General features: G+C 44.0%; 2 protein-coding genes across 5 annotated transcripts; one reads left to right on the forward strand and one right to left on the reverse strand.

Annotated features, from left to right (window-relative positions):
• Positions 1 to 11,493: 11,493 nt before the first annotated feature.
• Positions 11,494 to 27,926, forward strand: LOC137346995 (uncharacterized). The gene is made up of 5 exons (XM_068010980.1): positions 11,494 to 11,661; positions 19,592 to 19,927; positions 23,190 to 23,534; positions 25,302 to 25,412; positions 27,480 to 27,926. The coding sequence occupies exons 1-4, from the start codon at positions 11,592 to 11,594 to the stop codon at positions 25,409 to 25,411; spliced, it is 861 nt and encodes a 286-aa protein (XP_067867081.1). The 5' UTR covers positions 11,494 to 11,591; the 3' UTR covers position 25,412; positions 27,480 to 27,926.
• A 7,951-nt stretch (positions 27,927 to 35,877) lies between these two features.
• On the reverse strand, positions 35,878 to 110,407 carry LOC137347232 (lysophospholipid acyltransferase 2-like). Of its 4 annotated transcripts, none has more exons than XM_068011488.1 (13): positions 110,140 to 110,407; positions 100,809 to 100,954; positions 87,129 to 87,206; positions 79,218 to 79,313; positions 73,571 to 73,626; positions 62,555 to 62,609; positions 58,806 to 58,992; positions 46,807 to 46,999; positions 43,507 to 43,604; positions 43,197 to 43,261; positions 42,659 to 42,791; positions 40,569 to 40,720; positions 35,878 to 38,904 (listed from the first exon to the last, which is right to left on the reverse strand). In XM_068011488.1, exons 1-13 carry the CDS (start codon positions 110,209 to 110,211, stop codon positions 38,709 to 38,711), a joined length of 1,527 nt encoding a protein of 508 aa, XP_067867589.1. In that variant the 5' UTR covers positions 110,212 to 110,407; the 3' UTR covers positions 35,878 to 38,708. The 4 variants fall into 4 exon arrangements, with proteins under 4 accessions (XP_067867589.1, XP_067867588.1, XP_067867592.1 ...); XM_068011487.1 differs by having other exon boundaries at positions 43,501 to 43,604; XM_068011491.1 differs by lacking the exon at positions 100,809 to 100,954 and having other exon boundaries at positions 43,501 to 43,604; positions 110,295 to 110,407.
• Between the last annotated feature and the right edge of the window lie 6,930 nt (positions 110,408 to 117,337).

Raw genomic sequence — 117,337 nt, forward strand, 5'->3', positions numbered from 1 at the left:
TGGAAAAGAACTACGATCTCCTCACTTGCTCAGAGATCAGTGCAGAGATCAGTCAACTTTGCCCAGCTCCCTCAGCTGAATTTCCTGCATGGCTCCATAGCCCAGATGTGTAATCGGTAACTACGCCTTAACAAGGTGCGAGCTACTTGCTGGACATGCTGGTGCGCTTACTGGACTAGAGATGGTGACTTTGTGATCAACATTAATGGTAACGGCAAAGGGTCAGGCTCAGCTGTGATGCCTCCCTCAGCTGAATAACTTTCTGACATCACCATCTGGGCTCACATAAGAAGGACATCCTTCAAGTTGTTGTGGCTTCTGAGTGGCTGGTGACACCATAATGTGAATCAATACTTTGTGGATTATAGGGAGCTAAGTCAAGACAATAAAGTTAAGTGGTCGCGATGGGAAAAACATGCAGCTGGACTGGTGAACCAAAATAAACAGGTAAAATTAACAACCAGGCAGGCATCAACCACAAAGCTGACGTAGAACACGAATGGGAGTTGCAAAATGTGCTGGACACCCTCTGCGTGTCTTTTCTTCGTGTTAGTTTTTAGAATCTTCTCATTAAAGCTGTAACCTCAGACACAGCAGTTATCTGTTATTCAATTGCACCATTCCAAAATTGCACTGAACAATGCACCTCACTGGCAAGCAGACAGTCTGCGTTTGTTTCTTGTTCATGCTACAGATACAAGAATAATCAGGAATTATTACTTAAACACAAATGTTTTTATGTTTAAATTTAAAACTTATTTAGTTAAAAGGTACTTTTCCCCCAAAGTATTCCTGTCCCGAATGAAGAATTGTATGTTGAGTGCAGACCCCTAGCCTGAAGGCACTGGTGCTTTATCCTACAAGTGAGGTCTGCTCTCCTGTTTAGGTGGACACCACACGATTCAAAGAGTAGGGAATTCTCCTGGTGTCTTAGAATGATAAAATCATAGAATGATACAGCACGGAAGGAGGCCATTTGGCTCACCGTGCCTGCGCAAGCTCTTTGGTAGATCTATCCAATGAGTGCCACATCGCCCCGCACTTTCCCCATACCCCTGAAAATGTTTCCTTTCCAATTATTTATCCAATTGCCATTCGAAAGTTACTATTGAATCTATTTCCACCACCCTTTCAATCAGTTCATTTCAGCAACTTTGCTGGAGCCAATCTTTTCTCAGAGTGAAACATTACAAGCGTACACCTCCTAACTCAACCATCCCACAGTTTCAATAAGTGTCTCTTCATATGTGCTTAAGTAAGACCCCAAATAATGCCCGCCACCTGAATATAATTAAACACAATTGATATACAATTATCACCAGGGACCTCCTGTAAAGATTAACACAATCCCAGGGACCTCCTATAAAAATTAACACATTCCCAGGGGAACCCCTGAAAATATTAACACCTTCCCAGGATCTTCTTGCAAACTCACTTTCAGGTGCCCTTGTCCTCACTCCTAAATGTTATTAGCAGCTACACAAAGGAAATCAGTGCTGTTATTAATATTATTATTAGTATGAAGCAACATAAGTAATTCATGTGTTACTAAGTCACCAATTATACAAAAGTACAGAAATCTGATTATCTTGGTTATTCTCCTGAGTCTATTTCATTTTTATCATGTGCTTGATAGCTACTGTAAGCAGTGACTAATAGAGGAGTGGGTTGTATGACCGGTTAGCTAGTGTGTTTGAATTTGTGGTTTGTTTTCAAGCACTTCCCACTCCTGGGGTGGGGCTGGAAGGTCAAAACAATGTAAATTTAACTTACCTAAACTATAAAAAATGTATATAATATCAAACGACTGTGGATGCTGGAAATCTGAAATAAAAACAGAAATGTTGGAAATACACAGCAGGTCGGGCAGTACCTGTGGAGAGAGAAACAGAGTTAACGTTTCAGGTCAATGTTCTGATGAGAGGTCATCAACCTGAAACGTCAACTCTAGGCTGAATTTTGTGGAGGTGGCAGAGATCCGACCACTGGAGCTGAAAGCAGGAGGCGACCCGCTTTGGCTGGCGGGTGAACCCTGGGAGCCATGTTGTTGGCAGCATCCAATTAAGTGGCTGCTGCTGAGGACGCCATCCAATTAAGGACAGCAGCCTGCTCTCAAGAGCTACCAATCAGAGGGCCGGCAGCTCAGCAGCCTCAGCAATGGCCCCCACTAGCCGGGCACCCTCGAAGAAGGGTAGGTGGGGTTGAGGGATGCTGGTGCCAGGGAGGCAGGCAAGCCACAGCAATCAGCGGGGTGGGGGCTGGTCGCTGAGTGAGTGCCAGCAGCACCACTCGTGAGGGTGGCTGTTGCCGCCAGGGGGGTCGTCCATGTGCCGTGGAGTGTCCATAAAGGATCACCCCCAGCCCCCCGGAACCTACTGGAAGACTGCCAGGGATCACTGGGCGGTCTCCACACCCGGCAATGGCCCCCCACATGGGAAAAATGCCTGCGGAGGCAAGAATTAGCCCTTAATTGGCCACATAAGTGGCTCAACTAGCTTCCCGCTGGGCAGTGCTCTGCCAACTTTCCGGCCGCTGGCAAAATAGTGCGGGAAGGCATCGCGGGTGTCCGCGGGTGCCTGCCTCCCAGTCCGTTGCCAAAGGGACTGGAAAATTCAAGCCTCAGTTTTTCTCTCCACAGATGCTGCCAGACCTGCTGGGTATTTCCAGCAATTTCTGTTTTTATATAAAAAATGAAATCACCTTGAGAGACAAGGTTTAGAAAATTTACTTTGAGTGTAAAATCCTTGGGAGAGATAGTTCCATTAGAACGGAAGAGATTATAGGCTGATTTGGGAGAGATGTTTAAAATTATGAAGGTTTGGAACAGAGTAGATAAAAACAAAATATTTCCAATGATGAGAGATTCCAATTAGAATGAGAGAAGTAGATATGTGATTAAATGTAGAAGATTTAGGATAGAAAGCAAGCAAAGCACCACTCCTGCGAAGTGCTTTGGGACATTTTACTCTGTTAAAGGCACTATATAAATGCAAGTTGTTGTTGTTATGCTCCGCTTACCTAGCGTCGCTGCAAAGCACAAACCACACATCACACCTACGTTAAACTGTCGGGCAAGTGCACCCGTAAAAACACATAAGCTCACTTCCATTGCTAAAATAAACGGAAATATGGCCACCAACAGTCACAAACACCAAAAGAAAACACACAGCCATCTTAAAGCGTGCTGCAGGGCACCCATTTTGTTCACAGTGCGTGGGTGGATTGGGCCTAGTGGGTTAAATGTTTCCTGCTATCAATAGCCATCACAAGGCTTTAGCGAACTTCAAAAGACACGCAACAGGGGGATTTTCTCTTCATTGTCAGTGCAAAATGTAATGGAAATTTAAACTGGTCACCTGAGCACTACCAGTGGAAGAACTATTAAGGCAGACCTCAGCCAGGCACGTGCCTGAGTGGCAGGTTCCACTTTATAAATGGATCATCCAAAGATTAGAAAGTCATTGTGTGGCAGTCCACTGTGCCATCTGCATTTGAGCCACCGTGACAAACCAAATGGTGGCTGTTGGATGACAAGGGCTATCCTTTGATGACAACATGCAACACGCATACAATGAAAGCCAAGCTGCCAAATGAAATGTTATAGCAGACCATTGGGGTGCTTAAACAATGCATCCACAGTCTGGACTGCTCTGGAGGAACCCTGCAGTACTCGGCAGAGAGCATGTCATGAATGATGGTGGTCTGTTGCATGCTGTACAACTTCGCTATCATGAGGAGACAGCCCTTCCACCAGCTATACAGTGACCAGCTGAGGAGGAGGAAGGGGGATTGAGGAAGAGGAGGAGGAAAAGAGGAGGCAACCAATACACCCATGTCCTGCCCAGGCTTCCGGGCTGTCCACAATCAATTCATCTGATTGTGCTGCTAGTAAAGGCAATTCCAATTTCCCATTCAACAACAGCCCTTTGCTCTGGGCTGAATCTTCTGTGCCCGCTGCCGTGGTCGGAGGCAAAAATAATGGTGGCCCTCCCACACAGGCCGTATGTTGCGGAGCCGCCGCTCATTTGAATGGCCACGGCAGCCTGCTACCACCCCACCCCTCCCAATAACGTGGAGGGGGCAGCCTGTCCGCCCCCGGCAATGGCGTCAGCTGCCCTTGCGCAGATGCTGATGTCAGTTTTAAAAGGCTTTGAGCCCTTCCATTAAGTTTAAAGATTTAAAGGTACAGGTAATAAAAAAAATTAAACACTTTAATTTTGCCCCTCTCCCAACCCCACAATAACCATAAAATTAATTATTTACCTTCTCCCCCACCAAAACACTTACCTTGTCAACACGACCGTCCCCCTCCCCTCACAGTGCATAAACTTTAACCTCACACCCTACACCAACGATGTCACTTTGACCCCATTCACCCCCACTCCTGCACTGAGAAACCTACCTCCTCCCCCCCTCCCCACCAGTGTGGAGCCTCGTTTCCCCGGACTGGGATCCGAAAGTGTGGGAGTGCCAGCCGGCGGCACCAATATGGCACCAGAACGGACTGCGGAAGCGGGTAAGTCATTTATTCTTTCATTTGCATTTTTTTAAATATGCAGATTTGGCTCCCACCACCGGCATCGAGGCCTCTAACAGGCCTCTGCCGGAGACATTTTTTGGCCCCGCCCCTGCCACAACCCCCGACGGTAGGAGGGCTGCAAAGTCCAGCCCTCCGTCACTGACCATTACAGTGTCTGCTTGGCAACAATACAAAAATAAAAGCCACCACAAAATAAACATTTCAAACCAAATTTATAAATCAAACAATGCCATACTGCATTTGGGGCGGCACAGTGGCGCAGTGGTTAGCACCGCAGCCTCACAGCTCCAGCGACCCGGGTTCAATTCTGGGTACTGCCTGTGTGGAGTTTGCAAGTTCTCCCTGTGTCTGCGTGGGTTTCCTCCGGGTGCTCCGGTTTCCTCCCACATGCCAAAGACTTGCAGGTTGATAGGTTAATTGGCCATTATAAATTGCCACTAGTATAGGTAGGTGGTAGGGAAATATAGGGACAGGTGGGGATGTGGTAGGAATATGGGATTAGTGTAGGATTAGTATAAATGGGTGGTTGATGGTCGGCACATACTCGGTGGGCCGAAGGGCCTGTTTCAGTGCTGTATCTCTAAAAAAAAAAAAAAAATGTCAACTAATCACCCTTGTATTCCGTGCCTTTGCCTGCCCTTGTGCTCCCTGTGCAGTATTACCCCAGTGGCTGCAGCGTGGCCGGTGGAAGGTTGCGGGAAATTGCAGATGGTCTTGCAGGATGACCTTCAGTAGCTTTGGCCCTAGAAGACACAGCTTTGGACTTCACTACCTTGGCATGGGCAGCAGCAGTCTGGGCTGGCTCGTTGACAGGCAACAGCAAGGGCACTAGCAGAGTGGAAGTAGTCGGAGAACGAATGCTGTCATCCTGAGGATGGATAGCGGGGACATATGCCACAGAACCACTGCCACTCCACCAGGGCGGTGCCTCAGCAATCCTTGAACTGTGTTGGAGGACAGATTGTGGTTTACTGTGAGACCCTGAAAGCTCCTTTGAACACTGATATCTGGAGCTATGATGACAGCAGTCCGAGCTTGCATGGCTTCAGTCTGAGCTTCCGCTGCAGCACTCAGCCTCTAGGTGGCTTCTGCTTGTGCTGCAATAGAAGCTGAGACATCGACCATCAGACGTTGCATCATGGTTGGGTCCGCAAACATTCTCATGGAGTCGGCCATGACTTCCACATTGGAAAGAATGGGCTCCAAGCTCTCCGCAAAGCCCTGGACCAAGTCAAACATACGAACATACGAATTAGGAGCAGGAGTAGGCCACTCGGCCCCTCAAGCCTGCTCAGCCATTCAATAAGATCATGGCTGATTTGATTGCAACCTCGAATCCACATTCCCGCCTACCCCGCCGATAACCTTTCACCCCCTTGCTTATTAAGAATCTATCTACCTCTGTCTTAAACATATTCAACGTCTCTGCTTCCACCGCCTTTTGAGGAAGAGAGTTCCAAAGACTCACGACCCTCTGAGAAAAAAAAATTCTCCTCATCTCTGTCTTAAATGGGCAACCCCTTATTTTTATATAGTGAGCCTTAGTTCTAGATTCTCCTACAAAAGGAAACATATTCTCCAAATCCACCTTGTCAAGACCCCTCGGAATTTTATATGTTTTAATCAAGTTGCCTCTTACTCTTCTAAACTCCAGCAGATACAAGCCTAGCCTGTCCAACCTTTCCTCATAAGACAACCCATCCATTCCAGGTGTCAGTGCTGAACTCCTCCATGCTCCATGACATTGACCGCAGTCTTACTGACAGGCCTGATAATGTTCCAAGCATTTCATTGTGCATAACCATCAGCTTTCTCCTGTATGCCACCCCGTCGACATCCTCAACTGTGTCCTCTGCAGCAGAACTTGTGTGCAACCTCATCCTCCAGTGAGTAGACATTTCTGCTACCATTTCCCCCTTCCCTGCTGCAGCCCACTCATGCCTGGCTCCTCACCACCTGATAATCCCGTCTCTGAGCTACCCTCTAACATACGCGCAGTGTCAGTATCTGAATTGGAGGCTACGAGTACGAGAGCGAGCGACAGTGTTTCTTCTTTATCACTGTCTTCCTGCTCTTCCAGCCCTTTTCTCTTCCATCACTGCCTGGCCAGCCTGCAGTTCTTGGAGTATCTGAAAGGAGAAAGGCACAAGGGTTGTTGTGAGGGAAGTGGGGGAAAGCAAAAGGTGCATGCTTAGTCCATCTGCAGCTTGTAAATCAGAAGGGATTGAGAGATGAGTGGAAGTGGGCTGTGAGAAGGCAGATTAGGTATGAGCATTCTGTCATCGTCGATGGCTTCAACTCCGCCTCTGGTCACAGCCTCAGCAATGGCCGCTCCAACGACGGCGAGCACCATCTCCCCCACGGGGAGATGGTTCTTCTGCCTCCAGTTTTGCGCCAACTTGTCCTACGAGAGAGGGAACTGTGTCAGTCTCAGTGGTGCAATGTTTTTGGGTGTTGTGGCTGTCACAGATTAATAGTGTGTGCAAGCTGGGAGATGTGGGTATGAGGCTTGCAGCAGTGTTAAATGTGTGAGGGTGCAGTGAAGCTATAATTATTGGGTATGAGTCATGATTGATAGAGATGGCTGGTAGATGGATGATGGGGATGCGATGCATTGAGCAATGTTTGAGGTTAGTGGCACAGTTGGTGGAATATGGCATTTGAAGATACAATCACTGACCTTGACCACTCTTGTGAGGTCATTGAAACTCTTGTGGCACTGCTTCCATGTCATCGGGGCTAAACTCCTGACATTGACCACCACAGCTATCTAGTCCCACTGCCTTCACAAAGTTTGTCTGGAGGGCCTTCTGGCCCCTGTGAATGTATAATATCTCTCCTCCTTTCCATCTCCTGTACCAAGGCCTCCAGTGCAGTGTCAGTATACCTTGGAGCCTGCTGTCTGCCATGTTGTGCCATTATTATGTCTTGTCCAGATGACAATCACTTGTACAGTGACTTCCAGCCAAAATGCACCTCCCCTTTAAGAGGTACAGGCTAGCTTTAACTCACAATTTTGTGCCCCTTGTTCAGCCGTGCAGTCAGCTTAGTCGTGCTGGATGCACCCTACAATCATCTAAATTAGCAGGCAGCACCAAGTCTGTATACTGCTTGCATCAGGTGCAACAGGTGTGGGTCAATCGCATATTGCACCAGTTTCTCTGGGATTATCGAATTTCATGGCCTTCGTCTTAATTAAGGTGTTTAAGATGATTAAAGGATTTGATAAGGTAGATGGAGAGGTGGAATTTCCTCTGATGGGGAGTCCAGAACAAGGGGACATAACCTTAAAATCATAGCTGAGCCATTTAAGGGTGATATCAGGGAACGCTTCTTTGCACAAAGGGTAGAGGAAATCTGGAACTCTCTACCTCAAGAAGCTGTTGAAAATATGGAGTCAAATGAAATTTTTAAAACTGAGATTGATAGATTTTTGTTAGAAGTTACAAAACCAGGGTGGGTAAATGGAGTTAGGATACAGATCATCCATGATGTAATTGAATGATGGACTGGCTCAAGGGGCTGAATGGCCTCCTTCTGTTCCTAGGTTCCTTCCTATGTATGTACAGTGTATGTTACAGTAATAAAAATACTTTTTTTTAAATTGCGAAAAAAATCACTCACACCGATATCATGTGACATCAGGCCTTCGAGTGACGCATATATATAAATCTATGCCAGTGCATTACTGATGTAAATGCAGGAAACTTGTGTGAGCTGTTCTTTTGCATGTGGGCCAGAGTTATACTAATGAGTGGCAGAGGGTTTGGTCGATGCATCGCAAAAATGGTACGTAAAATTGAGTAAACATGCTCGTAGCAATGCTCCAGGGAGGAAAAATCATCACTACAATGCAGTTACACTGAAAATTGCAAGGAAATTGCTGGCCTTATCTTGCAGGTAAAGGACCACTTGGGCGAAGCTGATAGAGGAAAACCAGGTTGACTGGACACCTGTAACAGACAGGCTGATTTAAGTTACAGACATGTTGTCTCTGCCTGATTTGTTTTTCTGCGTTATGCTCAGATGATCCCTGTCACCAGCTGCAGTAACGAACAGCTACTCTCTATTCTGACCAACTTGTCTACAGACTTTAGCATTCTGCTGTGTGAAGGGTGTCTGACCATATCGTGAACCTTCTTCTTTCAGATGTTGTCTGACTTGCCGTCATTGAATGTTCATTTTGGCTTGTTTTCAAATCTCTCCATGGCCTCACCCCTCCCTATCTCTGTTACCTCCTCCAGCCCTACAACCCTCCAAGATCTCCACACTCCTCCAATTCTGGCCTCTTGAACAACCTCGATTTTCCATTGCTCCACCATTGGTGGCCATGTTGCCTATAGGACCTAAAGCTCAGGAGTTCCCTCCCTAAATCTCTCTCCTTTAAGACATTTCTTATAACCTATCAGTTTGACCAAGCTTGTGGTGACCTGTCCTATTCTTTCCTTATGTGTCTTACTGTCAAATTTTATTTAATAACCCTCCTGTGAAGCACCTTGGGATATTTTACTAAGTTAAAGGTGCTATATTAATGTAAATTGTTGTTGTTATTAGTCAGCACTAAGCTAAGCAACCACAGATCTCTGTAATGGTATTTGGTGCCATTGGCACACTGCATGTGCAATACTGATAGCCATTCTTTAGAGATATGACGAGCTCTCCTCATACTAGACTAGGCAGGGAAGGGAAGCACAGAACTTTATGCAAATACTGTTAGACTCATGGACAGAGTGTGGTTCACTATCTATTTGGCTGCTGGTAATTTTTTAAATTTTAATTTTTGAATTGCAAAGCGACCGCTGCAATGAACTTGCAAAGTAAACATGAAATGTTGCCTTTACTCCCCTTGCTGGTAGATGCCTCAGGGAGGGTTGGTGCTGTCGAAGTGACCTTGGTGAATTGCCGCTGTGCATCCTGTAGATTGTATGTACTAAAACCACAGTGCGCTGGTTGTGGAGGGGGTGAGTTTTGAGTCCTGTGGCAGGAGCACTGACTAAGAGAACTGCTTTGCACTAGATGCTGTTGAACTTCTTGAGTGTTGTTGTGGGCAGTGCTTCCAGCCAAGGAAGGAATAGCGTTCCATCACGCTCCTGACTTGAGTCTTGTAGATGGTGGCTAGGCTTTGAGGAGGCAGGATGTAAGTTAACAGAGAAACAAAGAAACAGAGTTAACGTTTCAGTTCGATAATCTTTCATCAGAACTTGGAAAAGTCAGAAATGTAATAGGTTTTAAGTAAGTCAAAGTGGGGGTAGGGTGGAAAAAGAACAAAAAGGCCTGTTGCAGGGCGAAAGACGGGAGATAGTAAATGACAAAAGAGTTGGTGGGCAGAGCCAATGGGAGTAATAATGGGACAAGTAAAGAGACAAAGATGTATCCAGAGGAGGTGTGAATGGCAAAATAATGAACGGCTGATGCCTGAAAGCAAAACAAGAGCCAACAAGATTAAGACTGAAACTTGCAAAGAAAAGGAAACAAAATGGGGGCAGAAATTACAGTTTGAAATTGTTGAACTCAGTGTTGAGTCCAGAAGGCTGTAAAGTGCCTAATCAAAAGATAAGGTGCTGTTCCTCGAGCTTGCGTTGAACTTCGTGGGAACACTGCAGTAGGCTGAGGACAGAGATGACAGCGGGAGAGCAAGGTGGAGAATTAAACTGGCAGGCCACTGGAGGCTCGGAGTCATGCTTGCGGACTGATCGGAGGTGTTCCACAAAGTGATCACCCAATCTGCATTTGATCTCGTCAATGTAGAGCAGACTGCATTGTGAGCGGCGAATATCATATACTAAATTGAAAGAAGTATGCATAAATCGCTATTTCACCTGGAAGGAATGTTTGGAGCCTTGGATGGTGAGGAGAGAGGAGGTAAAAGGGCAGGTGTTGCATCTCCTGCACATGCATGCAAAGGTGCATGGGAAGGGGATGGGGTGTTGGGGGTGATTGAGGAGCGGGCCAGGGTGTTTTGGAGGGAATGCTGAAAGGGGAGGGAAGGGGAAGATGTGTTTGGTGGTGGCATCATGCTGGAGATGGTGGAAATGGCAGAGGATAATCAATTTCATACAGAGACTGGTGGGGTACCCCTATGATGGTTCTGGGAAGGAGGGGAAGGGGTGAGGGCAGAAGTGCAGGAAATGGATTGGACATGATCGGGAGCCCTGTCAACCACAGTGGGGGGAATCATTGGTTGAGGTAAAAGGAAGATATATCAGAAGTGCTGTTTTGGAAGGTTGCACCATCAGAACAGATGCAATGGAGACAGAGAAACTGGGAGAATGGAATGGAATCCTTACAAGACTCAGGGTGTGAGGTAGGGTAGTCGAGGTAGTTGTCGGAGTCAGTGGGCTTAGAATGAATATTTGTTGACAGGTTGCTTCTGAATAAAACCCATATTCATACTAACATTAAAGCCATCAAGTCATTCACTCCCCAGCACTGATATCATTCATTGTGATGAGAAGCAAAAAATAGGCCTGGAGAAATATTCAGGGGAAAAGTTTGAAAAATAAAAGGGACAAAATTAAAACAAAGATAAAAAGACCTAGGCTTGATCCCTGACCTATGCAGAGTTAGCTGCTTTCAGTTAGGGCAGCAAGTAGCAGGCGTTACATGTTGTACCAGAATCCCTGGACTAGGGAGTGGAGAAAACTCATACATGATCCCCATTCCTGACCCAGACAAGTGTACTTGTATGGAGATTGGGTGAGGACAACATTGGGTTTGGCTATGATGCAGCCTATGGTGGAATAGCCTGCTAGCATTCTCAGTGTAGCGTCCATGTGATGAATGGCCATTTAGGGCTGGGTACAAAAAGGTCTGTGAATGTTTCCAGAATCTAAAAACAAGAAATAGGAAAAAAAATAAGGAACTGAAAATGAACAAAAGGACAAATGATCTTTTCACTGTCTGACTAAATCAGCCAGAAAGCCACGGAAGATAGGAGGTGCAAGGTAAGTGTACCCCACCTAGTCCAGTTTAGTCTGTCAGACAATAGCAAGGGTTCAAATATATGCTATCATTTACTTTTAACCCCGTGATTGAGCAACTATAGCAAACTATGATTCCTGTCAAGCAGCTGGCAGTCACCATTGGCTTGTTCTTCCTCCTGATATTGATACAATTACAAGGTAAGACGTGTCAGGACTACCGAAAATACCGTTTATAGCCCTGGTTATCTTCTCTGCTTTTTAAAAAATTCATTCTCAGGATGTGGCCGTCACTGGCAAGGTCAGCATTTATTTTCCATACTCTAGTTGTCCTGACAACACAGTGGTGCTGAGCTTTCTTGAATCACTGTGGTGAAGTGTTGTTAGGTAGGGTGCTCTGGGATATTGAAGCAGTAACAATGAAGGAACTACGATATATTTCCAGGCCAGGATGGTGTGCATGACTTGGAGAAGAACTTGGAGGAGATGGTGTTCTTATACACCTGCTGCCCTTGTCGTTCTAGGTGGTGGAGATTGTTGGTTTTGGAGGTGTTGTTGCAGAAGTCTTGGCAAATTGCTGCAGTGAATACTGTAGATGGTACACACTGCAGCCACGTTGCGCTGGTGGTGGAAGGAGTGAGTGTTTAAGGTGGTGTGGGGTGCCGATCAAGTGGGCTGCTTTGTTCTGGCTGGTGTCGAGCTTCTTGAGTGCTGTTGGTGCTGCACGCATCTAGGCGTGCCTTGACTGGTGCCTTGTAGGTGGTGGAGATGTTTTGGGGAGTCAGGAGGTGAATTAATCCATAGTCTTGAAGGCAGCCCATGATGGTCAAGCCTAATGACCTTGAAGTTCGCAGGGAAACCTGTTAGCATGAATTGCTTGTAATTTAATGTAATACTGTAGAAGAGTTTTACAAGAACAATTAGCCAATATACTAAAGTTTGTTGCTTAAAGCCAGTCAGGCACAAATCATGTTGAAAGATTAGCGACCTCATATTGCGACAATAACCGCTTTCAGGTATATCAACAGAAAGACAAATAGAAAGCAAAACTCTATGGTAATTCTTTGTTACCATTGTTTAAAAGGTGGCTTGTGTTAATGGTCGATGCTTTTACGCTGCTGGTGTGTTAGAAACAGGAACAGAAAGCATGTGCTAACAGGATGAGGGAGGGCCAGGCAATCCTGGAATAGAATCTGGGACTTTGTTGTGGGTTCTGAGATTGGAGTTCAGAAAACAAGTTTCTCATACCAATAGTTAATGTCCCCATTTTTCAAGTGATTGTCCAATTCCTTTATAAAAGAATGTTTGTGACAGAGAATTCCACATTCCACATTTTGACCAATAAAGCATTGACTGTCCCTCCTAATCTCACCTTTGACTCAAATCCCATTTTTCCACCTGGGAATGTTTTTCCACATTATATTAACAAGTTGTTTCTGTTAAGAACTGTTACCCCTCCACTCATCCTGGTAACCTTCTAGAAGGGGTAAAGTGTCAGCTCTGGCTGATAGCACTCTTGCCTCGGAGTCTAGAAGGTGTGCGTTCCTGTCCCACTTGAGAGACTTGAGCACAAAAATCTAGGCTGACATTCCAGGGTGGCACTGAGGGAGTGCTGCACTGTTGGTGGTGCCATCTTTCAGATAAGATATTAAACTGAGGCCTTCTCAGGTGGATGTTAAAGGTCCAATGGTACTATTTCAAAGAAGAGCAGTAGAGTCATTGCTGGTGTTCTGGCCAATATTTATCTCTCTATCAGATTATCTGGTCATTATCTCAGTGTGTTTGTGGGAGCTTGTTGTGTGCAAATTGGCTACTGTGTCTCCTACATTACAACAGTGACTACACTTCAAAAGTACTTCATTGACTGTAAAGCATTTTGGAGCATCTTGAGCTTGTGAAAGACACTACAGAAGTGCAAGTCTCTTTTTTTTAAAAAGTGTGAAGGAATGTGAGAAACACTGCAGTGACGGAGGAAATAAAAAGACAAAGAAGATGAGACAGTTTCTAACTGGTCCTATGCCCTCCTTTTCCTTTAATTTTTTTTTATCAGCAAAAGCCTTTTTTTTGTTTCATGTTTGTTCACTTTCATCTTGACTCTTTAACATGTTAATAGCTAATTCTTTGTTCCTTTTCTTTATTCTAATCTTGCCTCTACTTCCTCTTTCAAGCACTGTGCTTACACTATATTTCTGCTTTTTCATTCAAACTTTTTGTTTATTATTCACTGCAGATCATTTCTGCCACCATGAAAAAAGCCTTCCTTTTTTTCAAAAGAAACTTGGTGCTTCCTTTCTCCTGAGCAACTCAACTGTACCCTGCTATCTGTCTTCATTCCATCTTCACCCTTCAAACTGTTCTCGGTATCAAACTTCCACTTCTCTACTCAGGAGTAGTGGTTTTACAATACAGAGATCACACAGTCTAACTGCTGCCTTATGCACAGTTAACTATCTCCATCGGCTATCCTCCGTGCTCCCAATCTAAGGCACTGCCACTGTTAATTATGCTGTTTACACTTCTGCTAGTTACAGGGACGCAGCACATCCCCATACAATAACTTCTCTTTTGCACTTTCAGAATAATTTCTGTAGTACCTCAAGGTTCTATCTTTGATCCTCTCCAGTTCCTGCTCTGCATACTGCCCCTCAGTGGCATTATTTATAACAGTTTCCACATCTATGCTGAGAACAACGAGCTGTACCTCTCTGCAACCTCCCTCAATTCAAGAACTGCTGGTGTGCCTGTTCAACATCAAATTGTGAATGAACCAGACCATTATCTAACTTAATATTTGAATGGCCTCCATCATCCTGTCCAGGTTCAGGAACCCCATGTCTAGTCCTCAATTCCAACATATTCACGTATTGATTCTAATGGTGCATAAACTTGATTTGACTTTCAGCTGAGCTTCAGACCACTCTTGCTATTTCCACATCATCATCTCCCTCTGCCCTTTCCACTTCTGTAGCTTTGTCACCTCTGGACTTGACTTCTCCAACACTTTCCTCATTTGCCTTCCAAGCACCGTCCTACCCATATTCCAACTCATGCTAAAATCCGGCACCTCTATCTTGTACTAAGCCCTGCTCCCACATTACCTCTGTCCTCACTGATATCCATTGGCATCACTTCCCTCAACATATTGACTTCAAAATCTTTCTCCTCATTCCCATTTCTTTTCAGGATTTTAGCTTATCCATGAAACCCCACCCAGCTGTATGTACCAACTCACAGCTTCTGCTTCTTCCACCTCTTATCTACAGTGTATTCCCTACCCTTCTTCATCCAACCATCAGTAGCAGAACCATCTGTGCCTAGGTCCTGGAGAAAGTCAGTTTTGAAACGCAATAATCTTATCATAAGGACATAAGAAATAGGGGTAGACCATACGGCCTATCGAGCCTGCTCTGCCATTGAATATAACCATGGTTGTTCTTTGGCTTCAACTCCACTTTCCTGCCTGTTCCCCATATCTCTTGATTCCCTGAGAGATCTGTCTATTCCAGCCTTAAATAAATTCAATGTTGGAGCATCCACTACCCTTTGGGGTACAGAATTCCAAAGATTCACAACCCTTTGAATGAGGAAATTTCTCCTCATCTCAGTGCTAAATGATTAACCCCTTATCCTGAGACTGTGCCCCCATGTTTTAGATTCCCCAGCCAGCGGAAACAACCTCTCAGTGTCTACCCTGTCCAGCCCCTTCAGAATCTTGTATGTTTCAATGAGATCACCTCTTATTCCTCTAAACTCCTGAGAATATAGGTCCAATTTACTCAGCCTCTCATCATAGGACAACCCTCTCATCCCAGGGACCAATCTAGTGAATCTTCGCTGTGCTGCCTCCAAGTCAAGTATATCCTTCCTTAAATATGGACACCAAAGCTGCATGCAGCGGCTGGATTTAGTTCTCCCCCAGGCGTCAGAGTCCGTGGCAGGGCGTGCCTCAAGATGCCTCTGGGAGAGGGCTACCATGCACCTTGACGCCGGGAGGGCCAGCCTGATATTGCCGGCGGCCGCAAGGCCTCATGGCGGGCCCCTCGCCACTCGGTGATGGGATCTCCACTTGCATATTTAAATAAATGAAAATAAATGAATTAATCATACTTACGCCGCCGCCTGAGTTCCCACTCTGATCTTTGGCCTGATGGCCGGCATTCCCAAGCCTTCAGATCCCCACTGGTGGGGAGGGGAGAGGAGGTCAATTTCTCAGTGTGGGGAGTGGGGGTGGGGGGGGGGGTCGTGAGGAACAGGGTCAAATTAACATAATTGGTTTAGGGGATGGTGGGAAGGGTTGGAGGTTAAAGTTTGTACAGTTTGTGGGGGAAAGATCAGATTGTAAAAGTAAGTGTTTTGGGGGGGGGGGGGTAAGGGAAAATTAATAATTTTATGGTTATTGGGGGTTGGGAGAGTGGCAAAATAAATGTATTTAATGTTTATTTATTCACTTTTTCTTTAAATATTTAAATCTGCCGGTAGGGCTGACAGCCCTTTAAAAATGGTGTCAGCACCTGAGCACAGGCAGCCAATGACATTGCCAGGGATGGCCAGCCCACCCCCTCCATGTGACCTGTGGGGGCGGCCGCCCCGGCCATTCAAATGAGCCACGTCACCGAAGATTGCGGCTGCTCCGCGACATGCGGCCAGCACGGGCGGGCTGCCGTTTTTTACGCCCGCCACCGACAGAAGATTCAGCCCAGTATTCCAGGTGTGGTGTCACCAAAGCCCCGTACAATTGTAGCAAGACTTTTTTATTCCTGTACTCCAATCTCCTTGCAATAAAGGCCAACATGCCATTTGTCTTCCTAATTGCTTGCTGTACCTGCATGCTGACTTTCTGTGTTCCTTGTACAAGCATACCTAAGTCTCTCTGAACATCAACATTTACAAGTTTTACGCTTTTTGAAAAATATTCTACTCTTCTATTCTTATGACCAAAGTGAATAACCTCACACTTCCCCACATTATACTTCATCTGCTACCTTCTTGCCCAATTACTTAACCTGTCTATGCCTCTTTGCAGCGTCTCTGTGTCCTCCTCACAGTTGGCATTTCCACCTACCTTTGTATGATCAGCAAACCCAGATACACTACTCTCTGTATCTTCATCTAAATCATTAATATAGATTGTAAAGAGCTGAGGCCCCAGCTCTGATCTTTGCAGCACACCACTATTCACAGCCTGCCAACTTGAAAATACCCCATTTATGCTTACTCTTTGCTCCATGTCCCTTAACCTATCCTCTATCCATGCTAATATATTACCCCAAACTCCAGGAGCCCTTATCTTGCCTATTAATCTTTGGTGTGGCACCTCATTGAATGCCTTTTGGAAATCCAGGTATACTACATCTACTGGCTCCCCTTTATCTACCCTACTCGTTACATCCTCAAAAAAAATGAATAAATTTGTCAAACAACATTTCCCTTTAGTAAAACCATGTTGACTTTTCCTGATGGTACTATGATTTTCTAAGTGCATTAAGACTTCCTTAATAATAGAGTCCAGCACTTTCCTGACCACTGATGTCAGGCTTACTGGACTGTGGTTCACCATTTTCTCTCTCCCCCCCTTTCTTGAATAGTGGTGTAACTTCCAATCTGCTGGGATCATTCCAGAATCCAGGGAATTTTAGAAAATCATAGGCAGCGCATCCACTATCTCTGCAGCTATCTCTTTTAGTTTTAGTTCCTTAAGTTTCTCCACTGATATTAATTACTTTAATTTCCTCACCCTTTTTAGCCTCGAAGTTATCCTCTTTTTCTGGTATGCAACTTGTCTGTTCTATGCAGAACATCTCCGCTCAGTTCGCAAGCAGGACCCTCAGCTTCCGGTTGCTTGCCATTTCAACACTCCCCCCTGCTCTCATGCTCACATCTCTGTCCTGGGATTGCTGCAGTGTTCCAGTGAACATCAACGCAAGCTCGACGAACAGCATCTCATCTACCGATTAGGCACACTACAGCCTGCCGGACTGAACATTGAGTTCAATAATTTCAGAGCATGACAGCCCCCCATTTTACTTTCATTTTTAGTTGTTTTGTCTTCTTTTTTTTAACATTCTTTTTTACATTTTTTACAATCTTTTTTTTGCATTTATTTCATTTCATCTTAGTTTGTTCAGTTTGCTTACCCACTTCTTTTTTTTTCAGGTTTGCACTTGTTGCTGTTCAATATTCAGTGCATTAAAACCTAATCTGTACTAATGCTTTGTCTTTCAACACACCATTAACATATTGTTTGCTCCATGAACTTTTGGTCAGCTATGTGGCCTGGTCCAATCTACACCTCCTTTGTTATCTTTTGCCCCACCCCGACCTCACTTGCTTATAACCTGTGACTTTTCTATTATTTGTCAGTTCCGAAGAAGGGTCACTGACCCGAAACGTTAACTCTGCTTCTCTTTTCACAGATGCTGCCAGACCTGCTGAGTGGTTCCAGCATTTCTTGTTTTTATTACAAAATATTTGTTTAATGTCACTGAAGTTTCCTCATTCCCCATAATAATTTCTCCTGTTTCTGCTTCTAAGGGACCAACATTTACTTTAGTTACTCTCTTCCATTTTATACACTTGTAAAAGCTCCTACAATCTTTTTTTATATTACTGGCTAGTTTACTCTAATTCTATTTTACCCCTTTTTTATCAACTTTTTGGTGGCCCTTTGCTGGTTTCTAAAACATTCCCAATCCTCAGACTTACTACTATTCTTTGCAACATTATAAGCCACTTCTTTTAATCTAATACTATCTTTAACTTCCTTAGTAAGGTGCGGATGGATCTTTCTTGCTGTGTTTTTATTTTTCAATTAAATGTATTTTTGTTGAAGATTTTGAATGTTTTTAAAAATGTTTTCCACTGTTTATTTACTGCCATACATTTTAATCTACTTACCCAATCAATCTCAGCCAGCTTTCTCTTCATACTTATTGTCATGCAGACCCCACCTGCCAAGAATTGAACTTAAAGGACTGTAACTACCAGATATTGCCTCAAACTTTTCCCCTTTATTCCTTCTACTTTTTCTGTCTCTATCTGCATGTGTGTTTATTGCATATGCATACCAGTGTGGGCGCATCGCATATTCGTAGTCGTTAACCGGATTAGAATTTAAGATTAATAAACTTCCACCTTTCTTGTTTAAATCTAAGGAAACCTGTCTGATTTCTCTGCCTTACAATTGGGGCAGTGAACAAGGACTCACTGAGGGGGAGCTAAAAACATGGTGTTTTAAAGTTAAACCCTGTTATGGTTAAACCAGGCAAAGGCTGAGAGGGAACGCCTAGACCCCTTCTCACCTGTTCATAACACTATATAATTGGCTTTGTTTGATTTTAAGATTTTTGTTTGTGATTAGAGTATCAGCTTGTAGCAGTCCCTGAAAGATTGAACTCTGCGTCTATCGTATTGTTCTGTAAAGTGAAACGCTTTCTAACTCTCCTTCACTTTCTGGTCAAAAAAACACCTTGGTGTTACAAGTTCAGACCTTTCAGGTGAAATCTCGTCTCTTGTATACTCCTTCATGCTTTGCTTCTTGGTCTCTCTGCTTGGTGGACAACCAGAATAATGACACAACTTGCATTTATATGGAGCCTTTAGCGTAGTAAACCATCCCAAGGTGGTTCACAGGAGCATTCGCAAACAAAATTTTACACCAAGCCATATAAGGAGATATACGCATAGGTTGGTCACAGAGGTAGGTTTTAAGGAATGGCTTAAAGGAGGAGAGAGAGTTAGAGAAATGTAGAGGTTTAGCAGGGAATTCTCAGTTTAGGGTCAAGACAGCTGAAGGGATGATTGCCAATGATGGAGCAATTAAAAATGGGGTTTTCAGATATGGGTAGCAGATAACTAGCCTTAGCTGAACCTTTCAGTGGCCATTCTCCCTTCAGCCCACAGTCAGAGACTCTGGCAATAGGAATCTTTAATTATCCTGACCAATTTTGATTGGCTAATCTTTTAAGTTAATTATGTGTTACATCTAAATGTTAGTACAAAGATAAAAGTGTGCAACAATAAAACAGAATAACTATAAATTGCTTTCTTTTTCAGAAAATACTAATTGTGCCTTTCTGTTGGTTGTAATATTAATATTGTACAAATATATAGTCCTGTTTGCTCTCTCTTTCAGAAAATACAGTTGCCACCTGTTCACTGAGGGTAGGATACCCCAGAGCTGTGTTAAACTACAGTGTAGGAGACAGTCTAACACTGAACTGTACAATTCTGTTCTGTGGTGATGTTCCCAAGATCTACTGGTGTAAGTTGCAAACAAATAATTGTCAGCCACTGATTGGATCGATTCATCATCAGCTTAAAACATATTCACCTAATGACACAGAAAAAGTATTACATACGGTTTACACAATCCCTACTGTTACCTTGGCTGACAGTGGCATATTTCGGTGTCAAGCTACACAAGGAGATAGTCACGGAATGGGTCACACCATTATTGTGAATGTGTTTGGTAAGGATTGCTTTATAAACAGATATTCTCATTTTTTCTGTGAACTTCGTGCTGATCACGGTGAGGGAGGTTAGCACTGGGCAATGAAACCCTATCCCAATTTGGGCAGACAATATCAGCATCAAATGCTTCCAGATCAGGTATAGCATAAAGCTCATTCTACATTACCCTGTTAAGCACTCTCACACCAATTAGAGGCAAGTTATTCCACAATGTACATGAGACCAGCAGGTCAATACAAGAGACACAGGCCATTGCAAGACCAGAGGGTCAGTGCGAGACCAGAGGGTCAGTGCGAGACCAAAGGGTCAGCGTGAGACCAGAGGGTCAGTGTGAGACCAGAGAGTCAGCGTGAGACCAGAGGGTCAGTGCGAGACCAGAGGGTCAGTGCGAGACCAGAGGGTCAGCGTGAGACCAGAGGGTCAGCGTGAGACCAGAGGGTCAGCGCGAGACCAGAGGATCGGCGTGAGAACAGAGGGTCAGTGCGAGAACAGAGGGTCAGTGCGAGAACAGAGGGACAGTGTGAGAACCGAGGGTCGGTGCGAGACCAGAGGATCGGCGTGAGAACAGAGGGTCAGTGCGAGAACAGAGGGTCAGTGCGAGACCAGAGGGTCAGTGTGAGACCAGAGGGTCGGTGCGAGACCAGAGGATCGGCGTGAGAACAGAGGGTCAGTGCGAGAACATAGGGTCAGCGTGAGAACAGAGGGTCAGTGCGGGACCAGAGGGTCAGTGCGAGACCAGAGGGTCAGTGTGAGAACAGAGGGTCAGTGCGAGACCAGAGGGTCAGTGCGAGACCAGAGGGTCAGTGTGAGACCAGAGGGTCAGCGTGAGATCAGAGGGCCAATGTGACACCACAAGGTCAATGCAAAACCAGAGGGTCACTCCATCGTGTACATGAGTATTTAACTTTCACATGTCAACTTAGTTCTTGTAACAAATGTTTATATTTAGTGGACTTTAAGTAAAAGGTTGAATCATATCTAAATATCTCTTTATTTCAATCTGGGGATCTGGGTGTTGCTGGCAAGGCTGCCATTTATTGCCAATCCCTAAAGGCCCTGTTACAACTTCAGAGGGCAGTTGAGAATCCAGCATGGTGTGGTGGGACTGGAGTCACATTTAGGCCAGACCAGGTAAGGAGGTTAAGTTTCATAAGAACATAAGAAATCAGAGCAGGAGTAGACCATATGACCCCTTGAGCCTGCTCTGCCATTCAATACGATTATAGCTGATCTGCTGCCTCAACTCCATCTTCCCACCTGCTTCCCATACCTTTTGATTCCCTGAATAACCAAAAATTTGTATATCTCAGCCATAATTATATTCAATGATGGAGCATCCATAACCCTCTGGGGTAGAGAATTTCAAAGAATGAAGAGATTTCTCCTCATCTCAGTCCTAAATGATCGTTCCCTTCTTCTGCGACAGTGCTGCAGTGTTCTAGATTCCCCAGCCAGGAGAAACAACCTCTCAGTACTCTGTCAAGCCCCTTCAGAATCTTGTAGGTTTCAGTGCGATCACTTCTCATGCTTTTAAACGCCAGAGAATATAAAGCCAATTTACTCAGCCTCTCATCTTCGGACAACCCTCTCATCCCAGAAACCAATCTAGTAAGCCTTCACTGTGCTGCCTCCAAGCCAAGTGTATCCTTCCTTAGATTTGGAGACCAAAACTGCACACAGTACTCCAAGTGTGGTTTCACAATAGCCCTGCACAATTGTAGCAAGACTTGCTTATCCTTGTACTCCAATTCCCTTGCAATAAAAGCCAACATGCCATTTGCCTTCCTAATTGCTTGCTGTACCTGCATGCTAACTTTCTGTGTTCCATGTACGAGTACACCGAAGACCCTCTGAACATCAACATTTACAAGTTTCACACCTTTTAAAAAATATTCTTCTTTTCTATCTTTACTATCAAAATTAATAACCTCACACTTCCCTGCATTATATTCCATCTGCCACCTTGTTGCCCATTCACTTAACGTGCCTATATCTCTTTGCAACCTCTTTGAATCCTCGCAGCTTGCATTCCCACCTCGATTTGTATCATCAGCAAACTTAGATGCATTCCTCTCAGTCTCTTTGTCTAAGTCTTTAACATAGGTTGTAAATAGATAAGACCGCAGCACTGATCCTTGTGGCATTCCACTAGTCACAGTTTCCTTCCCTAAAGGATCTTACTGAACCAGTTAGGTTTTTATGACAGTCTTCATTCAGCCTTTTACAGATTTAAAAAAAACTGAATATCAATTCTCAAACTACCATGTAGGATTTGAATTTAAATACTCTGAATTCATGGTCAAGACTTAGAGTCACAGACTCAGAGAGAGATACAGCACTGAAACTGTCCCGTCAGCCCACCGAGTCTGTGCTGACCATCAACCACCTATTTATACTAATCCTACATTAATCCCATATTCCCTACCACATCCTCACCTTCCCTCAATTCTCCTACCACCTACCTGTACTAGGGGCAATTTACAACGGCCAATTTACCTATCAACCTGCAAGTTTTTGGCTGCGGAAGGAAACCCACGCAGTCACAGGGAGAACTTGCAAACTGCGCACAGGCAGTACCCAGAACTGAACCTGGGTCACTGGAGCTGTGAGGCTGCAGTGCAAATCACTGCGCCACTGCGCCATCCCTATTCTCTCTCAAGATTCTAAAAAGTCAAGCCAAACAGAGATCTCTAATCATTTGAACTGAAGGAAGGGAAGCCAGACTATGACCATCTTTTACTTCTCAAATATTCTAAAGGCAGATTGATTCTATTGAAAGTGGTTGCGAGTTGTTGATCTACTGGAAGACAAAGGAGTTTGAAACTTTGGGTGTTGGACTGTTTTCATTTCCTCATCGAACCCTGGAAGACTGTGTGTGGACTTTAATCAGAGGATTTTTCATCAGGAAATGTAAATTTACAAGGACTCTAATTTTTCTATTTTAAATGTTGTTTATATCTTCGTGGTGTTTAAGAATTGAGTTTTTCTAATTAAAGAGTTAATTTGTTGAGTTAAAGACACCTGGTTTAGTTAGCCTCATTAGGAGGTGAATAGCGGGTACAATTTGGCTGGGTCTTTCTCTCATTTGGAAAGTTTAAGATAATATGATAAGCGATCTATGGAGGGATTGAATTAACAGTGCGTTTCTCCCACTTGTGGATGATGAGTCCAGTAACATAACCACATCACCAACTGGTAGGGTAAATATTGAAATTATACAAATATATATAATATATAGTCCTGTTTGTTCTCTCTTGCAGAAAATAAAGATGCTACCTGTTCCCTCTTTGTACTCTACCCCAAACCTGTGTTAAACTACAGTGAAGGAGACAGTCTAACACTGAACTGTACAGTTCAGTTCTGTGCTAATGGGGCTCAGTTGCCTGAGGCTCACTGGTGTAAGATGCATGGAAAGACTTGTCAGCCAGTGACCGGAAGGCTTCATTATCCGAACATGACATATTCTCCTCAGTACACAGAAAAGAAGATGCTGGTGATTCATGCCGTTTCTCATGTTGATCTGAGTAATAGTGGTGTTTACCAGTGCCAGGCAACACATGGAGCTGTAACAGCAGTGGGTCAGTTCGTGAGTGTAAACGTGGGCAGTAAGCATTGATTTTTTTAAACTTTACATTACAGAGGTCACTCATACCATATTTGTATGATTGACTAGTAAATGAATACTCAGTCTTGTGCTGTTGCTAAACTTGGCATGTACATTGGGTTGATTTAGGAACATAGGAACATAAGAACAGGAGTAGGCCATTCAGCCCAATGATTGAGCTTCCACAGCCCTCTGGGGTAGAGAATTCCAAAAGTTCACCACCCTCTGAGTGAAGAAATTACACCTCATCTCAGTATTAAATGGCCTATCCATTATTCTGAGACTATGTCCCCTGGTTCTAGAATCACCAGCCAGGTGAAACATCCTAAATACATCCACTCAGTCATGCCCTGTCTATCTACAGCTGCGAGTGCCATTTTCTACCCCACATGAACAAGGTAGAGGGATTCTGAAACGTCCATGGTAAAATGTATTGGAAAAAGTGGACTATGTGTGTCGGGTTGAACTGAGAATGCCCTTTCTTATTTTCTTTGTTGCATTTAGCCTTGTTTGATTTGTCTATAGTTGAGTTATGGGTCCTAGATCCCTTTCATTTTGAAAGGCAGTGAAGTTATTTTAAACTTGTGTAGAACCTTGCTTAGACCACATTTGGAGTGTCTGGTCTCCGTCTTACAAAAAGGATATAGAGGCACTGCAGATGGTGCAATAAAGTTTTATAATTTTGATATCAGAACTGGGAGGTTATAACTATCAGGAAAGACCAAATAAGTTGGGAGTCTTTTTTGTAGAAAAATATACAAGTATGAATGGTGACCTAATAGAGTTCTTTAAAATTATGAAGGAGTTTAATTGGGTAGACATAGTAATGATGTTTCCAATTGTGGGTGTGTCCAAAATGTAAGATAGTCATTACGAAGTCCAATAAGGAATTCCAGTGTAACTTCTTTACCCAGAGACTGGTCAGAACTTGCTACCACAAGGACCAGTTGAAGTGAATAGCATTTAAGGGGAAGCTTCATAAGTGCATAAGGGAGAAAAGGTATAGAAGAGTATGTTGATAGAATTAGATGAAGTAGGGCTGGAGGACACTTCTGTGGCACATAAACACAGGAATAGATCAATTGAGCCAATTATCCCGTTTCTGTGCTGTAGACCTGATCTAACAATGGCATGACTGCATTTATTGCCTATCCCTAGCTGCCCAGAATTCTCTTGCAGTCTATTGTGGGAAAAAAAGGTAGGGGTGGACCTTCTTGAACTGCAGAAAATCTGTGGTGATGATGCTGCAACAATTATATTAGATGGGGAGTTCCGGGATTCTGATCCAGTAACAATGAAAGAATGACATTATATAGTGTTATATTGTTTGGGAATCCAATAGTCTTTGAACTATTGTTAATCACTGTTAGCTTGGCTCAGCTGGCAGAATTGTTGGCTCTGAGTCAGTCGGTTGTGGTTCAAACCAGACTTGAGGACATTGGTGCAATACTGCTTTGTTGGAGGTGCCATCTTTCAGATGAAATATTAAACCAAGGCTCCAATTTCCCTGTTGAGTGGATGTAACAGATCGTGTGACATTACACAATAAAGAGCACTGAGCTCTCCCAGTGTTCTGGGCCTCATTCCTTCCTCTGCCACCACCAAAATAGATTAATGGGTCATTTATCTAATTTAGCATTGGCAATATCTTGCTATGTGCAAGTTAGTTGCTGTGTTTCCCTGTATAATAATGATAACTTCACTTCAATATGTTATAAATTCAAGTTCTTTTTTCTACCAATTTCATTTACTTTTGTATGTTTTTCAGAAATTTCTCCTGCACATTCATTGTGGAGATGGTACAGCATCTGTAGATGGATCATATTTGGGTTGTTGGCCCTGATACCTATATCATTGTGCATCCTACTGTATGGCTAAGGTAGTGACCATCACATAAGCTTGGATTTTAATTCTTCCATTACTCAACAGTAAAACTAATTTGTATTAAAGTCATGGGGCCCTGAGCACTGTGCACACCCAAACCAAGGGGCCCAGGGATCGCCAGGGATTGGTCCTTGGGCCTCACCTACCTATTTGACACGAGCTGTGGGCAACATCCGTGCCCCCAGAGACACCACGCCCCACATAAAACGTCAATTTCAGCCCCTCTTCCTCACCTGCAGCAGCCGTCTGATAAGTTCCAAGAGGCAGGAGGGGGTTGGAGTGGGCAACAGATAATAAATTTCGTAGAGGTATCTTCAATAGGCATTACACCCCACCATGAACATATTCAACTGGCCTAACATCTGTTTTAGGTGTCTGCTTGTAATGCCAAATAAAAATGGGCCTGAGGAATTTAGCAGTGGGACTAATGCCTGTGGAGTTTGGGCGCAGACCATGCCAATGCTAAACTCTTACACCAGAGAAACAGGTGCAACCCTTACCAATTTCTACCTCATAACGAGGAAGAAGCCATTCAGCCTATCTTGCCTATGGTCTTCAACTAGAGCTATCTACTCTCATCCTAATTCCCTGCTCTGCCACTGTACCCATTTATATTCTCTCTCATCAATTACTTTTCCAATTCTCTTGAAGACTATTGTGGTAAAGCATTCCAAGTTCTAATAACCCTCTGTGTGAATTCTGATAATTTTCTCCCAATCTTTCTTCTAATGTTAATCCTGAGTCTATGTTCCCTTCATTTATAACAGTCTCTGATGTCCCATCTGTTCTGTCAAGTAGACTCTCAAGATCCTATACAACTGTTCAAAGAAGAGCATGAGAGTTCCCCTGGTGTCCTGGCTAATGCCTCAATTAATATCATGAAAACTATTTATCTGGTCATTTAACCCTTTGGGGTTGCTAGTTCAATATCAACACTGCACTTTCATGCCCATAGTGATTTCTGGTTTGCTTTCAGTTTGTCAACAAATTAAGGAGTAGGGTGTAACGTAGAAATCAGCAATGGCTGAGTTCTTGATTGTCATCTATTGACTCTTGCTGGAAAGTAAATGTGTGCTTTGATCTCAGATAATCACAGATGGCAGTGATGCCTCCACAGTCAAATAGCCAGTTGATACACTCATGTATAAAGAATGGCCACTAGGGCAAGGGGTAACAACAGAAGCATGAGCAAAAGCAACTACCCCTAGCAAGCATTATGAAATTGAAGGGTGGAAAATGAGGGAAAACAGTTGGGATTCTTTCTACATTGTTTTAATAGGGGTGTAATGAAACAACAGGCATCTACTGGAGACTGGCTGCCCATTGCTGGTGTTCACTCAAATTTGGAATATGATTACCTTGAAAATGGAAACTTAGGCTGGAGTATTGTGTCCTATTCTGGGAACTACACTCTAGTCCCGCAGCCTTGGAGAGGATGCAGAAAAGATTTATTAATATTGTAGCAGGGCTGAGGGACTTGACTTAGATGGACAGACTTGAGAAGCTGGGATTGCTCCTCTTAAAGCGGAGAATGTTATGAGAATATTTGATAGAGATGTTTAAAATTATGAAGGATTTTGCTAAGCATAAATAAAGAGAAACTGTTTGCAGTGGTAAAATGGTCAGTAACAAGAGGACCCAGGTTTAAGACAATTGGCAAATGAACCAGAGGCAAGATGAGGATTTTTTTGTTAAATGCAGTGAGTTGTTATGATCTGGAATACTCTGAAAGGGAGGTGAAAGCAGATTCAATAATAACTTTCAAAAGATTGGATAAATACTTGAAGGAGAAAAATGTGTAGGACCTTGGGGCAGGAACAGGGAGTGGAACTAACTGGATAGCTCTTTTAAAGAGCTGGCACAGGAACGATGGGCCAAGTGGCCTCTTTTTATCATTCTATGATTCTATGATGTATTAGCCAATAGTTGGACCTACAAAAGCACCAAGGAGATGTGTGGATTGGTGCTGATTATTGTCTCCTGGCTTCTGATTCCCTCCCCAGCTGCAAGGCATAATGATGTGAACTTTGTGGCTGTGCAATAACAATTATTCTCTTTGCAGAATAAGGTTGGCCCAACATCGCTACTGATCCCGGCTCTTCTCCAAATGCAACTCATTAACCATTGGACACTCTGGAAGGAACAATACCTGGATACTCAGTCCATGTGAGACATATTCCACCAGCAAAATCATACCGAACCAGTTTGTTATCAGAGGCAGAGTGGAGTGTTTGTGACTCCTCTGGAGACAGCTTAGGACTCAATATTGCAGCAGCTGTAATTAAAATTCGCAGAATGATTTCAGGCCCACTAACAGGGATACGACCTATGGCAATGAAGCAGAATCTTATCTCCATGTAGAACAAAAACATTTGCAGATTATGTTTTGCTCTTTTCTGTTTCCCTAACAAATTCCAGAAATAAATGTTCCAAGAAATTGATTCCATTTCTTTCACCTTTAAAGAAGCAAAGCTGAATCTGGTATAATCTCCAATTAAACTGTCCATATATTAGACTGTACCAGTGTTGGAATATGTTTTTTATTTATGATCAGCTAGTCCTCAAAATCAACAAAGATTCCTGAGATGTTGAGGTCAAGTATTTTATTAAGCATACAGTACGTTCAACAATATTTAAGACATACACTTAATATATAGTACTTGCCTCATGGTTGGGGGATACAAACAACTGTATTTGGGTTGATCAAACCCTTTGAATCCCAAATTATCATTATCATTTGCCACTTTTATACCTTTCCCTTACCCCAATTACTTCTGACTAACTCTACAATACATAGCTACATCAAAAAGGTAAAACCATCTCAATATAAGGAGAAACCAATCAGCACCCATACCTTATCCATACTCAGTTAATATGCTGCCTTCCTCACCAACAATCTCTTTATAAAATTGAACTAAAAAGATCACTACAACTGATTAGTTTGTATCTTATGCACATTCCAAGTGCAACCACCAGTTCTAAATCTGTTTAACTGTGTGTCATTCAACACTAATTTAATTTAAACTCTAATGAGAAAGGTAATGCTTTACACATATGTTCTGTCCTTACAGTTACAGATCAGTGCTGCAATAATCAAGGGTGAAAATAACTCAACTTTCAAACATCTTTATTTCTAACTCCCTTAACTTGGCTAAAGTAGGCACATTCTTCCTATCTTTCTCAATTAAATTCTCATGTGGCCAGAATCAAATAACCTCTCCCTCTCTCCCCCTTCCTTTCTCTCCCTCCTCCCCTCTTCCCGTTCTTTCTCTCTCTTCCTTTTTCTCATTCCTTCTCTCCTTCCCTCCATCTTTCTGTCTCTCTCCCTCATTAAGCAGGTGATTGTAAGGGCCAGTCTCAGTTTGAGGTTCATTGTCACTACTTTAGAATTGTTGTACATTTGTAGCTATTTTAAGATATTACAAAGTAAGAATCACACTTTCCTATTAACAAAGGTTAAAAGCTAACATTACTACAAAATGAAGGTAACTTAATAGCACACTTCAAGTCAGTCTGATTAACCCTATTCTAGCACAGGGACAGAGGATATACCCTTAAAGTTAGAACTAATCTGTTTAAACCAGAAGGACATGAAAGGCTAAAGGAGGAAATCAGGGATGTTGAAGGAACAAAATCGGTGGCACATTTTTCAGGGAGGCAGGGACTATTACAAACATAGCGAATTGACAGGCTGGAAAAAAAACAGTTGGCCCATCAAGCCTGCTGCACAGAATGATGGATGAAGCATCACGATGAAATCATCTCATTCCACGACCACCAGGCAACAGAACAGAGAAAGCCCAGGGTCAATGAAAGGGAAAAAAAAATACTCTGGAAAATTCCTCTCTGACCTCCTCAGCCACTGGATATGAGTCTGGGAGATTGTAAGCACCAAGTGTTATCGATAAAGGCGCTTACCTTCTCTATGATGTGATCCCTGGCCCAGTCAGGAACTGGTCCAACTCATATATCTTAAAAAAAGGGAAAAACATAAAGTGACATCTGGGTTTTGAAAGGACCAACTTCCCCATAAGTTACTTCAACATTCGCTGCTTCATATCAAAAACCCAGATCACAGAAACACTGCACCCCACTCAACCTTTTCACAGAGACCTCTCTCATTCGGCAACTCTCTCAGCTCAAGCAAGTATTTGACTCCACCTACCCCATTCAATCTGCCACTTTATTCCCCCATGAACAAATACTGGAGAATGTCAGCTGTGACTCAGTGGGCAACATACTTATCTCAGAATAAAAAGGTTGTTGGTTCAATCCTACTCCAGAGATATGAGTGTAACAATCTAAGCTGATGCTCCCAGTGCAATACTAAAGGAGTGCTGAACTGCTGGAGGTGTTGTCTTTCCAATGAGACATTAAACCGTGGCCCTGTCTGTCCTCCCAGGTGGATATAAATGAATTCCATGGCACTATTTCAAAGAAGGGCAAGTGAGTTTGCCCTGATCAATATTTATCCCTCAACCACCATCACCAAAAAGCAGATTATCTGGTCATTATCATATTACTGTGTGTGTTTTGTATATAACAATAGTGACTACACTTTCAAAGGTAACTCTTTACCTGTAAAGTGCACTGTGATGCTCCTGATGTCGTAAAAGGTGCAAAAAATACAGGTCCTTTCTTTCTTTAATGGTCCCTTCCCAAGCTGATGTTGAAAGTCTCCTTTGATCCTCCATCTGAAAATGCCATTCCTAACTCATCTCCACACCTCTCCATAAAACACTTCTCCCAAGTTCCTCCCTCTTTTCCCTTTACAGCAATCCATTTCACTAAGCCCTTCCATTCCTCCATTCTTCCCATGCCTTTCCCTCTACCCTTGGTGCTGCTGTTAATGGAATTGGCTCTGGCCCTTGTGTATTGTGAGAGGGAACAGCTGCTGTAACTGGAATTCCGAGTTACAGCCGGGACCAGCTGTTAAATTTCCATTAGTGGCAGGATTTAGGTAGGAGTGGCACTGTGGAAAGATGGGCCCGATCAACACTGACCAGCCCCTCAAAAAATTTTGACCATCAGGGTGAAACACTGAGGGTAATTTTAACCCTCCAAAATGGGTGGGTTCGGTTCAGGTGGGTGATTAAAAATCTGAACTGGGAAGTCTGGCTTGAACTCTGTCCCATGTCTAATTTTAACAAAGGCAGGACTGGGGTGTGAGAACAATTTGCATCCAGGAAGAACTATGTCACTGAAATATTTCAAGGAGGCTGTGTGCTTCCATTTTAACAAAGTTTCAGTTTTTAACTATTGTTGACTCTGTTTCCTAGGCTTCGGGAAACCCGTCAAGTGAAAGGAGGCAAGAAAGGCCAGATCCATCAGGTAAATGCCTTTACAGCACTGCTTGTGGGCCAGAAGGAGCAGGAGTGTTTCTCCAAGGCCTAACAATTTTCCCTGTAAAACCCCCACCCTATCTTCATGATCTTCCCCCGATCCCCTCTATGATCACTGAGCTCCCATCGCTCCTCGATTCCCCATCACCCACTCACCCTGACCTGTCCTGTGATCACTGACCTCTGTTCCCCAATCACCGACCCCCCCATCTTCCAGACACCCAAGCATTCTCTGACCCCCCACCCTCCCCAATCTCTGATGCCCCAATACCCACTGAACACCACAATCCCAAATCTCCCACGACACCTCCTCCCGCAATTCAGACCACACCCCCACCCGATCTCCCACGACTCCACCAACTATGCTCCATGCACATTCCCCACTGCAACCATGAAACTTACCTGTTCTTGGCTGTGAGCTTTTCTGGAGTGTTCCCTGCCTGACAGGCAACCAAGCCAGTCAATCTTCTTTTTATTCTTTCATGGGATGTGGGCGTCGCTGGCTAGGCCAGCATTTATTGCCCATCCCTAATTGACCTTGAGAAGGTGATGGTGAGCTGCCTTCTTGAACCGCTGCAGTCCATCTGGTACGGGTACACCCACAGTGCTGATAGGGAGGGAGTTCCAGGACTTTGGCCCAGCAACAGTGATGGAATGGCAATATAGTTCTAAGTCACGATGGTGTATAAGTTGGAGAACTTGCCGGTGGTGGTGTTCCCATGCGATTGCTGCCCTTGTCCTTCTAGGTGACAGAGGTCACAGGTTTGGAAGATGCAGTGCATCTTGTAGATGGTACACACTGTTGTCGTTGTGTGTCGGTGGTAGAGGGAGTGAATGTTTAAGGTGGTGGATGGGGTGCTGATGAAGCTGGCTGCTTTGTCCTGGATGATGTTGAGCTTCCTGAGTGTTGTTGGAGCCGCACTCATCCAGGCAAGTGGAGAGTATTCCATCACACACCTGACTTGTGCCTTGTAGATGGTGGACAGGCTTTTAGGAATCAGGAGGTGGGTTACTCACTGCAGAATTCCCAGCCTCTGACCTGCTGTTGTAGCCACAGTATTTATGTAGCTGTTCCAGTTCAGTTTCTGATCAATGGTAGCCCCCAGAATGTTGATAGTGGGGGATTCAGCCATTTGGGAAGGTTCAAAACAATCACCCTGTGGATTTCAAACCTGTGCTTCCAAGCTTCATGACCATAATTCCTCCCTTCTCCGCTCTGAAACCCTGCCCCTGTAAATATCAAGGCCATTAATGGTTGGCCTGTATGACTGCAACATTTAGCAACATTATTGAATGGTTTCCAATTTGCAACTTCCATTCCTACATGTGGAAATGGAAAGGGATCGATTATTTTCCCCAACTGACAACTTCCAATATCTTCCAGTTCAATCATAAAGTATCACAAGGCGTTCTCCACAGCCTGAATGCTTCAGGTGTTGAGTTTTAAGCAGTGAGTATAGTGTATGTTAGAGTGTTGCAGATGCACTGATCTTTAGATCATGAGAAAGTATGATGAGCACTTTACTGTGAAGAGCCTCTTGGACACAAACTGCTATGTTCTGCTTACATACAGTTTGCAAATAACTGAACAGCTTGCATAAATCCAGCTATGCTGTCACCTTCATTTGCATATTGGTATTCACAGACAGTATTGAGACACCAGTCATGGCTAGTCAGTTACGCTGGGCGGGCCACATCGTCCGTATGCCTGAAGCAAAACTCCCAAAACAAGCTTTCTAGTCTGAGCTCCGTCATGGCAAGAGGCTACCAGGAGGGCAGAGAAAATGCTACAAGGATGTCATTAAAGCCTCCCTGAAAAAATGTGACATCTCCAATGATTCGCGGGAATCTCTTACCCGGGACCGCCCAAAATGGAGAAGAAGCATCTGCGAAGGTGCCAGCCAGTTCAAACAACGTCAACATGGCCAGGCCGCGACTAAGCGCAAACAGCAGGAATGTTCGGAAATTCGAGCATCCCATTCACTTGCCTCACCAAACACCACCTGTGGCAGAGTGTGCGGAGCCAGAATTGGACTATTCAGTCACCTCAGGACCCACAACCCTGGAGTGGAAGAAAGTCATCCTCATTCCTGAGGCCTAAGATATTGGTATTAGATTGAATTTTGTGACATTATTCCAAAAAGTTATGGGCCAAAAGATTTATGCTCCAATTTTTCAGGTGGGTGTAAAAGATCCCATGGTACTATTTCAAAGAAGAGCAGGGCATTTCCCAATATTGAACCCGCAGCCAACATCACTAACAGTTTATCGGGTCATTTATCTTATTGCTGTTAGTGTGAGTTTGCTATTCTTGAATTGGCAGCTGCGTTTCATGCATTACAACACTGACTACATTTCAAAAGTTCACGAGATTGGTTCCTGGGCTGAGAGGGTTGTCCTATGATGAGAGGCTGAGTACATTGGGCCTATATTCTTAGGAATTTAGAAGAATGAGAGGCGATCTCATTGAAACTTACAAGATTCCGAAGGGGCTTGACCGGGCAGACACTGAAAGATTGTTTCCACCGGTCGGGGAATCTAAAACACGGGGGCACAGTCTCAGGATAAGGCGCTGATCATTTAGGACTGAGATGAGGAGAAATTTCTTTACTCAAAGGGTTGTGAATCTTTGGAATTCTCTACCCCAGAGGGTTGTGGGTGCTCCATTGTTGAATATATTTAAGGCTGGGATAGACAGATTTTTGGACCCTCAGTGAATCACAGGGATATGGGGAGCAGGCAGCAAAATGGAGTTGAGGCAGAAGATCAGCCATGATCATATTGAATGGCGGAGCAGGCTTGCCAGGCCATATGGCAAAGGCCTGCTCGGGTCTGCAAATAAAACCTGACCCGAGCCCAACCCGGCCCAAGTCCTTTCATTCTTTCCCACGCCCGGCCTGACCTGACCTGACCACCAGAATAAAGTTGATTATATTAAAGAGGTTGTGCCCTACCTTGGATGGAATCGCTCACTGCAGACTAGTCCAGAGTGTTTCCCGCCTTGACGTCTTGGCTGTCACTGTGTCCAACAGGCCCGACCCGACCCAAGCCCGAATGCCGGACCTGGAAGAGCAACCCGACCCGAACCCGACACATGTCGTTGGGTCCCGTTGGGCTCGGGTTGGGTAGCTATGCTCTACCATGTGGTCTACTGGTGTTCCTATTTCTTATGTTCGAAGTACTTGGTTGGCTGGAAAGCCCTTTGGGATGTCCTGAGGTTGTGAAAGGCACTGTATAAATGCAAGTTCTATCCTACATTATCTCTTTCTTGTAATTAGCCTCTGTTCTCACCCTTTAGTTTCAGCTAATAGCACTTTTTGCTTCCTTCTCTACAATGAAGGAGGCCAATTTTAGATCTCCATGTAAGTTTTCTGAGTCCTTGTAATTATGTAGAACCACTACTTCTTAATACTTGACTTAAATTTATTAAGTTTAGATAGCCTATTGGTCTGTAATATTCAAATCCCACTTTGGGTTTCGACTCTTGATCATTTTGATATGCTGGTCAATCAAAGGATGTTTGTACTTGACTTGAATGACTTGTCCCCTGTCCCCCCCCCCCCCCCACACCCCACCCCCCACTCCTTTACATAGAGACAAAACATATATTCTGGATCACTGTATCAAAATAAGCTGGTTAACCATCAGACTGAACCTGGCTTTTAGCCCCCTATGTACTGTGACAGGTAGAGAGAAACTAATCACAGACAAAAATGCTACATTTGTCTCACAGGGGATTTGATGCCAACATTGGGGCGGCACAGTGGCGCAGTGGTTAGCACCGCAGCCTCACAGCTCCAGGGACCCGGGTTCGATTCCGGATACTGCCTGTGTGGAGTTTGCAAGTTCTCCCTGTGTCTGCGTGGGTTTTCTCCGGGTGCTCCGGTTTCCTCCCACAAGCCAAAAGACTTGCAGGTTGATAGGTAAATTGGCCATTATAAATTGTCACTAGTATAGGTAGGTGGTAGGGAAATATAGGGACAGGTGGGGATGTTTGGTAGGAATATGGGATTAGTGTAGGATTAGTATAAATGGGTGGTTGATGTTCGGCACAGACTCGGTGGGCCGAAGGGCCTGTTTCAGTGCTGTATCTCTAATCTAAAAAAATTATGGCCAGTCAGCCAGCCAGGCCAAGATGATGGTAAATCAGCACCTGTTCAGGTAATAGTCAACAATAGAAAAAACCTCCCTGGATAGTGAGTGAAATTATGACACAAGAGGCCATTCAGCCCATTGCAGCTGTGAGAGTGCTAGACCTTCACATAGGGCTAGTTATTCTAAACCCATTTTCCTACAAATGTGCTACACTAATGACACCTTTAAACAACTGCATATCCCCCACACGTCCGTCTGGGGAAGGAAACCTGCTGTTCTTGCGCATCTGGCCTAGATGTGACCCTAGTCCCACAGCAATGTGGTTGACTCTTAAGCGCCCTCTGAAAAAGCCACTCAGTTATATCAAACTAGAGATGAACTAGAACGATTAAAACAAAAAGTTCTCCATTAAACCACTGGGTGGCTAAAATCATTTTACAGTCTTAAGACAATCAAATCTTCAATACTCATCACGAAACAACATGGCTTTTCTTAGTGAAATGCAATCCTTTCAAATGACCACATGGAAGATCATTGACAGAAGAACAGTGTAGAACACCATATCACAACAACAACAACTTGCATTTTATAGCACCTATAACATAGTAAAACATCCCAAGGAGCTTCATGGGAGCATTGCCAAACAATATTTAACACCAAGCCACAAAAGGACATATTAGGACAAATGACCAAAACTTGGTCAGAGAGATTGATCTTAAGGAGCATCTTAAAGGAGGAGAAAGAGGCAGAGAAGTTTGGGGAGGTGTTCCAGAGCTTAGGGTCTCAGTATCAGAAGGTACGGCTGCCAACAGTGGAACAATTAAAATCAGGGATACACAAGAGACCAGAGGTGGAGGAACACAGAGATTTTGGACAGTTGTAGGGCTGGAGGGGGTCACAGAACAGAGCGGAGGGCAAGGCCATGGAGGGATTCTAAAATCGAGGCATTGCTGGACTGGGAACAGTAAAAAAAAAACCACAATAGCCAGTTTAAAATGTCAAAATTATTTTATAAAGGCAGAACACATCATTGATGTGGTTTTAAACTTTTAGTGCAAGTTTTTTTTAAAGAAAGAATACAGCAACGTACTATAAAATCACTCCAATGGACTTTTAGGTTTGACCTTCAAATTTACTTTGTAACGCAACGCATAAAGCAGCTTTCATCTCAGTGAGATTAGTCAGAACATAAAGGATTAACAGTCACGTGTTGCCACACTCCTTCATTGACTCATTCGCTCGTGAAGGCATCATTTTGCCCGTAATCGATTGCGAGATGCAAGAAGTTTCCAGCCAGCCTCACTGGATCTGACAAGAGTACATTCAAATCTACATAAAGTGTAACAGCTGCACTGCACAGAATGAAGGAGTTTAGCACCATTTTCTCTCTAAAAGCATAATTCTCACCCGACAATTCTGGGTGGAAGATCGAGAGGTCATGATGAGGAATTAGAGGAAAAAAATCTCAGCCCCTTCCAAACATTGTTGGATCATTGTGTTCACTATGACATTTCTGTAGAATTTCCTCTGCCCTCATTCTGTGTAAAGTTACAAAAGTCATTTGGCCTGAAAACTGCTACTTGCTTTCAATAGAAGTGATCTCCAGAAAACTGTAGCGAGTGCAGTGATGCTAGGTTGCACCATGAAACACAAGTCAGGGTGAGGCTGGGGTAAAGAATAACACTGACATTTCAAAGAAGCATCTGAATTCTAAGTGCCCCATCATCTGCCACTTTCAATAATGCCCAGGAATGTCATCCTCAGTTAATTTGTGTTCTCACACTAACTTCATACGGATCTTGGGCATAGGCATCTAAACCGGACTTTAACCAGTGTGAATGAACTGGTTTAGACACAGGCCAAAGCTGGACACTTGACTCAAAATATTGCAATTTTACATTGATTTCAAAATAAAATATGCAGGAAAATAAAACAAATATGCATCAGGCGTGAATGGAATCAAAATCTGATCTGCATAGTTAATTTAGAGATGTTGAGCTGCCAATTGGAATGAATGTCAGATCAATCCTATACATTGTCAGTCAATATGCTCAGATTCCTGTGCACATCGCGAACAGATAAAGGCCAAAGTTGCCATGGACAAAACAATGATGGTGGCAAATGTCTCCCATACATGTCACGTATTCACAAATCTTATTAATACTGTTACCAAAAGCGATGAATTAGGTGACAAGTTCTTCACTGGGTGTGAGCATAAAAGCACTCAATCATTTGACGCCATCCACATTGGTCGCTATGAGTTTTAGACATTTTCTATCCAACCTTAGTAAAAGTCTATTTTTAATTGGCCAGTTTTAGTGGAAGCGGTGGAAGAGCCTTGTGATATGACACAGTCCTTCTGTCCAACTAAAGAAGATTGTGTACCAGCAATAAACCTCATCTGGTTCTCTCCTATTCCCACTCCAAACCAATCTCAAGGACCATGGCGATCATTTTGACTGGTAGATCAATAGAAAGGAAGCTACGAGCACATAGCTGAGCTATTTTAACTTCAAGGTTAGATTCGCAGATAAAACATGGTCATAGGTAACATTTTTAAAAAATATTCTGGCATGAGGATATTCCAAACACCACAACTTCCAAGTTGCTTTTGAATCCAATTCCAGTTCAGATCCAAAACTAACCCCAGCTTCTCCAGTCTCTCTACACAAACAAAATCCCTCATCACTAGTAGGAAGTATCTTCTGCATCCTCTTCGAGGCCTTAACATCTTGCAGAACTGGACACATTACACCAGCTGGGGCCAAACTAATGTTTTATAAACTTTTAGTACAACTTCCTTGCTTTTGTACTCTTGTTGCAGGATGTACAGTGCAAAGGACAAGGATGCTATACTATTTTTTAAAGTCTTAGTAAGATATCTAATAGAAGTGCAACCTGGGTACATAGCTTTTCCAGGAGGGGTGTGGAAAGTTTTCAAAGCACCTATAATATTAGAATCAATTGAAGAGAGTCAAAGGCTGTGATACTTACAGTGAGGCAGGGTGGTGGGGGGGGGTGGGGGGAGCATATTTGCAAGGGGAGGACAGAAAACTGGAAATGCCGGGAATGCAGAGGCCTTGCTGAATTTAACTGCAGGATTTTTTTTTCTCCATTTCCTGCCTGGCAGCCAACCAGGCAGAGAGTCTGACCAACAGCTGGGTGTCAAAGCCAGCAGCCCGAAGATCCCCAGAAACTGGGAAAGATTGGGGATTGGTGGGGAGCAGGGGGTTGGCCAATCACAGCAGAAGGCTTGCTTGAGGGGCCAGTGGAGGGAAGCACTCCTGCTCCTCTTGGCTCACAATCGTCACTTACCTGCTGGATCCGGCTGCTCCTGCCTCCCTTTAGCTGCTGGATTTCCTGAACCCCAGAAAACCCATGCAGGAGGCATTGATTTCCATCATTGCCAAAATATCAGGACAGGAGCCTCATTTAAATATCATAATGACAGGCCCTCCTCTCCAGAGCAGATTACTTGAACTCCCTGACTCCACCACAATTAAAATAGAAACTGGCAAATGAGTGCAGCGGGTTGGGGATTGGGTGTTATGAATGACAACTTCATCCTCCTTCTCCTTTCCATCCTCTCCCACCCGTCTTGGGGACAGGGGAGGGGGATTTTCTCCTGAAAAAGTTTTGATTATTGCACAACTTACGGTCGGTCTTTCATAACCGAAAACCGCTTTCTTCAGCTAATACTGAATTGAGGAGCAGCTTTTAATTGTGTCACAAATAACATGAAGGATGGACGTTGGCCATGACATGTCTTTGTCTGCTTTTTCTATACATGTTAAAAACAGTCCATCAAACATTCTGCTTCCTCCCCTTTCAAGTTCTAGGTGTCCCTTTCTCCACTAGTCAATCTTTGTGCGATGGTTTTGGTTGCTGTCCACAGGCGCTCGTCCATTCTGTTGCCCATTGCAGTGGTGCATTATCTCCATTTGCTTAGTCACTTGGAGCTTCTGTCGTTCCCTCAATAGACAGCTTGGTTTCTTTGGCAACACCAGGATGAGAACAATGGCGATGATATGGAAACTGAAGTACCAAGTCCTGAGGGGACAAAATACAGAAACTGATTTCATAGAATCTTACAACACAGAAGGCCATTTGGCACAATGTGCCTGTGCCAGATCTTTGAAAGAGCAATTCAATTAGTAGACTTCAAATAGAGGCACTAGAGAGGGTGCAGAAACGATACCAGAAATGCGGAGGTGTACGTATCAGGAATGAACGAATGAAAAGGCTGGGTCTTTTTGTTTTCTTGAAGAAAGGCTGAGGGATGACCTAACTGAAGTCTTTAAAATTATGAAAGGTTTTGATAGAGTAGACACAGAGAATGTTTCCTATTGTGGGGAAGAACAAACTAGAGGCCACCAGTATAGGATAGATTAGATTAGATTAGATTAGAGATACAGCACTGAAACAGGCCCTTCGGCCCACCGAGTCTGTGCCGAACATCAGCCACCCATTTATACTAATCCTACACTAATCCCATATTCCTACCAAACATCCCCACCTGTCCCTATATTTTCCTACCACCTACCTATACTAGTGACAATTTATAATGGCCAATTTACCTATCAACCTGCAAGTCTTTTGGCTTGTGGGAGGAAACCGGAGCACCCGGAGAAAACCCACGCAGACACAGGGAGAACTTGCAAACTCCACACAGGCAGTACCAGGAATCGAACCCGGGTCCCTGGAGCTGTGAGGCTGCGGTGCTAACCACTGCGCCACTGTAGTCACCAAGAAATCAAATAAGGCATTCGGAAGAAACTTCAATACCCAGAGAGTGGTGATGAATGTCGAACTCGTTAGCACAGTGAGTGGTTGAAGTGAATAGTATAGATGCATTTAAGGGAAGGCTAGTCAAGTATATGAGGGAGAAGGGAATAGAGGGTTCTGCTGATAGAGTAAGAGGAAAGACTGCAGGAGGCTCAAGTGGAGCATAAATGCCAGCATGGACTGTTTGGGCTGAATGGCCTGTTTCTGTGCTGTATATTCTATGTAGTTTTATGTAATTAGTGCCACTCCCCTGCTCTTTTCCCATGGCCCTGCAATTTTCTTCCCTTTCAAGTATTTATCCAATTCCATTTTGAAAGTTATTATTAAATCTGTTTCCACCGCCCTTTCAGGCAATGCGTTCCAGATCATAACAATTCACTGCATTAAGAAAAAAATCTCCTCAAATCACCTCTGGTTCTTTTGCCACTTACCTTAAAATTGCAGCTAAAGAAGCAAAGAAGGAGTATTTATTGACATCAACTAGCTGGTCAACAAATAAAATGACCAGAAACACCCAACCCAGAGATTGAGGCAGGTTGCTCCTCATTTCAGTAATTTTTCAATAGCCCAGTTGCCATTATGAGATGCCCAGTGACCATTTGAAAAATGAAATCCAGAATGAAGTTTCTACAGATTAACTAGGTAAAACATGACTTTCTATCACATCCTGTGTGTGTGGGGGGGGTGGTGGTGGGGTGGGTGGAATCCTTTCTAATGGACATTCGTGTAGGAAAGAAGGATGGAAGGACCTTTTATGGAGTGCTCGGTTACATTTCCGTGATCACAGATAGATGCCCTCATTGCTGTTTTACCAGCTATGAGTAACAGTGCCTTAATTTACCTATATTACATTCTGCTGTCCCTGATAGCAAGGTGAGGCGCACAAATGGCAAATTAATTTACTTTGTTAGTTTGATGCATCTACTCACATGTAAAACTTGAGTGATGAGTCCACAAATGGAAGGACGAATGGTGCCACAGTGTAACTCACCAGCACCTGTGTAGTTGCCCATGTCACCACATCATAGATCGCCTTGCGTGTTGGCGAAACTAGGAACAGGGGCCTCAAATTGTTTCTAACCTGCAAAAAAACAAACACACACAGAAAAATAATTAAACTTGATTGACTGGTAAGTAAATGAAGTTAAGATACAGATCAGCTGTGATCTAATTGAATGGCAAGGTTCAAGGGGAGAATTTCTGGGCTACTCTTGTTTCTCTGTTCCAAGATCTTTGCACTCCTCCAATTCTGGCCTATTCCATATCTCCAATTTTCATACGTCGGTGGCCATGCCTTCAGTTGTCTCAGCCCTAAGCACTGGAATTCCCTCCCTCAACCTTTCCTCTGCCTCTCTTTCCTCCTTTAAGACGCTTCTTAGACGCTTATCACTTTGATCAAGCTTTTGGTCACCTGTCCTAATATCTCCTTATTTGGCTGAGTATCAAATTTTGTTTTGATATTGCTCCTGTGAAGCACCTAGGGACAATTTACAAGGCACTATTATAAATGCAAATTGTTGTTATTCCTATATTCCCAGTGGATGCTCCTTGCTATTTTTCCTGCTCGTTCATGGGGTATGAGTATTGCCAGCATTTATTGCCCATCCCTAATTGCCCTTGAGAAGGTGGTGGTGAGCTGCCTTAACGAACTGCTGCAGTCTATGTGGTGTAGGTACACCCACAGTGCTGTTAGAGATGGAGTTCCAGGATTTTGACCCAGCAATGATGAAGGAATAGTGATATATTTCCAGGTCAGGATGGTGACTTGGAGGGGACTTGCAGATGATGGTGCTCCCATATGCCTGCTGTCCTTGTCCTTCTACGTGGTTGAGAGCATGGGTTTGGAAGATGCTGTCAAAGAAACCTTGGCAAGTAGCTGCAGTTCATCTTGTAGATGGTATACACTGCTGCCACGATGGGCTGGTAGTGGACAGAGTGAATGTCTAAGGTGGTGGAATGCATATGGGATATGGTAGTGTAGTGGAACCTTGCAGGGTCACCTCTGGCCATGCAATTACACTGCCCCCAGAATCTGGGTTGGGGGAGTTTCCATTCCATCATAAAACAGATTGGTGGGGGTCTTGTAATGGTGGAGCAGAATTTCCCAGTCTATATCTTTTTATGTGGAACTTGGTTACAGAGGGATCTGGGGGTCCTGATACATGATTCACCAAAAGTTAGTTTGCAGGTACAGGAAGTGATTAGCAAGGCAAATGAAATGTTGTTGTTTATTGCAAGGGGAATGGAATATAAAAGTAGAGAAATTTTGCTACAGTTGTACAGGGTGTTGGTGAGACCACATGTGAAGTACTGTGTACAGCTTTGGTCTCCTTACGTAAGAAAGGATATAATTGCATTCGAAGCAGTTCAGAGAAGCTTCACTTGATTGATTCCTGGGATGAAGCGGTTATCTTATGAGGAAAGGTTGGGCCTCTTTCCATTGGAGTTTAGAAGAATGAGAGGTGATCTTATTGAAACAAAAAAGATCCTCAGGGTCTTGATAGGGTAGATGCTGAAAGGATGTTTCCCCTTATGGGAGAGACTATAACTAGGGGACATAGTCTCCCATTTAAGACAGAGATGAGGAGAATTTGTTTCTCTGAGGTTTGTTAGTCTGTGGAATTCTCTTTCCCAGAGAGCAGTGGAGGCAGGGCCGTTGAATATTTTTAAGGCCGAGCTAGATAGATTCTTGATTGATAAGGGAATCAAAGGTGATAGCAGGTGGACAGGGTAGCGCAGTTGAGGCCACAATCAGATCAGCCATGATCTTATCAAATGGCAGAACAGGCTTGAGGGGCTGAATGGCCTACTCCTGCTCTTAATTTGTATGTATGTTTTGACGACTGGGCAATTCTCAACCTCCATAAATTTGCCCAGGCATGCGCCATGGAGAGGTCACTCCATAGTTGACAAACCACTGACCACCTCCAGGCGCGTATCCATTGTCTCTCGAGATAAGGAGGCCCAAAAGAAGAATGTATGTACAGAAAACCAGACCAAACAGACGAGAATTACTTACTGCTCTTGCTGCCAGTATCATGAACATGCCTGTGATGAAGGTGAAGTAGTAGCCAGGGTAAACTCCGTGCCATGTTGCAGATAGAAGGAATGTCACCAACGTGGGATTGAATGGACATCGATCATAGCAGACTCTAATTGGATGCAACAGCAGCATTGATTGGTAACATTTAGCATCAACTTAGTGTGCAAATACCGAGATTCAGAGAATCATAAAATGATACAGAACAGGAGGCCATTCAGTCCATCATGCCTGCACCTGCTCCTTAATAAAGCTATCCAATTAATCCAACTCCCCTTCTCTTTCCTCATAGCCCTGTAAATATTTTGTCTTCAAGTATTTATCTAATTCCCTTTTGAATATTACTATTGAATTTGCTTCCATCACCCTTTCAGGCTGTGCATTCCAGATCATAATAACTTGCTGTGTAAAAGATTAATCATCGACATACCACCATCCCCCACCCACCTGGGACAACATTAACATGGTCTGAAGCAGACTATGAGCTTGCACTGTGCTGTAGACCAGAACTACTTACTCTTTGAGCCACAGAGCTGTCTGTATGTTCCAATTGTCAATAAACATCTTCATGCTCGTTGCAAACTGAAAAATAAAAGCAGCAATAAATTACAATCCATCCATTTTGTGATAAAGGTGTGTGGGGGTGTGTAGATATGTGTGTGTGGATGCTGTACATGTAGGTGTGGATGTGTGTATTTGTAGGGGTAGATGTGTGTACATGTTTGTAGATGTATGTGGAGGTGTGGATATATATATATATATATATATATATATATATATATATAGGACTGTAGGCGTGTGTATAAATGTTCAGTTCTTACCTCTACCTTGACGATGTTAAGATTGGAGATCAGATCCCAGCGAGGCTTGCCACGACTGTCGTAACCGTTGAATCCAAACCCTGCGGCATTATTGACGGCATCGGCTATGTGCAAAACAAACATCTTCACAACCAGTGCCATCAATCCTGTGCCCACAGGCCAGGGGCTGGAGTCAGGCAATACAACCTGCTCAATATAATGATGAGCAAAACCACTTTTCAAATCCTACATCAGGTGTCAGTCATGGCTCACATCACTTCACACTCACTTCGGAGTCAGAAAATTAGGGGTTCAAGTCCCACTCCAGAGACTTGAACACAATATCTAGGCTGACACACCAGTGAAGGAGTGAGCATTGTCAGAGATCCTGCCTTTCAAATGAGATGTTAAACTGAGGTCCCAGGCAGAGGGTTCCTGGACATTGCTTTGAAGAAAAGCAGTGGTTTCCTTCCCAGAATCCTGTTAAATTCCAGAAAGCTTGTTTTGGAAGGATAATGCTGGAGCCTATATTTACTCAATTTCACATTTATTGTGCAGAGTAAAAGGATTCCAAAAATGTAGCTCCTCATTCAAAACCCTCCCCCAGTTCCAGTCAGTGTCTGCTTATAAGTGCTCAACTCAAACCCCAATTAACACCCTTCACCTGCATATAATCAAACCATTGACACACAATTAACACATCGTGGCCAATATTTATCCCTCATTAGTACATTGCTGTTTGTGGGAGCTTGCTGCATGCAATTAGCTGCTGTGTTTCCATCCTTATGCCTTCGCTGAGGCATTAAGTCCCCAATACACCTCACTTCAGCCTCTACATGTGACAGAGGAAACAAACCTTCTGGACATTAAAATAAAAGCAAAATACTGCAGATGCTGGAAATCTGAAATAAAAACAAGAAATGCTGGAAATACTCAGCAGGTCTGGCAGCATCTGTGGAGAGAGAAGCAGAGTTAATGTTTCAGGTCACTGACCCTTTATCAGAACTGGCAGAGGCTAGAAATATAATAGGTTTTAAGCAAGTAAAGCAGGGATGGGGTAAGAGATAACAAAAGAGAAGGTGCTGATAGGACAAGGTCACAGACAATAACTGACCAGAAGGTCATGGAGCAAAGGCAAACGGTATGTTAATGGTGTGCTGAAAGATAAAGCATTAGTACAGAGAGGGTGTTAATTGACAGAAAACTGAGCAGCCTGGCCCCAAGCACAACCATGAAAACAAAACAGTAGGTAGGCACAGAAGAAATAAACTAAAATAAAATAAACACATAAAAAGAAAAAAGAAATAAAAATAAAAATAAAGAAGGATGGGGAGGGGGGGGGGGGGCATCATGCTCTGAAATTATTGAACTCATTGTTAACCGGAAGCTTGGTGTCATGCTTTCGGACTGAGCGGAGCTGTTCCGCAAAGCAGTCACCCAGTCTGCGTTTGGTCTCCCCAATGTAGAGGAGACCACATTGTGAGCAGCAAATACAGTATACTAAGTTGAAAGAAGTACAAGTAAATTGCTGATTCACCTGAAAGGAGTGTTTGGGGCCTGGGATAGTAAGGAGAGAGGAGGTAAATGGGCAGGTATTACACCTCCTGCGATTGCAGGGGAAGGTGCCGTGGGAAGGGGACGTGGTGGTGGGGGTAATGGAGGAGTGGACCAGGGTGTTGCAGAGGGAATGATCCCTTTGGAATGCTGAGGGGGAGGGGAGGGGAGGGGAAGGGAAGATGCATTTGATAGTGGCATCACGCTGGAGGTGACGGAAATGGCAGAGGATGATCCTTTGGATGTGGAGGCTAATGGGGTGGAAAGTGAGGACAAGGGGAACCCTGTCGCGGTTCAAGGAGGGAGTGGAAGGGGTAAGGGAAGAGGTGCGGGAAATGGGCTGGACATGGTTGAAGGCCCTGTCAACCACAGTGAGGGGGAATCCTCGGTTGAGGAAAAAGGAAAATATATCAGAAGCGCTGTCATGGAAGGTAGTATCATCAGAGTAGATGTGTCAGAGACGGAGAAACTGGGAGAATGGAATGGAGTCCTTACAGGAGGGTGTGAAGAAGAACATTGAGTTCAATAATTTCAGAGAATGACGGGCCCCCTCTTTTTTATTTTTAGTTACTTCTCATTTTTCTTTTTTTCTTTTTTATGTGTTTATTTTATTTTAGTTTGTTTCTCTTGTGCCTACCCACTGTTTTTTTCATGTTTGTGCTTGGGGCCAGGCTGCTCAGTTTTCTGTCAATTAACACCCTCTCTGCACTAACACTTTGTCTTTCTGCACACCATTAACATACCGTTAGCCTTTGCTCCATGACCTTCTGGTCAGTTATTCTCTGTGACCTTGTCTTATCAACACCTTCTCCTTTGTTATCTCTTTCCCCACCTCCGCTTTACTTGCTTAAAACCTATTACAATTTTAGCCTCTGCCAGTTCTGATGAAGGGTCAGTGACCTGAAATGTTAACTCTGCTCCTCTCTCCACAGAAGCTGCCAGACCTGCTGAGTATTTCCAGCATTTCTTGTTTTTATTTCTGGACATTAATCTAGGGCAGGGAGTGGAGAGGTTTGAAACAGGACACCAGAGATGAAAGGACAGTTCGCTACCAACTCCTGTTCAGAACATAGCCACAGGAAGAGGCCATTCAGGTCCTCAAGCCTGTTCTGCCATTCAGTTGGAACATGGATGATCTGTATCTTAACTCTGTTTACCCACTTTGGTGCCGTAAGCCTTAAGACCCTTGCCTAACAAAGACCTAATAATCTCAATTTTGAAATTTTTCAATTGACTTCCAGTCTCAACAACATTTTAGGGGAGAATGTCCAGATTTCCACTACTCCTTACGTGAAGAAGTGCTTCTTGACATCACCCATGAAAGCCTAACTTTAATTGTAAGGTTATTTCCCGTTGTTCTGGACTCTCCCACCAGAGTGAAATCGTTTCTGTCTATCAAATCTCTTAATCATCTTAAACACCTTAATTAGATCACTCCTTAATCTTCTGTACTCACCTTGTCATATACAAGCCTCGTCAATGCAACCCATCCTCACATTTTAGCTCTTTTAACCCTGATACCAATCCGCAGTAGGCTTTCCAAGGCCAATATGTCCTTCATGATCTGCGATGCCCAGAACTATACACAGTAATATAAATGGAGCCTAAACAGAGCTCGGCACAGCTATAACATAACTGCTCGGGCCCTTGAGATAAAGGCCAATATTCCATTATCATTTTAATTCATTTTTGCACCTGTCCACTAGCTTTTAGTGGTTTCTGTACTTGGTTACCGAAATCTACTCTATGTACTAGGTCCAATAGTGTTCTTACCAATAGTCCAAGCAAAGTAATACTTGGGTCTGCAGGCCAGGAGGGAAATGTAGAGATACAGCAAGTGCACAGGGATCGATGCTGTGACAATGAAGGTGTCGTCTGTGTTGTAGGAGATGGGAAATACTTCCAACAGCGATAGATGCATAAACACACACACGGCACAGATCAGTATCTTACATCCCACAGCACCCTGAAAAAAGAATCAATTAAACCCCAGTCGGCATATAGATTCCATAGCAACAGATGATTCACCCTTAAAGTTGCAAAGTGCTTGGGTACATGAGGGCATCAATCTTACCCAGTACCCATGCCCCGCCACTACCTTTCCCCAAATGCACATTCCTGAGCAGATACTTTTGTTTTTGAGCATTTTAATTTCAAGAACAGTCCATTCTGACAAAAGAAACAGAGAAGTGGGGCAGTGGGGGATGATGCAGAGAATTAATTTTGTGCAGCGAGCTGCTACACAAGCTAAGAGCACATGGTGTAGGGGGTAACATATTGGCATGGACTGGTTAGCTAACAGGAGACAGAAAGCAGGAACATAGGAGCAGGAGTAGGCCATTTAGCCCATCAAGCCTGCCCTGCTAATCAATACTATCATGGCTGACCATCCACTTCAATGCCTTTTCCCCACACTATCCCCCATATCCCTTTATGCCATTTGCATTTAGAAATCTGTCAATCTCTGCTTTAAATATACCCAATGAATGAGCTTCCACAGCCCTCTGCGGGTGAGAATTCCAAAGATTCACAACCCTCTGAGTAAAGAAACTTCTCCTCATCTCTGTCCTAAGTGGTTTCCACCTTATTTTGAAATTGTGTCCCCTGGTTCTAGACTCCACAACGCGGGGAAACATCTTAGCTGCATCTACCCTGTCTAACCCTTTAAGTATTTTGTAGGTTTCAATGAGATCACCTCTCATTTTTTGAAACTCTAAAGAATACAGGCCCAATTTCCCCAATCTCTCTTCATAGGACAGTCTCGCCATCCCAGGAACGAGTCTGGTGAATCTTTGTTGCACTCCCTCTATGGCAATAATACCCTTCCTAAGGTAAAGGGACCAAACCTGCACACAGTACTCCAAGTGCAGTTTAACCAAGGTTCCATACAATTGAAGCAAGACTTCACTACTATACTGTACACAAATCCTCTTGCGATAAAGGCTAACATACCATTACCCTTCTTAATTGCTTGCTGCACCTGCATGTTAGCTTTCAGTGACTTATTGACAAGGTCACCCAGGTCCCTTTGTACATCTACACTTACTAATCTCTTACCATTTAAGAAATACTCTGCACATCAATTCCTCCTACCAAAGTGGATAACCTCACATTTTCCCACATTATATTCCATCTGCTACATTCTTGCGCACTCACTAAGTTTGTTCAATTCCCTCGAAGCTGCTTTGCATCTTCCCCACAACACACATTCCCAGTTTTGTGTTATCCGTGAACTTGGAAATACTACATTTGGCCCCCCACATCCAAATCATTGATATGTATTGTGAACAGCTGGGGCCCAAGCACTGATCCCTGTGGTACCCCACTAGTCACAGCCTGCCAACACAAGAATGACCGGTTTATTCCTACTCTCTGCTTTCTGCCTGTTAACCAATCCATGCCAGTATATTACCTCCTATCCCATGTGCTTTAATTTTGCTAACCAATCTCCTGTGGGGGACTTTATCAAAAGCTTTCTGAAAATCCAAGTATACCACGTCCACAGACTCGCCTTTATCAATTCTGTAGTAACATCCTCAAAAAAGTCCAACAAGTTCATCAAACATGATTTCCCATTCATAAATCCATGTTCACTATGCCCAACCAGATCATTATTATCCAAGTGTCTATTTATCACATCCTTTAGAATAGATTCTAGCATTTTTCCAATGACTGATATAGGGCTAATAGCTCTGTAATTCCCTGTTTTCTCTCTCCATCCCTTCTTAAATAGTGGGGTGACATTTGCGACCCTCTAATCTGCAAGAACTGCTCCAGAATCTATAGAATTTTGGAAGATAATCACCAATGCATCCACTATCTCCATAGCTACCTCTTACAACACTCTGGGATGCAGAATATCAGGTCCTGGGGACTTATCAACCTTCAGCCCCATTAATTTCTCCAATACAACCATCTTACTAATACTAATTTCTTTCAATTCCTCATTCCCCCTAATCCCTTGGATCTCTAATTCTGGGAGATTTCTTGTCTCTTCCTCAGTGAAGACAGACACAAAGTAATCATTTAGCTTCTCTGCCATTTCTCGATTCCCCGTTATAAATTCTCCTGACTCTGCCTGTAACGGACCCACATTTGTCTTAGCCAAATCTTTCCTTTTTACATTACTGTAGAAGCTTGTACAGTCCGTTTTTATATTTTTTGCTCGATTACATTCATATTCTATTCTCCCTTTCTTCGTCCTCCTTTGCTGTATTCTAAAATCCTCCCAATCCTCAGGTTTACTACTATTTCTGGCAACTTTATAGGCTTTTCCTTTTAATCTTATACAATCCTTAACTTCCTTTGTTATCCATGGTTTTACTTTTGGGGGCTTTGTGCATTGAAGGAATCTATAGTTGCTGTAAACTATGTAATAGTTTTTTAAAGACTATCCATTGTCAATGTACTGTCATACCTTTTAATGTATTTTCCTAATCCACCTCAGCCAATTCGCCGCTCATACCTTCATAATTTCCTTTGTTCAAATTTAACACCCTGGCTTCACATTGAACGACATCACTTTCAAACATAATGTAAAATTCTATCATATTATGGTCACCCATTCCTAAAGGTTCTTTTACACAAAGATTATTAATTAGCCCTTTCTCATTACATAAAACTAGATCTAAAATAGCCTGTTCTCTAGTCGGTTCCTTAACATACCGCTCTAGAAAACCATCCCTAACACACTCCAGAAACTAGTCCTTCACAGCATTAGCGCTCATTAGGTTTACCCAGTCTATATGCAGACTGAAGTCACCCATGATTACTGTATTACCCATGTCGCATGCTTCTCTAATCTCCTGATTAATACCTTGCCCCATAGTACCACTGCTGTTTGGTGACCTATAAATAATTCCTACCAATGTTTGCTGCCCCTTGCTGTTTCTTAGCTCCACCCAAACAGATTCCACATTTTGTTTGTCCGATCTGAGATCCTCCCTTACTAATGTACTGATCCCATCCCTTATTATCAGCACAACACCACCTCCTTTTCTTTTTTGACTGTCCTTCCTAAATGTCCAATATCTTTGAATTTTCAGTTCCCAGTCTTGGTCACCCTGTAGCTATGTTTCCGTTATGGCAATTAGATCATACCCATTTACCTCTATTTGTGCCTTTAAATCATCTACCTTGTTGAGAATGCTGCGTGCATTCAGGTAGAGTGCCCTTAACCTTGTCTTCTTGACATCAATCTGCATTCTTAAGCCTAGTTGATGCTTGCCTTTATTTCGCCCACCTTCTAATGTCACTTGCTACTTTTCTACATCCTACTACCAGCTTTACTTCCTTCCAATTTGAGCTACCCCTCAGGTTCCCATCCCCCTGACAAGCTAGGTTAAACCCTCCACAACAGCACTAGCAAATCTCCCTGTGAGGATATTAGTTCCAGTCCTGTTAAGGTGTAGCCCGTTCATCTTGTACAGGTCCCACCTGTCCCAGAACTGGTCCCAAAGCCTCAGAAATCTGATGCCCTCCCTCCTACACTAATTCTCCAGCCACGTGTTCAGTCGATCAATCCTCTTATTCTTATGCACAAGGCACTGGGAGTAATCCTGAGATTACTGCTTTGGAGGTCCTGCTTTTTAATTTCATGCCTAACTCCCTAAAATCTACTTTCAGGGTCTTATCCCTTTTCCTACCTACATCATTGGTACCAATGTGGACCACGACCTCTGGCTGTTCACCCTCCCCCAGGAGGATGTTCTGCAGCTGCTCCTTGACATCCATGATTCTGGCACCAGGGAGGCAACACACCAACCTGGAGTCACATTTAGCACCACAGAAACGCCTGTCTGATCCCCTCTCTATCGAATCCCCTATCACTATAGCTCTTCCACTCTTCTTCCTCCCCTCCTGGGCAGCTGAGCTACCCGTGGTGCCACAGAGTTTGCTCTGGCTGCACTCCCCCAAGAGATAAAAGGTCTTTTTCAGGTTGGTAAGCTGTAGCTGGTGGAGTGCCACAGGGATCAGTGCTGGGGCCTCAACTATTTACAATTTATATCAATGACTTGGATGAAGGGGCGCGTATCCATTGTCTCTCGAGATAAGGAGGCCCAAAAGAAGAAGAAGAAGAAGAAGAAATTTGTGGATGACACCAAGATAGGAAGGAAAGTAAGTTGTCAAGAGGAGATAAAGAGTCTACAAAAGGATATAGACAGGTTGTGAATGGGCAAAGATTTGACAGATGGGAGTATAATGTGGGAAAATATTGAACTTGCCCACTTTAGCAGGAAGAATAGAAAAGCTGTATACTATTTAAATGGAGAGAGATTGCAAACCTCAGTGGTACAGAGGGATCTGGGTGTTCTGGTACATGAATCACAAAAGGTTAGTATGCAGGTACAGCAAGTGATTAGGAAGGCAAATGGAGTGTGGGCATTTATTGCAAGGGGAATAGAGTATAAAAGTAGGGACGTTTTAATACAGCTTTACAGGACCTTGGTGAGACCACATCTGGAGTACTGTGTACAGTATTGGACTCCTTATTTGAAAAAGGATATAATTGGTTAGAAGTAGTTCAGAGAAGGTTCACTCGACTAATTCCAGGGATGAAGGGCTTATCTTATGAAGAAAGGTTTGACAGGTTGGACCTATACCCATTAGAGTCTAGAAGAATGAGAGGTGATCTTATTGAAACATACGAGATCCTGAGGGGACTTGATCGAGTGGATACCAGGCACATGTTTCCTCTTGTGGGGGAGACTAGAACTAGGGGGCATAGTTTAACAATAAGAGGTCTCCTTTTTAGGATGGAGATTAAGAGAAATTTTTTTTCTTAAATGGTCGTTTGTCTGCGGAATTCTCTTCTCAGGAAAGCAATGGAGGCTGGGTCGTTGAATTTATTCAAGGCTGAGTTAGATAGATTTTTGATAGGCAAGGGTGTCAAGGGTTATGGGGGACAGACAGGAAAGTGGAGTTGAGACGACAACCAAATCAGCCATGTTCTTATTGAATAGCAGAGCAAGCCCGAAGGCCAAATGGCCTATTCCTGCTCCTAAGTCCTATATTGTGATCTGCATGAAAGGGTGTTGGAAGCAGATTCAATAATAACTTTCAAAAGGGAATTGGATAAATACTTGTAAATGAAAATTTGGTAGGGCTTTGGGAAAAGGGCAGAGGGAGTGGCAGGTTAGAGTGCTTCTGCTCAACCAAGGCTGAAGGCACCAATTCTGTGTGGGTGATGCAGGTTAATTGAAATTTTAAAGACTGAGATTTTTTTGGTAGGTATGGATATCGAGGAATATGGATCAAAGATGGGTAAATGGTGTTGAGGCACAGATCAGCCATGATCTGATAGAATGGCAGAACAGGCACAGGGACTGAATGGTCTCCTCCTGTTCCTATGATCCTATTTACTGAACAAGATATTGTGATCTCTACGTTACAGAACTAAAAAAAGATCTTGCATTCATCTAGCTCCCTTCATGACCTCAGGATGTCTCAAAGCGCTTTGCAGCCAATTAAGTACTTTTTAAAATGTAATCACTGTTGTAATGTAGGAAACATGACAGCCAATTTGCACTCAGCAAGCTCCCTCAAACAGCAATTTGATAATGACCAGTTTTAGTGATGCTGGTTGAGGGATAAATATTGGCTCAGGCCACCAGGGAGAACCCCTCAGCTCTTCTTTAAAATAGTGCCATGGGATCTTTTACATCCACCTGAGAGGGCAGACAAGGCCTCAGTTTAATGTTTCATCTGAAAAACAGCACTTCTGACAGTGCAGCACTCCATCAGTACTACACTGGAGTATCTGCATCAATGTTGATCTCAAGTCTTTGGAGTGGGACTAACCTTCTGACTGTGAGGTGATTGCTACCCACTGAGCCACAGCTGACACCTAAACAGTAAGCCACTCCAGTAACGAGGAATTAACTTCAGAGACACCCCGGTAAACACTAACACTAAACTCTGTCAGGTGCCGCCTGTCACTTGGCATCAAACCACATCACCACTTGTGCAAGAGCATGCAATGAGCAAACATAGCCACAATGTGGAGCTCTTTACAAAGGCAAGGGCTTCATTGTCAGTCGGACTGAACAGCATATTCTGCCGCAACCAACAGCAGGGCACCACTTCCAAAAGGTCAGTACTCCTGCATCCAACGTGCCCAGAGGAAGGTCAGAGGTGACGCAGCTGTAGAAGCTCCGCCAAGCACCAACAGTATGACAATATGAACTGTCAGTTCTGTGGACGTCCATGCTGATCCTGCATTGGATTCTTCAGACATGAGAGCACCCACAGATGACGATATTATTTACAGCTTGGACATACTCGCACAATGAGGAGTCTACCACGACTCCTGCACAAAAGCAATGCAGTCCAGACATATCAAACTGAAACTACACCACTATTCTGACAGAACTGCTGTAAGAAAAATCAAGCATTTTGCCAGCTGGGTTTAGACAAAGGCCTTTCTGACTGTTTGATCTAATCTTTTGCCCAATTCCATCCCCAACTTCTCCCTCATTACTACACCTGACTGTTACTTAATGGAATCCAGAATCAAGGTAGTGTGCTCCTGCTGCTGATCAGTGTGTGCCGCAAATGCATCCCAGTGTCTGTCCCAAACTTATCCGGCACAGACTCTGGATAGTCGTGCCAAATTGGTGTCCCTTGTTTCGGGTTTATTTTCTTTAGTCCATTGAGTATATTTTACAAACCAAAAGCATTAAGTCAGAGGATCCAGTCATTAACTCATTTCTGTTTGTGGAATCTTGCTGTATGCAAATTGTCCATCACATTTCCTACATTACAACAGGGACTACATGTCACTAAAAGTGCTTTATTGGCTGTAAAGCTTTTTGGGATGTCCTGAAGTTGTGAAAGGCATTATAGAAACACAAGTTATTTCTTTCTTTCTAAAGGAATAGAAGGATATGCTGATAGGGTTAGATAAAGAGCAGGAGGCACATGTGGAGCATAAACACCAGTATAGATCAGTTGGGCAGAATGGCCTGTTTTGTTGCTGTAGACTCGATGGAACGATGGAATAGTCTTTTTATACTTCTATAAAAGTGTATTTGTTTCCTGACTATTTGTTATCTTAATTCCTTAGATCTGCTGTTTCTTTTATCTTTAGACTTGCATTATTTTGACCAGATTATAAACCACCTCCCCCCGCAACCTTATCTTATTAGCTTAAAGCCTTATCCACAGTCCTATATACCCTTTCCACTAGGACACTGGTCCCGGGCCTGTTCAGGTAGAACCTGTCCTGGGGACAGATTCTTTCTGTCCCAGTACTGGTGCCACAGTCCCAGGGAATGGAACTCCCTCCTTCCCACATCAGTATTTCAGCCACACTTTCATCTTTCTCATCTGCTTATCTCTGTCAATTAGCACACAGCTCGATTAGTAATTCCCGAGATTATCACGTGTAAAATTACATATTTACTGTATCAGGAAACCATTGCATCATTTTGAAGGAGGAGAATGTCACCTTTAAACCTCATATGATTTTGCGGGAGAAAAATAAGATTGGAGGTCGGTTGATCCCTCCCCTGCTTCATGACCTTGCTTTGAGCTGAGATTAATCTCTTGTACTTTGGTCTCCTCCAAAATTATACATATTTTGTATATCTGTTTTCTGCCCCCTTCTCCACTGATACCAAGAGCTATATAGGCTATATAGCCAAGAGCGACGTCTCAATTCATTCCACCGTCGCTGCCTCCGGACAATCCTTGGCATCAGGTGGCAGGACCGTATCTCCAACACAGAAGTCCTCGAGGTGGCCAACATCCCCAGCTTATACACCCTACTGAGTCAGCGGCGCTTGAGATGGCTTGGCCATGTGAGCCGCATGGAAGATGGCAGGATCCCCAAGGACACATTGTACAGCGAGCTCGCCACTGGTATCAGACCCACCGGCCATCCATGTCTCCGCTTTAAAGACGTCTGCAAACGCGACATGAAGTCCTGTGACATTGATCACAAGTCATGGGAGTCAGTTGCCAGTGATCGCCAGAGCTGGCGGGCAGCCATAAAGGCGGGGCTAAAGTGTGGCGAGTCGAAGAGACTTAGCAGTTGGCAGGAAAAAAGACAGAAGCGCAAGGGGAGAGCCAACTGCGAAACAGCCCTGACAACCAATTTTATCTGCAGCACCTGTGGAAGAGTCTGTCACTCTAGAATTGGCCTTTATAGCCACTCCAGGCGCTGCTCCACAAACCACTGACCACCTCCAGGCGCTTACCCATTGTCTCCCGAGACAAGGAGGCCAAAGAAGAAGAAGAATAAGAATATAACCATGTGACCTTATGCCTTACGATGCCTTGGAGGGAAATTTTGAAAATTCACCCAAATGTTAGGCCACAAAAAATACATTTATAAAGGCTAAGGGAATGTTGGTCTTTATTTCAAGGGGGCTTCAATACAAATGAGTGAAAGTTATGCTTCAGTTATATAAAGCTCGAGTTAAACCCCATCTGGAGTCTTGAGTTTCGTTCTGGGCATTACAATCAGGAAGGATATATTGGCCTCAGAGGGGATGCAATGGAGATTCACTGGAATGATACCGGTACTAAAAGGGTTACATTAGGAGGTCAGGTTGCACAGACAAGGCTTGTATTCCTTTGAAAATAGAAGATTAAGGGGTGATCTAATTGAGGAGTTTCAAATGATTTGATTGTTTCTCTCTATTAACCTAATTTCCTCTGGTGGGAAGGTCCAGAACAGAGGACATAATCTTGCAATTAGAGCTCGGCCATTCAGGGGTGACCTCAGGAACACTTCTTCACACAAAGGATACTGGAAATCTGGCACTCTCTTTCCCCAAAGTTCTCATTAGAATACAGTCAGCAAGCTATCACAGGGTGGCTAACCAAACCAGGAGGGGTGGAAGGCCAAAGGTGTGAAAGGTCCAGGGAGCAGAAGGTCAAAGGGAAGGAAGCTCCAGGGGGCAGTAGGTCAAAGGGATGGGAGGTCAAAGGGGTAGAAGATCAAAGAGGCAGAAGGTCAAAATGTTGGAAGGTCCAAGGGGCAGTAGGTCAAAGGGGCATAAAATAAAAGGGGTGGAAAATAAAAGGAGCAGAAGACCAAAGAGGACTGAAGATCAAAAGGGTGGACAGGCGAGAGAACCAAAAGTCAGCTGTAAAAGTAAAGGGTCAGGGGGAGAGTGGAGAGGGGGAGGGCCTGTCTATCAGCCAGCAGTGGCCGGGGTATGTTAGATGGATTAGAGTCATGGTGTCATAGAGTTATACAGCACAGATACAGGCCTTTCAGCCTGTCGTGAAAGAACCATTCCTCCTAATCCCACAAAGATTCATCACCAGCCCCCATCCCCACCTCCCAAAAATGCTCAAGCCCGTATATTTCAAGTGGGGTCGCTCAATTGCTTTAAGGATCCCTTTAACATAGAAAATTTATAGAAACATAGAAAATTGAATGCATGTAAGGGGACTATTCAGCCCACTGTGCCAGCTAAAAAAAAAGAGTTATCTGGCCTAATCCTACTTTCCAGCTCTTGGTCCATAGTCTTGTAGAATATTATACCTGAAGTGCATATTTTTTAAATGCAATGAGGGTTTCCCCCCTCTACCATCCTTTTCGCAGTGATTTCCAGATCCCAGTACTCGCTAGTTGAAAAAATTTCTCCTCACCTCCCCTCTAATCCTTTAGGGGTCTCATCGCCTGGTACAAATGGATAGAGCATGCACAGTGCATTCTCTTGCGGGAATTGCAATCAGGGGTCCTAGGTGTCAGGTGTGGCTCAGTGGGAAGCACTCTCACCCGAGTCAGGAAAGTCATGGATTCACGTCCCAGAGCCTGCGAGGGTGCAGAACAGGCGAAGGCGCCACGTTCCAGATTAGACATTAAACCGAAGCTGCGTCTGCCCCTCGGGTGGACACAACGAATTCGGTGACACTATTTCAAAGAAGAGCAAGGGAGTTCTTCCTGGTGCCCTGACCAATATTTATCACTAAAGCAGATTATCAGGTCATTATCACATTGCTGCTTGTGGGAGCTTGCTGTGCACCAATTGGCTGCCGTGTTTCCTACAATAGTAACCACACCTCATTGACTGTAAAATGTTTCGGGATGTCCTGCAGCCTTAAAAGGTGCTCTATAAATGCAAGTTATTTGTTTCTTTACAGTGTTGTGTTAAATATGCAAGCAGCCTCCTGCCTCATTTGGGCAAGACTACTGGACACCCGTTTATTGCACTGCCTGCAAAATGGGATCAGGCAGGCTTTAGATGCCCAAGAGATGAGCTCTGTTTCTCTGCCATTTTTAACAGCCCTTCACAAACGGGACATCCAGCAGTTGCAAATCATCCCCGACCCCATCATAACTTAACAGTCATGACATCCCATCTGCTGATGTACTTGTGTCATATGATAACAGCCCAAGCTTTCCAGGGTGGCACAGTGGCGCAGCCTCACAGCTCCAGCTACCCGGGTTCGATTCTGGGTACTGTGCGGAGTTTGCAAGTTCTCCCTGTGATCGCATGGGTTTTCGCCGGGTGCTCCGGTTTCCTCCCACAGCCAAAACCTTGCAGGTTGATAGGTAAATTGGCCATTATAAATTGCCCCTAGTATAGGTAGGTGGTAGGGGAATTGAGGGAAGGTGGGGATGTGGTAGGAATATGGGATTAATGTAGGATTAGTATAAATGGGTGGTTGATGGTCGGCACAGACTGAGTGGGCCGAAGGGCCTGTTTCAGTGCTGTATCTCTAAATAAATAAAATTTCCATAGGTTTGCATTACAAAATATGGGTTATCTGTAACACTGATGTCATAGGTGTCAGGACCTCCAGATCACTACCCTCCCTGACTACACAACAGCAACTTGCATTTAGATAGAAACTTTAACATAGTAAAACATCCCAGGGCGCCTCACAGCAAAATTTGACACCAAGCCACATAAGGAGATATTCGGACAAGTGGCCAAAAGCCTGGTCAAAGAAGTAGGTTTAAAGGAGCAACTGAAAGGAGGAAAGAAGGGTAGAAAGGTGGAGAGATTTAGGGAAGGGATTCCAGAGCTTAGGGCATTGATAGCTGAAGGCATGGTCGCCAAAGACGAAGCGATGAAAATTAGGAAAGTGCAAGAGGCCAAAATTGGGAGGAGCTCAGAGATCTCAGATGACTGTTGTGCTGGAGGAGATTACAAAATAAGGAAGGACAAAGCCATGGATGGATTTGAAAGCAAGGATTATTGTCCCTTACAAACACATTCAGTAGAAACAGAACTGCCCAGACCAGTAAAACATCAAACCCACTGTGCAAGGCGTGTGTAACCTAGTCATTCAACAAGCTTGTGAATTGTATCCTCCCAAAACATCTATCGCAACCGCAACCCTTCTCTGTTACTATTCTTTTTCTCTCAATTTAAGTCATTGTCTTTTTTTTAAACTCTGTTTCCAATCACCGATGCGTCTACACAAAACAGATATCGAAGGTCAAGAATAGGGTTGCCAACTCTGGCTTGGAATATTCCTGGAGGTTTTCTCACATGATCCCCCCCCGCCCCCCGCCCACCCCTGTCTCCAACTGCCCCATCAAGTCAAACAGTCCCATTGCCAATATTTCTATAACTAATAAAGAAGTGTTCAAATTAATTGGAAAGAAAATTATATCATTTATTTTATGCCCCACTGATGTTTTTGTATCACAGCAGCATCCTGGATATTAATTTCTAATTCCTGGAGACTCCAGGCCAATCCTGGAGGGTTGGCAACCCCATTCAAGAAAACTAAGATGGCCGCTTAGCTTTCTACCCCTTTAAGGTCTTTGTTTAAAATAAAACAATGGCAGTTCGTCAGCATACCAGAGATGAAGGTTCATTCAGGGGGCATTGGATGCTCTTCTTCCCATTAGCAAGGTGGTTTGTTCCAACCTCAAAATTTCTGCCCTCAATGAAGCTGATGTAATCATTGAATGAGTTCAGAGGTCCTGCAAGGATGCCCATGAAGTTGAGGTTGTAGCTTAAGTACTCAAGCAGACTTGGTATTCGCCTGAAATCCCCAATAAAAATGTCTTACTCCAAAAATGTTGTAGGAAAAAAGTTACATGTACATAAGATATTGCATCACAGTGTTTTAATGCAAGACGTAGCGAGTTGTGGGGGGGGGACACTTGATTATGTGGGGTACTTGATTTTTGGGGCAGGTACCATCATGTGGGGGCACAGACAGAAAGACTTAATATTTTTCCTTTCTTGAAATCTACCTTCATTTGTCTTCCCTCTTCTCCTGTAGCCTTGGCCTGCTAAGATACAGTTCCACAGGCATCAGGTATCTTCCAGAACACACCCAATGACCATTTTCCACATGCAATTCTAATGAGTGTCATCAGCCTATTCAACTCTAAGGGGCATCACAGCCAAATGTCAACTCATGAACACTTTGCAACAGAAGCCAATATTCTGTAATCAGCTGTGGGACTGACTGATCCCAAGGGTGTGGAATTAGAGAATGAAATGGTACAGAAGGAGGTCATTCGGCCCATTGTTGCTAAGTCAGCTCTTTGCAAGACCAATCCAATTAGTCCCACCTCTCTATATAATAAAAGCAAAATACTGCGGATGCTGGAAATCTGAAATAAAAACAAGAAATGCTGGAACCACTCAGCAGGTCTGGCAGCATCTGTGGAAAGAGAAGCAGAGTTAACGCTTCGAGTCAGTGACCGTTCTTCAGAACACAGTTCCGAAGAAGGGTCACTGACCCGAAACGTTAACTCTGCTTCTCTTTCCACAGATGCTGCCAGACCTGCTGAGTGGTTCCAGCATTTCTTGTTTTTAGTCCCACCTCTCTGCTCTTTCTGCACAGCCCTGCAAATTTTCCCCTTCAAGCATTAATCTATTGTCTTTTGAAAGTTACTATTGAATCTGCTTCCACCACCCTTTCAGGCAGCGCATTCCAGATCATAACAACTCAGTGTGTAAAATACATTCTCCTCATTTCCCCTCTAGCACTTTTGTTGATTATCTTAAATCAGTGTCCTCTCGTTACTGATCCTCCCGCCTCTGGAAACAGTTTCTCCTTATTTACCCTCCCAAAACCCCTAATAATTTTGAACACTCTGATTAAATCTCTCCTTAACATTCTCTGCTCTAAGGAGAACAATCCACTTTCCACTGGTCTCTGATGGCATCAAGCTCATTCGTGATGTCCTTTGAACTGCCTCAACATTGCCCAGGAATTGATCTTGTTATTTTTCTAGTGTGTTTTGGCAGAGTTATGCAATAGGCAGTGCATTTACACCCTACCCCCCACAGTCCCTCCCCTCTCCACCCCACCCACCACCACCACTGCAGACTTTATTTGCGTTTACCTACGTGGTGAAAGTGGCGTGCAAAATTCTATTTCAAGTAAATTACATCAACCAAGTGCAACACCAGCTATGAGGCATGGCCATGTTGATCCAACATGATCAGATAACACTAATGTGTGAGACTTAAAATGTGAACTTAGTAACATTATAACAGCGACTACACTTCAAAGGTACATTAGCTGTAAAGCATTTTGAGACATCTCGAGGTTGTGAAAGGCATTATATTCTTTCTTTCTTTCATGCAGAGGATTTTGAACCACCTGTACGTGTGAATGTGTGAATGTTGAAAGAGGATAGGCTCAGGCTCAGCTGTGTCACCTTCTTCAGTCAAATAGTCATCTGGTACTCACTTTCTAAGTCATGCAAAAAAGGATGGCTACTTGAGTAAGGTATCGAGGGGAAACCAATAAGGGGTCCTGACCTTCAAGAGCGGGACAGAATAAAGGGGTAAAACAAAAAGACAGACTAGCTTTTAGTGACTCATGAACAAGGACACCCAAGTCTCTTTGGACATCAAGACTTCCCAACCTCTCACCATTTAAGAAATACTCTGCCTTTCTGTTTTTCCTACCAGAGTGGATCACTTCACACTTATTCGCATTATATTCCATCTGCCATGTTCTTGCCAATTCACTTAGTCTGTCCAAATCCCCTTGAAGCTTCCTTGCATCCTCTTCACAACTTATATTCCCACCTAGTTTTGTGTCATCTGCAAATTTGGAAATATTACAATTGGTCCCCATATCCAAGTCATTTATATAGATTGCAAAAAGTTGTGGCCCAAGCACTGATCCTTGCAGTACCACACTCGTAACAGCCTGCCATCTGGAGAATGACCCAGTTCCTCCTGCTCTCTGCTTTCTGTCTGTTAACCAATTCTCAATCCATTGCAGTATATTACCCCCAATCCCATGTGCTTTAATTTTGTTTACTAACCTCCTATGTGGAGGTTAAAAGTCTTCTGAAAATCCAAATACACCACATCCACTGGTTCTCCTTTATCTATGCTACAAATAACATGCTCAAAAACTCCAACAGGTTTGTCAAACATGATTTCCCTTTCATAAATCAGTGCTGACTCTGCCCAACCATATCATTATTTTCTAAGTATCCACTTATCTCATCCTTTATAATAGATTCCAACATTTTCCCTACTACTGACGTCAAACTAACAGGTCTGTAGTTCTCCGTTTTCTCTCTCACTCCCTTCTTAAATAGTGGGGTTACATTTGCTACTTTCCAGTCTGCAGGAACCCTTCCAGAATCTATAGAATTTTGAAAGATAACCACCAATGCATCTACTATCTCTATAGCCACCTCCTTCAATACTCTGGGATGTAGCTCATCTGGTCCAGTGGACTTATCAACTTTCAATCCAATTAATTTTAATTATTCTGTGTCAAACCATGATAGGACCAACTGCGCTGATAGTAAAGGGATACAGGTTAAGACTAATAATATTCATGGTCCATCAGATTCATTAGGACAATCAATCTTTGCAACTTGCATCATAGTTAAGAACAGATAATTAAGTAATGGCCAGCTCTCTGTCAATTAAGAGGAAAGCTGCTCCGATGTACTTTGAAGTTATTTCAAATAAAATTCTCATCCTGGTTTCCAAACCCCTCCATAGCCCCGCCCTTCCCTAGCTCTGTCATATTCTCCAGCTCCGCAGATCTCTGCACTCCTCCAATCTGGCCTCGTGAACATCCCTAATTATCATCTCTGCACCATTGGCAGCTGTGCCTACAACTGCTAAGGACCAAAGCTCTGGAATTCCTTCCCTAAACCTTTCTGCCTCTCTACCTCTCCCTCCTACTTTATAGGGTTCCTTAAAATCTACCTCTTTGGCCAGATTTTTGGTTATCTGTCCTACTACCTTCTTGTGTGGCTCGGTGATAAATTTTGTTTGATAATGCTCCTGTGATGTTAGGACATTTTACTATGTTGAAGGCGCTATATAAATGCAATTATTGTTATTTGTTACTTAACTAAAATTAATAATAAATGTGATAAATATCACTAAGTGAATAAGCATAGTCCCAATCATATTATACAGTATTAGGAATTAAATCCATTTCTGTGGAATTCCTTTCTCCCCTAATTTAGTGAAGGAATTAACTAGTTTGCATTAACACGTTTAATGGATATCAGATGAATGGTATTATGCACAAATACAGTAATCATTTCTTTTTCAGCAGATATTTCAAACCATCCCTTCCTCAATGTGCATTCTGTACCTACCTCACTGCTAAACGTTTCAGAGATGGACTCAGTTCATTTTCGTCTCGGGCCAGTCCTAAACAGAATTAGAACAAACAGGTCTAGGATCATTTAAACACAGAAAACAAATGCATTGCTTTACCTGAGGTTTAGTTTAGTTTAGTTTAGTTTAGAGATACAGCACTGAAACAGGCCCTTCAGCCCACCGAGTCTGTGCCGACCATCAACCACCCATTCATACTAATACTACACTAATTCCATATTCCTACCACATCCCCACCTGTCCCTATATATTTCCCCACCACCTACCGATACTAGGGGCAATTTATAATGGCCAATTTACCCATCAACCTGCAAGTCTTTGGCATGTGGGAGGAAACCGGAGCACCCGGAGGAAACCCACGCAGACACAGGGAGAGCTTGCAAACTCCACACAGGCAGTACCCAGAATTGAACCCGGGTCGCTGGAGCTGTGAGGCTGCGGTGCTAACCACTGCGCCACTGTGTGATGAAAGAAGAGAGGGAAAAAGACTTGCGTCAATTATTGCACCTCATCACAAAACATGTCAAGTACAACAAACTAATTTGAAGTGTAGTGACTGATGTTACGTAGGTAAACACAGCAGCCAATATGTGCACAGAAAGATCCCACAAGTTGCAACTAAATTTTTTAGGACCATGATTTGTTGGGGGAGGAATGTTGGCCAGGATAGTATGGCTGGGAAATTTCCTCGGAGCTGCTGCCATTCTGGCACTGCATCTTTGCCGGAAATGCATCGGAAACCCCTAGTGAGGGAGTAGGATCAGCTCCAAGGGGATTCCTGTGCTTCTCTTCAAATAGTTGCCAGGGGATCTTTCACATCCATCTCAACAGGTCGATCAGCGTACAAAATCAAGGCAGACACTCCAGTGCAGTACTGAGGGAGTGTTGCACTGTCAGAAGTCCCATCTTTCCGATGAGATTTTAAACCGAGGCCCCATCTGCCCTCTCAGATGAATGTAAAATATCCCATGACACTATTTCAAAGAAGAGCAGGAGAATTCTTCCCAGTGTCCTGGGCCAATATTTCTCCCTCAACCACTGTCACTAAAACAGATTATCTGGTCATTATCACATTTCTGTTTATGGGAGCTTGCTGTGCACAAATTGGCTGCCACATACAACAGTGACTAAACTTCAAAAGTACTTCATTGATTGTGAAGCACTTTAGGACATCCTGAGGTTCTAAAAGGCACTGTATAAATGCATTTTTATTGCTTGGTTTGAAGTTACACCTGAAGGAAAGCACCTCCGACTCCCTTGGTACTCCACTGAAAGAGTCAGGCTAGATTCTGCAAGCAAATCGCTGGACTGCGGCTTCCCACAACCTTCTGACTCAGAGGCGAGGCAGAATTACCAACTGAGCCTTAGGGCTGGATTTTACAGGCCCCTGATGTCGAGCACTGTGGCAGGCCAGGCGGGGTGCCGGAAGATTGTTCCAGCAGCAGCCTGCCATGCAGCCCGATGTCAGGAGGGCCGGGCCAAATCTTCCCGGTGGTGGTAAGGCTCAGTGGCAGCCCCCTCTGCCGCTGGGTGACGGGACCTGGATTAAAATATGGTAATTAATTAAGTGCATACATTTAAATACACTTACCTGCAATCTAATGGTTGGGCCGTGATTTTCAGGATGGTGACTGGCATTGCCGCGCCTTCACTTCCCTGTCTGGGGAATGCAGGTGCCGCAGTGGTGGGGAAGGGGGTGGGGGGGGAATGTGAGATTTTTAGTGTGGGGGTGGGGGGGTGGTGGGGGAAGGAACAGGGTCAAACTTTCATCATTAGTGTAGGGGATGGTGGGTAGGGGTGACCTGTGAACTTTGTTCAGTTTGGGAGGGGGAAGGCGGGAAGGTCATATTTGAAAGGTGTTTGTGGGGTGGGGGGGGGTGCGAAAAGAGCAGATACTTAATTTTATTGTTATCAGGGGGTGGGAAAGGGGTGATCGAATTTTGATTTGAACAGTTGGTGGGGGGGGGGTTTCCCTTTAAAAATTTAAATTAGCTGGCAAGGCTGGCTGCCTTTTAAAAATGGTGCCAGTGCCTGCGTACAGGCAGCTGACGCCATTGCTGGTGTCAGAGAGCCCACTCCCTCCACATGATTGGAGCGGATGGGCCGACCAGGGTATTTAACTGAGCTGCCTCATGGGAGATCACAGCGGCATGGTGGCATGTGGCCCACATGTGCGGGCCGCCATTTTGTCACCCGCCACCAGTCCTGTAGCAGGCACTTAGTGTGTGTTTACTCTGATGAGCATGTAGTGATACGCTGTGACCCGCTATTTCAAATCAATGGGGACTACATCTGTCAAGTCTTTTGTTGCCTCCAAGTAGACTCCATTTTGGATTCTTATGCATCCCTGATTTCATCACTCCCCCATTGGCGGCCATGCGTTCAGCTGCCAAAACTGCACGCTCTGGAATTCCCTCTCTAAATTTCTCTGTCTCTGTTCCTTAAAAGCTATTTGACCAAGTTGTAGCCCATCTGCTCGAATATCTTAAGTGGCTAGATGTCTTGTTTTGTTTGATAACCACTCCTTTGAAGTGCCTTTGGATGTTTTTACTACATTAAAGTCACTCTATCAATGCAGCTTCTTGTTGCTATTGTTGTAAGCTGGATTTCAGATTCTATTCTGCCCAGTTCCGGGTAAAAGCAGGATCAGCGACCGGGCTATCTCCAATTTTACACTGACAACTAGGGAAATAGCAGAGACACAAGACCAACGAATAATAGCTTTTCCTTTCTTCCTTGCAGTTTAGAAGGGATACTGGCTGCACCTTTCCACACCTTCAAGTGATAAATCTATTAAACTTGGTCGCTGGTTGGGGGAAGAGAGCTCCCCAGGCGCCAGAAGGTCAAAGTTTATGATCTTTACAATGTCAGGTGCTTACCCTGGGCAGGGAGGACCGACAGCAAGTCAGATATAACTCTTGGGTCTAAAGGGATCAAAGGGTATGGGGGGGGGGGGAAAGTGGGAACAGGCTACTGAGTTGGATGATCAGCCATGATCATAATGAATGGCGGAGCAGGCTTTCAGGGCCGAATGGCCTACTCCTGCTCCTATTTTCTATGTTTCTATCCAAACTGACCCTCACTCAGAAAGAAGCACCATTACAAATCTGCAGATATAAAGTGCATTTCATCACTGTCCTACCTGCAACCTCCAACACTGAGTCAACACCAAGTTGGAGGTGAGACCAAGAAAGTCTTGCATTTATATAGTGCCATTCATGACCTCAGGGCAGCCAGAGCACTTTACAGCCAATTAAATACATTTTTTGTAGTCACAGTTATAATTATATTATATATATTAAAAAAAGCAAATTATTGTAAATGCTGGAAATCTGAAATAAAAACAGAAACTCTGGAAACACTCAGCAGGTCAGACTGCATTTGCGGAGTTAGGACTAATGGGCTGAATTTTCAGCACGGAGGTGGGAAGCTGATTAAAGTTCAGATTTTCACGTGGGTGAACCCTTAATTGATCTGGAGACGGGTTTCCTGTCCAATTAGAGCCAGTGGGGACCGGAATGGAGGCAGCTCAGGTGAAGTGTGGGACTAATTTAGACTCCCCATGGCAGCCATCACTCAGGCTGCTGGTTGTCCTAAGGGAGAAATCTGCTGATTTTGCCAAAGCCATCCACAGCACCAGAGGGAAGCAAGATGTCACAAGAGACAGAAGCTGGCAGCCAGGGCTGGCCGCTCCTCGTTTCATCGATGCCAACCTGGATCTAATGTTGAAGGCCACAAGGGTGAGGGAACATAGGAGCAGCAGTAGGCCATTCAGCCCATCGAGCCTGCCCCACCATTCAATATGATTGTGGCTGATTCTCCACTTCAATTCCTTTTTCCCCACACTATCCTTACATCCCCTTATGTCATTTGTATTTAGAAATCCGTCAATCTCTGCTTTAAATATACTAAATGACTGAACTTCTACAGCCCTCTGGAGTAGAGAATTCCAAAGATTCACAACCCTCTGTGTAAAGAAATTTCTCCTCATCTCTGTCCTAAGTGGCTTCCACCTCATTTTGAAATTGTATCCCTGGTTCTAGACTCCCCAACGAGAGGAAACATCGTAGCTGCATCTACCCTGTCTATCCCTTTAAGTATTTTGTAGGTTTCAATGACATCACCTCTCAATCTTCGAGACTCTGGAGAATACAGGCCCACTTTCCCCAATCTCTCTTCATAGGACAGTCCCACCATCCCAGGAACAAGTCTGGTGAATCTTTGTTGCACTCCCTCTATGGCAATAATATCCTTCCTAAGGTAAGGGGACCAAACCTGCACACAGTACTCCAAGTGCAGTTTAACCAAGGTTCCATACAATTGAAGCAAGACTTCACTACTCCTGTACACAAATCCTCTTGCAATTAAGGCTGACATACCATTGGCCTTCTTAATTGCTTTCTGCATCTGTACATTAGCTTTCAGTGACTTATTGACAAGGACATCCAGGCCCCTTTGTACATCTACATTTTCTAATCTCTTACCATTTAAGAAATACTCTGCACATCTATTCCTCCTACCAAAGTGGATAACCTCACATTTTTCCATATTATATTCTACCTGCCACGTTCTTGCCCACTCACTGACTCTGTCCAATTCCCCTTAAAGCCGCTTTGCATCTTCCGCACAACACACATTCCCACCCAGTTTTGTGTCATCCGTGAACTTGGAAATACTATATTTAGTCCCCCCATCCAAATCATTGATATATATTGTGAAGAGCTGAAGCCCAAGCACGGATTCCTGCAGTACCCCACTAGTCACAGCCTGCCAACATGCGAATGACCGGTTTATTCCTACTCTCTGCTTTCTGCCTGTTAACCAATCCTTAATCAATGTCAGTATATTACCTCCTATCCCATGTACTTTAATTTTGGTAACCAATCTCCTGTGGGGGACTTTATCAAAAGCCTTCTGAAAATCCAAGTATACCACGTCCACAGACTCCCCTCTATCAATTCTGTTAGTAACATCCTCAAAAAACTCCAACAGGTTTGTCAAACATGATTCTCATTCATAAATCCATGTTCATTATGCCCAGTCAGATCATTATTATCCAAGTGTCCATTATCACATCCTTTAGAATCGATTATAGCATTTTCCCAATGACTGATGTAAGACTAACATGTCTGTAATTCCCTGTTTTCTCTCTCCCTCCCTTCTGAAATAGTGGGGTGACATTTGCAACCTTCCAATCTGCAAGAACCACTCCAGAATCTATAGAGTTTTGGAAGATGCTCACCAATGCATCCACTATCTCCATAGCTAACTCTTTCAACATTCGGGGATGTAAAATATCAGGTCTTGGGGACTTATAAACCTGCAGCCCCATTAATTTCGCCAGTACAACCTTCTTACTAATACCAATTTCCTTCAATTCCTCATTGCCCCTAATCCCTTAGATCTCTAATTCTGGGAGATTACTTGTATCTTCCTCAGTGAAGACAGACACAAAGTAATCATTTAGCTTCTCGACCATTTCTCGATTCCCCGTTATAAATTCTCCTGACTCTGCCTGTAATGGACCCACATTTGTTTTAGCCAAACATTTCCTTTTTATGTACCTGCAGAAGCTTTTACAGTCAGTTTTTATATGTTTTGCCAGCTTACATTCATATTCTAGTTTCCCTTTCTTTATCAGTTTCTTGGTTCTCCTTTGCTGTATTCTAAAATCCTCCCAATCCTCAGCTTTGCTACTGTTTCTGGCAACTTTATAGGCCTTTTCTTTTAATCATAGATTCATAGAAAGTTTAAGGCACAGAAAGAGGCCACTTGGTCCATCATGTCTGTGCCAGCCAAAAAACGATCCACCTATTCTAACCCCACCTTCCAGCATTTGGTCCATAGCCCCGCAGATTACAGCACTTGACGTACAATTCTAGACTCCTTTTGAATGAGTGAGTTCCTTTCAGGCAGTGAGTTCCAGAACCCCACCACCCTCTGGGTGAAAAGGGTTTTCCTCATCTCCCCTCTAATTTTTCTACCAATCACTTTAAATCTATGCCCCCTCATCACTGACCTCTCTGCCAAGATGAATAGACCCTTCACCTCCACTCTATCCAGGCCTCTCAGAATTTTGTACATTTCACTCAGATCTCCCCTCAGCCTTCTCTGTTCTAAGGAGAACAATGTCAGCCTATCCAATCTTTCCTCATAGCTGCACTTTTCCAGTCCTGGCAACATCCCCGTAAATCTCCTCTGTACCTTCTCTAGTGCAATTACATCCTTTCTGTAATGAGGTGACCAGAACTGCACACATTACTCAGGTTGTGGCCTAACCGATGAGTTATACAGTTCCAGAATAACCTCCCTCTCTATCCCTCGGCTAATAAAGGAGAGGATTCCATATGCATTCTTAATCACCTTATCGACCTGTCCTGCTACCTTCAGGGATCTGTGGACATTCACTCCAAGGTCCCTTACTTCCTCTACACTTCTCAGTATTTTCCCATTAATTGAGTATTCCTTTGCCTTGTTTAAATCTTATACAATCCTTAACTGCCTTTGTTATCCACGGTTGACTGCCTTTACTTTTGGGGGTTTTGTGCCTTGAAGGAATGTACAGTTGTTGTAAACTATGTAATATTTCTTTACTATTCATTGCCTATGTACTTTCATACCTTTTAATGTATTTTCCCAATCCACCTCAGCTAATTTGCAGCTCATACCTTCATAATTTCCTTTGTTCAAATTTAACACCCCAGCTTCAGATTGAATGACCTCACTTTCAAACATAACGTAAAATTCTATCATATTATGGTCACTCATCCCTAAAAGGTTCTTTTACATCAAGATTATTAATTAGCCCTTTCTCATTGCATAATTTTAGATCTAAAATAGCCTGTTCTACAATTGGTTCCTCAAAATATTGCTCTAGAAAACCATCCCTAGCACACTCCAGAAACTCGCCCTCCACAGCATTAGTGCTCATTAGGTTTACCCAAGCAATATGCATATTGACATCACCCATGATTACTGTATTACCCATGCCACATGCTTCTCTAATCTCCTGATTAATACCTTGCCCCATAGTACCACTACTATTTGGTGGCCTGTAAACAATTCCTACCAATGTTTGCTGCCCCTTGCTGTTTCTTAGCTCCACCCAAACAGATTCAACATTTTGGTCTTCCGATCTGAGATCCTTCCTTACTAATGTACTGATCCCATTCCTTATTATCAGTGCAACACCACCTCCTTTCCCTTTTTGTCTGTCCATATGAGGAGAGACTGAGTAGATTGGGATTATATTCATTGGAGTTCAGAAGAATGAGGGCGGATCTTATAGAAACATATAAAATCATGAAGGGAATAGATAAGATACAAGTAGACAGGATGTTTCCACTGGCAGGTAAAGCTAGCACAAGAGGGCATAGCCTCAAGATTAGAGGGAGCAGATTTAGGACTGAATTAAGAAGGAACTTCTTCACACAGAGGGTTGTTAATCTATGGAATTCCTTGCCCAGTGAAGTAGTTGACGCTTCTTCAGTAAACGTTTTTAAAGCTAAGGTAGATATCTTTTTGAACAATGAAGGAATTAAGGGATATGGTGAGAGCGCGGGTAAGTGGATCTGAGTCCACGAAAAGATCAGCCATGATCTTATTGAATGGCGGAGCAGGCTCGAGGGGCCGGACGGCCTACTCCTGCTCCTAGTTCTTATGATCTTATGATCTCACTGGCGAGTCGCTGGGAGCCTTGATGGCCACATGGGTGCAATCGAAACCCAATGCCCTTCGTCGCTGTGAGGCCAAGCCTGTTGTGAAATGAATGTACTGTCCAGCTCTGGCAAAAAGGGCATCAGTGGCTAGCAAGATGCAGTGGTGTGAAACCACTGGTGAGATATCACTAAAATCTGCAGCTGATCCTTGGAAGGAGTCAGAAGCAAAGAAGAGATTTTGACAGCCACAGGTAGGGCATGGCGAGCAGTCTGCGACGTTCAGGGTCTTTGGCAATGAGGCCACAGATGACTGTGACCATCTGCCTGGAGAGTCTCAGTCACTTGCAGCACTGGATCTTGGTCATCTCCAGGTAGCTCCTTCCTTGGCAGTAGATCCTGTGTTGAAGGTATAGCCTCCATTGCTTTCCTGCTCCTCTTTCCTCTCCCAGGCCCTTCTGCTGCTCGGGCACTGCCTTCCCTGCCCCTCAACGTTACTGGACACAAAATCTGACAGTCATGCCCCCATTGCCAACTACAACCTTCCTTTTCAACAGGTGGCCCTCCCTACACTGTGATTGGCAGCCTTGCCCCCTGCTGTTTTGCCCCCATGCCAGGGTTGACGACCCTTTCAATGCCCAAGCACTGAGTGCCCACTCTCCCTGCCACCTGCGCAGTACCAAGGGCACCTCCTTTGCAAATGCTGAGTTCCCCTTTGTCCCGCTGACTCTCTTATGGGGCCAGGGTAACGCCCTGTGGCAGCCATGACTGGCTCCCCACTCTGTATCCACCTTCCGTCATCTGGTCAGAAACAGACAGCTCCTGAAACCCGTGCGCCCCCTTCAAAATTCCACCCTTCCCCTCCAACAATCTCTTAAAAAGCTTTCTAACTACTTTAATTGGCATCAATGGGGAGGAGGGTGGGAGTGCTGTCCTGCCCTTCCCCCTGCCCTGGTGAACATTGCCAGTGATAGGAATAGCATCTTGAAACTGACATGCCATTTCTGACCTAAGGGAGGCCTGAAAATGTTTCTAATTCATTGACCTGTAAGCTCTGTTTCTGTCTGCACAGATGTTTCCTGACTTGATGAGTATTTTCAACATTTTCTGTTTGTATGTCAAATGAAGAAATCACTCTTCAGATTCTTTTTATTCCTCATTGAAGGTGTGAACTTACATCCCATCATTGTATTGGGATAATATGATAAATGTACCACAACAATATGACCTTTTCTCTTTTTCTCATTTCTCCTTTTAACTCTATTCCTTCTTTCCACCACGATTCTCTCCACCTTTCTCTCCGGTTGAACCTGTGTGTACCAGAAACAAGATGCACTATTCCTTCAACAGCACCTTCCAAACCCACAACCTCTATCACTAGACGAACAAGGACAACAGGTGCACGGGAACACCACCTCCTGCAAGTACCCCTCCAAGCCACACACCATCCTGACTTGGAACTAACTTCCTTCACTGTCGCTATATCAAAATCCTGGAACTCTCTTCCTAATAGCACTGTGGGTGTACCTACACCACACGACTGCAGTAGTTCAAGAAGGCAGCTCACCACCACCTTCTCGAGGGCAATTAGGGATGGGCAATAAATGCTGGCCTTGCCAGCGATGCCCACATCCTATGAAAGAATTTTTTTTAAACCTGCTGACTTGACTGCCCCAGTACCACCAATAGTTCACTCAAGTAGATGCATAAGGAAAGACAGACTTGTATCCATATAGCACCTTTCATATATTGCTTTACAGCCAATGAAGTACTTTTGGAGTGTAGTTACTGTTTTAATGTTGGAAATTACAGAATCTTACAGCACCGAAGGGGGCTATTCAGCTATTTAGGTCTCTTTGAGAGAGTTATTCACTTAGTCCCTTCCCCGTTCTTTCCCCATAGCCCTGCACATTTTTCCTATTCAACTACTTATCCAATTTATTTGTGAAAGTCACTCTTGAATCTGCTTCCACCACCCTTTCAGGCAGCGCATTTAGATCATAACAACTCACTGCGTTAAAAAAAACACTTCATCTCCCCTCTGGTTCTTACTTCCAATTATCTTAAACCTGTGTCCTCTGGTTATTGACCCTCCTGCCAGTGGAAATAGTTTCTCCTTGTCTACTTCATCAAAACCCTTCATAATTTTGAACACAAAATTATGAAGACCATATTTAATCTGACAGCTGATCAGAACATAGGAACATAGCAACAGGAGGCCATTTAGCCCCTTGAGCTAGTTCTGCCATTCATTGAGATCATAGCTGATCTGTGACCTAACTCCATATACCCAGCTTTGCTGCAGATCCCTTTATGTCTTTGGTTAACAGAAATCTATCAATCTCAGATGTAAAGCAATCAACCTAGCATCAACTGCGTTTGCAGAAGGGAGTTCCAAAACACTTTGTGTATAGGAGTGTTCTGTTACTTCACTACAGAAAGGCCTGGCTGTAATTTTTAGGCTATGTTGCCTAGTCCTAGATACCCCAGAAACAATTTCTCTCTAGCTACCCTATTAGTTCCCCTTAATATCTTGATATCAGCAGATTGTGTGTTTCTTGGTGTCCATTGTTAGTTTTCATGCGGAGGCTTGTAGGAAACTATTGACAGTGGGAACCCTGACAGATTCTATACAACGTGGGCCTCAAAACGCCTGAGGTCAATTATAATGGCTGCATCTCCAATCCAGCTGAGATAGACTAATCCTGCACTGATAAGGAATCCAAACCAAGGACCTTCCTGTCTATATAGTTCAATGCTGTACAGTGCTGCACAGTTATCCCCAGTGTCCCACAGCTAATATTTATCCCTCAATCAACATCACTAATAGAGATTAGCTGTCTTTATCACATTGCTGTTCGTTGGAAATTGCTGTGCGCAAATTGGCTCCAGCATTTCCTACATTACAACAGTGACTACACTTCAAAAATATTACATTGGCTGTAAAGTGCTTTGGGCCATCCCAAGTTCATGAAAAGTGCTGCCAAAATGCAAACCTTTCTTTATTAACATAGAATCAATAGGAATGTGGAACTCACCACCATGGGGACTAACTGAGGCAAATAGCATAAATGCAGTTAAAGGGAAGCAAGATAAGCACACAGGGACATACAAATAGAAGGATATGTTGTTAGGGTTAGATGAAGGAAGGTGGGAGGAGGCTCATGTGGAGCATAAACCTATTGGGCCAAATGGCCTGTTTCTGTACTCTAAATACTTTGTAAAGTTGTGAACAGGGGTAGCCTCTCAAGCCAGTTCCACCATTCTATTTCATCGTGGCTGATCTGTACCTCAATTGCTCAAGGCATCAGTTGAGGTACTTTCTTTCAAGTCTCTTACCATCATGAAGTTCAAATGCCAACTTTGTTACTTTCTGTGTGATCACCATCAATGGCCTATAAACAAATAAAAGACACTTTAGTAGGTACCACACATTGTGCAATGAGGAATTTAACTCAAACTCCCTCTAGCTGTTAACATTCTTTCTTTAAACAGGAAGTACTGATGAAATTACAGACATTAGTGAATGATAAACCCTTGACCTTTTTCTGCGAGTGATAAATCTACTGGAATTTGACACACCCTTCAAGTTTCACACCCAACGCCAGTAACCTGTTGAACCTCATACCTAAATGATATCACCAGCAGTCATGACTTAAACAATATCTAAATGTCAAACAGAAAATAAATTGAATGAAAAGGGCACTCATTAATTTGAAATGAAAAATCTCTCGATTTGATATCCAGTGATGTGACTGCCTTTAATACATTTGTCACACTTAAAAGTTAATGACAGTGGTTGTCCTTTACATTAGAAAAGAAAAAGTTATGAGAATGAAAAGAGGTATACAAGTTTATGAGGAGTTTTAATAGAGCAACTATTTCTACTGATCAGTGAATCAGTAATGAGAAGGCAGAAATTTGTGATCAACTGAAGAGTAAAGGAAGGGATTAAAAATGACTAACTTTTTACACACACAAGGTTGTTGGGATGTACAATTCGGCCAGAAGTAGCGGTGGGAGCAGAATCTACCATAGCTTGTAGGATAAATATTGGAAGAAGAAAAAAAAAAGCATGACAGAAAAGGGCTGGGGAATGGGAACTAATTAGATGGCTCTTTCAGAGAGTTGTACAGATGTGAAGGACCAAATGGCCTTCTTCTGTTCGATAAGATTGTATGGATAGCTATTGACCTGAATCTTAAGTATCATTTGTCTGTTGTCCTGTTTCTACCTTCCCCGACACTCCAACACACAATTTAATGCACTTCATTCCATGGACCAGTTACACAAAGATCACCTATTTGCCCTTGGACAGTCTTGATTTAGTGGTTATTTTACTGGGCATCATGATGCAGTGGCGGGGAATAATTTACTGACAACTTGTGTATGCTTTTTTTATGTGCGCATCACTGGCAAGGCTGGCATTTATTGTTACATCCCTAGTTGCCCTTTAAGAAGGTGTGGTGGTGAGCTGCCTTCTTGAACTGCTGCAGTCTGTGCGGCGAAGGTACTTCCACACTGCTGTTAGGTAGGGAGTTCCAGAATTTTGACCCAGGAGCAAATGAAGGAATCGCCAATATACATCCAAGTCAGGATTGTGTATAACTGGCAGGGGAGCCAGCCTTGGACGTGATAGTACTCTCACAGATCATGCTGCCTTTATCCGTCTAGGTCACAGGTTTGGGAAGTGCTGTCAAAAAATCTCTAGTGAGTTGCTGCAGTGCATCTTGTAGATGGTACACACTGCAGCCACATTGTGCTGGTGGTGGAGGGAGTGAATGATTAAGGTAGTGGATTGGCAGCTGACCAAATGGTGTCCAGTTTCTTGAGTGTTGTTGGAGCTGTACTTATCCAGACAAATGGAGAGTATTTCACCATCTTGACTGGTGCCTTGTAGATAGTGGACAGGCCATGGGGAATTTTTTTTTTATTCGTTCAAAGAATGTAGTGGTCACTGGCAAGGCCAGTATTTATTGCCCATCCCTAATTGGCTAATTGGCTTGCTAGGCCACTTCAGAAGGCATTTAAGAGTCAACCACATTGCTGTGCTACTGGAGTCACATGTAGGGCAGACCAAATATGGATGGCTGATTTCCTTCCCTAAAGGACATTAGTGAACCAGATGGGTTTTTGCAACAATCGACAATGGTTTCATAGTCTTTTCTTTTAAATTCCAGATTTTTATTTTTTGAATTCACATTTCACCACCTGCCATGGTGGGATTCAAACCCATGCCCCTAGGGTTTTAACCTGGGCCACTGGATTACTAGTCCAGTGACACTACCACTATGCCACAGCCTCCCCATAAGGTGGTAAGTCAGTCGCCACAGAATACCTAGCCTCTAACCTGATCTTGTAGCTACAGTATTTATGTGGCTAGTTCAGATAAGTTTCTGGTCAATGGTGGCCCTCAGGATGTTGATGGTGCGGGACTTGACGATGGTAATGCCATTGAATGCCAGAGGGAGGGGTTTGGACTTTCTTTTGTTGAATATGGTCATTGTCTGGCACTTGTGTGGCACAATGTTACCTGCCACTTAGCAGCCCTGTTGTCCAGGTCTTGCTGCATGCAGACAGCCTAATTTATTATTTGTGCAATACTGAGCACTGTGCAATCATTAAGCAACATCCTGAGTTCTAAACTTATGATGGACGGAAGGTCACTGATGAAGCAGCTGAATATGGGTGGGCCGAGGACACTACCTTGAAGAACTCCTGCAGTGATGTTTATATGTAGTGACCAATTCATGAGTAAACTTGCTGATCAGATTGACAAATAACAGTTGCTAATATTCACATGGTGATGCCACAATTCAGAAAACAATTATTAAACTAAATGAGCATATTTTGTTTTGTTTCAAGAAAACATCAGATCCTGGAGTTTCTCCAGCTTCACGTGCAAACCAGATGTTTGGAACAAGCCATTGTTCCATAATTTCTGACTGAGTAAACATCAGCTACATGTAAAGGCATTGGTAAAACCATTCAACCTACTTGTCAACTCAGCTCAAAATATTCAGAGGGAATTAACCTCATTAATCATGTGTGTGGTCACCTCACTAGACATATGCAGAATCTGGCCAATTACCAGCAGCTACACTGGATTCTCTTGGTAGTTCACACTTAGGTGCTGAATGGGCGGGCGGCCATGCTAGTAAAGGATATTTCAATAAAAGTGGAAAGGCCAGTGCGTGTGGATGAGGCAAATTAAAACATTTAAAGATTTTATACAAAGGAGTTTGTGTAAATATCTTTCCTTCATCAACCTACCTGAAAGATAGAAAGAAAGAAGTAAGAAAGGAGGAAAGAAAGAAAAAAGTTAAAAGAAAGACTTGCATTTCTATATCACCTTTCACAACCTGAGGAAGTCCCAAGTGTGGTCAATATTGTAACGTAGGAAATGTAGAAGCCAATTTGCGTCTAGCAAGATTCCACAATCAGCATAATGGTGAATCGGCACAGATAAAACTTTGGGATGCCCTGCGGTTGTGTTAAGGCATTACATAAATCCAAGTTTTTCATTTCATTCTTTCTAAGGAGAGACAACTTCGCAATTTATCCCCAACACCCTGCCCTAAAGCATGTTATCTGTTTTATCAATACTAAAATAGTCAGTGCGTCTATAAACTTCCTGCTCTTGTTTCTTCCAAGTCCCAAAATACATGATCCTACACACTCGCTCTCCTCCCTGAATGCCTATTAGGTTATAATCAGGATGAGTGCACAACCTTTACTCCAGCTCATTTTATCTCAAGAGCTTGAAGCTATGGTTCTCTGTCCTTCCTCGTCCTTCCTCAGCCTTTCCATACTCCATCAACCCTCAGGCTTATGAAACCCAACCTTCATGCCACCTAACCAGTATTTCCTGATATTGTCCTCATTCTTTCACTTTTTCAACCTTTCTGGTATCCTACATTTTGACCTTTCACCTCAGTTTCCCCAAATTATTTATTCCAATTGACATTGCTCAAGCTTAACAAAACCATTTCACAAATGGCATTCCCAAGGTCTCAAAGTACTGTATTCATTAGCTTGTAATTTTACATCATGTTTTGATACAAGTGCATACAAACACCAAATTCAACCCGACCACATATGGCATACAATCCCACTTTATCACAGACACAGCATGGCCCTATACTCTCCTCAAGAAAACATTGGCAAAGTTTCTTTTCATCTTCACCCAAAATTAATAAACAGAAATCCAGATTTGCAGTTTGCATCTTACATTATATAATCGAGACCTTCCTCAGAATAACAAGTCTATGGTCCATCTAGCTTAGGAACCATTGTGTTCCATATAATAACAACTTGCATTTATATAGTACCTTTAATGCACTAAAAATGTCCCAAGGTGCTTAACAGGCGCTATCAAACAAAATTTGTCTCGAGCCACCTAAGGAGAGGGAATTCCAGAACTTGGGGGTAGGCAGCTGAAGGCACGGCCGCCAATGGTGGAGTGATGAAAATCAGAGATGCACAAAAAGCCAGAATTGGAGGAGCACAGAGATCTTGGAGGGTTATAGGGCTGGCGGAGGTTCCAGAGATAGGGAGGGGTGAGATCCATATGACACCCAGTAATCGTTTCTTAAATAATTCTTAAATGATTCAAAGGCCAATGAGCACTACCAGGAAGTCCATTTAATATGTTAACATTTTTGTTTGAAGAGCTTCCTGGCACTAGTCATTACTAGCTTGAGCCCGTGTCCCTTTGCCCTACTCTCACAGCGAAGTCATTCTCTGAATTTCGATTTTCCATATCATTTACGAGCTCATATACCTCAACAAGGTCACCTTTCAGTTATCACTTTCTTGGGGAGAACATGAGCTGTTCAAGCATTCCAATTTCACTGGCAGTGAGGGTGGAGGTCAGGGGAGAGGACAGAAAGAAAAACAGGAATTGTCTGTCACCAAAATGAATGAGATCATCACTGAGTTTTAAAGAGGGAATTCAAGGGGTTAACTTCAACCTAACCCAACCATTGGGAAACAGGCAGGATTGATTGGAATGTTGGTTTTATGCCCCACTCGATATTACTCTCTGCTAACTTCAGAGGCGAGTAAAATCAGGTGGAGTGTAAAACCAGTGTTGTACCCAATCCTGTCAGTTTCCTAATGGGCAAATTAGGTTAAAATTAACGCCCAGTTGGAAACTGCTCATATCAATGTCACCTAATGCTTCAAAAATACTTGGTCATCAACACAGCTTTAGCTGGTGGACAAAGCAGTCACCTTAACTGCAACCCGACTACATCTACAGGATACACTACAGCAACTTGCCAAGGCTTCTTCAACGGTACCTCCCAAACCCACCTAGAAGGACAAGGGCAGCAGGTGATGGGAATACCACCATGACCAAGTTTGCCTTCAAGTCATACACCATCCTGACTTGTCTATATCGGCCCTTCCCTCGTCAGTGAATCAAAATCCCAGAATTCCCTACCTACCACACAGACCACAGTGGTTCAAGAAGGCGGCTCACCATCACCTTTTCAAATGCAACTAATGTTGGGCAATAAATGCTAGCCTTGCCAGCGATGCCTTCCTCCCCAGAATTTTTTTAAAATTCATATATCTACATATTTGATGGGGGAAAAGCCCCAATGTCAGGTTTTGAGCCTTGTTAACTTTCTAATGCCATTGGTTAGAACATGGGCTGTACTGAAGTGCTTGTGTGCCGTTGAATCACGCCGGGGTGGAGGTGGAGGTCTGAAAGGTCAAAGCAGGGTTCCCCTCACCTTTTCGGCCTGGTGCCAGGAGCCCCTCAGGTGCAACTAAATCAAGCCCTTTGTGTCACAGCTGACATTCCCACCTAGCTTTGTATCATCAGCAAACTTGTGGCCTCTATAAAACCATCACAGCTGCTTTCATTGATGCCACAAGTTAAATCACTGACATATGACATAAACATCACATGGTGCCAACGTGCAATGAATAACCATTTCAAATCATTAGCATGAAAGTGCCCTTTTCCTGTACTTACCCTGAAAAGTCAGCAGAACGTTCTTTGACATCAATGACATAGGCTCGGATGATATGACAGATAGTTAGATAGGCCATTGCGACTAGGAAACTGTACCTGAAAGAACACATTAGATAGTGTGACAGATAAGAACAACATGCATACATTGTAGGTGGAGGTCATATGTTGCTATGAACAGAGTTGTATTGTTCCAATGCACCACCCAGTCCCTCATGTTCTCCTCTCCTGTCAGAACAACTCTTAACTGAGGTATTGTACCACAGATGCCAAGTGCCCTCCATTATCTTTCCCCAAGTGACCATCCTTCATGAGTGAGACTAGATGGTGTTGGTTAGGCTGCTTGACACTGGAGAGCATTGGAATCCTATGCATCCTCCACACTAGTGCATTTTTCCAGCAGGCCGGTCACTAGATAGTGAGCAGGAGAAGGAAACAGGGCTGATTCCTTTCCCCCACCCGATTGTCTCGGTGTTTAGTTTCTTCTTGCTTGGGGTGCAAAACCTAACAGTTGTGTATGGAACCTGAGCCCGGAGCTCTTGCTTCAAGACTCACTGGTAATTGGGCCTCAGTCCTCATCCACACCAAACCGGCAAGCCAAGCAGGCCACAATACGCCAGAAGGGAAGCTTCGGAAATTTGGGCGACTCCAATGTCAAGCCAGGCAGGTATGGAGGAGAGGGAGACATGAAGGGGAGGAGAGGACAGAGGGTGGAAGGGGAGAGGAGGAGAGAGAGGGGGCGAGAGGAGGAGAGGACAGAGGGAGAATGGAGAGAGGAGGAACGGAGGGTAAGAGAGGGAGGAAGAGGGGAGGAGGAGAGGAGAGGTGGGGAGAGAGATAGTAGGGGAAGGAGAGGACAAATGAAGGAGGGGGAGTGGAGGAGAGAGTGAGGTGGGCGAGGGGAGGGGAAGAGAGAGGGGAGGGGAAGGGAGCGGTGAGGGAAGGGGGAAGAGAGAGGGAGCAGGAGAGAAGATGGGAGAGGAGAGAGTGAGGTGGGGGAGGGGAGGGGAAGACAGATGATTGGGAGAGGGGAGGGGCAAGGGGAGGGTAAGGGGTAGGTAAACAGGTGGGGTTCAATCCCAGATCAACAGTGGCCTGCAGCATCTTTGTAGAATCCTCAGAAACACGTGACTAGAAAAGCTAAAATAAAAAGAGAAAATGCTGAAAACACTCAGCAGGTCTGGCAGCATCTACGGAGAGAGAAATAGAGTTAACATTTCAGGTCGGCACCCTCTCATCACAACTGGAAAAGGTTTGAGATTTAACAGGTTTTAAGCAAGTGCAGAGCCTGGGAAAAGAAGGGGATGGGGAGAGGGGAAGAAAGAACAAAAGGAAAGGCCTGTGATAGGGTGGAGGGCAGGTGTGATTGAATGATTATGGGGATGATGGAGTAAGGCAAAAGGTGGTGCTAATGGGGCAAATAAAGATACAAAATATTGATTGAGAGGAGCTGCAAATGGCAACAGCAGAATCATTATCCACACCTCCTGTCTGAAATAAATGGGACTGGTGGTTATGATCTGAAATTGTTGAACTCAGTGTTGAGAAGGTTGTAAAGCACTATTTACCTTTTGGTGGGCAGCCTCCAGTTGTCCCTTCAAGAACTGCTGGTTAAGCCACCGTAGAGCCAGGAAAGCAGAGCAGGTCACACACAACCCACATTCCACCCGGTTGCTAATGAATTGCAAGCAGGGTCCTAACATGGGCTCTCGGACCCAGATTTGCATATCCAAGCCACCGTGTGTCACAGGAAATTGCCAGGTGTCCAATTTGGCAGCTGGTGCAATTGCTGGGGATTCGTCTTCTCCGTACCCTTTTCCCTGCTCCCCCCCACCCAAACCACAGGTGACACCAGATCCAATTTCTCCTCCAAAGAAGTCCTAGGGTGTATATACAAACCAACACATCCCAGGGAGTTCACAGACACCATCCTCTCAGAATCCACATTAAGAGAACATTAAAGCAGTTATGTTAAAACTCTGCAGAGTGCAGTAGGGTGTTTACTATGTACTTCTCGGGCTTTGGCTCAAATTCAGCCCAGCTTGACAGGATGAAAGTTTCATAATTTATTCATCCATTAGCAATTTGTTACAACTGAGCAGTTTGCTAGGCTATTTAAGAGAGGAGTTAAGAGCCAACCACATGGTGTAGGACTGGAGTCACAGATAGGACAGATTAGGAAAAGACAGCAGGTTTCCTTTCCTAAAGGACATCAGTAAACAAAACCTTTCTCCCCGCCGTTTCCAGACTTTTTTTTCAAGATGAATTCAAATTCCCAAACAAGTAGGACCGGAACTCACAATAATAATAGAAGCAAAATACTGCGGATGCTGGAAATCTGAAAAAAAAACAAGAAATGCTGGAAATACTCAGCAGGTCTGGCAGCATCTGTGAAGGGAGAAGCAGAGTTAACGTTTCAGGTCAGTGACCCTTCTTCAGAACTGGCAAATATTAGAAATGTAAAAGGTTATAAGCAAGTAAAGCAGGGGTGGGGCAAGAGATAACAAAGGAGTAGGTGTAGATAGGACAAGGTCACAGAATAGCTGACCAGAAGGTCGTGGAGCAAAGGCAAACAATATGTTAATGGTGTGTTGAAAGACAAAGCATTAGTACAGATAGGGTGTTAACGGACTGAATATTGAACAGCCGCAAGTACAAACATGAAAAAAACAGTGGATAAGCAAACTGAACAAACTAAGATGAAATAAAATAAACACAAAAAAAATTTTAAAAAGGAAAAAGGAGGAAAATGAAAAAAATAACTAAAAATAAAAGTAAAAAGGGGGGCCCGTCATGCTCTGAAATTATTGAACTCAATGTTCAGTCCGGCAGGCTGTAGTGTGCCTAATCAGTAAATGAGATGCTGTTCCTCGAGCTTGCGTTGATGTTCACTGGAACACTGCAGCAATCCCAGGACAGAGATGTGAGCATGAGAACAGGGGGGAGAGTTGAAATGGCAAGCAACCGGAAGCTCAGGGTCCTGCTTGCGAACTGAGCGGAGATGTTCCGCAAAGCGGTCACCCAGTCTGTGTTTGGTCTCCCCAATGTAGGGGAGATCGCATTGTGAGCAGCGAATACAGTATACTACATTATCTATACTATATACTATACTGGACTATATCTCCAACACAGAAGTCCTTGAAGCGGCCAACATCCCCAGCTTATACACACTACTGAGTCAGCGGCGCTTGAGATGGCTTGGCCATGTGAGCCGCATGGAAGATGGCAGGATCCCCAAAGACACATTGTACAGCGAGCTCGCCACTGGTATCAGACCCACCGGCCGTCCATGTCTCCGTTATAAAGACGTCTGCAAACGCGACATGAAATCGTGTGACATTGATCACAAGTCGTGGGAGTCAGTTGCCAGCATTCGCCAGAGCTGGCGGGCAGCCATAAAGACAGGGCTAAATTGTGGCGAGTCGAAGAGACTTAGTAGTTGGCAGGAAAAAAGACAGAGGCGCAAGGGGAGAGCCAACTGTGCAACAGCCCCAACAAACAAATTTCTCTGCAGCACCTGTGGAAGAGCCTGTTACTCCAGAATTGGCCTTTATAGCCACTCCAGGCGCTGCTTCACAAACCACTGACCACCTCCAGGCGCGTATCCATTGTCTCTCGAGATAAGGAGGCCCAAAAGAAAAAAGAAAGAACATTGAAAGAAGTACAAGTAAATCGCCACTTCACCTGAAAGGAGTGTTTGGGGCCTGGGATAGTGAGGAGAGAGGAGGTAAATGGGCAGGTATTACACCTCCTGCAATTGCAGGGGAAGGTGCCATGGGAAGGGGATGAGGTGGTGGGGGTAATGGAGGAGTGGACCAGGGCGTCACGGAGGGAACGATCCCTTCAGAATGCTGACAGGGGAGGATGCGTTTGGTAATGGCATCACATTGTGGATGGCAGAAATGGCAAAGGATGATCCTTTGGATATGGAGGCTGATGGGGTGGAAAGTGAGGACAAGGGGAACCCTGTTGCGGTTCTGGGAGGGAGGGAAGGGGTGAGGGTATAGATGTGGGAAATGGGCCGGACACAGTTGAGGGCCCTGTCAACCACAGTGGGGGGGGGAAATCCTCAGTTGAGGAAAAAGGAGCTCACAATCTCTGGTTACTAATCAATAATACAACCACTATGCTACTGCAGCCCCTCACAGTTCCCTCTGCTGTTGGCTGTAAGGCTCCAGAGTGAAATAGGTACAAACAGCCCTCAACCTGGTTTTTATATACACATTTGCACATGTAGTGCACACAAGTCTGCTCAGAGAGACATTAAAATCTCTCTCTCTCTCTCGGAAGGCATAATTCATGTGATTGAAGAATCACACCCAGATCTTAATCAACCTGCTGAGGAATTCACAAGCAGACTGGTACGCAAGATAGAAATCTCACACTGCTGTCATCATTTGGGAGTGAACAGGTGAAGTGTGATCACCCAAAGGTGGGGTTAAGTCACACTGCAACGCCAAGCCACATCTGTGCTGTCACCTCAGTGACACAAAGATTTAGGATTAATTTGTGCAGAGAGAGAGGCGGTGAAAGAATTCTCTGGACAGCCTGTTAGATTAGCAACATTGCTGTCTACTCCCACTAGATAGACAGAAGTTACAAGTGGCAGCAGTGGCTCTGTGGGTAGCACTCTTGCCTTGGTGGCAAAAAGTTGTGGGTGTGTGGCCTAAGTACATAATCTAGACTGATCCTCAGGTGTAGTACTGAGGTAGTGCTGCACTGTCAGCGGTGCTATCTTTCTGATAAGATGTTAAACTGAGGCCCTGCCTGCTCTCACAGGTATAAGGTCCCATGACACTATTCTATACATGTTCAACATAACATTTCTGTTTTCCAATTCCAACTCTGTGGCGATTAACCCTTTTCTATAGGTGCACTGACATGAAAGGACCTACAGTAGTTAAATATTTAATACAAGTTGCTATCGCAGCATCATGCTTACTATAAATCTACATTCGTGTTTGCTAAACTTAAGCTGCACTGTGCTAGGAAACAAAGTGTTACAACTTGGGTTTTTATCTAACATTTCTTTCAATCACAACCAATATTGTTCATTCGTGGAGCAGGCAGTCGGCACATGCTCCCAAATTAACAATTACTCTTTTACCTATTTCACACTGGAAGATACACAGAATACCTACAGTGCATTATAAACAAATATTGAGGTTTTTTTTTCTTCATTTTCTTTGTGAACTCTTACAGTATAAAAATGTCGGAGATGGGAAGGAAAAAGGATGTTAGCCTGGACTGGGAGGTTGGAGGTGGGAGGTCATGCGATGAAACCTCCAGGAATACGTCCAACCAGTGTTGGCAACTGTAAGCCCCCAATACAAGAGTCAACAAAATTAACTAAGGCCACAGATGGAGTGATTAGGGTGGCGTCTGAATATCAGGGCTTCCCATTGGAATGTGGTCGGGCTTCCAGTGTTAGTGTGGTTTGGATCAAACTCCACGCTGTCTTTACAGGCAAAGGCTTCAAAAACAAGGCATGACAATCAATCCATTGAAGATTACAGTGCAACTTATAAACAAACAGTGCCTATTTACACAAAGAAACCTAGAATCATAGAAACGTGCAGCACAGAAGGAGGCTATTTGGCCCATCGTGCTTGTGCTGGCTCTTTGCAAGATCAATCGTACTTAGTCCCACACCCCCAATTTTGTCTGTAAATTCATCTTCAAATGCCTGTCCAACACCTTTTTAAAATTATTTAAGGAATCAGCTTCCACCACCTTTTCTGGTCACAAACATCACAACCACAATCATCACCACATCCATCACCAATCACAATCACCTGCAACGATATTGTGCCTTTAATGTAGAAAATGGTGCACCCCAGATGAGAAAATAGGCACCAAACAGTAGATTGAGTGTTCCAACAGGCGATAGGTTTTAAGACAGGTGGGGAGAGATACTGAGGCACAGAAATTTAGGGAGGGAGTTCCAGAATAAGGGCAAGTCAGCTTGAGACCCTGCCACCAATGGTAGGATAGAGGGAGGAAGGGATGGCACAAGAAAGCCAAGATTGCAAAACTAAACAGCATAGGATAGGGTGCAAGGCTGAGGTAGAGACAAGGCCATGGAAGGGTTTGTAGAAGAACAGACTGACAAGGAAATCATTGGAGAAAATCAGTCTAAAGGCAAAAGTATGGATTCTGCTTCATAAGTAAGAAGTGTTTGACATTCAAAAGGCAAATCTGGGATTCCATTGAAATTTAATTCTCACTATTAGTATCAAGCCAGTGGAAATATTCCTGTGGTTTTCCAAGTATGTCTGCTGGCCTCATTGCTCACTGATTTCACTTCCTAAATTAATGAACATTCTCCAACAGTTTTCCATTCAGTATTATGGGACTTGCACACACAACAGGCAGCACCTTAGCTTGCTCTGTTCCTACAGAAAAACTGATGCACCTCTGAAAACACTTGCTTTGCCACCTAACATTAGAGAAGACATCAGAGATGCATTATCTGCCAAGATCACAAGTAAAACAAAGGATCCTCCCAACAAATCATTTGATAAAGACAATGTGAATATGGCCACAAAGTTTGGAATTTGATCCATGGCCTATGTGGAATTCACATACCGCAGCTGCAGGGGCACCAAGAAAGAAAAGACAGACTTGCATTTAAATGGAGCTTTTCTATAACCCCAGGATATCCCAAAGTGCTGTACAGTCAATTAAATACTTTTTGAAGTGTAGTCACGCGGAAATGTAGGGAAACATGTCAGCCAATTTGCGCAAAGCAAGGTCCCACAAAACAGCTACATGATAATGAATGAATAGTCTATTTTCATGATATTGGTTGAGGGATCAATATTATCCAGGACACCCAGTGAACCCCATCCTGCTCTTCTTTGAAATAGCTCCATGAGAACATTTACATTCATCTGAAAGGGCAGATGGTATCGCAGTTTAAAGTCTCATCTGAAAGGCAGCACACACTCCCTCAGTACTGCACTAAGAGTGTCAGCTTTGATTTTTTAAAATTCTTTCACGGGATGTGGGCATCACTGGCAAGGTCAGCATTTGCTGCCTATCCCTAATTGCCCTTGAAAACAGAGTGGCTTGCTAGGCCATTTCGAGGGCATTTAAGAGCCAACTACATTGCTGTGGGTCTGCAGTCACATGTAGGCCAGACCAGGTGAGGATGGCAGATTTCCTTCCCTAAAGGGCATTAGTGAAACACATGGATTTTTATGATAATTGATGATAGCTTCATGGCACCATTACTGAGACTAGCTTTCAATTCCAGATTTGTTTTAAATAAATTGAATTTATTATTAATTTTCAATTCCACCAGCTGCCATGGTGGGATGTAAACCCATGTCCCCACAGCATTAGCCGAGGCTTCTAGACTACTAGTTCAGCGACATTATCAATTTCTCCTCCTTGAGATTTTGTATTCAAGTCTTTGGAGTGGGAGTTGAACCCACAGCCTTCTGTTTTAGAGGCAAGTGTACTACCCACTGAGCCACAGCTGATAGGGATGCTATTGGTCTCAGCACCTTTGGTTAAGGAAGAGAGGTGGAGAGAGTTTATCATCAGGAATGATGATCTCTATCATGCAGCCACGCCTCCTGGAAATGCTTGTATGTGGACAGGATGGGTTCAGCTCTGATGATAACCTCACCCCCTATCACCGCTCCCATGGTTGAATGGCCTGCTGACACTCATTGTCAAGGTTCAGGTATGAATTAAGCACATGACTGCACTAGTAGATCTAAGCCCCAGTGAGTGTCAGGAGACAAGTACATTGGCAATGAAAATAAAATAAAACCAGAGTTAGTGGTTATGACATTAACAACAATTATAATTCAACACCAAAAGAAGAAATTCAATGGCCAATACCCAGCATGATCAAATACTAGCACTTGCATTATCTCGGAGAGAATGAAATGCTTTACTCACTTGTGAATGCTCTTGACGTGTACGGTCACCATAACACAATACAGTAGCATTACCTCTCCCAGAAAGTAGACAGCATATCTGAAATGGAAAAATTGCATTCATTACAGGACATTGAATCACGTTGTGTAATACAGTCAAACAAGGTAAATTACATAGAATGTACAACACAGAAACAGACCATTCAGTTGGTGTTTATGCTCCACACAAGCCTCCTCCCACTCCTCTTCATCTAACCCCATCAGCATAACTTTCCATACTTTCTCTCTCATGTACCTATCCAGGTTACCCTTGATTGCATCTATGCTATTCACCTCAACTACTCCTTGTGGTGGTGAGTTCCAAATTCTCACCACTCTCTGGATAAAGAAGTATCTCCTGAATTCTCTATTTGATTTATTAGTGACTATCTTATATTTATGGCCCCTAGTCTGATCTCATCCACAAGCAGAAACATCTTCTCTACGTCTACCCTTTTGAAACCCTTCATCGTTTTGAAGACCTCTATCAGGTCAGCCCTCAACCTTCTTTTTTCCAGAGAACAGGGACCCAGCCTGCTCAGTCTTTTCTGATAGTTATAACCTCTCAGTTCTGTTACCATCCTTGTAAAACTCTTGTTTGCACATTTATCAGTGCTTCTATGTCCTTTTTAATAATATGGAGACCAGGATGTTCAAGATTACTTTTGCTGGAGGTATGCAAGAGGTTTCAGGGGACCGAATGTTTCTCAAACACTGAGGAGGTCCTCATTGTGCCTGTTTTTCAGACATAGGACCAACTTGAGGGGGTTCTACTTTACAGATTCCACCATGCTGGTAAAGGTTACTTTGCAGGTGCCCAGAGTTGCTGTCTAAAACAAGTATTAGGCCCCTTCATGTTGGAGTCAGAAGGTTGTGGGTTTCAAACCCCACTCCAGATACCCGACCACAAAATCCAGGCAGACACTGAGGGAATACTCCACTGCTGGTGATGTTGGGCCAATATTTTTACCTCAACCATCATTAACAAAAAAAGATTACCTCATTTTCACATTGCGGTTTGTGAGAGCTTGCTGTGTGCAAATTGGCTACGTGCATTACAACAGTGAGTACACTTCAAAAGTACTTGATTATCTGCAAAACGTTTTGGGATGTCCTGAGGATAGGAAAGGCACCATTTAAATGTAAGCTATTTTTTCTTTCTTTTACATCATGGCTATCTAGATACCTCTTTTGACTAAACCACTTAGTCATCTGTCCTAATATCTTCTTACGTGCATCTGATCTAATTTTGTTTGAAAATGTTCCTGTAAAATGCCTTGGGATGTTTTACTATTTTAATGGCACTATATAAATGCAAGTTGTTGTTGTGTATCCAGTTGGGATGGCCCCCGCGCCTCAGTTCTAGTGTAAGGTATTTGTTTCGGCTCTTCTTCACTCTCTCTCTTTTTTTTTTAAGCTCCTCTTGGTATTGTTGCCAAACTTCATCTCCAAGTCTCATTGGGTTTTCAGTACCTGGAATAGCTTGACTCAATCTCAGTTTACTGGAATCAAAAAAAAAACAATAAAAGAGAATCTGCCATAAAACTGGACAATAAAAACCCCTCAGAAAAGCAGACTTTCCATTAACTGGTTTAACATTCACAAAGAAATCATTCAGATTGTTTAAAATAAAGTCAAGTGCAAAATCTATCAGTGCTGGGTTCACATTGGGTCAGCTGATACAATATTCTAATCGAGGGAGGAAGGAACTTGCATTTCTCCAGCGTCTTTCACAACCTCAGGACGTCCCAAAGTGCTTTACAACCAATGAAGTACTTTATTGAAGTGTAGTCACTGTTGCAATGTATTAAATGCACAATTTGTGCAGAGCAAGCTCCCGCAAGCTGCAATGTGAAAACGACCATGTAATTTTTTTTAGTGATGTTGGTCGTGGTGAAAACATTGGCCAGCACCCTGGGAAGAACTCCCCTGCTCTTATTTGAAATAGTGCCAAGAGGTATCTTACATAAATCTGACAGGGCAGGTGGGGCCTTGGTGTAACACCTCATCTGAAAGACGGCACCTCCGACCATGCAGCACTCCCTCAGTATTGCACTGGGAGTGTTTGCCTAGCCTTTGCGTTCAAGTATCTGATGACTACATGACCATCTGACTCAACAGTGACAGTGTTGTCCACTGAGCCAAAGTTGACACCAAATAAGCCAACAGTCTTCATACCATTTGCTGAACAACCCATCTACTAACCAGTACGAGCTGACTAATCTACTCCTCACAGGACCCACTGACCACATATTGGCTATGGTAGCATAGGGCTAATGTTAGTAGACTGGCAATCCAGAGGCCTGAGCTCATAGTCCAGTAACATGAGTTCAAAGCCCACCATAACTGCAGGGGAATTTAAATGCAGCCAATTAAATAAATTAGGAATTTAAAAAGCCATCAGTATGGTGACCAAGAAATTACTGGATTGTTGTAACAAACCATTCTGGTTTGTGAGTAATGTATCTAAGTTTGTTGGTGATACAAAGGTAGATGAAAAGGTAAGCTGTGGCGAGGACACGGAAAGACAGCAAAGATTTTTGTTTATTCATTCATGGGATGTGGGCGTCGCTGGCCAGGCCAGCATTTATTGCCCATCCCTAATTGCCCTTGAGAAGGTGGTGGTGAGCTGCCTTCTTGAACCGCTGCAGTCCGTGTGGGGTAGGTACACCCACAGTGCTGTTTAGTTTAGTTTAGAGATACAGCACTGAAACAGGCCCTTCGGCCCACCGAGTCTGTGCCGACCATCAACCACCCATTTATACTAATCCTACACTAATTCCATATTCCTACCACATCCCCACCTATATTTCCCTACCACCTACCTATACTAGGGGCAATTTATAATGGCCAATTTACCTATCAACCTGCAAGTCTTTGGCATGTGGGAGGAAACCGGAGCACCCGGAGAAAACCCACGCAGACACAGGGAGAACTTGCAAACTCCACACAGGCAGTACCCAGAATTGAACCCGGGTCGCTGAAGCTGTGAGGCTGCGGTGCTAACCACTGCGCCACTGTGCCGCAGTGTGTTAGGAAGGGAGTTCCAGGATTTTGACCCAGCAACAGTGAAGGAACAGGGATATAGTTCCAAGTCAGGATGGGGTGTGACTTGGAGGGGAACTTGCAGGTGGTGATATTCCCATGCATTTGCTGCCCTTGTCCTTCTGGTTGGTAGAGGTCGCGGGTTTGGAAGGTGCTAAGGAGCCTTGGTGCGTTGCTGCAGTGCATCTTTTAGATGGTACACACTGCTGCCACTGTGCGTCGGTGGTCGAAAGAGTGAATGTTTGTGGATGGGGTGCCACTCAAGTGGGCTGCTTGGTCCTGGATGGTGTCGAGCTTCTCGAGTGTTGTTGGAGCTGCACCCACCCAGGCAAGTGGACAGTGTTCCATTACACTCCTGACTTGTGCCTTGTAGATGGTGGACAAGCTTTGGGGAGTCAGAAGGTGAGTTATTCATCGCAGAATTCCTAGCCTCTGGCCTGTTCTTGTAGCCACAGTATTTATATGGCTACTCCAGTTCAGTTTCTGGTCAATGGTAGCCCCTAGGATGTTGATAGTGGGGGATTCAGCGATGGTAATGCCATTGAATGTCAAGGGGAGATAGTTAGATTCTCTCTTGTTGGAGATGGTCATTGCCTGGCACTTGTGTGGCGCGAATGTTACTTGCCACTTATCAGCCCAAACCTGGATATTGTCCAAGCCTTGCTGCATTTCTTCATGGACTGCTTCGGTATCTGAGGAGTCGCGAATGGTGCCGAACATTGTGCAATCATCAGCGAACATCCCCACTTCTGATCTTATAATTGAAGGAAGGTCATTGATGAAGTAGTTGAAGATGGTTGGGCCTTGGACACTACCCTGAGGAACTCCCGCAGTGATGTCCTGGAGCTCAGATGATTGACCTATAACAACCACAACCATCTTCCTTTGTGCTAGGTATGACTCCAACCAGCATAGGGTTTTCCCCGATTCCCATTGACCTCAGTTTTGCTCGGGCTCTTGATGCCATACTCGGTCAAATGCTGCCTTGATGTCAAGGGCAGTCACTCTCACCTCACCTCTTGAATTCAGCTCTTTTGTCCATGTTTGAACCAAGGCTGTAATAAGGTCAGGAGCCGAGTGGCCCTGGCGGAACCAAAACTGAGCGTCACTGAGCAGGTTATTGCTAAGCAAGTGCCGCTTGATGGCACTGTTGATGACACCTTCCATCACTTTACTGATGATTGGGAGTAGGCCGATGGGGCAGTAATTGGCCGGGTGGGACTTGTCCTTTTTGTGTACAGGACATACCTGGGCAATTTTCCACATTGCCGGGTAGATGCCAGTGTTGTAGCTGTACTGGAACAGCTTACTGGGGGCACGACAAGTTCTGGAGTACAGGTCTTCAGTACTATTGCCGGAATATTGTCAGGGCCCATAGCCTTTGCAGTATCCAGTGCCTTCAGTCGTTTCTTGATATCACGCGGAGTGAATCGAATTGGCTGAAGTCTGGCATCTGTGATGCTGGGGACTTCAGGAGAAGGCTGAGATGGATCATCAACTTGGCACTTCTGGCTGAAGATTGTTGCAAATGCTTTAGCCTTATCTTTCGCACTGATGTGCTGGGCTCCCCCATCATTGAGGATGGGGAAATATGTGGAGCCACCTCCTCCAGTTAGTTGTTTAATTGTCCACCACCATTCATGACTGGATGTGGCAGGACTGCCAAGCTTATATCTGATCTGTTGGTTAAGGGATCTGTCAGTCGCATGCTCCTTATGCAGTTTGGCATGCAGATAGTCCTGTGTTGCAGCTTCATCAGGTTGAGACCTCATTTTGAGGTATGCCTGCTGCTGCTCCTGGCATGCTATCCTGCACTCTTCATTGGTCTCCTGACTTGATGGTAATGGTAGAGTGGGGGATATACCGGGCCATCAGGTTATAGATTGTGGTTGAGTACAATTCTGCTGCTGCCCCACAGTGCCTCATGGATGCCCAGTTTTGCATTGCTAGATCTGTTCAAAATCTATCCCATTTAGCATGGTGGTAGTGCCACACAACATGAAGGAGGGTATCCTCAATGTGAAGGCGGGACTTCGTCTCCACAATAACTGGTCGGTGGTCATTCCTACCAATACTATCATGGACAGATGCATCTGCGGCAGGCAGATTGGTGAGGATGAGGTCAAGTATGCTTTCCCCTCTTGTTGGTTCCCTCACCACCTGCCGCATACCCAGTCTAGCAGTAGTGGTGCTACCAAGCCACTCTTGGTGATGGACACTGAAGTCCCCCACCCAGAGTACATTTTGTGCCCTTGCCACCCTCAGTGCTTCCTCCAAGTGCTGTTCAGCATGGAGGAGTACTGACTCATCAGCTGAGGGAGGGTGGTAGGTGGTAATCATTAGGAGGTTTCTTGTCCATGTTTGACCTGATGCCATGAGACTTCATGGGGTCCAGAGTCTATGTTGAGGACTCCCAGGGTAACTCCCTCCCTACTGTATACCACTGTGCCACCACCTCTGGTGGGTCTGTCCTGCCGGTGGGACAGGACATACCCAGGGATGGTGATGGCAGAGTCTGGGACATTGTCTCAGGTATGCTTCCGTGAGTATGACTATGTCAGGCTGTTGCTTGACTAGTCTGTGGGACAGCTCTCCCAACCTTGGCAGAAGCCCCCACATGATAGTAAGGAGGACTTTGCAGGGTTGACAGGGCTGGATTTGCCATTATCGTTTCCGGTGCCTAGGTCGATGCTGAGTAGTCCGTCCAGTTTCATTCCTTTTAAAGATATAGACAGGTTAAGTGAGTGGGCAACAAGATGGCAGATGGTGTACAATGTAGGGAAGTATGAAGTTATTCACTTTGGTCGTAAGAATAGAAAAGCAGAATTTTTTTTTTTTAAAGGCGTGAAACTTGTGAGTGTTGATGTTCAAAGAGACTTGTGTGTGTTTGTACAAGGAACGCAGAAAGTTCGCATGTTGGCCTTTATTGCAAGGGGATTGGAGTACAGGAATAAAGAAGCCTTGCTGCAATTGTACAGGGTTTTGGCGAGACTACATCTGGAGTACTGTGTGCAGTTTGGTCTCCACATTTAAGAAAGGATATACTTGCATTGGAGGTGGTACAGCGAAGGTTCACTCGATTGGTCCTTGGGATGAGGGGGTTGTCCTTTGATGAGAGGCTGAGTAAATTGGGTCTATATTCTCTGGAGTTTGGAAGAATGTGAGGCAATCTTATTGAAACATATAAGATTCTGAAGAGCTGGATAGGGTAGACACAAAGGTTGTTTCCACTGATCGAGAAATCTAAAACACCAGGGCACAGTCACAGGATAAGAGGTCGATCATTTAGGACTGAGATGAGGAGAAATTACTTCATTCATGGAATTTTCTACCCGAGGGTTGTGGCTGCTCCATTGTTGAATATATTTAAGGCTGAAATAGTCAGATGTTCGGACTCTCAGGGGAGCGAACGGGCAGGAAAGTGGAGTTGAAACCTAAGATCAGCCATGATCATATTGCATGGTGCAGCAGGCTGGATGGGCCATATGGTCTACTCCTGCTCCTTTTTCTTGTGTTCTTGTGGTTCTCAACTGCCCTTTTAAGCAAGAAATCGGTTGTCCTAACCTGGCCTGGCCTATATGTGACTCTGGACCCTCAGCAATGTGTTTGACTCTTACACTGCTCTCTGAAATGGCCTTACAAGCTACTTTGTTGTTAAGAAGGCAGCTCATTACCATCTTCTCAAGAGCAGCTAGGGATGGGCAATAAATGCTGACCTTGCCAGCGACGCCCACATCCTGTGACTCAATAAAAAAAACACTGTTTTGTACACTATCACGTTCATCTCCCCAAGTTGCAATTAAAGGGACTTTTTTCCAAATATACTTTATTTATAAAATTTGCAATAGTACATTACACAACAGTTCTAATTTGACATTATATAAATCCAATCAAAGGGATATGACCCTCATTAAAGAGAGTTTAGACATTTACTTACCAAACACACAACACACTGTAATGTCACAAGGGCATGACAGCAGAGTGCAACAGATACATAGGGGAGGATTTTTAGCCCCCAACGGGGGCAAGCTGGCACGTCAGTTTCCTGGCATCATCCTGCCCCCCGGTCATTTTCCCAGAGGCGGGAGTGGGCTGGTGGCAAGGCTACCAGCCCACAAGTGGTAGGTAGCCAATTGAGCGTGTTAAAGGCCTATTGTCAGAGGTCATCTGGAATTTTCCAGTCAGCCTCTGGGTTCCTGGAAGCGTCGGGGAACAGTGTAGTTGCCTGGAGGCCGCCTCCCAGCAGCAGACTGGGGAGCCGCGCTCCAGGCTGGCTTTGAGGCCCTCCCCACCTGCTCGGCTTCAGCTACAGGCCACACTGTGGAGGGGTCACACAATGGTGGCCCAGTTGCTAAGGATATTCTTTATTTTAAAGTTAAAAAGATGGAGAGAGGGCACCTCCACCTTGGGGCTCTCTTGCTTTCACTTATCTGTCAGGGAGTCCTGCTGCTTGTTCAGTGCTGGATGGCCTACTATTGGCCCTCCAGCTTCGAGAGCTGCCTGCTGTCCTTAACTGGATAGCAAGCCCACCCTTTGGCCACGAATTGGCTAATTCGTGGAAAATCACAGCCGGGAAACTGTTCCCCACACAGTGCGGGCTTCTAACCAGCATAAAAATCAAGGCGGATGCTCCAGCGCAGTACTGAGGGAGTGATGCACTTTTGGAGATGCCATCATTTGGATACGACATTAAACCGAGGCCCTATCTGCTTGCTCGGGTGGATGTAAAAGATCCCATGGCACTATATTGAAGAGCAGGGGTGTTATCCCCGGTATCTTGGCTAATATTTATCCCTCAATCAACATCACAAAAACAGATGATCTGGTCATTGTCACATTGTTGTTTGCACGAGTTTGCTGTGTGCAAATGGGCTGCCACGTTTCCTGCATTAAAACTGCGACTACACTTCAAAAAGTACACTGGTCGTAAAGCACTTTGAGATATCCGGTGGTCATGAAAGGCACTACATAAATGCAAGACTTTCTTTTTTCTGCTTTTCTCTGGGAGCTGGTGCGCCGGGGGTAGTGGATAGTATTGCTGACTCTGGTTAGATGTATTCCTAGAGGTTTCATCTGATGACCTCCATCTTCCTATCGCCCTGTCCTGCCCAAAAAACAGCCTTTTTGTTACCCAATCAGCAATATTTTTATACATAACAAAAGCTTTCAAAAAAAAAACACAACGCTTTTTAATGCTCATAGATTTTTCTTCTTAGATTTGTTCTCAGCAATGTTTGGGAGACTGTTCTTTCATTCCTGAAGACGCCAGGAGGGTTGGAAACCCTATGTGGGGGAGGGGATGCAAGTGATGGGAGATCCAAAAAACATTATGATGGTACAGCCTTATGCCAGGGAATGGGAGATTTAGGTTTGTTCCTGCGGTTCCCCAGGGAGGTCTTGGCTGGAGCACCGCTAAATTGTTTAAAAGAAAGGACTTGCATTTACTTGCACCTTTCACAACCTCAAGGCATCCCGGAGCGTTTTACAGCTAATTACTTTGGGAGCAAAGTGGTGTGTGACATCCTTTGGGGGCGGTGGAGGGAGGGTGAGAAGGGTAAAGATTGGGACTGTGAAAATATATTTCAAGTAGTTCAAAAAAGGAACTGCTTCAGGATGACAGCTGTCAGAAACCACAGCCAGGCCCACCCAATGATGTCAGTTAAAACTATGTAGCCAAGCAACTAAGCAAATAAGCACTGAGCAACCACGACAAAGTTCCAAACCTGTAATATATTTAAGCCAGTGATGAAATACATTATTTTTCACCACGCGACACACACATGCCTACACAGGCATTTATGTACACACGCATCTACATGCACCCGAGTGAAACATTGCTTTTTTTTTGTTCTGAACGGTAGGTATCTCCTATTTCCATGGGGACAGGTGTATCAGAAAAACAAGAACAGTAAGAAAAGATAAATGAGGGAATTCCTGAAAGGTAAGATTTCGTGATAAAAATTATTGTGCTTTGCATTTTTTTTCTTGACTTGCTGTTCAAGTTAAATGTTCTCTTTCATTCTCCTTCAATTTCACATTCATTCCACCCAGCACCCAAGTTATTTTGAAATCAAAATCATTAATTTTGAGGCAACTGCACAACATCTGGACTCAGGGCAAGAGATGACCAGCGCAACTTTAGTGACCCAGTATCAGTAAAAGTAAACATGCATTTATATAGCACCCTTCACTTCTTCAGGAGATCCTAAAGTACCTGATGGCCAATGAATTACTTTTGAAGTGTAGTCATTGTGGCAAAGTAGGAATTGCAGAAAGATCCCACAAACAGCAAGGTGATGATGACCAGATAACCTGTATTTGCGCTGTTGGTTGAAGGATATATATTGCCCAGGATACTGGGGAGAACTCCCCTGCTCTTCTTCGGAATTGTGTCATGGGAGCTTTGCTCTGAGAGGGCAGACAAGCCGTCGGTTTAACATTGCATCTAAAAAATGGCACCTCTAACAGTGCAGCATTCCCTCAATACTGCACTGGGCATGTCAGCATAAATTTTGTGCTCAAGTCTCCGGAGTAGGGCTTGAACCCACAATCTCTTACTCAGGAGGTGAGAGTGGTACCACTGAGCCATTGCTTAGCAATCATCGAACTAGGGACAACATTTTTCCTGGGTACACACCCACTAGATACTGGGTTGAGAAAGTGCCCAAATTCATTGCAAACGGGAACATGGCGAGTCAACAGAGCGATGAAGACCAGAAAATCCCTGGGACCTGATCATGGGGTTTTCAGTGCATGCCTGAAGTCATGGTGGTGAATCAAAAGGAAATTAATGGCTGATATGTCTTTCGAAATAAAAATTGTTTTTAGGAATTTGAGAAATGCTGGAAAGTCAGCATTTGTTGCTCATCCATAGTTGTCATGGCAACTGAGCAATTAGAGTACAAAAACATGGACGTTATGCTTAATCTTTTTAAATTCCTGGTTAGGCCTCAATTGGAGTATTTGCATCCAATTCTGGGCACCATATTTTAGGAAGGTATATCAAACCTTTTATAAAAATATAAATAATAAAATGGTAGTCAACAGAAAGTTGGGAATAGACCAAAAAGATCATCTTATGGAGGCAGAGGGCATGGCTGAAGTACTAAATGTGTACTTCGCATCTGTCTTCACTAGAGAAGAGGATGTTGCCAATGTCATAATAAAAGAGGTAGTAGAGAAATTGGATGTGATGAAAATAGATAAATGGGAGGTACTTAAAAGTTTGGCAGTGGTCAAAATAGAAAAGTCCCCGATTCCAATGGGGTTCAACCTAGGTTGCTGAGGGAAGTAATGGGAGAAATTGCAGATGTTCTGGCCACAATCTTCCAATCCTACTTAGATATGAGGGGGGGTTCCAGAGAATGGGAGGATTGCATTGGTTATATCCCTCTTCAAAAATTGGGTGAGGGATAAATCCAGCGACTACAGGCCAGTCAGTTTAACATTGGTGGTAGGGAAACTTTCAGAGATAATAATCTGGGGACAAAATTGGAAAAATATAGGTTAATAAATGAAAGCCAGCATGGATTTGTTAAATGCATATCATGTTTGACTAACTTGATTGAGTTCTTTGATGAAGTAGCGGAAAGGATTGATGAGGGCAGTGCAGTCGATGTTGTGTAAATTGACTTTCAAAAGGCACTTCATAAAGTACCACAGAATAGGCTTGTTGACAAAATTGAAGCCTATGGGATTAAAATGGCAGCGGCTGCACGGATACAAAATTGGCTAATGGATAGACAGCAAAGAGAAGTGGTGAACGGTTGTTTTTCAGACTGGAGCAGTGTTATCTCCAGAGATCAACATTGGGAACCACTTTTTTTAAAAATATATATTAATGACCTGGACTAGGGTATACAGAGCATAATTTCAAAGTTTCCAGATGACACAAAACTCAGAAATGTAGTAAGGAGGACAGCAACAGACATTAGGAGGACATAGACTGGTAAAATGGGCAGACACATGGCGGATGAAATTTGACGCAGATCAGTCATTCGTTTTGGTACGAAGAGTGAAGAGAGATAATATAATCCAAATGGTACAATTTTAAAGGGCATGCAGGAACAGAGAGACCTTGGGGTGTACATACACAAGTCTTTGAAGGTGGCAGGACAAATTGAGAAGGCTGTTCGAAAGGAGTACAGAATCATTGGTTTCATAGAGACATCGAGTACAAAAGCAAGAAAGGTAAGCTAAATGTTAATAAAACATTGATTAGGCCCCAGCTGGACTATTGCGACCAGTCTTGGGCACTATACTATAGGAAGTATGTAGAGAGGTACAGAGGAGGCTTACTAGAATGGTACCAAGGGTGAGGGACTTAAGTTGCGTGGAGAGACTAGATAAACTTGTGTTGTTCTCTCTAGAACAGAGAAGGATAAAGGAGGATTTGATCGAGGTGTTCAAAATTAGGAAAGGTTCTGATAGAATAAACCACAAAGTGTGGGAATCTTTGCAACACATTAGTGAAACAGTTTGGATTTTACAATAACCTGCAGGTTTCACAGTTGTATATTTCTTTTTGCATGCTCAGAAATGACCAGATTCATTAAATTCAGTTGCACAATTTGTCATAGTTAGAAATGGAACCTACAACCTCTAGTCAAGGATCATAACCAGTATAATGCCATCAATCTGGGATCGGAGTTTGAATCCTGCCTAAAGATGACATGGGCATTCAGCTAACCCATTGCGACACCCAATTAAACATATGTACAAAGAAAGGGATATGATACTAGCCTTTTTAAAATGAGGCAAATAATGATTTTGTGCATCCAGTAGCTAAGCGAGGGTTTGATAAATTAGAGTTTCAGATTAGTTCAGGTACAGATCTGGCTTTCCGCATGGTAAAAATTCCTGTCGCCATTCGTGATATGTCACACAGTGTACATAAGAAATGGAAGCAAGAAAAGGCCATGTAGCCCCTGAAACCTGAGCAAAGTGCCCGAGACTCATGATAGAATGAAGAGGGTATTAGACAGGGTCTATCTCACTAGATCTTATGAAGTAATGTGGCTTAAAACCCACACAAATAGCTGCAGCAAATGAAACATTTTCAATTGTAGGCTCTGGCAATGCACTAAAAGGTGCCAAGTGTGACATATGAACCCTTGTGTCATCTACAATGCGCTGTAGGCTGGGAAAAATTTCAAACATCTCTTTGGTATCCGGTGAATGGAATTTTGAAATACTCCAGTGTCCGCACGCCCAGCTTGGAGAAACAGAGGAAACAAAATATCTTTCGGCAGTCAGGCTGAGAGAATGTTTGTGATGAACAGAACAATTCAAAGACTGTTTCCGGTTCAAGCGATTCAGCTCATTTCTCCTTACTTTTTGAGAACCGTGTTGTTAAAAGAACTCCCAAAGGGCTTCTATCAGAGTTCATGATTGTTATTGGAGCACTCAAAAAGGGAGAGTGGAATGAAGTGCCTAGAGTCCAGTCAATTAATACATTATTTTATATATTTTTTGCTCATTTTTATGCCTGTCCCCTCAAAGTCTCTTGGGTGCTAGTTAATCACCAGTACTTCCTTACCCTCCAATGCACACACACTCAATACGACACACATGTGCACACATTCACCCCGACACACACACATACACACGGGCACGTCCTCACACACGCATGCACACACATGTGCCCGTGCGGTACACATACACACATGTTTGAAGCAGGAACCACAACCAGGTTGACCTTTTTCATGCATTCTTTGCCTATTGCCCAGGAGTTGGAGACACTGGCAGGGGTATATTTATCTGTTGCTTATCTGTCTCTCTGTTCAGGATATGGGGCATAGCCTGAGCAGCCTTGAAAGGGGTAGGGGCAGGAGAGCATGTGAGGGATAGGGGAACAGGAAAGCCAACCAAAAAAAAAAAGGAGGGTATTGGATTCACTAATATTTCTAACAAGCAACTAAATATGATCAGGCAAATGATTTGACAGGATGAACAATCATAGAATCATACTGCACAAAAGGAGGCTATTCAGCCCATCATGATGTGCCGGCTCTTTAGAGAGTTATCCAATTATTCCCATTCTTTCCCTATAAACATGGAAAATTTTCCTTCCCAAATTCCTTTTGAAAGATGGTACAATTGAATCTGCTTCCATTGCACTTGCAGGCAGTGCATTCCAGATCATCATAACCCGCTGTAAAACATAATTCTCATCTCCCCCCGGTTCTTTTGGTTACTGACTCACCTGTCAGTGGCAACAGATTGTCTTTATTTACTGTATCAAAATCCCTCACAATTTCAAACATATCCATTAAATCTCCCCTTAATCTGCTCTGCCCTAAGGAGAACAATCCTAGCTTCTCTAAACTCTCCACATAACCGAAGCCTCTCAACCCCAGTCCCATTCTGGTAGATCTCCTCTGACCTTCTCCGAGGCCTACTTTTAATTTCTACACTTACTGTGGGTGGCACGAATTGGAGCTCAAGTGTGTCAATTAGGTGTTTGAAGCAGCAAAACTTTTGGTTTCTCAGCAGTTCAGTGAAGACACGTCTCTTGCCTTAGTTATGGAAGCCCCCAGTACCAGCTTCTGGTTTTAGTCATCACACTTTGGAAATGGAAGAGTTTGGTTTGCGAGTGCAAGTCTGCAGATCTACTTACCTGCCAAAGCAGAAGAATGCAAAGTGAAGACCCAAGAGGGTGACTACCACATGCCTAATGGCATGGCTGGTCTTGCTCGGGTGAAGGTAGTTACGAAATAAAAAAGCTGCGAGTAATCCAAACAGTTGGCACATGGCAAAATTTACCTTTGAAAAGAAAATTACGAAAAACACTCTCTGTAAATTTGGAATGTTGTGGATTGGAACTGAACTGTATAACAACTTACATTTATATCTATTCGTCTTTAACATAAAATGTTTCAAGGCACTACACAGAAGCTTTATCAAATAAAATTTGACACTGAGCCACGTAAAAGGAATATCCAGACAGGTGACTGAAAGCTTGATCAAAGAGGTAGGTTTTAAGGTGCATTTTAAAGGAGGTGAGAGAGGTAGAGAGGCAGAAAGGTTTAGAGAGGGAATTCCAGAACGGAGAACATACGGACATATGAATTAGGAGCAGGAGTAGGCTATTCGGCCCCTCGACCCTGCTCTGCCATTTAATAAGATCATGGCTGATCTGTTTGTGGCCTCAACTACATTTTCCTGCCTACCCCCGATATGGGAGATGGAGCAGGGAAAAGGTGACTCATTCAGTTTTTGAACTGCTTCTAAACGTTACGTAACATTAACATTTCTCAATATCTCACCTCTTAGTCGATTGTATTGCAACACAAGTCTGTTGTCACAATGTTGTGATTCATTGACTTCCTGTACTCACTTGACAGGAACTATCATAGGGTCAGCTCAAAAGATAGACAGAGGTTTATGTGATGTCCAATGTTATCTCCCTCTCTCAAGAGATACCAATTTTTTTTTTATAAAAAAGGTAAAAACTGTATTAATGTAGGAATATGCTTATATTTATGTAGCATGTTAATCTCTTCCAGAAACCGCCTAGCAGAGAATGGTTGCTCCATTTGCCTTCCCTCCCCTTGCCCCTCCTCCTATGTTGGACCACTGAATTATGATGCTTATCTTCTAGACAACAAGAAGAAGTTGGAATTAAATAGCTCATTTAACACAGCAAAAATGTTCCAAGGCGCTTCATAGTAACGAGATCAAACAAAGTTTGACACCAACCCACATTAGGAGATTTTAGGACAGATGAGAAGATGTGGGTTTTAAGGAGCATCTTAAAAGCAAGAGAGAAAGGTCCCGAGGTGGAGAGGTTTCGTGAGGTAATTCCGGAGCTTAGGGTCTAGGTAGCTGAAGGTTCGGACCAAATAGACAGTAAGGTATATAACTATATAACTAGAGAGGCTCCTGCATAGTAACCTGCTCATTCCTATTTTGTAAAATTACTTCATTTTATAATATACAGAGAAATAAATAATAGTAACTTTCAAAACGGGAATTGGATCTCTACTGATAAAGGAAAAATTTGCAAAGCTATGAGGAAAGCAGGGGCTGTGGGACTACTTGGGTAGAGCTGGAACAGGCATGATGGGCTGAATGGCCACCTTCTGTGCTATATAATTCTAAGATGAGCTAAACATGTCTTTTAAGGTTCTGATGACATTGTGAAACCTCTCACACCCAAAATCCTCATCAAAAAATTTCTGAGGTACCTACACAAATTGTGCAATTTCCCTCGATCGGATTGCAATTTGAATCTCAAACACCCTTAGTCAGGCTGAACACAAGCAGCATGCTCATCGCAACAATATCCCAAAATAAAAACTAACACAAAAGAAGCAATTCCTTTTTATCCTTCCCCCTCTTTATCTTCCTTCCTTCACACCTTAAAGCAGAGAATTTAAAGGGGGGATCTAATTGATATATTCAAAATTATGAGGAGTTTTGATACAGCAAGTAGGGAGAAATTGTTTCCTTAAGCAAGTGGGTTGGCAACCAGAGGGCATAGATTTAAAATAATTCGCAAAAGAGCTAGAGGGAAATTGAGAAGAAATATCTCACACAGAGGGCTATTATGATAAGAACACAATACCTGAAAGGGCAGTGGAATCCAATTCCCTATGAACTGTCAAAAGGTTATTGGACAGGTACTTGAATAGAATTAATCTGGCGAGTGATGGGGTAAAAGCTGGGTTGTGGGGCTAAATTGGACAGCCGGGACAGAAACAATGGGCTGAATGGCCTCCTTCTGTGCTGTAAGGTTCTATAATTCTATGATTCATGGTAGAAGACACAAAAAACACTCTGAAAATAATGGAGAACCTAGGTCTAATGAGAATGAGAAACTTAAAGAAATTTGTATTTGTAAAGAACTAGTACTCAAGAAATTACTGGGACCAAAAGTTAACAAATCCCCTGGACCTGATGTTCTACATCCTAAGATTCTAAAAGAGATGGGTGCAAAGATTGTGGATGCATTGGTTTTGATCTTCCAGAATTCCCTAAATTATAGATCTGTCCCAGTGGATTGAAAAATAACAAACGTAACCCTGCTATTCAAGAAAGGAGGGAGTGAGAAAACTGGAAACTACCGGCCAGTTAGCCTGACATCAGTAGTAGGGAATATGTTAGAATCTATCATTAAGGATGTGATTACAGGACACTTCAGAAATCATCTTATGACTGGGCAGAGTCAACATGGATTTATGAAAGGGAAATCATGTTTGACAAATCCTTGGATAGGGAGATTATCCTATAAAAAGAGATTGAATAGACTAGGCCTATGTTCCCTAGAGGTTAGAAGAATGAGAAATGATCTCATTGAAAAGTATAAAGTTCTTGAGGGGCTTGATAGGGTAGACGCTAAGAGGATGTTTACCCTGACTGGGGAGTCTAGAACTAGGGGTGATAGTCTCAGAATAAGGGGTTGGCCATTTAGGGTTGAGATGAGGAAAATATATCTTTATTCAAAAAGGAAGCGAATTTTGGGAATTCTGCAACCCAGAGGGCTGTACATGCTCATTCGTTGAGTATATTTAGGGCATAGATCAATAGCTTTCTGGACACTAAGGGAACCAAGGGATATGAAGATGGTGTGGGAAGGTGGTATTGAGGGAGTAGATCGGCCATGACCTTACTAAATGGCGGGCAGTCTTGAAGGGGGAGGCCGTGGTGTAGTTGTAATGTCACTGGACTAGTAATTCAGAGACCCAAGCTAATACCCTGGAGACATGGGTTCAAATCCCACCATGACAGCTGCCGGAATTTAAATTCAATTAATAAATTCAATTAATTAAAAACAGTCTGGAATTGAAAGCTAACTTCATGGTACCATTTCTGAGACTATCATTGATTGTTGTAAAAACCCAATCGGATTCACCAATGCCCTTTAGGGAAGGAAATCTGGCCTACATATGACTCCAGACCCACGGCAATGTGGTTGACTCGGAACTGTCCTCTGAAATAGGCTAGCAAACTACTTAGTTCAAGGGCAATTAGGGATGGGCAACAGGCCAGTGATGCCCAAATCCCATGAAAGAATAAAAAATAAAGAAGGGCCAAATCACCTACTCCTGCTCCTATTTCTTATGTTATGATTCTAACTCTTTCCTTAGGCCACAGGCAGCTGCAGCAGAGAAAGCGAACCCAATCAGCGTCCATTCTTGATTGACCACTGGAAGAAGACTTGGGAGTGACACCATGTCCAACTGTCCCTTACAACCAAGCACAGCAGAGCATTGGGTTGCCAACCCTCCAGGATTGACCTGGAGTTGCCAGGAAATAAAGATTAACCTCCAGGTTAATGATCATCATTAACACTGCTGAGAGCAACACCCAAGAGAGAAATCATGGATGCTATGTGTTCTTTTCATTTTCTCCTCGCACTTTCATTTATTTGTTGTAAAAATATTGAAAATGGGAAAATTAAGGCAAGAAGCATCCAATCGTCTTTTCATTTCACTTTACACTTGGCGTGGGAAGGAGGGACAATGTGAGGATGGACATGCTTTGCAACCAATGGCAGGAGTGTGAGGGCCGGGCAGCTGGAGGTGAGAAATCATGTGATAAAACCTTTTAAGAATACATCCACAGTGGCGCAGTGGTTAGCACTGCAGCCTCACAGCTCCAGGGACCCGGGTTCAATTCTGGGTACTGCCTGTGTGGAGTTTGCAAGTTCTCCCTGTGTCTGCGTGGGTTTTCTCCGGGTGCTCCGGTTTCCTCCCACAAGCCAAAAGACTTGCAGGCTGATAGGTAAATTGGCCATTATAAATTGTCACTAGTATAGGTAGGTGGTAGGGAAATATAGGGACAGGTGGGGATGTTTGGTAGGAATATGGGATTAGTGTAGGATTAGTATAAATGGGTGGTTGATGTTCGGCACAGACTCAGTGGGCCGAAGGGCCTGTTTCAGTGCTGTATCTCTAATCTAATCAAGAGTTGGCAACCCAAGCAGAGCAGGGAGTAGATCAGCCTCCCTCCACTTTATACTGACAGTAATGGACAGCACATTTTAGCACCCGTCTGCTAAATGAATCTGGGCAGGATTTTTACTCCGGGGACGGGAAACAGAGGTGGAGCATGTTACAGGCCCCAATTTTCACAGGTGGCCAATTAATGGCCAGAGGGCGGGCTCACCATCCAATTAAGGAAGGTGGGTGGGCTCTTGAAGCTGGAGAGCCAATCTGAGGCCTTCCTTCTTAAATGGAGCAGCAGCCTGTCACGCAGAGCAAGAGAGAGGGCACTTCAAAATGGAGGCCCCCTCTCCAACTTTTTAAACGTTAAATTAAATAAATGGATCTTGCAGCCAGGCCACCATGGTGCAGGGGGAACCCCTCGACAGGGTGGCCCCCTCGACAGGGCGGCCTGCGGCTGTTCCTACACCCATGTAGGCAGGAAGGGCCTCTAGGCCCGCCTGGAGTGCTGCCCCCTCCCACGCAGCCTGACACCAGGAGGCTACCTCTAGGCAGTTAAATTGGCCTCCACCGCCTGCAGGTACCTGGCCTCCTTTAATTGTCAAGTGACTCTTAATAACTCGTGTCAGCTATACACTGCATGTGGGCAGGTAGCTCTGCCACCTCCACTACCCCACCCCATCCCGCCTCTGCAAAAATGGCCTAGGGGCTGGATGGAGCCAGGGAACCAGCATGCCTGCTAACAGGGCTAATTTTAGCACCCCGCACCACCCCCCCACCTCCAATCCCTGCCCCGCGAGCCCTCGGATTCTGCTAGAGTTCATTTTCAGTGATGTCAGCTGCCCTTCAATACCTTGTTAAAGAGATCAGCCTTCATGTGTCAATCTAGGCTGTGAGTGTTGGCACGTTATTCAGTTGTTGAGGCGTAATATCCCAGCCAAGTAAGATGCTATCCTCACCCAACACCCTCACAACAAGCAATTACAAGGATTAGGATCCGTCATTTTAACAATTTGCCCCTCCCTGCACAGCAGCACAAAGCCAGCTATAGTTTGTGTGTCAGCTCTGGATCAGTCGGTAGTACCCTTAACTTCTTAACCAGAAGCTCATGGGTTCAAGTCCCATGTCAAAGACTTGAGTACATAATCTGGCATTCCCAGTGCAGTACTGAGGGAGTGCTGCACTGTTGGAGGCACTGTCTTTTGCAGGAGATGTTAAACTGAGTGGCCCTGTTTGTCTTCTCAGGTGGATGCAAAAGATCCCATTTCCTATTTCAAAGAAGGTCAGCAGTGTCCTGGCCAATATTTATCTTTTAACCAACATTACTAAAACAGATTATCTAGTTATTAATGCATTGCAGTCGGTGCACAGATTGGCTGCCATGTTTTTTCCATTACGACAGTGGCAGTACTTCATTGGTTGTGGTGATTTGGGAACGTCCTGAGGTCATAAAAAAGGTGCTAAAAAATACAAGTCTTTCTTTCTCTATAGCACCCCAACTGCTGACCCATTCCTAAATTAATATATTATGCAGAGCACTCTAAAGCACACATCAAGGCAATAACACCACTCTGGGTTAAGGCATCAATACACCACTTCAATATAGTTATTGTAATTTGTGATGCCAGCCTATTAATATGGCACAGTTACAGGATATACTCCAGACTCCACACTAATCTAGGAAGAGCTCACTCCAGTCTACATGGGTATTCTACGCCGAGATTGAATGGGCCTTAAACTAGTTAGTTGCGTTTCCCTGTGCTGAATCATCATCATCATGAACTGAAGTGACCAAACAGGAGCTGCCTGAAGCCACTCCTTGTCAGATCACTGAAATAATCTAAGTCTTGGTTAAAATCAAAGTAAAACAATTGAAGGCACCAACAGGAACTCTTAAAATTAACCTCTGTTTGGTCACACACATACACCAGAGTAAAAAATTGTAAAGTCTGACCCTTCCCCAGCAAAATACATTTCTCCAATAGTTATACTCTCTAACCAATTTCAAAATGTTAATGCTACTAAAAAAAAATTGTGTTATATATCAACAATAGAACTGACTCATGTAATGTGTAACAAGATAGACTCCCCATTAGTCATTTAATTTTAATCAAACAATTTAAATTATTTTAGAAATTTGTGCATAAAAGTAAAATTGAATTAAGCATTCTCATCATGTGACAAACAACATTGAAACAGTACTTCAGTCACTTTGCTGGACAGTACACTAACAATAACATTTGTACAGAATCTTTCAGACTGTCAGTACATGCCAAAGCCTATCACAGCCAATGAATTACTTATAAAGTGCTGTCACTGTTTTCCTGCAGGCAACGACAGCAGCCAGTTTGTGCACAGCAACATCCCACAAATAGCAATCGACCCCCTCAATCTGACTTTTTGATGGTGCTGCTTAAAAGGTAAATTTTGTCCAGGACTAAGACAACTCTTTGATGTTCTTGGAATAATGCCACGAGATCTTTGTTCAGGCAAAGAGGGGCCTTGGTTTAACATCTCCTTTGAAAAATGCACTTCCTACAATGCAAGACTGTACTCCCTTAGTACTGCACTGAAATGTCAGCCTGGATTATGTGCAGAAGTGTCTGGAATGGAACTTGAACCTGCAATCCTCTGACTCAAAAAGCAAAAGCAAAAAGACTTGCATTTATATATCACCTTTCACAACCTCTGGACATCTCAAAGTGCTTTACAGCCAATGAAGTACTTTTTAAAGCGTAGTCACTGTTGTAATAAAGTCATAGAGTTATACAGCACAGAAACAGACCCTTCGGCCCATCGTGTCTGTGCTGGCCATCAAGCACCTATCGATTCTAATCCCATTTTCCAGTACTTGGCCCGTAGCCTTGTATGCTATGGTGTTTCAAGTGCTCATCTAAATACTTCTTAAATGTTGTGAGGGTTCCTGCCTTTACCACCCCTTCAGGCAGTGTGTTCCAGATTCCAACCACCCTCTGGGTGAAAAACTCTTTCCTCAAATCCCCTCTAAACCTCCTGCCCCTTACCTTAAATCTATGCCCCCTAGTTATTGACACCTCTACTAAGAGAAAAGGTTTCTTCCTATCTACGCCCCTCATACTTTTGTATACCTCTATCAGGTCTCCCCTCAGCCTTCTCTGCTCTAAGGAAAACAACCCTAACCTAACCAGTCTCTCTTCATAGCTGAAATGCTCCAGCCCAAGCAACATCCTGGTGAATCTCCTCTGCATCCTTTCCAGTGCAATCACATCCTTCCTATAGTATGGCGACCAGAACTGTACACAGTACTCCAGCTGTGGCCTAACTAGCGTTTTATACAGCTCCATCATAACCTCCCTGACCTTATATTCTATGCCTCAGCTAATAAAGGCAAGTATCCCATATGCCTTCCTAACCATCTTATCGACCTGTGCTGCTGCATCCAGTGATCTATGGACAAGGACACCAAGGTCCCTCTGTACTTCCTAGGGTCCTACCATCCATTGTATATTTCCTTGCCTTGTTAGTCCTCCCAAAATGCATCACCTCACACTTCTCAGGATTAAACTCCATTTGCCACTGCTCCGCCCATCTTACCAGCCCATCTAGATCATCCTGTAATCTAAAGCTTTCCTGCTCACTATTTATGACACCACCAATTTTGGTGTCATTTGTGAACTTACTGATCATACCTCCTATATTCATGTCTGAATCATTAACAAACAGCAAGGGTCCCAGCACCGATCCCTGTGGTACACCACTGGTCACAGGCTTCCAATCGCAAAAACAATTCTCAACCATCACCCTCTGCCTCCAGCCACTAAGCCAATTTTGGATCCACTTTTCCAAATTGCCATGGATCCCCTGGGCTCTTACCTTGTTAACCAATCTCCCATGCGGGACCTTATCAAAAGCCTTACTGAAGTAACTGCTTTACCCTCATCTACACAATCAAATTTGTTAGACTTGATCTCCCCCTGATGTTGGAAATGTGGCAGTCAATTTGCACACAGCAAGATCCCAAAAAGAGCAATGAAATAATAAAAAGAGAAAATGAGTATTCTGATTTTGTGTAGCAATGATATTTCTTTCTTTCTTTCTTTTGGGCCTCCTTATCTCGAGAGACAATGGATGCGCGCCTGGAGGTGGTCAGTGGTTTGTGAAGCAGCGCCTGGAGTGGCTATAAAGGCCAATTCTAGAGTGACAGACTCTTCCACAGGTGCCTCCAGTGATGACTGGGTAATCTGGCTTTTTGTTATGGTTGAGGGATAAACATTGGGAAGAACACCAGGGAGAAATCTATTGCTCTTATTTGAAATCGTACCAGGAGATCTTTTACATCCACCCGATAAGGTAGATGTTAAAAAGTAGTTATATGCCTCGGAGACATGGATAACAAATAAAGAGACTATTGATAAGCTGAATGTATTCGAGATGTGGACATATCAGAGGGTGCTCCACATATATTACACAGACATAAAGACTAAATAGGAACTGCTGGAAATGGCTGGAGAACAGAGGAGATCAGTGCATAACATTAAACAGAGAAAGATGCAACACTTTAGTCACATCATTAGAGCAGAAGGTGGACAGAGACAATCATTGGAAGGAAAGAGCGATGGAAAACATAGGAGAGAAGAAAACGGATGACAGATATAATGGAGTGTTTGCAGTTGACCCATGCAGAATGTGTAAGGACAGCACAGGTGACGATCCATTACAATCAACCTTCTGGGAAGAAGATGAGACCAACAATCTATAAGATAGACAAGGATCCGTTTACCTTTTTTTGAAAGGCAGCACTTCTGACAATGCAGTGCTCTCTCAGTACTACAACAAAAGATCAGCCGAGATTTTGTGCTGAAGTGTCTGGACTGGGCTTGAACCTGCTACCTTCTAACTTAGAGAGAACACTGAGCCAAGGCTAACACTAAGTCCCGCACTTAAAGCCAAGATAACGGTCATCTACCATGATGAGCCAAAACATCTAAAGCTAAAACGCCTACGTTTCATTCAGCTATAGATGTTTTTAAGCCAGAGCATTCCCCATTATTCCGATCACCAAAAAATGTATAAAGTTGGTACCTGTTCTATAGGTAAACGGAGAATCTGGCTGAGAGGCAGAAGTAGCTCCGATCCACAGCTACTTGAACCCATACTTGCTGCAGATATTGACCTGCGAACGGTGATCCCCTTCCTGAATGCACCTGAAATTGACAAAACTCTCACTTGAAACTTACAGAACTCCTGGCGCGCACAAACTTGCCGCTGCGCCCTGGTTTGGCCTCCGCCCCTGGAACTAACATCATCCGCTCAAACTTTCTGAGTGAATGCGATTGATTGGCGAACGTCATTATTTCCAAACCATAAGGGTGTCTAAATTAAGAAATCCCTTAACAAGAACGTAACCGCAAAACAAAAAGGAATTTAGAGAAGGGTGTTTCCCCTCAGATGCATTCTTGGAAGGTTGGGCTTTTGAAAAAGTACAGAACTGGTCCGACAGCACACCCTGTTGGTTCCTTATTTACCGTGTTCAAATCCTCATTTTTTTAAAATGAAAACAAGAAATGCTGGAAATACTCAGCAGATCTGGCAGCATCTGTGGAGAGAGAGAGAAGCAGAGTTAACGTTTCAGGTCAGTGACCCTTCATCAGAACTGGCAAATATTAGAAATGTAAAAGGTTTTAAACAAATAAAGTGGGGGTGGTGCAAGAGATAACCAAAGAGAAGGTGTTGATAGGACAAGTCACAGAGAATAGTCATGGAGCAAAGGTATGTTAATGGTGTGCTGAAAGACAACGCGTTAGTACAGAGAGGGTGTTCGTGGACAGAAAACTGAAGAGCTTGGCCCCAAGCACAAACGTGAAATATAAAGTGGGTAGGCGGGCAGCCATAAAGGCGGGGCTAAAATGTGGCGAGTCGAAGAGACTTAGTAGTTGGCAGGAAAAAAGACAGAAGCACAAGGGGAGAGCCAACTGTGTAACAGCCCCGACAAACACATTTTTCTGCAGCACCTGTGTAAGAGCCTGTCACTCTAGAATTGGCCTTTATAGCCACTCCAGGCGCTGCTCCACAAACCACTGACTACCTCCAGGCGCTTACCCATTGTCTCTCGAGATAAGGAGGCCAAAGAAGAAGAAGAGGCACAGTAGAAACAAACTAAAATAAAATAAACACATAAAAAAGAAAAACAAGAAAAAAATAACTAAAAATAAAAAGGGGGGGCCTGTCATGCTCTGAAATTATTGAACTCAGTGTTCAGTTTGGCAGGCTGGAGCGTGCCTAATGGGTAAATGAGGTGCTGTTCCTCAAGCTTCTGTTGATGTTCACTGGAACACTGGAGCAATCCCAGGACAGAGATGTGGGCATGAGAGCAGGGGTGGGGTGGGGGGGGATTGAAATGGCAAGCAACTGGAAGCTCGGGTCATTTTAAAAGTATTTTGATGAGTTTTCACTGCTGCGTTTATGGTATGCAAGCAGCAGGGACAGATGGCAAGCTGCATGATCTCTCCACTATGTGTAAATTAAGGAAAAATCCTTTTCACTAAATTTTCATTGCAAACCAGTGATATTTATGAGTGAATTGGTGTCCAACCATATATACAGAGCAATAGTTGCCAAATTGACTCAGTAGGATTTTCCTCTTGCAGGACATAGGACAATCATGTAGTACCTTTAACATAGTAAATCATCCCAAAGCATGTCACAGGAGTGTTAGCAAATAAAATTTGATATTGAGCCAGAAAGGAGATATTAAGGCCAGTGATCAGTGATGAGAACGGGCAGAGACTGCTTGAGTTGTGTACCTATCATAACCTCTGCATCACCAACTCGTTCTTTCACACTAAACCCTGTCACCAGGTTTCATGGAGGCACCCAAGATCGCGTCGTTGGCACCAGCTAGACCTCATTGTCACAAGGCGAGCCGCCTTAAACAGTGTTCAAATCACACGCAGCTTCCACAGTGCGGACTGCGACACCGACCACTCCCTGGTGTGCAGCAAGGTTAGACTCAGACCAAAGAAGTTGCATCATTCCAAGCAGAAGGGCCACCCGCGCATCAACACGAGCAGAATTTCTCACCCACAGCTGTTACAAAAATTTCTAAATTCTCTTGTAACAGCCCTTCAAAACACTCCCACAGGGGATGCTGAGACCAAGTGGGTCCACATCAGAGACGCCATCTATGAGTCAGCTTTGACCACCTACGGCAAAAGTGCGAAGAGAAATGCAGACTGGTTTCAATCTCATAATGAAGAGCTGGAACCTGTCATAGCCGCTAAGCGCATTGCACTGTTGAACTACAAGAAAGCCCCCAGCGAGTGAACATCCGTCGCACTTAAAGCAGCCAGAAGCGCTGCACAAAGAACAGCGAGGCGCTGCGCAAACGACTACTGGCAACACCTATGCAGTCATATTCAACTGGCCTCAGACACCGGAAACATCAGAGGAATGTATGATGGCATTAAGAGAGCTCTTGGGCCAACCATCAAGAAGATCGCCCCCCTCAAATCTAAATCAGGGGACATAATCACTGACCAACGCAAACAAATGGACCGCTGGGTTGAGCACTACCTAGAACTGTACTCCAGGGAGAATGCTGTCACTGTGATTGCCCTCAATGCAGCCCAGCCTCTACCAGTCATGGATGAGCTGGACATACAGCCAACAAAATCGGAACTCAGTGATGCCATTGATTCTCTAGCCAGCGGAAAAGCCCCTGGGAAGGACAGCATTACCCCTGAAATAATCAAGAGTGCCAAGCCTGCTATACTCTCAGCACTACATGAACTGCTTTGCCTGTGCTGGGACGAGGGAGCAGTACCTCAGGACATGCGCAATGCCAATATCATCACCCTCGAGAAAAACAAAGGTGACCGCGGTGACTGCAACAACTACCGTGGAATCTCCCTGCTCAGCATAGTGGGGAAAGTCTTTGCTCGAGTTGCTCTAAACAGGCTCCAGAAGCTGGCCGAGCGCGTCTACCCTGAGGCACAGTGTGGCTTTCGTGCAGAGAGATCGACCGTTGACATGCTGTTCTCCCTTCGTCAGATACAGGAGAAATGCCGTGAACAACAGATGCCCCTCTACATTGCTTTCATTGATCTCACCAAAGCCTTTGACCTCGTCAGCAGACGTGGTCTCTGCAGACTACTAGAAAAGATTGGATGCCCACCAAAGCTACTAAGTATCATCACCTCATTCCATGACAATATGAAAGGCACAATTCAACATGGTGGCACCTCATCAGACCCCTTTCCTATCCTGAGTGGCGTGAAACAGGGCTGTGTTCTCGCACCCACACTTTTTGGGATTTTCTTCTCCCTGCTGCTTTCACATGCGTTCAAGTCCTCTGAAGAAGGAATTTTCCTCCACACAAGATCAGGGGGCAGGTTGTTCAACCTTGCCCATCTAAGAGCGAAGTCCAAAGTACGGAAAGTCCTCATCAGGGAACTCCTTTTTGCTGACGATGCTGCTTTAACATCTCACACTGAAGAGTGCCTGCAGAGTCTCATCGACAGGTTTGCGGCTGCCTGCACTGAATTTGGCCTGACCATCAGCCTCAAGAAAACGAACATCATGGGGCAGGACATCAGAAATGCTCCATCCATCAATATTGGCGACCACGCTCTGGAAGTGGTTCAAGAGTTCACCTACCTAGGCTCAACTATCACCAGTAACCTGTCTCTAGATGCAGAAATCAACAAGCGCATGGGAAAGGCTTCCACTGCTATGTCCAGACTGGCCAAGAGAGTGTGGGAAAATGGCGCACTGACACGGAACACAAAAGTCCGAGTGTATCAAGCCTGTGTCCTCAGTACCTTGCTCTATGGCAGCGAGGCCTGGACAACGTATGTCAGCCAAGATCGACGTCTCAATTCATTCCATCTTCGCTGCCTCCGGAGAATACTTGGCATCAGGTGGCAGGACTGTATCTCCAACACAGAAGTCCTCGAGGCGGCCAACATCCCCAGCTTATACACACTACTGAGTTAGCGGCGCTTGAGATGGCTTGGCCATGTGAGCCGCATGGAAGATGGCAGGATCCCCAAAGACACATTGTACAGCGAGCTTGCCACTGGTATCAGACCCACCGGCCGTCCATGTCTCCGCTTTAAAGGCGTCTGCAAACGCAACATGAAGTCCTGTGACATTGATCACAAGTCATGGGAGTCAGTTGCCAGCGTTCGCCAGAGCTGGCGGGCAGCCATAAAGGCGGGGCTAAAGTGTGGCGAGTCGAAGAGACTTAGTAGTTGGCAGGAAAAAAGACAGAGGCGCAAGGGGAGAGCCAACTGTGTAACAGCCCCGACAAACAAATTTCTCTGCAGCACCTGTGGAAGAGCCTGTCGCTCTAGAATTGGCCTTTATAGCCACTCCAGGCACTGCTCCACACACCACTGACCACCTCCAGGCGCTTACCCATTGTCTCTCGAGATAAGGAGGCCAAAGAAGATCAAAAGCTTGAGCAAAGAGGTAGGTTATAAGGAGAGTCATACAGGAAGGGAATTCCAGAGCTTCAGGCCAAGGCAGCTGAAGGCACAGCCACCAATAGTGGAGCAGTGGAAATCAGGGACATGCAAGAGGCCATAATTTGTGGAGGGTAGAGATCTTGAAGGGTTGTAGAGCTGGAGGAGGTTAGACGTAGGGAGATACAGAGATAAGGTCAACTCACAGAGAGGTTGGGACCTGCAGATTATAGCGACATCAATAAATACTATTTATGATTCCAACAAAACTGGGCATCAGGTTAGTCTGTATGTTTCCAACTTTTTTGATCACTGTAAAATTTCACTGTAAAAGAGATACATCCAACAACTTTTAGACAGTCTGGGGGATCTCCTGTGGTGTTGTGTGCTGAGATACTTTGCTTTATAAGTAAAATTATACCATGAAATGTATATTATTCACAGTGTATAATTACAAGCAAGTTCTCAAGTCAATTAGAGGTCAGAAGAAATGAGCATTAATAAGCTGGTTTTCTTTATTTATATACTTTTTGAAGTCTGTCCGTCTGTCATGTCCTATCTCCAGTCGCACATGAATGAGATTCTTGAGGCACTTACTAGGAAAGAGTAGCTGAGGTGGTTTCCCATTGCCTTTCTCACTCTTTATATCTTCCAAGGCCCCCTCTGTCCTCTTAGGTGGATGGAAAAGATCCCATGGCAAAGGTGGGCGGCACAGTGGCGCAGTGGTTAGCACTGCAGCCTCACAGCTCCAGCAACCCAGGTTCAGTTCTGGGTACTGTCTGTGACCGCGTGGGTTTCTGCCGGGTGCTCCGGTTTCCTCCCACAGCCAAAGACTTGCAGGTTGATAGGTAAATTGGCCATTGTAAATTGCCCCTAGTGTAGGTAGGTGGTAGGAGAATGGTGGGGATATGGTAGGGAATATGGGATTAATGTAGGATTAATATAAATGGGTGGTTGTTGGTCGGCACAGACTCAGTGGGCTGAAGGGCCTGTTTCAGTGCTGTATCTCTAAATAAATAAATTGTATGCAAGTGAAACAGGCCATTCAGCCCAACAGGTCTATGCTAGTGTTTATACTCTACATGAGCCTCCTCCCACACTACTTCTGATGAAAGGTCATCAACTTAAAACGTTAACTCTGTCTCTCTCCATAGATGCTGCCAGACCTGCTGAGTATTTCCGGCATTTTCTGTATTTATCCCCTGACTACCCTACTTCATCTCACCCGATCAGCATTCACTTACATTCCTTTCTCCCTCATGCACTTACCTAGCTTTCCCTTAAATGTATCTATGCTATTCACATCTATATCTGGGATCCAGGGTGAGCTAGCAAATTGGATACAAAATTGGCTTGGTGATAGGAGGCAGAGGGTGGTAGTGGAGGATTGTTTTTCAGATTGGAGGCCGGTGACCAGTGGAGTGCTGCAGGGATCGATGCTGGGCCCTCTGTTGTTTGTCATATATATTAATGACTTGGATGTGAATGTAAGAGGCATGATTAGTAAGTTTGCAGATGACACCAAAATTGGTGGTATAGTGGACAGTGAAGTAGGTTGTTTAAGGTTACAACAGGATATAGATCAACTGGGAAAGTGGGCAAGGGAGTGGCAAATGGAATTTAATGCAGATAAGTGTGAAGTGATGCATTTTGGGAAGTTAAACCAGGGCAGGACATATACAGTGAATGGCAGGGCCCTGGGGAGTGTTGTTGAGCAGAGAGACCTTGGGGTGCAAGTACATAGTTCCCTGAAAGTGGCAACACAGGTAGACAGGGTGGTGAAGAAGGCGTATGGCATGCTTGCCTTCATTAGCCCAGGCATTGAATACAAGAGTTGGGACGTTATGTTACAGTTGCACATAACGTTGGTTAGGCCGCATTTGGAGTACTGTGTGCAGTTCTGATCACCGCACTGCAGGAAAGATGTGATTAAGCTCGAGAGGGTGCAGAAAAGATTTACAAGGATGTTGCCTGGTTTGGAGGGTTTGAGTTATAAAGAGAGATTGGATAGGCTGGGTCTGTTTTCCCTGGAGCGAAGGAGGCTGAGAGGGGACATGATAGAGGTATATAAAATTATGAGAGGCATAGATAGGGTAGATAGCCATAGTCTGTTTCCCATGGCAAGGGTGACTAAAACTAGAGGGCATAGATGTAAGGTGAGAGGGAGGAGGTTTAAAGGGGATCAAAGAGGTAAATTTTTCACACAACGAATAGTGGGTATCTGGAATGAGCTGCCTGAAGAGGTGGTGGAGGCAGGAACAGTAGCGACATTTAAGAGGCATCTGGACAGGTACTTGAATGAGCAAGGCATAGAGGGATGTGGAATTAATGCAGGCAGGTGGGATTAGTATAGATAGGCATTATGGTCGGCATGGACGCGGTGGGCCGAAGGGCCTGTTTCTATGCTGTACGACTCTATGACTCTATACCATTTCCACATTCTCACCACTCTCTGGGTAAACAAGTTTCTCCTGAATTCCCTATTGGATTTACTTGTGGCTGTCTTATATTTATGATTTATAGTTTTACTTTCCCGCACAAGTGGAAACATCTTCCCTACTCCCACTCTACCTAACTCCTCCATAATCTTAAAGACCCCTCAGCCTTCTATTTCGTAGAAAAAGATGCCCCAGCCTATTCATTCTTTCCTGAAAGTTATAACCTCTCAGTTCTGGTATGATTCTTGTCAAACTTTTTTGCACCTTTTCCAGTGTCTCTATATCCTTTTGTAATATGGAGACTAGAATTGTGCACAGGTTTAGGGAGGAATATTGACCAGGGCATCAGGAGAACTCCCTGCTCTTGGTCATGCAGTA

Source organism: Heterodontus francisci, chromosome 31, assembly GCF_036365525.1.
Source record: "Heterodontus francisci isolate sHetFra1 chromosome 31, sHetFra1.hap1, whole genome shotgun sequence".
In the NCBI taxonomy this organism is placed as follows: domain Eukaryota; kingdom Metazoa; phylum Chordata; class Chondrichthyes; order Heterodontiformes; family Heterodontidae; genus Heterodontus; species Heterodontus francisci.

Bases quoted from the DNA above. Each gene is read 5' to 3' on its own strand.
- LOC137346995 (XM_068010980.1), top strand. From the start codon at position 11,592: ATGATTCCTGTCAAGCAGCTGGCAGTCACCATTGGCTTGTTCTTCCTC. The intron at 11,662-19,591 runs GTAAGACGTGTC...TCTCTCTTTCAG, and splicing joins GATATTGATACAATTACAAG to AAAATACAGTTGCCACCTGT. The intron at 23,535-25,301 runs GTAAGCATTGAT...TATGTTTTTCAG, and splicing joins CGTGAGTGTAAACGTGGGCA to AAATTTCTCCTGCACATTCA.
- LOC137347232 (XM_068011487.1), bottom strand. From the start codon at position 110,211: ATGGGTTCAAGTAGCTGTGGATCGGAGCTACTTCTGCCTCTCAGCCAG. The intron at 43,262-43,500 runs GTAAGAACTGAA...TTTATTTTTCAG, and splicing joins TTAACATCGTCAAGGTAGAG to TTTGCAACGAGCATGAAGAT. The intron at 42,792-43,196 runs GTAAGTAGTTCT...GCATCCAATTAG, and splicing joins ACAGCTCTGTGGCTCAAAGA to AGTCTGCTATGATCGATGTC.